The 144,179-nt window shown below is 42.2% G+C and overlaps 2 protein-coding genes, 1 long non-coding RNA gene, 1 other non-coding gene and 1 pseudogene across 7 annotated transcripts; all 5 read right to left on the minus strand.

Annotated features, from left to right (window-relative positions):
* Positions 1–11,906: 11,906 nt before the first annotated feature.
* On the minus strand, positions 11,907–65,651 carry LOC104590980 (amino acid-ligase). 3 transcript variants are annotated; one of them, XM_088896808.1, is made up of 5 exons: positions 65,213–65,651; positions 34,280–34,414; positions 33,956–34,072; positions 12,817–13,208; positions 11,943–12,735 (listed from the first exon to the last, which is right to left on the minus strand). In XM_088896808.1, the coding sequence occupies exons 1-5, from the start codon at positions 65,508–65,510 to the stop codon at positions 12,703–12,705; spliced, it is 975 nt and encodes a 324-aa protein (XP_088752934.1). In that variant the 5' UTR covers positions 65,511–65,651; the 3' UTR covers positions 11,943–12,702. The 3 variants fall into 3 exon arrangements, with proteins under 3 accessions (XP_088752935.1, XP_088752933.1, XP_088752934.1); XM_088896807.1 differs by having other exon boundaries at positions 11,940–13,208; XM_088896809.1 differs by lacking the exon at positions 34,280–34,414 and having other exon boundaries at positions 11,907–13,208.
* On the minus strand, positions 51,453–65,177 carry LOC148803282 (uncharacterized). The gene is made up of 2 exons (XR_016081459.1): positions 63,001–65,177; positions 51,453–52,170 (listed from the first exon to the last, which is right to left on the minus strand). It is a non-coding gene; the product is annotated as an uncharacterized LOC148803282 (long non-coding RNA).
* A 25,329-nt stretch (positions 65,652–90,980) lies between the features above and the next one.
* LOC148803283 (small nucleolar RNA R71) lies at positions 90,981–91,086 on the minus strand. The gene has a single exon (XR_016081596.1). It is a non-coding gene; the product is annotated as a small nucleolar RNA R71 (small nucleolar RNA).
* A 31,008-nt stretch (positions 91,087–122,094) lies between these two features.
* On the minus strand, positions 122,095–124,910 carry XRI1 (x-ray induced transcript 1). Of its 2 annotated transcripts, none has more exons than XM_088896812.1 (9): positions 124,770–124,910; positions 124,117–124,172; positions 123,914–124,030; positions 123,666–123,805; positions 123,297–123,360; positions 123,114–123,213; positions 122,987–123,027; positions 122,808–122,891; positions 122,095–122,717 (listed from the first exon to the last, which is right to left on the minus strand). In XM_088896812.1, exons 1-9 carry the CDS (start codon positions 124,772–124,774, stop codon positions 122,440–122,442), a joined length of 885 nt encoding a protein of 294 aa, XP_088752938.1. In that variant the 5' UTR covers positions 124,775–124,910; the 3' UTR covers positions 122,095–122,439. The 2 variants fall into 2 exon arrangements, with proteins under 2 accessions (XP_088752938.1, XP_010241416.1); XM_010243114.3 differs by having other exon boundaries at positions 123,908–124,030.
* A 2,149-nt stretch (positions 124,911–127,059) lies between these two features.
* On the minus strand, positions 127,060–127,723 carry LOC104586034 (3-ketoacyl-CoA synthase 12 pseudogene; annotated as a pseudogene).
* Positions 127,724–144,179: the final 16,456 nt, after the last annotated feature.

The following is a 144,179-nucleotide window of genomic DNA, read 5'->3' on the forward strand; positions in this document are numbered from 1 at the left end:
GAACGGTCTCTATGTTCTACATCCTTCTCTGGAAACTAACTTAACCGAAACTATGTCGGTCGAAAATCCCAAGAAAAGGAATCGGGATACAGTAAATCCCACGTGCCTCTGGCATTACCGACTTGGCCATATGGGTGTTGACCGAATCATAAGGCCGGTAAAGGATGGTCCTTTAGATTTTCTAACCGTAGAAAATCTTTCCACTTGTGAACCTTGCCTTCAAGGTAAGATGACTAAGCGGCCATTTGACGGTAAGCCTGAAAGATCTGAAGGCACACTTGACCTAATACATACTGATGTATGTGGTCCCTTGAGTGTTAGGACATGGAATCAACACGTGTATTTCATCACTTTTATAGATGATTTTTCACGATATTGTTACGTGTACCTAATGAGACATAAGTCTGAATCCTTTGCAAAGTTCAAAGAGTTCAGACAGGAAGTCGAGAAACAGTTAGGGAGAGAAATTAAGGCCCTTCGATCAGATCAAGGTGGCGAGTATCTCTCTGACGAATTCAGGGACCACTTAAAGGTCAATGGGATAGTATCACAATTAACTCCTCCTGCTACACTTCAACTCAACGGTGTTTCAGAGAGGAGGAACAGGATCTTGTTGGACATGGTCTGGTCACTTCTCGTACGCTCAGTATTACCCACATCCTTTTGGGGATATGCATTAGAGACTGCTATCTACGTGCTGAATCGGGTACCAACCAAATCAGTTCCGAAAACTCCATATGAACTTTGGACCGGAAGGAAGCCAAGTGTAAGACATTTGAAGATTTGGGGTTGTCCTGCACACGTTAAAAGAACAAGTGTGGACAAGTTGGAATCTAAAACCAGTCGTTGCCTGTTTATAGGCTACCCAAAGGATTCGGTGGGTTATCTGTTCTATGACCCAAGTGAGTAGAAAGTGTTCTGCAGTCGAAACGCCCAATTCTTAGAATCCGAATACATCTTGGACACCCATCATCAGGAAATAGTTCTTGATGAGGAGAGCTCAGGAGCAGTGGGAGATGTCCCACAAGTTCCAGGTAATGACCAACCTAGAAGGTCCACCCGGGTATCCAAACCACCAGTCCGATATGGTTATGACCAAGATAGTTACCTGGTGGAAGCCTTGACTAGTGAAGAGGATTCTGTGACTTACGCGGAAGCTATGTTAGACATAGACTCCTAGAAGTGGGTGGAGGCCATGAGAGCTGAGATGGACTCGATGGAGACCAATGGAGTCTGGACTCTAGTAAACTCGCCCTCCGGGGTAAAAGCAATTGGTTGCAAATGGATCTACAAGAGGAAGAAGGGCCCCGATGGCAAGATTGAGACCTACAAAGCTCGTTTGGTGGCGAAATGGTATACTCAGAAAGAAGGCATCAATTATGAGGAAACCTTTTCACCCGTGGTCATCCTTAAATCCATTAGGATCCTGCTAACTGTAGCAGCGTACCATGACTACGAGATTTGGCAAATGAATGTCAAAACCGCGTTCCTGAATAGAGATCTTAGTGAAGATATCAACATGCAGCAGCCGCAAGGCTTCATTGCTGCTGGTCAGGAACACATGGTATGTAAACTTAATAGATCCATTTATGGACTTAAGCAGGCTTCTAGGAGTTGGAACATCCTTTTTGATTATGCAGTCAAAACGTTTGACTTTGAGCAGAATCCGGACAAGCCCTGTGTTTATAGAAAATCCAGTGAGGATAAGATCACCATTTTGGTGTTGTACGTAGACGATATCCTACTCATTGGGAATGATGTAGGAATGTTGAGTTCGATCAAGGTATGGTTATCAAAACAGTTCTCCATGAAAGATCTTGGAGAAGCTTCATACATACTGGGTCTTCGATTCAATAGAGATAGATCGAAGCGAATAATTGGATTATCCCTGGTTGCTTATATTGACAAAATTGTCAAAAGATACAGCATGGAGAACTCCAAGAAAGGAAAGGTTCCTTTCAGGCACGAAGTCACTCTCTCCAAGAAGATGTCTCCCAAGACTTCTGAGGAGATTGAGAGCATGAGAGACATTCCCTATGCCTCAGCCGTAAGGAGCATCATGTATGCCATGTTGTGCACTCACCCGGACATTGCTCAGGCGATGAATGTGGTAAGCAGATTCCAGGCAAACCTAGGGCAGGAGCATTGGACTGCTATGAAGAACATACTCAAATACCTTCGAAGGACAAAAGAGTTTTGTCTAGTATTCGATGGTAGTTCACTACAAGTTCTAGGGTATACAGATGCCGATTTCCAGTCGGATCCAGATGATATAAAGTCTACATCTGGGTATGTTTTCACGATAGGATCGTGTGCTGTTTGCTAGAAAAGCAGCAAACAAGGGTCCACTGTAGACTCCACAACCGAGGCCGAGTACATTGCCGCAAGTGAAGCTGCCAAGGAAGCCGTGGGATGAAGAAATTCATACATGTATTGGGAGCGATTCCATCCAGCACATCACCCATCCCGTTGTTGTGCGGCAACAATGGAGCGATCGCCCAGGCTAAAAAGCCTCGGGCTCACTCGAAGTCCAAGCACATCGAGAGAAAGTACCATGTACTGCGGGAGATCGTTGGTAGAGGGGACATCCTAATTCAGAAGGTAGCATCAGCGGATAATGTGGCAGACCCATTAACTAAGCCACTGACATAGAAGGTGTTTGACAAACACGTGGAAAGTATGGGACTCCGGCTTGTACCAGATTGGACCTAAGTGCAAGTGGGAGCTGTTAAACAGTCTTGTATGCCCTTAGCTTCAATCCGATTTGATGTACTTTTGTTATTTAGTGGAAATAAATAAAGTGCATGTTTGATTCATGTTGTTTGGCTTAATTCTGTGTAAGACCCTAAAACTGGACACTTATAGAGACTCGTTTTAGTTTTAAAGATTCACAACCGTTGGATAAGTCTGGGGAGATTTATCCTACCAAAGCTGATACTGGTGTGCCACCAATTGTTGGGATGGCCTGTCTCAGCCACCAGGGTAAGACCCGAGGCACATGCAGTATGGGATTACTTGAATCCTTGAACCGGACCAGATTTCCAATATTGCCCTGGACCTTGGAGACAGATGGGCAAAATTGGAAAGTTGCACCTAACCCCTAGACTTGATTATGACATTTCACTAGGTGTCGGATCGGGTTGTCTTTGATATGCCAATCAGTGAGATCCTTAGATGGGGATCAAAACTTGGGTATGTTGGAACAGTCTGAGAATTCATCTGAGTGGGTGATCATAGTGACAGGATCAGCCCCTTTGTCGGACAAAGGGTAATAATTGGGAAAGGCACTCTCTCTGATGGAAACCAAACTGCCGGCAATTGATTTCAATCGTTGGAATTTTGTTTTGCAAAATTAATATATTTATATATATATACGGTTTCAAAATGTTTGCAAATGGTTTTAATTCCCGGGATCCATGTGTGGAGAGTGCGGCACTGTTCCTTGCAACCGAGGGAGAGGTCCTCTCTTGTCGGGCAATGCTTGATCATTAAGGGCTGAGAGGTTAAGTGTAAGACCATTTAGGATAGTACCTGATGGGCTAATCTTGCACCTGCCCACAGTCCCTGGGTTTTTATAAAATGGCTTGGCCCAGGGACCACTTAATGTAAGTGTTGGGTCCATAGGGTCCATATGATGGGCTCAGGGGTTTACTGAGATTTTCAGTGAATTCGGTTGGGCCTTGTGTTAAAGGCTGGGCCAAACCCATGTGGCTGGTGTGTAGATCAATGCTTTGGTCCCACGCCAGACAAAGAAGCCCAACTGAGCAGCATATTGGAAACTAGTTAAACACTGAACATATAATGGTCCAAAAGCCCATTTCGAGCTGGGCTGATATGATCACCCATCTATGGGGCGAATCTGAGATTAATGTTAGTAAAATGATTGGGCCTTTAACTTTATCCACTCCAGGAGACCAAATTCAAATTGGATTTGAATCTGGTAACCTCCTGATAAGATCAGGAGTAAACTAACTTAATCTGCAGATAGGATTAAGATAATCCCCTATCCAAATACAGATTTGGATTGGGATAACTCCTAATTAGGAGGTTTCTTAATCAAGAAGAAAGGAGGAGAAAACCCCACAAAACATATCAGATTTCAAACTGGGGGTTTGTGCGCAAGAAAAGTCCCTACGAATTGAGATTAGATCTTATTCATACTCTAGAGAGAAGAGAAGTAGTTCAGCCATCTTCGTCCCTGGAGTTCTCCTCCTGCCGCCGCCATTCCCTCCTGCAAGATTCGATCTTTGCAGCAATAGGAAGTCAATAAACCAGTTCTTGACATCAGTCTTGCAGGAAAGACTGAAGAAGATTCGGTGTTCAGAGTTTCCAGAGGATTCTTGCGAAGGATCTAGTGTGTAGGACGCACCCTGCTGGTTCCGTTCCATCCACAGCTGTGTCATCTTCAGCAGGAGCGGATCTTGGTTTCTTCTTTGGGCGTGAACACCAGATTTGGGAGATACTGCTTCTCCGGATCAGGTATATTCCTCCCTTTTTGAAATTCGCCCATCCATTCCGCAACAATTTTGGCGTCCATTAGATGGATCCTACCATTCCTTCAGAAATGGTGTCCTGAAAACTAGGTGGCCTCCCCTGCAAGTCTGAAAATGGACAAACAAAAATTACTTTCTTAAATTGGAATAATTCGGGAATTAAACATAAGCATTCCCTGCCCACTTGCTATTAAGCTGGCCAAACAATCACTGCTCAATGCCTTCAATCACAAATTTGGGATTATAGGCATTTGATATTGCATTCTATTCAGTGCCATTAATTTGGAATAACTTGGGAATGAAACATAAACATTTCCTGCCCACTTGCTGTTAAGCTGGTCAAACAATCACTACTGAATGCCTTTAATCACAAATTTGGCATTATAGGTGATGAAGGGTGATTTGGCCTGACCTAGCAAAAAAGGGACACATGGACACAACCTGACTAAGAGATGACAGTTCAGCCTGACAATCCTAGTTCGCAACAATTAAGCTCGGGTATTCAATCACCTCGGCACAAGGTCACCTCAGCACAGGGTCACCTCGGCATTCAATCCAGTTCGGAACTAAAAGACTGAAGTATCAACTCGGGGCTACCGACCCGGACCACCACATAACAATCCCAGAAGTCTCTCCCCACCCGGATCGGGCGGAATTGATAATCTTTATTAATTGATGTGTTACCCCCGAATTAAAGCAGAAACGGATCCCATCAGGGCGAAGATCTCGAAACTTATCCGCAAAACCCGCGAGGGCTCAACTATATAAAGGCACCAACCCCAATGACACAAGGTACGCGTGATTCTACTCTCTAGCTCTCTAGCTCTCAATGCTTTCAGCTCGCATCACCTTTTACTGACTTGAGCATCGGAACGACCTCACCGGGTTAGCCACCCTAGGTTCTCTAATTCACTGTCTTGCAGATTCATGTAGCTCGCTGCTCGACTGGAAGCTAGATCATCCTCTAGCAGGGAGTAGTCAGATCGCGCTACATCAATTGGCGTCATCTGTGGGAAATCGATCGAAAAGTCATTTTCTTTACAGTCATCAACCTTTTCCTGAATCAATGGCATTTTCCAGTCACGCCAGACAAAGCAGTGAGATGAATGTCTTCGGGGGACAACCCCAACACCCTTCAGTTTGCATCGGTCAGTTCACCATCCCGTTTACTGTGGTTGGGGTTCCAACGTTGACCACGCCACCGAGCACCACGCAAGTGAACGCCCCACTCCCCCCAGTGGTAGGCGCAACCTTTTCTGAGCCTTCTGTGGTTCCCCCCGGAGTTGGACAGTCCTAGTTTGACGACCTGGTGTAGTGTGTGCGGGCCATCCATGTCCAAATGCAGTAGGTTCAGCAGTTCCAACAGTACCAACAGTACCTCTTCTACCAGCAGTACCAGCAGCAGTTCCCTCCACTGCCGCAGAACCAACAGCCGGTTCCACCTCGGCACCCAAGGACCCAGCAGAATCAGAACCGACCTCACGTGAACCAAGGCATCATTCGATCTCCCCACCGAGGCGAAGAGACTTCCCAAGTCCCAGTTCCTCCCAGCAGTTAGGTCTCACCCCGCGGGAGGAGAGACGGTCAAATTACTCCACCTACTTCGCAAGGGAACCTTAGAAATAGGTCCGGGGACACTCAGCATAACAGGGCCAATCTTCCTCGGCGTTCGCAACAAGACGGGTTGCTTGCAGGTAACCAGTTCGGGGTTCGGGGTGCGAACTCAAGGCAAGGCCTCTCCGTCCATGATAGCCAGCCCTAAAACCCCACGAGGAACCAGGAGCTACCTCGCGGCAGAACGGTACCAGAGCATACCGAAATCAGCAGCACCAATGCCAAAGTCGGTAAAGAAGCAGCAACGGAGGCATCGCAAGGCACGCCATACTTCAGCTCAGAACAGCCAGCCAGCGAGACCGAACCAACAAGGACAGGCTAATGGTAAGGAGGAGGCGAGCTCGGTAGCTACAAAGGCCGCTCCTCCCCTACTTTCCGGGTCGTCTCCCGAGCTCTTGGCGACCCCGATGCCCAAAGATTTCAAGATGCCTCCCTTGGACAAGTATGACGAGTCTTTTGATCTTAATGATCATGTGGACTCCTTCCAGTCCCAGATGCACCTAGTTGGGGCTGACGAATCTTGTATCCCCTACTTTCCGGGTCGTCTCCCGAGATCTTGGCGACCCCGATGCCCAAAGATTTCAAGATGCCTCCCTTGGACAAGTATGACGAGTCTTTTGATCTTAATGATCATGTGGACTCCTTCCAGTCCTAGATGCACCTAGTTGGGGCTGACGAGTCCTGTATGTGTGTGGCTTTCTCCACCACTTTTAAGGGGGTAGTTCGGACCTGGTACCAGAACCTCGCACCGGGATCGATCAAGAACTAGGCGCAGTTCGCAGATTTGTTTACCTCGCACTTTATCACTAGCAAGAAGTGTCCGAGGTCGCAGGAGAGCTTCCTCAACGTGGTTCTGAGAGAAGGAGAGTCGATTAGAAGCTATATCAAGCGTTTCAACGACACCTGCCTGCAAATCCCCGACTTAGACCCAGCGGTAAGACTCACGACAGCTAAGAAAGGAATAACTCACAGAGAGTTTAAATGGCATGTGGTGGCCAATAAACCAAAAGACATCACTGAATTCCTCAAGCTAGCTAACCAGTTCATCGGAACCGAAGAGGAAATGAACCAGAAGACTGACAACCCGGTAGAGAAAAGAAAAAGAGACAGTGACAACATAGGTAGTGACGGGCACAAAAGAAGAAAGAGCAAGTCCCCGAGCAGGGGAGGAAACAAATCTGGAAGTCGATCTCCTTCGCGATCTCACAAGTCAGGTCGGTGCTCCAGGACCCCACCTGTTGAAAGGACGAACTACACACCTCTCAACGCTAAGCGAGGAGAAATCCTAATGGCCATCAATGACTCCTCTGTCAAGTGGCCTCCTAGGTTGAGGGGAGATCCTACAACAAGAAACCGGAACGTCTACTGTCATTTCCATAGAGACCACGGGCACAACACGAAGAACTGCAGGAACCTCCGCAATGAGATCGAGGAGCTCATCCACTGTAGGTACTTAAAAATTTTGTACAGCGAGAAGAGAGAAACCAGGTAGATCAGCAAGCAGACCGGCAGGGGGACTAGAGAAGGAATGCCCCCAAGACCAGCAACAGGCAGAACGAGCAGCCGCCACGACAGTTCCCCGAGGAGAGACCAATCTGTGGGGTAATCAATATGATTACTGGCGGTTCCATCATCGCGGGGTGTACTTCAGCAGCCAGACGAACCTTAGTCCGTGAACTAGAAAACGAAGAGGGGAACCCGCCAAAGGGACCTTGACTTGAAGAACCAATTTACTTCACGGAGGATGACGCGCGCAGGATCCAATATCCTCACGACGATGCTCTAGTAATAAAACTGAGGCTCAACGACTTCGAGGTCAAGCGCATCCTGGTGGACTTGGGTAGCTCCGCAGACATACTATTCAAGGACACCTTCGACAAGCTGCAACTCCAGAAAAGCAACTTAAAGCCGACAGACACTCCCCTGGTAGGCTTTAGTGGCGAGGAGGTCAGACCTCTCGGGCGAGTCTCAGTACCCGTAGAGGTCCGCACATGGTCGAGTATCGCGAGGTTCAAGCACACATTTCTGGTGGTCGCGACTCCCTCTCCTTATAATGCCATAGTAGGTCGATCCATTATGCACGTTCTATGTGCGGTAGTATCCACCTACTATTTGGCAATGAAGTTCCCAACGGACTATGGAGTAGGAGTTGTGCGAGGTGACCAACTCGAATCTCGCAAGTGCTACGTAGCCGCCCTCAAAGGGAAAGCAAAGCTAGCGGCTGACATCGATCTCGAGCAACCAGCAGAATATGCCGACGAGCAAGCTAACCCAACATAGGAGACAGTCCACATCCCGGTCTCAACCGATGACCCGACCAAGACTCTCCAGATCAGTGCTTCGATCGATGAGCCACTTCGCTCTCAGCCGGTAAGCTTCTTACTAAAAAATTTAGATATATTTGCCTAGTCTGCGGCAGAGATGCCCGGAATAGATTCCAATATTCTAACTCATAAATTAAATAACGATCCCTTAGTCAGGCCAGTTAGACAAAAAAAGCGTAACGTCGCCCCAGAACGCTGGAAGGTAGTCGATGAAGAGGTCGAGAAGCTCCTAGCGGCAGACTTCATCAGGGAAGTCCATTACCCGAGCTAGGTAGCTAACCCAGTTCTTGTAAAGAAGGCAAACGGCAAGTGGAGCATGTGCGTCGATCACACCGACCTGAATAGAGCCTTCCCGAAAAACTGCTTCCCGCTGCCCAAGATCAACCGCCTAGTGGATGCGACCTTAGGGCATGAGTTATTTAGCTTCCTCAACGCCTATTCCAGTTACAACCAGATTAGGATGGATCCCGCCGACGAAGAAAAATTTGCCTTTATAACTGAGCTCGAGTTGTATTGTTACATGGTCATGCCCTTCGGACTAAAAAATGCTAGGGCAACCTTTCAACGCCTTGTAAATAAAATTTTTGAGCCGTTAATCGGCAATAAAATTTTTGACATGGTCATGAAGATCCAGAATTCAAATTTTTTGCTAGATGATTTGCAAAGTGTTTTTCAAATTTTACGAAAATATAATATGAAATTAAATCCCAACAAGTGTGTCTTCGGGGTCACCTCGAGTAAATTTTTGGGCTATATAGTCAACCGACGTGGCATCGAAGCCAACCCGGAAAAAATAAAGACCATCTTAGATATGAGGCCACCCCGCAAACTAAAAGAGGTTCAGAGGCTGAACGGCAGGATAGCTGCCCTGAGCCGTTTTATGTCCAAGTCGGCAGATCGCTGCCTACCCTTTTTTAAAGCCATAAAAAAAGAGTAAAGACTTCGAGTTGACTGCAGAATATCAGCTCGCCTTCGACGAGCTGAAAAGATACTTAGCCAGCACCCCAGTTCTGACCCAACCCGAGGAAGGGGATGTATTAAAGTTGTACCTCTCCGCGAGTGAAGAGGTGGTCAGCTCGGTACTAATCAAAGAGGTAGATCGGGTCCAAGGACCCATCTACTATGTTAGCAAAGTTTTGCAGGATGCAGAAACCAGGTACCCGGAGATTGAGAAACTAGCATACACGCTAATCATAGCAGCTCGCAAGCTTCGTCCATACTTCCAAGCCCACACCATCGTCGTCCCCACCAACAAGCCTTTGAGACAGATTCTGCTCAAGCCCAAGGTGTCTGGTAGATTGACGAAGTGGGCTATCAAACTAAGTGAGTACGACATCCGGTTTGAACCTCAGATGGCAATCAAAGCCCAAGCCTTGGTCGATTTTGTGGTAGAATGTACATTCAGTACCGCAACTCTCGAGCTGACCGAGCTTAAACACACGATGGAAGCTTCAACCAGTGTGGCACCGGTCCCGATCAGAACAGGTCCAACCTGGGACAAGGAGCCCTGGATTCTCCACGTTGATGGCTTGTCCAACCAATAGGGAAGCGGTGCAGGAATAATTCTGTACAGCCCAAGCGAGGTGAAGCTGGAATACGCACTCCGATTTGGGTTCACGGCATCAAACAACGAAGCAGAGTACAAAGCATTGGTCGTCGGGCTGACCCTAGCAAGGGAAATGAAGGCAAAGCACCTCATCATATGCAGCGACTCCCCTACTTACGCTGCTTGCAACCCTCAGAGGCCGAGTACGTACTCCGCAACACCCATAAAGGCTTGTGCGGCGGACACTTAGGGGGCAGGGCTCCCGCACAAAAGGCATTACGACAAGGCTACTACTAGCCCACAATAAAGGCAGATGCACTCGAGCTCGTCAAGAAGTGCGACAAGTGTTAGAGGCATGCCAACATCCACCACTGACCTGTTGCCGATCTAAAATACCTCACTAGCCCATGGCCCTTCGCACAGTGGAGAATCGACATACTTGGCTCATTCCCGCTAGCGACAGGATAGAGGAAGTTTTTGGTCAGAGCAGTAGACTATTTTACGAAGCGGGTAGAAGCTGAACCTCTAGCAACAATCACAGCCCGCAACATACAAAACTTCTTTTGGAAGAACATAGTATGTCGCTTCGGGCTACCTCAGGTACTCATCTCCAATAATGGGAAGCAATTCAAGAATATTACGTTTTAGAATTAGTGTGCCGAAATGGGAATTCAGCAAAATTTCACATCGGTGACACACCCCTAGGCGAATGGGCAAGCGAAAATCACCAATAGAGCCATACTTCACGGACTGAAAGCTCGCTTAACTCGAGCCAAAGGGTTGTGGGTAGACGAACTGCCCAATGTACTCTGGGCCTACTGGACTACCATCAAGATTGCCACAGGTGAGACTCCTTTTAACCTCACGACAAAGAAGCGGTGATCCCAGCAGAAATCGAGGTGCCTACACTACGCTTGGAGGCCTACGACGAAGAGGTGAATGATGACGAGCTCCGTACCAATCTAGACCTGGTGGAAGAGGTACGAGATCTGGCATACATCCAGACTACAGCCTACCAATAGAGAGTAGCTCGATACTATAATGCCCGGGTCAGAAAGGGACACTTTCGCGTCGGTGACCTGGTTCTTCGGAAGGTTATAGTACCTGAGCCCGGCGTTGGTAAGCTCGAACTGAATTGGGAAGGTCCGTACCAAGTAAGACGGGTATTCGGGGAAGGTACGTACGAGCTCGAGACTCTAGAAGGGAAGTAAGTACCTCGAACGTGGAACATCGGCAACCTAAGAAGATACTACTTGTAATCACCGAACTGGAGAGAGGACTATGAGTCACTCCCAGAAACCCAAGGGCTATGATGCCGAGCTGACATAAGACCTTGGCACTACGATAAGTTGCAGTCGCCTCTTCAGCATGGATGGATAAGTCTCAGTCGCCTCTTTGGCATGGGCGGATAAGTCCCAATCGCCTCTTCAGCATGGGCGGACAAGTCCTAGTCGCCTGTTCGGCATAAGCAAACAAGTCATAGTCGCCTCTTCGACATAGGCAAACCAGTTCTCATGCCTGAGGCATAGACAGTTCGGGTACAAACCCTACTATGTCTAACCCACCTCGGCATATAACAACATGTTGATCCCATTTGAAGTCAGGCCTGATGACTCGGCACTGAGGGATAACCGACACCTAAGCGAGTAGGCTGTGTACAGACAGGTCGGGTATATACCCTACACTGTCCGCCCACCTTGGCATACAACGATGCGAAGTTATCCCTACTCGTAGTCTAGCTCGTTAGCTTGACAGTTTGGGGCAACCGACACTTAGAAAAAAAAATCTACTCCTATTTGGGGTCGACGCACAACAATGCGAAGTTATCCCTACCAGTAGTCCAGCTCGTTAGCTCGACAACCCGGGATAACCAACACTTAGATAAAATTTACTCCTATTTTTGGTATAGTTCGCCAGTTCGGGAGTTATTTACACTTAGAAAGTTTCTTGCACAGAGATAGCCAAAATACTTGTATCTTCATTAATGTGAAGTTTTGAGTACAAAAAAAAAGAAAAAGAAAAAAAATGAGAAGAAAAAAGAGAAACTTTCACTATGAACCGAGCTCGAAGGCCCGAGGTATACATCATAAAGGACCAAGAAAAGAGCTATCTAGTCACTTCGTGGCTCCTCACCCTTGTTGGAGGCTTCAGTAGGAGAATCCGTCTCCATGCGGCTCTCGCCAGCACCGGTCTCCTCATCATCATCGGACAGGTCACCGTCGCTTTCTGCTTCGGAGTCTAGATCTTGGGCAGCTTCAACGGCCATCTCCTCCATGACCCTCGAAGTAGTTATGGCACTGAGGTCAAGTTGGGGGAACTCACGTCGGGTCAGCCACCTGCTAAGTTTAAAACCTTTGCGGTAGCTCGCCGTCCCCACCTCGACCATCTCCTTCTGGTACTCCGCCGAAGACTTATACTCCTCGACGGCCTTGACCTTGGCCTCTTCCATGGCCTGAAGGAGTATCTCAGTTCGCTCCTTCACGTGAGCCTCGAGGTTCTCCACCTCCCTCTTCAGTGCTGCCTCCCACTCCGCAAGCTCCCTCTTCAAGGCCACCTCACGCTCTTCGAGCTTCTTCTTTTCTAACATTAGCAACGTGATCAGTTCCTTCTTAGCTCGTGCGTCCTTCTTCAGCTGGTTATTTTCATTGCGGGCTAAGTTCAGCTCAGCGTGGGCCTTGCGGGAAGACTCCTCGGCTGCGAGGGCCCGCTTCAAGTTCACTTCGGACTAATAAGCCAAGGCGTGGATGGTGGAATTCACCTACCAAGAGAAGAAAACAAGCGTCAGCATATAAAAAGCCAAGTACAAGACAGATCGAAGAAGACAAGTCCGAAAACTTACCTCCATGCAGTGAGTAGCCGCTAGGGCTCCAAGCTGAGCAACCGGCAGTTTGGACCAGCTAGCAACCTCCTCATCAAACACTGCGCCTTTGCTCTTGAGGAGGCCGAATTTCGGAGTCAGAATGCTCCGAGCTGCGTCGTCGCTACCTGAAGAAGCGACAGCTGCTAGGGCGAACTCCGAAGACGTAGCCTCCTTAGGCGCGCACGGCGGTGAGAGTTTGCCCGATTCCTCCTCGACTAGGTCTATCACTAGAGGCTGCTCGACGGTTGATGGTTGCTCAGGCTTTGGAACGACAGCTAGTGGGGACTCGACGCGAGCTCTTTTTGAAGCTCTCTTCTTTTTCCCCTTCTTCATACTCCTGAAGAGTTCGTTGGTGGGGATGTCCATGATAGCTGCAACAAAAACGAATTGTCAGAAACAGTACCGAAATAAAACAAACAACGACCTACTAGGACTCAAACCGGCCTGCACGAGCTTCTCCTCGTTCATGAAGTCTTCGAACTTCAGGCCGAGCTCCACCCAAGATCGGAGCGCCTCCCTCGTCTTCAGGTCCAACCTGACATTGGGGTCCAGAATGGCTGCCCTCCAATGGGTCAGGAAAGGCCACCCCTCAGTGTTGCGAACTACAAAATAGCACCTCTTCTAGGCCGGGACCTTGTTCGGGAGCTCGTGCAAGAGTTTGAAGCCAAGACGAGGTGACAAGTAATAAGTTCACCTATGCTCGGGCAAAACACAGAACGAGTTCTTTTTGATGGAAAGTGATGGAGGGAGATTTGGCCCGACCCCTTGGCCGCGCGACCCGAGCTCCCCCAAAAGGAACCCACACTTCCCATGAGGAAGAGCCCGAGCTTTCCCTTGGAGACCCCGAGCCTTACAAGGAACACCGCAAAAGGCAAAAGCCCGAGCTGGACCACCTTGGGTCAATTCGGGCCACACTTCTATCCAAACTCAAGGCCACCTCGCAAACCACCCCAGCACTTTGGCTCCAGGTCACGTGACTGGACAAACCGTACCTGACACCATAGAAATCCGTACCCGGAGGCGGTGCGCCTAACTGATTAGGGGTCTAACATATGACAGCCGCACTTCAACGGCCACCTGCTACCACCATCTCAGTCGTTGCAGAGACGACCCTAACAAGGAAGACAGTGGCGGTTATGTCTGTCCCTGCAGAGGTGATGGCACCCGATCTGGCAGAAGTTTGGGAGTGAGTGTACCTGGGTGGTTACAAAAGGCCTTCTTCCCCCAGAGAATGGGGTATGTGATTTTGTGCTTTCTGGTCTTCAAATCTCTTGTTTTTCCTTGCCTCCTCAAGAATATTAACTTGAGCTTCAGAGTATTCCCACCGGGTTCCTCCCCGGAAATCTCCAGTTCCTTCCTTGTTTCAGGTATCTTCAGCTCCATCAGAGGCAAGGCTACCGGCAGTTAGGACCGACCGGATCGCGCATCATCATTTGGCACCATCTGTGGGAACCACCTTCAAAAGTCCTCCCCCAACCTTTAGCTCTTTTCCTAAAGAAAGAAAACTTAGCGTTCATGACTTCTTCTAGCAGCGATAGGCGTAATGTCAACCTGAATGCCACCGGGGAACACCCTCAACCCCCACTGTTTGTATCGGGCAATTCACCATCCCCCTCTCGGTGGATGGAATCCCTAGCCTGAATGTGCCACGAACAGTGGCGTCTGTGAACGACCTCCTCTGCCCCTCCGTTGAGACAACTTTCGTTGAACCAACCGTTGTCCCTCTGGCAACCAGCCAGAACCAACTCGATGATCTGATACATGGCATGCGGGCCATGCAAGCCCAAATGCAGCAGCTTCAGCAACACCAACTTTACTAGCAGCAGATGCTACATCATGTCTCCCAGTACCACTACCAACAGCAGTTCCCCCAACTGCCTCAGAGCCAGCCGCAGCTCCCACCCCGGCACCCCACTGCCAAGCAAGTCAAGCCCTCTCCTCAAGGCTGGCGCCCTCACCAGGGAGAGACTTCCCAAGCTCGAAGCCCCTGTAGAAGCCAGACCTCATCCCCTGGCAGGAGAGAAAGACCGACTACCCCCGCCTCGCAACACGCCGACGGATCAGGGACCTCCCGACCTATCAAGTCAGCATCACCTCGATGCTCTCAGGCCGAAATCCCGCCCGCGGAAAACCGGTTCAGCGCCTTAGCCGCGGACTACCCCCAGCAGTCCGAGCCCATTCAGCTCGACAACACCGAGGCAATCAGCGCCAATACCGGGCCTTCCAAGTAGCAGAGGAGGCGCCGACGAAGTTGCCGAACTACCACTCGCGTCCTGCCCGAGCTCTGAGGTAAAGAAGAAGCAAGCTCGGACGAGGTAAAAGTTGCCCCTATTCTTTCAGTCCCTTCCCCCTGTCGTCAGAACTCCTCGCGGTTCCCATGCCCAAAGATTTCAAACTCCCTCCGCTAGACAAGTATGATGGGTCCTTTGACCCCAGTGACCATGTCGATGCCTTCCAATCCTAGATGCACCTAGCGAGGGCCAGCGAGTCCTGCATGTGTGTGGCCTTTAGTACCACCTTCAGAGGAGTGACCCGCACCTGGTATAGGAACCTGGCCCCGGGTCAATAAGGAGTTGGGCCCAATTCATGCAAGTCTTCACCGCGCACTTCGTCACCAGCAAGCGGTGCCCTCGAACTAAGGAGAGCCTCCTCGGCATGATCCTGAAGGAAGGGGAGCCCATCCGAAACTATATCAAGCGATTCAACGACGCATGCTTGCAGATACCACGCCTAGACCTCGCAGTACAGCTCGCGGCGGCCAAGATGGGAGTGACGCACAAGGAATTCAAATGACACATAGTGGTCAACCAGCCCACAACCATTGCTGAGTACCTCAAGCTCGCAGACAAGTTTATGAGAACGGAGGAGGAGATCAATCAAAGAACCGGGGGCGGGTTTGAAAAAAGAAATAGAGAAGGGGAACCCCCCAGCCAAGGGGACAGTCAGAAGAACAAGGATCCAGGTCGGGGGCTGATGCCAAGTCAGCCGTTCTTCACCGAGGACGATGTGCGCGGGGTTCACTACCCCCACAACAACGCACTTGTCATTAGGTGAAGATCAATGACTTCGAAGTCTGGCGCATACTCGTTGACTTCGGCAGTTCGGCAGACATCCTTTTTAAAGCAGCCTTCGACAAACTCCAGTTCCGAGATAGTGATTTGAGGCCCGCGAACACCCCACTAGTCGGCTTCAGCGGAGAAGAGGTCAGACCCCTGGAAAAGGTCACGGTACCTGTAGAATTCGGGACGTGGCCTAGCACGGTAAGGCTCAGGCATGACTTCTTGGTGGTTGCGACCCCCTCCCCCTACAAGGCCATAGTTGGTCGGCCGATCACCCACGCTTTAAAAGCCGTGGTGTCCACTTACTATTTAGCCATGAAGTTCCCTACGGACTTTGGCATGGGGGTAGTGCGGGGCGACCAACTCGAGTCCCACAAGTGCTACGTCGCCGCCCTCAAAGGAAAGGCCAAAGTAACCAGTGACCTCGAACTGGAAAGACTGGTGGAGCAGAACGAGGAGCGAGCTGCGCCCACGGAGGAAACTGTTCTCATCCCTGCCTCGGCAGAGAACCCAGCCAGATCACTTCAGGTCGGTGCCTCCCTGGAAGAGCCCTTGCGATCCGAACTGGTACGCTTCTTACTCCGTAACTTAGATATTTTCGCTTGGTCCACGGCAGAAATGCCTGGCATAGACCCTAACCTTATAACTTACAAACTCAATACTAACACTGTAGTTAGGCCCATTAGACAGAAGAAACGCAAATTAGCCCCAGAACGCTGGAGGGCGGTCAATGAGGAGGTCGAGAAGCTCCTCGCAGCAGACTTCATAAGGGAAGTTCATTACCTGAGATGGGTAGCCAACCCCGTCCTGGTAAAAAAGGCGAACGGCAAGTGGCGCATGTGCGTTGACTACACCGACCTGAACCGAGCTTGCCCGAAAGATTGCTTCCCCCTCCCCAGGATCGACCGCCTAGTGGACGAGACCTCGGGACACGAGTTGCTAAGCTTCCTGGATGCTTACTCGAGCTACAACCAAATCAGGATGGACCCGACCGACGAAGAAAAAACCGCCTTCATTGTTAGACAGTTTTGTATGCCCTTAGCTTCAATCAGAATGATGTACTTTATGAGTTTATTGTAAATGAATAAAGATACATATTTGATTCATGTTCCCTTGGTATGGCCTGTCTCAGCTGCCAGGGTGAGACCCTAGGCACATACAGTGTAGGATTAATTGAATCTTTGAACTGGACCAGATTTCCAGTATTGCCCTAGACCTTGGAGATTGATGGGCAAAACCGGAAAGTTACACCCGACCCTAGACTCGATTATGATACTGCACTAGGTGTCGGATTGGGCTATCTTTGATGTACCAATCAGTGAGATCCTTAGCGGGGGTCAAAACCTAGGTATGTTGGGACAGTCCGAGAATTCATCTGAGTGGGTGATCATAGTGACAGGATCAGCCCCTTTGTCGGACAAAGGTAATGATCGGGGATGCACTCTCACTGATGGAAACCAAGACTGCTGGCAGCCGATTTCAACCGTTGAGATTTGTTTTGCAAAATATATTTTATATAAGATATAAAAGTATATATGTATGGTTTCTAAATTGTTTGCAAGAAGGTTTTAATTCCCAGGATCCATATGAGTGGAGAGTGCAACACTGTTCCTTGCAGCCGAGGGAGAGGTCCTCTCTTGTCGGGCAGTGTATGATCGTTATGGGCTGAGAGGTTAAGTGTAAGACCATTGAGGTTAATACCTGATGGGCTAATCTTGCATCTGTCCACAGTCCCTGGGTGTTACAAGGTGGCTTGGCCCAGGGACCTCTTAGGGTAAGTGTTGGGCCCGTAGAGCCCATTTGATGGGTTTCAGGGGGTGCACTGTCTTTAACAGTGTATTCAGCCAGGCCTTGTAACAAAGGCTGGGCCGAACCCATGTGGCTGATGTGTAGATCAATGCTTGGGTCCCACGCCATACAAGGAAGCCCAACTGGGCAGTAGTTAAGAGGGTTAAGTGAGCACATAAGCTTAATGGGCCTAAAGCCCATTTCGAACTGGGCTGCTTATTTAGTTAATAAAGGAGCGAAATCTGAAGTGGATCAGCTAATAGGATTGGGCTTAGACCCTATCCACTTAGAGAGTCCAAGATCTAAATAAGATTTAGATCTGGAAACCTCCTAATCAGATTAGGAGATGGCTGATCTGATCTCCAGATAAGATAAGGATTATCCCTTATCACTTAAAGGGACTTGTAAACCAAATATGATTTGGATTAGCAACTCCTAATCTGATTAGGAGCTGATCCCTTTAAGACTATAAAAGAAGAAGGGGGCGGCAGCCTTTAGAGACACAATACACACAGATCATCAGGTTTCTTTGGTGCTGAAATCTAGAAGAGAGAATTCTGCTCCCTGCAAATACTCTCTTGCCGCCTCCCTGTTCTTGCCGCCCTGCTTTCCAGTTCGATCTCCACTTGTGGGAGAAGTCAAGATTAGATCTTGACATTAGTCCTTTGAGAAAGGACTGAAAGGAAGCTGTGCTCACGTACCATCTTGCTGATTCTTGCGAAGGACAGAGTTCTTGGAGAAGAACATTGCTGATTCTGCTCCACCTGCACTGCGCCATCTTCAGTGGGAGCAGTCTTTGGATCCTTCCTTGGGCGTGAACACCTTCGTTGGGAGATATTATTTCTCCGTATCAGGTATAATCCTTCCCACTCCTTTTTGGTTCAGATCTGGTTCAGTTTATGGTTCAGAATTGATCCTTGAAAATATGATTTTCTAAATAGGGAATACGATTCCCAGTTGAAGGGAGAGAAAAATTTTTGAAATTCGCCCCTTATTCCGCAATCTTTTGGGCGTCCATAGGATGGATCTCTCATCCCTTCATTCATAACCGAGTTCGGCCTGTACTGCTACAAGTTTATGCCCTTCGGACTGAAAAATGATGGGGCAACTTTTCAAAGGCTTGTGAATAAGTTGTTTCAACCCTTAATTGGCACAAAGAAAGAATGTTATGTAGACGACATGGTCGTCAAGACATAGTTTTCGCATGAATTAATACAAGATTTGCATTCGGTCTTTCGAGTTCTGCGTCAATTTGGTATTAAACTAAACCCAAACAAGTGTGTCTTCGGTGTCACCTCGGGTAAGTTCCTAGGGTACGTCGTCAACTGGCACGGTATTGAGGCCAACCCGGATAAAATAAAGGCCATCCTAGATATGAGATCACCCTGAAAAGTAAAAGAGGTTCAGAGGTTAAATGGCAAAATAGCCGCTCTGAGTCGTTTTATGTCTAAATCGGCAGACCGCTGCCTGCCCTTTTTCAAGGCAATGAAAAGCAAAGGGTTCGAGTGGAACCCGGGATGCCAGCTCGCGTTTAATGAGCTCAAAAGATACCTCGCCAGTGTTCTAGTCTTGACCCGGCCCGAAGAGGGTGATGCTTTAGGACTATACCTCTCAACGAACGACGAAGTGGTCAGTTCGGTACTGATAAAGGAAGTAGATCGGGTCTAATGACCCATCTATTACGTTAGTAAAGTATTGCAGGGAGTAGAAATGAGATATCCAGAGATAGAAAAGCTAGCCTATGCGCTGGTAATAGCGAACCGTAAACTCCGTCCGTACTTCCAAGCCCATACTATCATCATCCTCACCGACAAACCCTTAAGGCAAGTATTGGTCAGGCCCGAGGTCTCTGGTCGATTGACGAAGTGGGCCATCGAACTCAGTGAATACGACCTCCAATATAAGCCACGAACCGCTATCAAAGCCCAAGACTTGGCAGATTCTGTGGCAGAATGCACATTCAGCTCCGAGGTCCTTAGCCTAGTTGAACACGAGGCTCCCAGTTCGGGTGAGCTCGGTGCTCCTAGGCCGGTTGAGTCCGAGCACCGTGAGGTCACACCCAGTTCGGTATCTCTCCTGGTTAGTCCAAGCGCGAACTGGGATGAAGAGCCCTGGATCCTTCACGTAAATGGCTCCTCAAATCAGTAGGGCAACGGAGCCGGTGTAGTTCTTCACGGCCCGAGTGGCACGAAATTGGAGTACGCACTACGCTTCGAGTTCGCGGCACCCAACAATGAGGCGGAATACGAGGTGTTGATAGTCGAGCTAGCCCTAGTGCAAGAGGTAGAAGCAAAACACATAGTTATCTGCAGCGATTCCCAGCTTGTGGTCAACCAAGTTACAGACGAATACGAAGCCCGCGAGCCCAGTATGATCGCCTACTTGGCAAAGGTAAAGGAGGCTCTGCTTAAATTCCAGTCACACTTCATCAAGCAAATCCCGAGGTCAGAGAATGCTAAGGCCAATGCCTTGTCCCGGTTAGCCAACACCAGTGACAACACCATGAGAATAGTGTACATAGAGGACTTACCTCGGCCTAGCATTCTCGGAGGGGCAGAGGAGGTCGTTCCTGTCGCCCAAGCAGAGCCGAGCTGGATCGATCCACTCGCGAGCTTCCTGCTACGTGGAACCCTCCCCGCAGACCGCAACGCCGCTAGGAGGGTAGAGCGCCAGGCAGCCAAATACGTCATAATAGATGGATGGTTGTACCGGAGATCCTACACGCTCCCCTACCTGCGTTGCTTGCGGCCTCCCAAAGCCGAGCTTGTACTCTACGACATTCATGAAGGCCTGTGTGGCGGACACCTGGGGGGCAGGGCCCTCGCTCAAAAAACACTAAGACAAGGATACTATTGGCCAACAATGAAAGCAGACGCCGTTGAGTTAGTAAGAAAATGCGACAAGTGCCAGAAGCATGCCAATATCCACCATCAGCCCGCCGCCGATCTCAAGTATCTTACCAGTCCATGGCCCTTCGCACAATGGGGCATCGACCTACTTGGGCCATTCCCGCCAGCTACAGGTGGGAGGAAGTTCCTAGTAGTGGCGGTAGATTACTTCACAAAGTGGGTAGAAGCTGAACCTCTCGCAACAATCACAACTCGAAACGTCCAGAACTTCTTTTGGAAGAACATAGTGTGTCGCTTCAGGTTGCCTCGGGTAATGATTTTCGACAATGGCAAGCAGTTCGAGGATATCAAATTCTAGGAATGGTGCCAAGATATAGGGATTCGACAGAACTTCATGTCGATCGCACACCCGCAAGCAAACGGTCAGGCAGATTGAAGGTCAAGCTAGACCGAGCTAAAGGACTATGGGCAGACGAACTACCTAGCGTCCTATGGGCCTACCGAACTACAGAGAAGACCGCCACCGGAGAAACCCCCTTCAACCTCACCTACGGTACGAAGGCAGTCATCCCAGCTGAAATCGAAATCCCCTCATTACGACTGGAAGCGTACTGCAACCGGACCAATGAAGACAAGCTACGTACCAACCTCGACCTGCTCGACGAGGTGAGAGACCTCGCCTACATCAGGACAACAACGTACCAGCAAAGGGTAGCTCGGTACTACAATGCTAGAGTCAAGAGGCGAAACTTCTACATCGGCGACCTAGTTCTTCGCAAGGTCATGGTACCTGAGCCCGGCGTTGGCAAACTCGGACCAAACTGGGAAGGACCCTACCGAGTAAAGAGAACACTCAGGGGAGCGTACAAGCTCAAAACCTTGGAGGGTAAACAGATACCCCAGGCATGGAACATCGTCAACCTAAGACGATATTACCTATGAATTACCAAACTAAGTGAACTATGAGCCACTATCAGAGCCTAAGGGCCAGAATGCCGAACTAACAAGGACCTCGGCACCTCATCGACGAAGGCCAAGTGTTAGCGCCAAAGCAGGCTGCACAAGTATGGATGCCGAGGTGCATAGCCCGGGACCCAATTCTAGTCTACGTTAACCAACCCAGGCGGAGAACAGATCGGGTGTATAGCCTTACTACGTTAACTCGCCTCAGGGCCTAATTTTAGCAGTTCGGCAAAAAAAAGAGAGAAAATGACAGTGCACAACACTTAACCAAAAAAGGACATTTCATTGCAAAATATCTTGTTTACATTTCATTCCAAAAAAGAGAAAGAACAAACAAAAACGAGCTCGCAGGCTCGGCATACATCAACTCAGGGGCACATCTCCCTTGCCTTCAGAAGGAACCTCAGCAGCACTTGGAGGGTCCGCTTCGTCTTCAGAGTCTACATCATCGTCAGCCGCGGCAACCATCTCCGGAGTGATGCGCGAGGTGGTTATGGCACTGGTGTCGACCTCAGGGTACGCATGCTTTATCATCCATCGAAGAAACCCCTCTAGTACGAGCCCACCATCAGGTCATCAAAGCGCGCCAAAGCAATGTAGTCGTCGACGGCCTTCACCTTAGCATCCTCGAGGCCCTGGAGGAAGATCTCGGTCTTCTCCTTGATATCGGCCTGGAGGTATTCGACCTCGTGCTCCAAGACCCCTTTCGAGGTCGCGAGGTTCTTCACCACAAGCCTCAGAGCCCTGTTGTCCCTCTGAAACCTCTCCAACTCGGTCTTCTGAGCCGAAGCATCGCTCTCAAGACGATGAATCCGCTCCCGAGCTGTCTCCAGCTCGGCTTGCACTGCCCTTAGCTCTGCCTGCACTGCGTGAGAAGCCTCCTCGGTAGCTTGTGCCCACTTCAAGTTCCTCTCCGCCTGAAGAGTTAGGGTGTGGATGGAGGAGTTTACCTGCCAAGCGAGAACAAGTCAGTCCAACAAGAAGAGAATAATAGCACAAAGGAAAACACCAAGAGAAACCACTACGACTTTCCACCATAGCATGTAACGCAGTGCGCGCCCCGATGTGACTTGGAGGGAGGTCAGCCCATGCCGCAACCTCCCCGGGGTTGACAGCCTTCTTGCTCTTGCGAAGAGCGTAGCTCAGCGTTAGTATGCTACCAACCCCCTCTTGGCTCCCCGAGCTGGAGAGCACCGTCCGAGTGTGGGAGGCTGTGGTATCAATATCCCGAGCCTCTGCTATCTCGGGCTCCACTGCAACCTCCGGAGCAGGCCCAGCCACCTCGGACTGAAAGAATGGTAGGATCCATCTAATGGACGCCATAAAGGTTGCGGAATGGGTGGGGCGAATTTCAAAAATTTCCTACCTTCTCCCAACTGGGAATCATATTCCCTGAATTTAGAATACAATATTCAAGGATCTACTTGAACCCTAATCAAACCAGATCTGTACCAAAAGATAAATGGGAGGATTATACCTGATCCGGAGAAGCAGTATCTCCCAAAAATGGTGTTCACGCCCAAAGAATGCTCCAAGATCTGTCCCTGCTGAAGATGACACAGCTGTAGATGGAACAGAACCAGCAGGGTGCGTCCTACACACTGGATCCTTCACAAGAATCCCCTGGATGTACTAAACACTGAATTCTTTCAGTCTTTCTTGCAAGACTGATGTCAAGAACTGATTTCTTGACTTTCTTTTCTGCAAAGATCAAATCTTGCAACAATGCAGATGGCGACGGCAGGAGGAGATTTTCCAGAAACGAAAAAGCTGAATTGTTTTCTTTTCTGGAGAGAATGAGATCTAATCTCAATTCGCAGGAACCTTTCTTGCTTACCAGAACCTCTTGGATCGAAATCTGATTTCCCTCTCTTGGTTCATTCGAAAATCTCCTCTCTTTTCTTCTTGATTAAGAAATCTCCTAATTAGGAGTTATCCCAATCCAAATCAGTATTTGGATAGGGGATAATCTTAATCCCTTTCCCAGATAGAGTTAGCTTACTCCTGATCTTATCAGGAGGTTACCAGATTCAAATCTGATTTGAATTTGGTCTCTAAGAGTGGATAAGGCTAAGAGCCCAATCCTTTTTGCTAACTTCAATCTCAAATTCGCCCCATTGATGGGTGATCATATCAGCCCACCTCGAAATGGGCTTTAGGCCCATTAAGTATTCAGTGTTTAATTAGTTTCCAGTCTGCTGCCCAGTTGGGCTTCTTTGTATGGCGTGGGACCCAAGCATTGATATACACACCAGCCACATGGGTTCGGCCCAGCCTTTAATACAAGGCCCAGCCTTTAATACAAGGCCCAGCCTTTAATACAAGGCCCAGCCAAATTCACTGAAAATCTCAATGAACCCCTTGAGTCCATCGTATGAACCCTATGGGCCCAACACTTACATTAAGTGGTCCCTGGGCCAAGCCATCTTATAAAAACCCAGGGACTGTGGGCAGGTGCAAGATTAGCCCATCAGGTATTATCCTAAATGGTCTTACACTTAACCTCTCAGCCCTTAATGATCAAGCACTGCCCGACAAGAGAGGACCTCTCCCTCGGCTGCAAGGAACAGTGCCGCACTCTCCTCTCACATGGATCCCGGGAATTAAAACCATTTGCAAACATTTTGAAACCGTACATATATATGTAAATATATTAATTTTGCAAAAACAAAATTCCAACGATTGAAATCAACTGCTGGCAGTTTGGTTTCCATCAGAGAGAGTGCATTCCCGATCATTACCCTTTGTCCGACAAAGTGGCTGATTCTGTCACTATGACCACCCACTCAGATGAATTCTCAAACTGCCCCAACATACCTAGGTTTTGATCCCCACTAAGGATCTCACTGATTGGCATATCAAAGGCAGCCTGATCCAGCACCTAGTGAAGTGTCATAATCGAGTCTAGGGGTCAGGTGTAACTTTCCAGTTTTGCCCATCTATCTCCAAGGTCCAGGGCAAGACTGGAAATCTGGTCCGGTTCAAGGATTCAAGTAATCCCATGCTGTATGTGCCTCGTGTCTTACCCTAATGGCTGAGACAGGCCATCCCAACACTTGGTGGCACACCAGTATCAGCCTTGGCAGGATAAATGTCCCCAGACTTATCCAACGGCTGTGAACATTTAAAACTAACATGAGTCTCTACAAATGTCCGGTTTTAGGGTTTTACACAGAATTAAACCAAACAACATGAATCAAACATGCACTTTATTTATTTCCACTAAATAACAAAAGTACATCAAAATGATTGAAGCTAAGGGCATACAAAACTGTCTAACACGGACTCCCTGGGAGAGTCAAGGTCGATGACTGGGGGACGGCTTCGGGCTCCACAGCCCGAGGAGATCCGGCACGAGCCCGCTTGGTAGCCCGCTTTAGCCTCTTCATCCCTTCGATCAAGTAGGCACCTCAGGTCTTCTCCGCCTCCATGACACCTGCAAAAGGAGCTCGGCATCAGTAAAAAATAAATAAATAAATAAAATAAAAAATAAAAAATAAAGAGAAAGGAACTAAGAAAGAAACTTACCCGAACTCAGACCAGCCTGGATAAGCCTAGCCTCCGTAAGATAATCTTTGCATTTGAGCCCAAGTTGGGCCCAATCCTAGGGGGCAATTGATGGAGGGAGATTTGGCCCGACCCCTTGGCTGCGCGACACGTGGAAGCAATAGAGTGTGACCTGGCAGGAGCGCCAGCTCGGCACAGCGGCATGCCCGACCCGAGCTCCTCCAAAAGAAACCCACACTTCCCAGGAGGAAGAGCCCGAGCTTTCCCTTGGAGACCCCGAGCCTTACAAGGAACACCGCAAAAGGCAAAAGCCCGAGCTGGCCCACCTCGGGTCAGTTCGGGCCACACTTCTATCTGAACTCAAGGCCACCTCGCAAACCACCCCAGCACTTCGGCTCCAAGTCACGTGACTGGACAAACCGTACTTGAGACCATAGAAAACCGTACCCGGAGGCGGCGCGCCTGACTGATTAGGGGTTTGACACATGACAGCCGCACTTTAACGGCCACCTATTACCACCATCTCAGTCTTTGCAGAGACGGCCCTGACAGGGAAGACAGTGGCGGTTATGTCTGTCCCCGCAGAGGTGACGGCACCCGATCTGGCAGAAGTTTGGAAGTGAGTGTACCTAGGTGGTTATAAAAGGCCTTCTTCCCCCAGAGAATGGGGTATGTGATTTTGTGCTTTCTGGTCTTCAAATCTCTTGTTTTTCCTTGCCTCCTCAAGAATATTAACTTGAGCTTCGGAGTATTCCCACCAGGTTCCTCCCCGAAAATCTCTAGTACCTTCCTTGTTTCAGGGTGGAGCAGAATCAGCAACGTTCTTCCAAAATCTGCTCCCACTGAAGATGGCGCAGTGCAGGGTGGAGCAGAATCAGCAACGTTCTTCCAAAAGAACTTGACCCTTCTTTAAGGATCAACTGGACGACTTGAGTACAGCTCCAACCAATCTTTTCCCTAAAAGATTGAAATCAAGATCCAATCTTGATTGCTCCCAAGAACTGGAGATCGAACTGAAGGAATGACAAAAGCAGGAAGGTGGCGGCAGGAGAGAATTCGCAGTATGCAGGAAATCTCTCAATCTCTCTTTCTTCAAAGAGAAGAATGCTATGGATGTTGTTGTTTAGTAGGCTGCCGCCCCCTTCCCCTTTTATAATCTCATAAGGGATCAGCTCCTAATCAGATTAGGAGCTGCTAATCCAAATCATATTTGGGTTAGAAGTCCCTTAGTGATAAGGGATAATCCTTATCTTATCTGCAAATCAGATCAGCTGTCTCCTAATCTAATTAGGAGGTTTCCAGATCTAAATCTTATTTAGATCTTGGACTCTCTGAGTGGATAGGGTCTAAGCCCAATCCTTTTAGCTGACCCACTTCAGAATTCGCCCCCTTTTAAATGACTGGTTAAATCAGCCCAGTTCGAAATGGGCTTAAGGCCCATTAAGGTTATGTACTCAAAAAACCTTCCAAATTGCTGCCCAGTTGGGCTTCCTTGTATGGCGTGGGACCCAAGCATTGATCTACACATCAGCCACATGGGTTCAGCCCAGCCTTTGTTACAAGGCCTGTCCGAATGCACTGCTGAAGACAGTGTACCCCCTGAAACCCATCAAATGAGCTCTATGGGCCCAACACTTACACTAAGTGGTCCCTGGGCCAAACCACCTTGTAACACCCAGGGACTGTGGGCAGATGCAAGATTAGCCCATCAGGCATTATCCTCAATGGTCTTACACTTAACCTCTCAGCCCATAATGATCATACACTGCCCGACAAGAGAGGACCTCTCCCTCGGCTGCAAGGAACAGTGTTGCACTCGCCACCAGACGAGCCTTGAAGGTCTCAACTTTACCATCGGGGCCCTTCTTCCTCTTGTAAATCCATTTGCAACCGATTGCCTTTACCCCGGAGGGCGGATCTACTAGAGTCCAGACTCCATTGGTCTCCATTGAGTCCATCTCTGCCCTCATGGCCTCCACCCACTTCTGGGAATCTATGTCCAACATATCTTCCGCGTAAGTCACGGGATCCTCCTCACTAGTCAAGGTTTCCACCAGGTAACTATCCTGGTCATAACCATAACGGACTGGTGGCCTGGATGCCCGAGTGGATCTTCTAAGTTGGTCACTACCTGGAACTTGTGGGACATCTCCCACTGCTCCTGAGCTCTCCTCATCAAGAACAACTTCCTGACGATGGGTGTCCAGGATATAGTCGGTTTCCAAGAATTGTGCATTTCGACTGCAGAACACTTTCTGCTCACTTGGGTCATAGAAAAGGTAACCTACAGAGCCTTTTGGGTAGCCTACAAATAGGCAACGGCTGATCTTGGATTCCAACTTGTCTGCACTCGTTCTTTTAACGTGTGCTGGACAACCCCAAATCTTCAAATGTCTGACACTTGATTTCTTTCCGGTCCAAAGTTCATATGGAGTATTCGGAACCGATTTGATTGGAACCCGATTCAGCACATATATCGCAGTCTCTAATGCGTAACCCCAAAAGGATGTGGGTAACTCTTAGTGTATGAGAAGTGACCGGACCATATCTAATAAGGTCCTATTCCTCCTCTCTGAAACACCGTTAAGTTGTGGTGTAGCAGGAGGAGCCAATTGTGATACTATCCCATTTTGAGTTAAGTAGTCCCTGAATTCGTCAGAGAGATATTCGCCACCTCGATCTGATCGAAGGGCTTTAATTTCTTTCCCTAACTGTTTCTCGATCTCTTGTCTAAACTCTTTGAACTTTTCAAAGGATTCAGACTTGTGTCTCATTAGGTACACGTAACCATATCGTGAAAAATCATCTGTGAAGGTGATGATTTCGTGTCCTAACACTCAGGGGACCACATACATCAGTATGTATTAGGTCAAGTGTGTCTGTACATCTTTCAGGCTTACCGTTAAATGGTCGTTTCGTCATCTTGCCTTGTAGGCAACGCTCACAAGTGGGAAGATCTTCTACAATTAGAAAATCTAAAGGACCATCCTTTACCAATCTTGTGATTCGGTCAACACCGATGTGGCCAAGTCGGTAATGCCACAGACACGTGGGATTAACTGTATCGCGGGCTCTTTTCTTGGGGATTTCAGTCGATGTAGTTTCGGTTATGTTAGTTTCTAGAGAATGATGTAGAACATAGAGACCGTTCTCCAGTTCCCCGTATGCGATGAATCTGTTATTCCTTTTAATAGTAATCGTATTACTAAAGAAGACAGAATAACCATCTGCACACAGTTTTGAGACAGAAATCAAATTTCTTCTTAAATTTTGTACATAAAGACAATCTTTCAGTACAATTATTCCTTCTCTAAAACATAATTCCACGGTTCCTATGGCCGTGGCTGCAACAGTTGCAGTAGTCCCCAAGTAGAATGTTACTTCTCCTTCACTCAGCCTTGTGCTTACCTTGAACCCCTGCAGTGAGTTACACGCATGAGTTGAAGCCCCGGAGTTAATACACCAGGACGCAGAAGCGACCAATAAATTGGTTTCTATAACACATGTTTCGAAGTTACCTTTCTTGGATTCCAGGTAGGCAGGACAATTCCTTTTCCAGTGGCCGGTCTTCTTGCAGAAGTGACAGGCATCCGATGCTTTGTCTTTCTTCTGCTTCTTGCTTTTAGTGGCTTTCTTCTGAAGCTTCTTTGCCTTCCTCTTTCTCTTGCCTGTCTTGCCAACTTCAACAAGCATGGCTACAGACTCATCCTTTTTAATCAGTTCTTCAGCTCTTTGCAACATATTGCTGAGCTCTTGTAAGCTGACATTCAGCTTGTTCATGTTATAGTTCATGATGAACGGATTAAAGGAAGGAGGCAAAGAGTTAAGGATAGCATCTATCTGGGTTGCAAGGTCCAGCCCGGATCCAAGAGCCTCTAGTTCATTGATGTATCCCATCATCCGAAGAAAATGGTCGTGAACTTGTTGGCCCTTGGACATTTGTGTGGTCATGAACTGTTTCAAGACCTTTTGTCGAGTAGAACGATTCTGCTCTTCATACATCGTCCTGAGACTATCCAATATGTCCTTGGCAAGTTCGATCTGATCGAACTGCCTCTGTATCGGTTTGTCCAGCGAGGCAATGATGTAACACCGGGCAAGGGAGTTTTTCTCCTCCCATTCTTGATAATCTCTCCTTCGGGCCTCAGAAGCCCTATCTCCCAGACGCTCCGGGGCAGGATTCTTTACCACTTTATCAAGTTTTTCAGAAGCAAGGACCAGCATAAGGTTTCTATACCAGTCAGCATAGTTTGGGCCCTTCAACTTGTTGTCATCAAGTAGCTTTGCAAATGATCCGTTTGCCATTTTCTGATAAAAGAGCAAACATCAGTCCACGACCTAATTTGATTCATGTTCATTTCATAGATATGGATTTTAATCTACGATCCATTTCCATTTATTCATCTCTGAGATTTCCCTCCTTTCTCAGTGACGGAGACTACGGGTTGTCTCTGTAAATGTGGGAAATCACATAGGGTGCATGAAGCCAACTGTTTCAGCTGCATAACCCCACCACCTTTCTGTGAAGGATCATATCCACTCATCATATGAGTTTTCCCTTTGGCCTCTATTAGACAAGGTTCAGAGCCGTTTTCAGGTAAACCTTTCTGTCCAGTGAGTGCTTACCCATCATATTCGTGAACGCCAAGGTACCGTGAGAGAGTTCCCATTTTCTAGTGAAACCCCTCCCACATCGGTCTATGACGCCCCTATCATCTTATGAAACACTTAGACAAGCCCAACAGCAAATGGATAGCCCATTTTCTGGTGCGTTTCCTCATTACTGAAGGACCCATCTTCGTGCTAATGATGGAAGGCCTTTAGAGAGTTCATCATATAAATCTCCCTATCGCATGCACTCATATTATCTAGAGGGAACAGATAATTACGCCCTAGTTTTATCTTTAGGTCAAACCAAAGTGGCTCCCACTAACTTTCATAAAGCCAGATTTTGGTGGGCCTAAATCGGCTAGGGTTCCGCACGAGACCTCATGATGAGGTGTGGGGCCCACCACTGAGGGAGGTCATCCAATGACCTAAAGGGACACCAGGGCAATGATGTGCATTCAGCCATGGTGTGCGAAAGAGCCACTGTCGATTGAGCATGGGCCAAGTACTTATGGCCCATGTGCGTAGCACATCACACATCCTCCATACATCACATGCAGGGATAAATTGATCCAATCAATTAATCATCTGTAAAGCCCATTTGAAGCCCATTTTAAATCCATAATATTAACCATTAACATTATCTAGGTATATGGGCCAAACGGTTCAACCCATATAGCTTTAAGGGTTAAGTGGGCTTTTAGCAGTTTTAACTATTTAAAACTGGGCCTTTACAGGTTGGGCCGAATTAACCATTCAATTAAATATCAATCCTTAGGCCCATTAGTGGGAAAATTAGGGCTGACCTTCAGCCTTGATTAAACCCTAGATTTGGTCCAAACAGTTTGAACCAATCGTGGTTCGAATGGGTCTAGGGTTTGATTTTTAATTAAATCTTTAATTCAAGAAAATAATCTGAAATTAATTACTGATAAAAGAAAAACAACAATCAGTCAATCAGGGTTGTTCGTACAATCCATCCTGCAAAACAGATGTTAGATCACAGAATGCAGTTTCACAAACTGCAAATCGTAGATAGCGATTCTCCCATCTACGAAATCTTCTTCTCTGCGAAATCTCCCTTTCTGCGCCGCCATCTTCGATCCAAAATAAAATAAAATATAAATCCTATTTCTATTAATTATTACATCAGATCGAATGCCTATACATTGAGTCTAAAATTAAAAAAAAAATTATTTACAGACCAAATGTAATAAATAAATCAGGAAACTGCAAATCTTGCAGGTTCCCTGCGCAAACCAAGATTTCGATCTCCTCTTGTACGAACAGCCCATAAATCAAGAAAATCATAAAGAACAATTCTAAATAATAATCAGATTTATATAAAATTAATTTCAGATTATTCACCCATTAATTTTGGGAACAAAATTTCCCAAAACCCATATCTGCGCAAATCGGGTAGAACACCTTCTGCCCATTTGCGTAGGTTCAGATCTGAAACAAAGTGGTTCAAGATTTGAACCATGGCTCTGATACCACTGAAGAGATGAGAGATCCATCCTATGGACGCCCAAAGATTGCGGAATAAGGGGCGAATTTCAAAAATTTTTATCTTTCCCTTCAACTGAGAATCGTATTCCCTATTTAGAAAATCATATTTTCAAGGATCAATCTTGAACCATAAACTAAACCAGATCTGAACCAAAAGGAGTGGGAGAGAATTATACCTGATACGGAGAAATACTATCTCCCAATGGAGGTGTTCACGCCCAAGGAAGGATCCAAAATCTGCTCCCACTGAAGATGGCGCAGTGCAGGGTGGAGCAGAATCAGCAACGTTCTTCCAAAAGAACTTGACCCTTCTTTAAGGATCAACTGGACAACTTGAGTACAGCTCCAACCAATCTTTTCCCTAAAAGATTGAAATCAAGATCCAATCTTGATTGCTCCCAAGAACTGGAGATCGAACTGAAGGAATGGCAAAAGCAGGAAGGTGGCGGTAGGAGAGAATTCGCAGTATGCAGGAAATCTCTCAATCTCTCTTTCTTCAAAGAGAAGAATGCTATGGATGTTGTTGTTTAGTAGGTTGCCGCCCCCTTCCCCTTTTATAATCTCATAAGGGATCAGCTCCTAATCAGATTAGGAGCTGCTAATCCAAATCATATTTGGGTTAGAAGTCCCTTAGTGATAAGGGATAATCCTTATCTTATCTGCAAATCAGATCAGCTGTCTCCTAATCTAATTAGGAGGTTTCCAGATCTAAATCTTATTTAGATCTTGGACTCTCTGAGTGGATAGGGTCTAAGCCCAATCCTTTTAGCTGACCCACTTCAGAATTCGCCCCCTTTTAAATGACTGATTAAATCAGCCCAGTTCGAAATGGGTTTAAGGCCCATTAAGGTTATGTACTCAAAAAACCTTCCAAATTGCTGTCCAGTTGGGCTTCCTTGTATGGCGTGGGACTCAAGCATTGATCTACACATCAGCCACATGGGTTCAGCCCAGCCTTTGTTACAAGGCCTGTCCGAATGCACTGCTGAAGACAGTGTACCCCCTGAAACCCATCAAATGAGCTCTATGGGCCCAACACTTACACTAAGTGGTCCTTGGGCCAAACCACCTTGTAACACCCAATGACTGTGGGCAGATGCAAGATTAGCCCATCAGGCATTATCCTCAATGGTCTTACACTTAACCTCTCAGCCCATAATGATCATACACTGCCCGACAAGAGAGGACCTCTCCCTCGGCTGCAAGGAACAGTGTTGCACTCTCCACTTATATGGATCCCGGGAATTAAAACCTTCTTGCAAACAATTTAGAAACCATACATATATACTTTTATATCTTATATAAAATATATTTTGCAAAACAAATCTCAACGGTTGAAATCGGCTGCCGGCAGTCTTGGTTTCCATCAGTGAGAGTGCATCCCCGATCATTACCTTTGTCTGACAAAGGGGCTGATCCTGTCACTATGATCACCCACTCAGATGAATTCTCGGACTGTCCCAACATACCCAAGTTTTGACCCCCGCTAAGGATCTCACTGATTGGTAAATCAAAGACAGCCCAATCCGACACCTAGTGTAGTATCATAATCGAGTTTAGGGGTCGGGTGTAACTTTCTAGTTTTGCCCATCAATCTCCAAGGTCCAGGGCAATACTGGAAATCTGGTCCAGTTCAAAGATTTAATTAATCCTACACTGTATGTGCCTAGGGTCTCACCCTGGCAGCTGAGACAAGCCACCCCAACCGACTTGGTGGCATTACAGTGTCAGCCTTGTCAGGATAGGTCTCCCCAGACCGACCCACTGGCTGTGAACATTCTAAACTAACACGAGTCTCATTAAGTGTCCAATTTAAGGGTATTACACAGAAACATACCAAGGGAACATGAATCAAATATGTATCTTTATTCATTTACAATAAACTCATAAAGTACATCATTCTGATTGAAGCTTAGGGCATACAAAACTGTCTAACACGCTCCCCCCAGGGTGAGTCCACCTCGGGAGGACCATGGACCGCTTCCTGACCCGAAGTAACCTCCCTGGTAGGACAAAGATCTACGGCCTGAGCCGATGTACCCACCTCGACTCCAGCGAATTCACCGCTCCCATCTAAGAGGCTATCGAAACTAAAGCTAGACATAATGGATAGATGCGAAATCGAAAAAGAGAGCTAGGGTCACCTCGACATTCAATCCAGTTCGGAACTAAAAGACTGAAGTATCAACTCGGGGCTACCGACCCGGACCACCACGTAACGATCCCAGAAGTCTCTCCAACAGACTCCGAACCTCACGGGATCACGTCACGTAACAGCATGCCTAATCTTCTCCCCGCCTGGATCGAGCGGAATCGATAATCTTTATTAATTGATGCATTACCCCCCAATTAAAGCGAAAACGGATCCCATCAGGGCAAAGATCCTGGAACCAATCCGCAAAACCCGCAAGGGCTCAACTATATAAAAGCACCAAACCCAATGATACAAGGTACACATGATTTTTCTACTTTCTAACTCTCTAGCTCTCAAAGCTTTCAGCTCGCATCACCGTTTACTGACTTAAGCATCGGAGCAACCTCGCCGGATTAGCCACCCCAGGTTCTCTGATCCGCTGTCTTGCAGATTCATCTAGTTTGTTGCTCGATTGGAAGCCAGATCATCCTCCAGCAAGGAGTAGTCAAATCACGCTACATCGATAGGCATTTGATATTGCATTCTATTCAGTGCCAATGATTGTCAAAAACTCTTTTGATGGCCTCAAAGAGCACGGACTCTAAATGCTTGCAAATCCCCTCCCCCCAATACACAGTCACTTAATAGTTAGAACATTTCGTGATGTTTTAAATGAGTATAGACTAAAATTAGTGTACCTGAATTGGTTTCATTTAACTTTTTCTTCTTAAGCAAGTTGAATTCTTCCAGCCATGTCTTTCTTTTACAACCGAGGCCAATGTACTCAATGGTCTGATGAAGCCCATCTTCAACGCCTGAAGAACCACAACTAAAATTTATTGGTGTTGTACAACTTATGGATTTCTTGAAAAGAAAAGCAAATAATGTAGTTTTGGTAAAATGGAAGAACAGTAGTTAACATCATCCATAGTGCCAATACAATCCAGTGCACTTAGAACAAGCAGAGGTAACTGTGGAGGTTCCTAAAATTCAGTATACAATATTACATCAAACTAACATACCCAAGTTGTTTTCTTTCATCTTCTGCTTCTTGAGTTGATTGACATCATTCAGCTGTGCCTTCTTTGTCAGGGCAAGGCCATCACATTCTGTTGTTTGGTGATTCCCACCTTCACCATCTCTAGGGTTATGAGCTCCTGGAAGATCATGAATCAGTAATGGAGTAAACTAATTAATTCCATCGATGAAAGATACAGAAAGATATCGAGTCACTATTTGTAGTGTACAGAATGTCTGTCGCACCATTCATTGACCAAGGATGTTCAATTTGACAGTACTTGATGCAGGTTGAGGCATCAAGTAGAAACAATTAGAAGAATTACTGTGACAAGGTGCCAGACATCTCTCCATTATTCTATTTCTATGTCAAAAATATTTTAAGATATCATGGTGAAAATGGTTAGAATACTTACCAATGAACTGAGTTGATTATGAATATGCAACAAAGTTAGAAAAGTAATGAGCAATTTAGTGTATAATAGAACATGATCCAAGTTGACAGAAGAAAAGAATAACATCCAAGAGAAGTTCCAGATTAACCAATAATAGGAAAAAGTTGAACATAAAGGATATACATCAAGTTAGAAAAGTAATAAAAATTACTTAGATATTAGCATATTCTCCAACCAAACAGTAGGACAAGGGTGGTCCCACATGGTTTTATCATCAATCACCAAACATCGGATTGCTAGGCAGTGGGTTTTGGGGTGGAGGATAGACTAGTATCTATTACTATATACTAAAAATAAACTGATCCACGTCAGCAGGGCTGTTCTTGCTCTATTTCCCCTTGTATTCCTATGAAACAGCTGAATGAGGGTGGTCCCATGTGATTTCATCATTGAGCAGCAGGCACTGATTGCTAGACAGTGGTCCCTACTCTCTCCACACCTAAACAAAAGGAGCCATCAAGCTCAATGCGTTGTCCCCCTGGGAATCTTATGGGCTGTTCAGAGACATCATCAGGGGTATGCTTTGGTATATCCAGCCCTATGGCATCGGTGACCCCATAAAAGTAGGGACTTCATCAGGAGTTTGTATTTTTAATAGGTAACTTGCAACCTTTTTGTTAGACAGTTTATGTATGCCCTTAGCTTCAATCTGATTTGATGTACTTGTTATTTAGTGGAAATAAATAAAGTGCATGTTTTGATTCATGTTGTTTAGTTTAATTCTGTGTAAAACCCTAAAACTGGACATTTATAGAGATTCATGTTAGTTTTAAATGTTCACAGCCGTTGGATAAATCTGGGGAGATTTATCTTGCCAAGGCTGATGCTGGTGTGCCACCAAGTGTTGGGATGGCCTGTCTCAGCCATCAGGGTAAGACCCGAGGCACATGCAGTATGGGATTACTTGAATCCTTGAACCGGACCAGATTTCCAGTCTTGCCCTGGACCTTGGAGATAGATGGGCAAAACTGGAAATTTACACCTGACCCCTAGACTCGATTATGACACTTCACTAGGTGCTGGATCAGGCCGCCTTTGATATGCCAATCAGTGAGATCCTTAGCGAGGATCAAAACTTGGGTATGTTGGGGCAGTTTGAGAATTCATCTGAGTGGGTGGTCATAGTGACAGAATCAGCCACTTTGTCGAACAAAGGGTAATGATCGGGAATGCACTCTCTCTGATGGAAACCAAACTACCGGCAGTTGATTTCAATCATTGGAATTTTGTTTTGCAAAATTAATATACTTATATTATATGTACGGTTTCAAAAATGTTTGCAAATGGTTTTAATTCCCGGGATCCATGTGAGAGGGAGGTGCGGCGCTGTTCCTTGCAGCCGAGGGAGAGGTCCTCTCTTGTCGGGCAGTGCTTAATCATTAAGGGCTGAGAGGTTAAGTGTAAGACCATTTAGGATAATACCTGATGGGCTAATCTTGCACCTGCCCACAGTTCCTGGGTTTCTATAAGATGGCTTGGCCCAGGGACCACTTAATGTAAGTGTTGGGCCCATAGGGTCCATACGATGGACTCAAGGGGTTCATTGAGCTTTTCAGTGAATTCGGCTGGGCCTTGTTTTAAAGGCTGGGCCGAACCCATGTGGCTGGTGTGTAGATCAATGCTTGGGTCCCACGCCATACAAAGAAGCCCAACTGGGCAGCAGATTGAAAACTAATTAAACACTGAATACTTAATGGGCCAAAAGCCCATTTCGAACTGGGCTGATATGATCACCCAAAAGATGGGGCGAATCTGAGATTAATGTTAGTGAAAATGATGGGGCTTTTAACCTTATCCACTCTGGGAGACCAAATTCAAATCATATTTGAATCTGGTAACCTCCTGATAAGATCAAGAGTAAACTAACTTTATCAGCAGATAGGATTAAGATGATCCTCTATCCAGATACTGATTTGGATTGGGATAACTCCTGATTAGGAGGTTTCTTAATCAAGAAGAAAAGATGAGAAACCCTAAGAAAATACATCAGATTTCGAACCATCCTTTGGATACACAAGGGATACCTTCTGAGATTTTTGAGATTAGATCTCATACTCTCCAGAAAAGAGAAAAAGCAGTTCAGCTTTTTGGTTTTGGTTCTCTCCTCCTGCCGCCGCCATCTGCCATTGCAAGATTGGATCTTTGCAAGAAAAGAAAGTCAAGAAATCTGTTCTTGACATCAGTCTTGCAAGAAAGACTGAAAAGGTTACAGTATTTAGTTCTTCCAGAGGATTCTTGTGAAGGATCCTGTGTGTAGGACGCACCCTGCTGGTTCTGTTCCATCCACAGCTGTGTCATCTTCAGCAGGAACGGATCTTGGAGCGTTCTTTGGGTGTGAACACCAACTTTGGGAGATAGTGCTTCTCCGGATCAGGTATATTCCTCCCATTTCCCTTTTGGTACAGATCTAGTTTGATTATGGTTCAAGTAGGATCCCTGAATAATATATTCTAAATTTAGGGAATATGATTCCCAGTTGGGAGAAGGTAGGAAATTTTTGAAATTCGCCCACCCATTCCGCAACCTTTATGGCGTCCATTGGATGGATCCTACCATTCTTTCAGTGGTATCAGAGCCAGGTTCGAATCTTGAACCAAAAGAAAATCAGATCTGACCCTGCGTAGATGGATAGAAGGTGTTCTTTCAAGATTTGCGCAGATTGTTTTCTTTATTTCAAGAAACTGTTTCATGTTAAGGGCAGTTGATCTGAAATTAATTTTTATAAAATCCAAAATTTATTTAGAATTGTTCTTTATTTATTTTGATTTAATGGACTGTTCGAACCTGGGGATCGCAGTGCAGATTTGGCACAGATGGTCTGCGCACCCTTTTTCTTTTCTATTTATTTATTTCATTTAATTCGGTCTGTAAATAATTTTTTTTTATTTTTAGACTGAATGTATAGGATTTGATCAAGAATGTAATTAATAGAAATAGGATTTCTGTTTTTTATTTTTCTTGATTAAAGAAGAAGGAAGAAGAAGGCGGCGCTGGAGATTTGCAGTTGGAGAAATCGCTTTCTGCGAATTGCAGTTTGTGAAACTGCAACCCTTGTGATTAACCTCTGTTTTGCAGGTGGTGCGAACAGTCCATGGATTGATTTGTGATTGTTTGAAATCAAAATTATTAATTTCAGATCTGTCGTGAATTAAATCTTGAATTGAAAATCAGTTCTGGATCCTCTCGGACCAAAACTGTTTGGACCGAATCTGGGGTTCGAAAGGAACTGTTTTTCAGTCCATATTTCTCATATTTATTGTTCCAAATCTGATGTTCAATTACAGGGATTAATTTGGCCCACCTGTAAAGCCCAGTTTTAAAGGGTTAAAACTACAAAAGCCCATTATTGTGAGATGAGCTGTATGGGCCGAACTGCTATCTGCGATTCAGCCCATACACCTAGTAGACATTAATTATTAATGACTTGGATTTTAAATGGGCTATTCGATGGGCTTTACAGTAGTTAATTGATTGGATCAATTCCTCCCGTACATGTGATGTTTGGATGTTTGATATGCTGCGACCATGGGCCATAAGTACTTGGCCCATGATGACTCGTTAGTGGCTCTTGCGCACACCATGGCTGAATGCACATCATTGCCATGGTGTCCCTAGAGATCATTGGATGATCCCCTTTTTGCTTGGTGGGCCCCACAACCCTGAAAAGGGATGCGTACGGAACCCCTAGCCGATTAAGGCCCACCAGAAATCTGACTTTATGAAAGTCAGTGGGAGCCACTCTGGTTTGACCTAAATTAAAAATAGGGCGTAATTTTGTTCCTTCCGGCAAATATGAATGCATGTGATAGGGAGATCCATTTGATGGATTCTCTAAAGGCCTTCCGTCATTAGCACAATGATAGGTCCTTCAGTAATGAGGAAACGCACCATAAAATTGGGCTATCCATTTGCTGTTGGATCTATTAGAGTGTTTCATAAGATGATAGGGGCGTCATAGACCGATGTGGGAGAGGCTTCACCAGAAAATGGGAACTCTCTCACGGTACCTTGGCGTAACCTGAATATGATGGGTGTGCACTCACTGGACAGAAAGGTTTACTTGAAAACGGCTCTGAACCTTGTCTGACAGAGGCCAAAGGGAAACTCATTTGATGAGTGGATATGATCCGTCACAGAAAGGTGGTGGGGTTATGCAGCTAAAACAGTTGGCTTCACGCACCCCATGTGATTTCCCACATTTCCAGAGACATTTCGTCGTCTCCGTCGCTGAGAAAGGAGGGAAATCTCAGAGATGAACAAATGGGAATGGAACATAGATTAAAAGCCATATCTATGTAGGTAACATGAATCAAACTAAGGTTGTAGACTAATGATTTTGCTGTTTTATCAGAAAATGGCAAACGGTCAATTTGCAAAGCTTCTAGACGATAACAAGCTTAAGGGCCCAAACTATGCCGACTGGTACAGAAATCTTATGCTGGTCCTAACTTCCGAAAAGTTAGACAAGGTGGTGAAAAATCCTGCCCCGGAACGTCCGGGTGATAGGGCTTCTGAGGCCCGTAGGAGGGACTACCAAGATTGGGAGGATAAGAACTCCCTAGCCCGCTGCTTTGTCATTGCCTCATTAGACAACTCAATACAGAGGCAGTTCGATTAGATCGAACTAGCCAATGACATATTGGAGAGTTTAAGGACAATGTATGAAGAGCAGAACCGTTCTACTCGACAGAAGGTCCTGAAATTGTTCATGACCGCGTAGATGACCAAAGGGCAGAAAGTTCATGACCATTGTCTTCGGATGATGGGATACATTAACGAATTTGAAGCTCTTGGATCCGGGCTAGATCTTGGCACGCAAGTAGATGCCATCCTAAATTCTTTGCCCTCTTCCTTCAATGCGTTCACTATGAACTACAATATGAATAAGCTGAATGTTAGTGTCTAGGAACTCAGCAATATATTGCAGAGAGCCGAGGATTTACTCAAGAAGGATGAGCCTGTGGTTATGCTTGCTGAAGCTAACAAATCGGGCAAGAAAAAGAGAAAGGCAAAGAAGCCTCAGAAGAAGGCTGCCAAACCTAAGAAGTAGAAGAAGAACAAGGCATCTGATGTCTGTCACTTCTGCAAGCAGACCGGCCACTAGAAGAGGAATTGTCCTGCCTACCTGGAATCTAAGAAATGTAACATCGAAACTTGTGTCATAGAAACTAATATGTTAGTTACTTCTGTGTCCTGGTGTGTTTGTTAGACAGTTTTGTATGCCCTTAGCTTCAATCAGAATGATGTACTTTATGAGTTTATTGTAAATGAATAAAAATACATATTTGATTCATGTTCCCTTGGTATGTTTCTGCATAATACCCTTAAACTGGACACTTAATGAGACTCGTGTTAGTTTAGAATGTTCACAACCAGTAGGTCGGTCTGGGAGACCTTTCCTGACAAGGCTGACACTGTACTGCCACCAAGTCGGTTGGGGTGGCTTGACTCGGCTGCCAGGGTGAGACCCTATGCACATACAGTATAGGATTAATTGAATCTTTGAACTGGACCAGATTTCCAGTATTGCCCTGGAACTTGGAGATTGATGGGCAAAACTGGAAAGTTACACCCAACCCCTAGACTCGATTATGATACTACACTAGGTGTCGGATTGGGCTGCCTTTGGTGTACCAATCAGTGAGATCCTAAGCGAGGGTCAAAACCTGAGTATGTTGGGACAGTCCGAGAATTCATCTGAGTGGGTGATCATAGTGACAGGATCAGCCCCTTTGTCGGACAAAGGTAATGATCGGGGATGCACTCTCACTGATGGAAACCAAGACTACCGGCAGCCGATTTCAACCGTTGAGATTTGTTTTGCAAAATATATTTTATATAAGATATAAAAGTATATATGTATGGTTTCTAAATTGTTTGCAAGAAGGTTTTAATTCCCGAGATCCATATGAGTGGAGAGTGCAACACTGTTCCTTGCAGCCGAGGGAGAGATCCTCTCTTGTCGGGCAGTATATGATCATTATGGGCTGAGAGGTTAAGTGTAAGACCATTGAGGTTAATACCTGATGGGCTAATCTTGCATGTGCCCACAGTCCCTGCGTGTTACAAGGTGGCTTGGCCCAGGGACCTCTTAGGGTAAGTGTTGGGCCCGTAGAGCCCATTTGATGGGTTTCAGGGGGTGCACTGTCTTTAACAGTGTATTCGGCCAGGCCTTGTAACAAAGGCTGGGCCGAACCCATGTGGCTGATGTGTAGATCAATGCTTGGGTCCCACGCCATACAAGGAAGCCCAACTGGGCAACAGTTAAGAGGGTTAAGTGAGCACATAAGCTTAATGGGCCTAAAGCCCATTTCGAACTGGACTGCTTATTTAGTTAATAAAGGGGCAAAATCTGAAGTGGATCAGCTAATAGGATTGGGCTTAGACCCTATCCACTTAGAGAGTCCAAGATCTAAATAAGATTTAGATCTGTAAACCTCCTAATCAGATTAGGAGATGGCTGATCTGATCTCCAGATAAGATAAGGATTATCCCTTATCACTTAAAGGGACTTCTAAACCAAATATGATTTGGATTAGCAACTCCTAATCTGATTAGGAGCTGATCCCTTTAAGACTATAAAAGAAGAAGGGGGCGGCAGCCTTTAGAGACACAATACACACAGATCATCAGGTTTCTTTGGTGCTGAAATCTAGAAGAGAGAATTCTACTCCCTGCAAATACTCTCTTGCCGCCTCCCTGTTCTTGCCGCCCTGCTTTCCAGTTCGATCTCCACTTGTGGGAGAAGTCAAGATTGGATCTTGACATTAGTCCTTTGAGAAATGATTGAAAGGAAGCTGTGCTCACGTGTCATCTTGCTGATTCTTGCGAATGACAGAGTTCTTGGAGAATAACACTGCTGATTCTGCTCCACCTGCACTGCGCCATCTTCAGTGGGAGCAGTCTTTGGATCCTTCCTTGGGCGTGAACACCTTCGTTGGGAGATATTACTTCTCCGTATCAGGTATAATCCTTCCCACTTCTTTTTGGTTCAGATCTGGTTCAGTTTATGATTCAGAATTGATCTTTAAAAATATGATTTTCTAAATGGGGAATACGATTCCCAGTTGAAGGGAGAGAAAAATTTTTGAAATTCGCCCCTTATTCCGCAATCTTTTGGGCGTCCATAGGATGGATCTCTCATCCCTTCAGTGTTGACTCCGGGGCTTCAACTCATGCGTGTAACTCACTGCAGGGGTTCAAAGTTAGCAGAAGGTTTAGTGAAGGTGAAGTGACATTGTTCTTGGGAACGACTGCAAGTGTTGCAGCTGCGGCAATAGGAACCGTAGAATTAGTTTTTAAAGAAGGAATACTTGTGCTTAAAGATTGTCTTTATGTACAGAACTTGAGAAGAAATTTAATTTCTGTTTCAAAACTGTGTGCTGATGGATACACTGTTTATTTTAGTAATATGATTACTGTTAAACGGAATAATAAATTCATCGCATGCGGGGAACTAGAGAACGGTCTATATGTTCTACATCCTTCTCTGGAAACTAACTTAACCGAAACTACGTTGGTCGAAAATCCCAAGAAAATGAATCGTGATACAGTAAGTCCCACGTGCCTCTGGCATTACCGACTTGGCCATATCGGTATTGACCGAATCACAAGGCTGGTAAAGGATGGTCCTTTGGATTTTCTAACCGTAAAAAATCTTTCCACTTGTGAACCTTGCCTTCAGGGTAAGATGTCTAAGCGGCCATTTGACGGTAAGCCTGAAAGATCTGAAGGCACACTTGACCTAATACATACTGATGTATGTGGTCCCCTGAGTGTTAGGACACGGAATCAACACGTGTATTTCATCACCATTACAGATGATTTTTCACGATATGGTTACGTGTACCTAATGAGACATAAGTCTGAGTCATTTGAAAAGTTCAAAGAGTTCAGGCAGGAAGTCGAGAAACAGGTAGGAAGAGAAATTAAGGCCCATCGATCAGATCGATGTGGCGAGTATCTCACTGACGAATTCAGGGACTACTTGAGGGACAATGGGATAGTGTCACAACTAGCTCCTCCTGCTACACCTCAACTCAACGGTGTTTCAGAAAGGAGGAATAGGACCTTGTTGGACATGGTCCGGTCGCTTCTCGTACGCTCACAATTACCCACATCCTTTTGGGGATACGCATTAGAGACTGCTATCTACGTGTTGAATCAGGTTCCAACCAAATCAGTTCCGAAAACTCCATATGAGCTTTGGACCGGAAGAAAGCCAAGTGTAAGACACTTGAAGATTTGGGGTTGCCTGCACACGTTAAAAGAACAAGTGCGGACAAATTGGAATCTAAACCAGTCGTTGCCTGTTTATAAGCTACCCAAAGGATTCAGTGGGTTATCTATTCTATGACCCAAGTGAGCAAAAAGTGTTCTGCAATCGAAACGCCCAATTCTTAGAAACTGATTACATCCTGGACACTCATCGTCAGGAAATAGTTCTTGATGAGGAGAGCTCAGGAGCAGTGGGAGATGTCCCACAAAATCCAGGTAATGACCAACCTAGAAGAACCACTCGGGTATCTAGACCACCAGTCCGATATGGCTATGACCAGGATAGTTACCTGGTGGAAGCCTTGACTAGTGGAGGATCCCGTGACTTACGCGGAAGCTATGTTAGCCATAGACTCCCAGAAGTGGGTGGAGGCCATGAGAGTTGAGATGGACTCAATGGAGACCAACGGAGTCTGGACTCTAGTGGATCCGCCCTCCGGGGTAAAAGCAATTGGTTGCAAATTGATCTACAAGAGGAAGAAGGGCCCCGATGGCAGGATTGAGACCTTTAAAGCTCGTTTGGTGGCGAAAGGGTATACTCAGAAAGAAGGCATCGACTATGAGGAAACCTTTTCGCCCGTGGCCATGCTTAAATCCATTAAGATCCTGCTAGCTGTAGCAGCGTACCATGACTACGAGATTTGGCAAATGGATGTCAAAACAGCGTTCCTGAATGGAGATCTTAGTGAAGATATCTACATGCAACAACCGCAAGACTTCATTGCTGCTGGTCAGGAACACATGGTATGTAAACTTAATAGATCCATATATGGACTTAAGCAGGCTTCTAGGAGTTGGAACATCCGTTTTGATTCTGCAGTCAAAACGTTTGACTTTGAGCAGAATCCGGATGAACCCTGTGTTTACAGGAAATCCAGTGGGGATAAGATCACCTTTTTGGTCTTGTACGTGGACGATATCCTACTCATTGGGAATGATGTAGGAATGTTGACTTCGGTCAAGGTATGGCTATCACAGCAGTTCTCCATGAAAGATCTTGGAGAAGCTTCGTACATACTGGGTCTTCGACTCTATAGAGATAGATCGAATCGGATAATTGGATTATCCCAAGCTGCTTATATTGACAAAATTGTCAAAAGATACAGCATGGAAAACTCCAAGAAAGGAAAGGTTCCTTTCAGGCACGAAGTCACTCTCTCCAAGAAGATGTCTCCCAAGACTTCTGAGGAGATTGAGAGCATGAGAGACGTTCCCTATGCCTCAGCCGTATGGAGCATCATGTATGCCATGCTGTGCACTCGCCCGGACATAACTCAGGCGGTGAGTGTCGTAAGCAGATTCCAGGCAAACCCAGGGTAGGAGCATTGGACTGCTGTGAAGAACATACTCAAATACCTTCGAAGGACAAAAGAGTTTTGTCTAGTATTCGATGGTAGTTCACTGCAAGTTTTAGGGTATACCGATGCTGATTTCCAGTCGGATCCAGATGATAGAAAGTCTACATCTGGGTATGTTTTCACGATAAGATCGTGTGCTGTTTGCTGGAAAAGCAGCAAACAGGGGTCCACTGCAGAATCCACAACCGAAGCCGAGTACATTGCCGCAAGTGAAGCTGCCAAGGAAGCCGTGTGGATGAAGAAGTTCATACACGAATTGGGAGCGATCCCATCCAGCACATCACCCATCCCGTTGTGTGACAACAATGGAGCGATCCCATCCAGCCTCGGGCTCACTCGAAGTCAAAGCACATCGAGAGAAAGTATCATGTACTGCGGGAGATCGTTGGTAGAGGGGACGTCCTAATTCAGAAAGTAGCATCAGCGGACAATGTGGCAGACCCATTAACTAAGCCACTGACACAGAAGGTGTTTGAGAAACACGTGGAAAGTATGGGACTCCGGCTTGTACCAGATTGGACCTAAGTGCAAGTGGGAGCTGTTAGACAGTTTACGTATGCCCTTAGCTTCAATCTGATTTGATGTACTTGTTATTTAGTGGAAATAAATAAAGTGCATGTTTTGATTCATGTTGTTTGGTTTAATTCTGTGTAAAACCCTAAAACTTGACATTTATAGAGATTCATGTTAGTTTTAAATGTTCACAGCCGTTGGATAAGTCTGGGGAGATTTATCCTGCCAAGACTGATGCAGGTGTGCCACCAAGTGTTGGGATGGCCTGTCTCAGCCATCAGGGTAAGACCCGAGGCACATTCAGTATGGGATTACTTGAATCCTTGAACCGAACCAGATTTCCAGTCTTGCCCTGGACCTTGGAGATAGATGGGCAAAACTGAAAAGTTACACCTGACCCCTAGACTCGATTATGACACTTCACTAGGTGCTGGATCAAGCCACCTTTGATATGCCAATCAGTGAGATCCTTAGCGGGGATCAAAACCTGGGTATGTTGGGGCAGTTTGAGAATTCATCTGAGTGGGTGGTCATAGTGACAGAATCAGCCACTTTGTCGGACAAAGGGTAATGATCGGGAATGCTCTCTCTGATGGAAACCAAACTACCGGCAGTTGATTTCAATCGTTGGAATTTTGTTTTGCAAAATTAATATACTTATATTATATGTACGGTTTCAAAAATGTTTGCAAATGGTTTTAATTCCCGGGATCCATGTGAGAGGGAGGTGCGGCGCTGTTCCTTGCAGCCGAGGGAGATGTCCTCTCTTGTCGGGCAGTGCTTGATCATTAAGGGCTGAGAGGTTAAGTGTAAGACCATTTAGGATAATACCTGATGGGCTAATCTTGCACTTGCCCACAGTCCCTGGGTTTTTATAAGATGGCTTGGCCCAGGGACCACTTAATGTAAGTGTTGGGCCCATAGGGTCCATACGATGGACTCAAGGGGTTCATTGAGCTTTTCAGTGAATTCGGCTGGGCCTTGTTTTAAAGGCTGGGCCGAACCCATGTGGCTGGTGTGTAGATCAATGCTTGGGTCCCACGTCATACAAAGAAGCCCAACTGGGCAGCAGATTGGAAACTAATTAAACACTGAATACTTAATGGGCCAAAAGCCCATTTCGAACTGGGCTGATATGATCACCCAAAAGATGGGGCGAATCTGAGATTAATGTTAGTGAAAATGATGGGGCTTTTAATCTTATCCACTCTGGGAGACCAAATTCAAATCAGATTTGAATCTGGTAACCTCCTGATAAGATCAGGAGTAAACTAACTTTATCTGCAGATAGGATTAAGATGATCATCTATCCAGATACTGATTTGGATTGGGATAACTCCTGATTAGGAGGTTTCTTAATCAAGAAGAAAAGATGAGAAACCCTAAGAAAATACATCAGATTTCGAACCATCCTTTGGATACACAAGGGATACCTACTGCGATTTTTGAGATTAGATCTCATACTCTCCAGAAAAGAGAAAAAGCAGTTCAGCTTTTTGGCTTTGGTTCTCTCCTCCTGCCGCCGCCATCTGCCATTGCAAGATTGGATCTTTACAAGAAAAGAAAGTCAAGAAATCTGTTCTTGACATCAGTCTTGCAAGAAAGACTGAAAATGTTACAGTGTTTAGTTCTTCCAGAGGATTCTTGTGAAGGATCCTGTGTGTAGGACGCACCCTGCTGGTTCTGTTCCATCCACAGCTGTGTCATCTTTAGCAGGAACGGATCTTGGAGCGTTCTTTGGGCGTGAACACCAACTTTGGGAGATAGTGCTTCTCCGGATCAGGTATATTCCTTCCATTTACCTTTTGGTACAGATCTGGTTTGATTATGGTTCAAGTAGGATCCTTGAATAATATATTCTAAATTTAGGGAATATGATTCCCAGTTGGGAGAAGGTAGGAAATTTTTGAAATTCGCCCACCCATTCCGCAACCTTTATGGCGTCCATTGGATGGATCCTACCATTCTTTCACTTTTTTCACAAATGATTTAAGAGATTTATTTTTTGATGAATAAGAATAATTTAAAAGAATTCCATATACAAAGATGAATGGTTCAGGCAGGTTCTACCACCTGACCCTTTGAAATTACAGTTCTTCAATTGACTATATCCCAATACAATTGCTCCTTGCCCCTGCCTTTGCCAAGGAATCAGCGCAACTTTTTGTTGATCTATGCACCAAATAAATTGTAGCCTGAAGCTCCCTTGCTAACTGCTGCACCTCTCTTATTAGATGTCAGTATTGCCATGTTCCTTGTCTTCCAAACATCAACCACTCCACCATTCTAGATCTCCTTCCACCATGAGGTTTCTTATATTCATCCTCTTACCCAATCTTAGCCCTACCAGTACCACCAACAATTCAGCTCTTATAGAATCACCCAATTCCTTAGGACCTCAGAACATGGATAAAATTTAGTCAGAACTATCTCTAGAGACTGCAACTATGGCTGAGTTAGTGGGGCTCCCCAAAATACAGCCATCAAAATTAAATTTAACTTGGTTTGCAGTTGGAGGGGACCACTCCATGCAACCATGGGGCTTTGAACTTGATCAATGTGTTACAACTTGCCACCCATGGATGATAACCTTATTCCACAGTTTTTCCTGATCATGAATGTTGCTAATAACCTTATACCACAGTTTGTCTTGATCAATGGGGTACTTATTCATCAAATAAAAAGGGGAATATCCAAAGCTATTTCCCAAGTAATGCTTAGTTCCTATGAATCAGTCTACCCAGCCCTTAGTCCTCTCTCTTACTCTTACTAACCAACTCCCACCTAATTAAATGTTCTTTCTTAAACCTCCTCAGGCTCCCACAAGAGACCTCTCATAATCTTTCCTAACTTCTTCAAAATTGAGATTGGCATCCTATAAATTAAAAACCAATAGTAAGTACATGGAAGGTTGGCTAGGTATGCTCTAATAAGTGATTCTACACCCATGAGAAATACAATTTCTTTTCCTTTATTGCAAGCTTCTTATTGAACTTATCAACCACTGGATTCCATAAAGTTCCAGTTTTTACATTTCACTCTAACAGTAGTCCTAGACATTTCAATGGCCACTGCACCACAGAACAACCCAAGACTCTAGCATACCTTCTAATAGTGCTCTCTTCCAAATTAATCCCCACAATGCAACCCTTATCAAAGTTTACTTTTTGATATCTCCGATCACTTTAAAGCACTCAGTCAGCAATTGTAAATTTGTGAAACACACCTGCAATAATTCAGAAATATAGAAAAAGTGAAGAAAAGAAAGAAGAAAGAAAGCTTTCAGCAGAGGCTTGTGGAAGAAGAGAAGGGAAGAGAGAAGAGAAGAGTTTGATCCTTTCTCTCTAGTCCCCCCCCCAGATAGCTTTTATTCTCGTAATATGGTTAAATATGTTTGAATACATTTGAATCTTTTTTAATAGGAATGTAAATTTTAACTATTTTACTTTTAAATTTTTAAATAAAATAGAAACAAAAACAAAATGATTGACATTATAAAAAATCACAAGGAGTGGAGATCCCCACGGGGATGGGGATTTTCGTGGAGACAGGGATGGGGAGTGGCTCCTCATCCCTACCCTACCCTACCCTACCCCGTTGACATTCCTACTAGGAAACAATGTTCCCAGCTACCATAGTGGACCTCTTATCATCACCATTACCTGTCCAATCAACATTTATATATGCTTATACCTTCATGTGACCATGTTTAGCAAATAGTATACCCTTTCTGGAGGTTCCCTTAAGATAGCATAACCCTTTCTACAGCAGCCATATGTCTGTCTCTAGGAGCATGCATGAATTGGCTAATTACACTCACAGCATATGAAATATTTAGACAAATCATACATAGGCAAAGAAGTTTCCACAGTAATCTCTGAAACACTCTCCTGTCTACTAAAAGTTCTCCATCATTAGCTGAGAGTTAATAATTCACGTCAACAGGGGTGGAGGCAAGTTTAGCATCACGTTTTCCAATCTCAATAAGAAGATACCTTCCACTGAGAAATAAAGATACCTTCTTTAAACCTAGCAACCTCAATGCCCAAAAAATATTGCAACTCTGCTAAGTCTTTAATCTCAAATTCAGAATTGAGGAACTTCTTGATACCATTAACTTCTTCTGTATCACTGCAAGTAATAACAATATCATCCACATAAACGATAAAAAATGTAATCAAAGTATTTCTCCTTTTAACAAAGAGGGTAAGATCTAATTGAGTCTGAGTGTAGCCGAACTGAACAAGAGCAACCCTAAGCCTATCAAACCAAGCACGTGGAGATTGTTTCAGGCCATAAAGTAACTTCTTCAATCTGCACACCTTACTTTGCATCTCCTTATCATATATACCAAGGGGAAGGGACATATTTACTTCTTCAGTGAGATCACAATTCAGGAATGCATTCTTAACACCAAACTGATAAAGAGGCCAATCACAACTCACTGTTAAGGATAAAAGAACTCTCACAAAAGTCATTTTAGCAACTGGAGAAAAAGTCACAATATAATCTATCCCATACACCTGGGTATATCCCTTGGCAACAAGACGTGCCTTATATCTCTCAATTAACCCATTTGTATGATACTTGTGAGTGTAAACCCACTTGCACCCAACAGGTTCCTTCCTAACTAACAAGCAACAATATCCCAAGTATTATTTTTATGAAGTGCTTCTATTTCAACCCTCATAGCATCCCATTCAGCCCATTCTCACTATAAGAATTTCTTACCTCCCTGCACTCCATCTTCTCAAAAAAGAATGATGTCATATGCAAATTCTATATAGGTAGCAATCTTACCACCTCTACCTACCCTCCACCAAGTCTATTTGCCCTCAAAATTAGCAAACTAAGAACATCCACAACAAGAGTGTAGTAAGAATGGGCCGAACGGGCTTTAGTTTCTTTAATCTTATTGAAGTCATGTCATAGATTTCAAGGCACCAAGGCGAGGCTAGGTGACAGGGGAGTGCTTAGTCTATAGAGTTTGTGTTAAAGTATATAAAATCAAAATATTAATGAGAAGAAGAAAAAGAAGGAAAAGAACATTCAAAAAATATAAGGGCTGAACCCTTATCTTTGTTATAGGAAAAGAAGAAAAAAGTAGTAGTAGAAAATGTGTTGATTAGACAAAATTTAAGTTCTTCCTTACTTATTGGTTCAGGTTTTAAAGTTTTTGAGGGTTCAATAGAGCATTTAGCAATGTTTGCATTGATTAAACCCTAACAAATAAGAAAATAATAAAAAGAAATTAGTGTATAAACACACAAAATGAATATATTAGTTTAATAGTGCCTATTTTATAATTATAATGTCAAAAAATAAAGAATAAAAAAGTATTTTATAATACATAGTACAAAACTAGGCGATTAGGCGAGGTGAGCCTCAAAGGGTGCCTTGTCGCCTAGGTGTCACCTTGACAACTATGAGTCATGTTATGTTTACGTTCTTTGAGTAGTGGGCCTTAGTTATGGGCCTGTTACTTGTTTTTTATTGTTTCTTTAAGTGTTGCCCCCCCCCATTAAGGGCACTCATAGAATTGTACTAAGAATAAAATTAAAAGAATAAAAGAGATCAAAGGGGCTAGAGAGAAAGAGATCAAACTCTTCTCTTTTCTCTTACCTTCTCTTCTTCTCTCATCTCCTTCTACAAACATCTGCTGAATTATTTCTTTTCTTCTCCTTTTTATTTTTTCTGAATTACTACAGGTGTGTTTCTCAACTAAGAGTATATAGGAACAAAGAGAGGGGATCTCCCTCTAAGACCTATTCCTGCAGGAAAAAGTCTTTCACTAGCCCATTAACAATGGTAGGGTAATGGAAAATAAAATATACAAGGGTATAGTAATCAACCTAGCTTCATCTTCGGCCATTAAGGAGCTCACAACCTCCGACTTCCTTCATAACTCACTCAGAAAAAACATAGTAATGAGTCGTTTAATTTGGTCACTTCAGCTGTTATCAAATGGCTACATAACATAAAAATAAAATATGAACTGAGAATTTTATTTTGGTAATATAAAGCAAAAGCCAAGATGGCAAGGTATCCAAACTTAATAAGATTGGTTTCATTTTTGGGTGGATTTGGAGGTCATCATGATTATATATACAGAGACCAAGATACAATGAAAATGCCTTTATCCGTACCAACAAAAGCTGTAGGGGAGACCTACAGGAGGTCAATCTCCAATACCATTGGATCCCACCAAGAATATCTCATATATAAAAATCTTATCCAACTGTATGAGAACCAACCACTTATTTCATTGGGTTGTTAACAGTTCATTGAGTAACCTAAAGATAATATGGCATAGATTACTATAAATTAAAACCATATATTTTTAACAGGTTACTTTTTTCAATTGATAGTGCCCTTTTTAAATGTGGATACCATTTAATCACCATATCATAAACACACCACTTTCAGAAGTCAGGTTTGGTGCACGTATTAGCTCTAGAATTACTACAGTTATTCAAGTAGTATATGCCATTGGAAAAAACTATAACTAACTTAATGACCCATTAGAAATTTTATATTCGGAATTAGTTCATACTAACACAAGTTTAGCTTAACCATTGAGAAAAGGCATACAAATACTCATAGGATCAACCAATTATCATTCCTTTACAATGTCACAGAGAACTTAAACCATATCCAGCTGCTTGTATACCCAAGACAAGTACAAAAATCAAACATGTCTTGAGGAAAACACAGCAGTTTGGCAAACCTAGTGGCCCCTGCCCACAGGACGTTTTGATTCCACAAGTACATGCAATAGACTTGGAACAAAATCAACACTGCACAGGCAAGGAATGGTGGCATGCCTTGCATGTGTGGGGCCGCTTCACATATCTCCACAGGGGGAGCATGAGGCAATGAATCGTTTAAAGGGCACCAATTCAATCTTATTAGGCAGCAAAAATAGTAGCCACAACATCTCTAAGCTAACAAGTTTATTTTGAGTTGTGAACAATGGATAGACTCAATAGTAAGCAACTTCTCTAATGCATGCCTCCTTAATTTTATCATTTGTTCTAGATTTTCTTTTATCAGCAATACAGAATAAATTTCATTAATATTAGATAAAACAAGTACAACAAGATGTGAACCCAATAAATCGACCAAGTCATTTGTTCTAGAATGTTCTTGAATGTATCTTCCACCCAAACCCTCACAAAGCTTCATGAACTGTAACTGTTGACATGAATACATGATCCATCCCCAGGTCCATCCCCAGGCCATAAGAAGGAAATTCTACCATGTCTCAATGAAGTCAAGATTGCTCTGAATACCCTTAGTAGAAGAATATTGGGTATCAAAAAATATCCTCAAACAAGAGGTTCTAGATCTTAGACATAAAACCATGGTTTAAAAACGAAGGCAATATACAAAGTTGTAATATCTATCGTGGGGTTAAAATCATGAGCCACATTATGAAACTTTGGGAACGAATAATTAAACAAAGGTTACAACATAAAACAACTATATCAGAGAACCAATTTGGATTTATGCTTGGGAGTCAACCAGGAAGCTATGTTTCTTTTGAGACAATTGATAGAAAAGTTTAGAGAGAAGAGATCTTCATATGGTGTTCATTAATCTAGAGAAAGCATAGGATAGAGACCCTAAAGAGATAATATGGTGGGTTTTGGAGAAAAAAGGAGTTCCAAATAGGTATGTGGACCTAATTAATGATATGCATGAGGGTACAACAATCAATGTTAGAACACTTGTGGGAGAGATACAAGATTTTACAGTTACAATGGATCTTTATCAAGGCTTAACACTTGGTCCTTGTTTATTTGCACAAATCATGGATGCCCAATAAATGGAGAAAGAGCAGTTTGGTGCCTATATTTAAAAACAAAGACGACATGCAAAGTTGTAATAATTATTGGAAATTAAATTATTATATCAAATTATAAGAATACACTATATATGTAGGGGTATCATGACCTGACAGGACCAGGTAGTAGATCTAAACTCGACTTTGATTGAAGCATTAAAACCCTAGCCTGACTATACACCCAAACAAACACAACTCTAACCCAACCTTATATGGTTGGATCAAGCCAGATTTACTATTTAACCCAACCCATTGACATCCCTATATATTCTATGTAAATTTAATAATAATAGGACTGCAAATCAAGGTACACTTAGGATTAGAGACTAAGAGATAACTCAATGTGACCTTTTTTTGGAACCTTGGTTCAACAATTCATAACAAGGGAGAGATTGAGCATTGAGCAATAAGGGTGTCAATGGTTGGTAAACAGTAAACCCAGCTTGACCTAACCTTATTGGATAGGGTTCAAGGCAAGCTAAGTCAGTTGTAAGGTCAAGTAAGGGTTTTTAATGCTATCCTGAGTCAAGCTCACAGCTTCTTCTAAAGATCGAAAAATTTTTTGGTTTGGGATACCTTGCATTCTCGTCACCAACAATGGCAAGCAATTCAGTGATGGCCCCTCTAGGGTATTTTGTGTGCAACTCACATCAAGTAGACACTCGCTTCGGTCCACTACCCACAACCCAACCGGCAGAACAAGGTGACAAACAAGACACTGCATGGGTTGAAAGCAAGGCTCAACCAGGCAAATGGCCTGTAAGCGGAAGAATTGGACAACATCCTATGTGCATACCGAACTACACCCAAGTTGGCAACAAGTGAAACACCCTTCAACCTGGCCTTCAAAACCAAGGCCATGATACCTGCAAAGATCAACGTACCAACCCTGCGGACCAAGCAATTCGATGAGACTACCAATGACAAGTAGCTCAAAGCAAACCTAAACTTGCTGGAATAAGTCTGAGAAATAGCTTGACTCAGAACAACCATCTATCAATAGAGGACAGTTAAGTATTACAACTGTTTGAGTTATGGTTGAGCTGGCCCCGGGTGCCACGTGTTACCTTCGCGGCCGCCTTATCACTTCGGCCACGTCGGCACCACGTCATCAGATAAGCGCGACCAAGATAGGAGAGCATCGTACGGATAAGGAGGATAGCTCTGCCAAGGATTAGGTCTTATCTCGAAGACATCGGCAGACAATGTCATCCCGACAACCTCAGAAGCCTCATCTGAATCGGACACGAATCTTTGACTATAAGTAGGTAATCTCCGCTCAAGGTAAGGGACTTTTGGACTTTCTAGCACCCATACTGTTACTCTGCTTGGACCAGCATCGCTCTCTCAACTGCTCAGCCCAACCACCCATTCTTCTCACTGACTTGAGCGTCGGAGTTCCTACCCAGGGAATAACTCCTCGGGCCTCTGACTCTCTTCTTGGTTTTAGATCTTGCTGCACGGCTTCATCCTTCCACCTCGGCTTTGTCCAGTTGGCAAGATTATCTAACTGTGACCTCGGTTTGGAACACCACAGCATCATATTGGTGTCGTTTGTGGGAATCGCACAAAAACCATTCCAAATCCTCTTTCTGCGCAATTAAGAAAGATGCCAAGAAATACATCCGTTCGCTCTACAGGTCGATCCCCATCTTGGGGATCCTGCTCTCACCGCAGCCCCCTGCATCGCGAATCTCAACAACAGCCTCAACTGTAGACCACATCGACCTTGCCCAGGTCTAGGCGATGCAATAGAAGGTCAACCAGATCCTAGCGATGATGCAGAAGTTGGGATCTACAGCACAACCTCCTCAGACCGTCCCCCCTCTTGCCCCAACGCTTACTGCGTCCGATCCTCACTAAAGCGCCGATCAAACAAGGATAGGACGCGGTCTGGCCAAGAAAGGCAGCAGTCTTCAACAGGACGGTCTGAGGAGGTTGGCTCCTCAGCCCGGTCCCGTGAACACAACAATCGCAGTAAGACACCATTTTGTGTGAGTTCTGGCGAAAGAAAGGCTCAGCAAGAGGATACAACAGCAACCAGTCTCTATCGCAAAGTCTAGCTTGGTAAAAGATCGCCCGACAATGCCCAAGAAAGAAAGGGTAACACATGCAGCCCCAAACAATAGGGACGTAGAGATCAGAGAGCTCAGGCAGCGCCTAACCGAGCTGGAACGCAACCAAGATGAAAGAAGCGCGGCTCCTCCCATGGTTCAGCCTGCGGAACCAGTGATTTAAAAGGCGTGCCTCAGGCGCGCCTAGGTACACAGGTGAGGCACATTTTGGGGTATGCGCCTCGCCCAGGTCCTAGGCACACTTGCGCATGATGCGCCTTGCGTCTCAACCTAGGCGTGCACCTTTTTAAAATTTTGCGCTTTTTGCTTTTTTTGAGTCTAACGGCTGGGTATGCGCTTTTTTTGAGCTTTTTGCAAAGCTCCGAGAACCCCCTATTTGCTTATGTTGTTCATTCATTCATTGCAATAAAATATCTTCTTAAAAGGCAATGAATGTTGTAAAATCATTATTTTTTATGAGAAATAAGAATTTCAGACCCTAACATAGACTTGTTCGGGCTTGCCTCGAGGGGCGTGCTACAAAGGCAACTCATAGAATCAAGAATGCAATATGTTTTACATCACATTAACTACTTGAAGCAATGCAATTAAGGAAAAAAAGAGATTATGGGTTTTACATGCTTGAAAATGCTTTATATGTTTGCTTTTATTTTTAAATTTTCATTTGAATACACTTTACATGTTATGTTTATGTATTTTAATTTTAGATAATAGGTTTTTTAAATCATTTCTTTTAAAATTTAAGTTTATATTTTTATTCACATTATGTTTAATATTTTTTAATTTTTTTGCAATTTTTAAAATTTTTTGGCATTTTTTTGGAATTTTCTGACTTCTTTTTATTTTTAGCTTTTTTTTTGTAATTTTGTGCCTTTCTTAAAAAGGCGCACACCTCGCCTTGCGCCTTGTGCCTCAGGTGCAAATTGGCCCTTGCGCTTTTAAAACACTGTGCGAAACTCAATAACCAGCCCGCCAAAGAACTAGTCTTCACCCAGGACATCATGGACGAGCTCCCCCCAGCCGAATGGCGAGTTTCGCAGTTCGAAAAGTACGACGGGTCGGCAGACCCCAGCAACCACGTGGAAGGCTTCAAGGCCCTGATGATGTTGCACGGTTCCTTTGAAGGTTTAATGTGCAAGGCCTTCGTCGCCACCCTCAAAGGAGTTGCCCGGACGTGGTACTCTTCCCTCTTCCCTTCCCCTGCACTCCATCTCCTCTTGGGAGAAGCTGGAGAGCCAGTTCCTGGCACAGTTCACGGCAAGCCAGCAACAATGGAAGACTTCAGTCAGTCTCATGCAAGTGCGGCAGAGGAAGGGAAAGACCCTAAGAGAGTACTTGGCGAGGTTTAACACCAAGGCCCTAAAAGTCTGCGCCCTTAACCAGTCAGTAGCAGTCACAGCCGTCATGCAAGGCATGCGCCCCTCCCCCTTTAGTTTCTCAATATCAAAGAAGCTTGCTCAGAACATGGTCGCGCTGATCAAACATGCCCAAAAGTATATCAACGTCGAAGAGACGAAAGCGCAACTGAGAGGCGAGGAAGAACAGCTCGACAGGAAGAGGAGGAACCTTGACGACCGCAAGACAAAGAGGACAGACAGAGATAGCAAGAGACAAAATCGCGACCAAACAGAAGGCCGAGGACTCCACCGCTGACCTACAGAAACTTCACGCCGTTGAACGCTCCTCAATTGGAGATTCTGATGCAGATCCGTGACCACAGCTATGTCAGGTGGCCTGAAAAGATCAAGTCCCAGAACAACAAAAGAAATAGAAACAAATATTGCGACTTCCATTGAGACCACGGCCACGAAACGGACAACTGCCACGACCTGCACCACCTCTCGAGGACCTGATCAGGCGCGGGTACCTTGGGGGATTCATCGACATCAAGGAGGACAAGCCAAATGAAGAATCGAGTCCGGTAGCCAGACCTCCAACCTGAGCTCCCCCAGCCAGATCGGTCCCTCGTCAATGATCCAGATCTCACTCTGAGACACTTGCCACACGTCTCATGATTAAGGGATTGCTCTAACAAATTCCTCAAAAGATGAAGAAATGCATTAATGAGAGCACCAATGCCAGCCACACGAGCAAAAGCAATGCAACCACCTAGAGAACATTTACAACCCACGTGACATGGATAGGAAAAGCCCATTGTGTCTCCTCAACGGCATAGCTCAGACTCGGTACCCACTCTAACAAGCCACTCAATTACTTTATTTGACTACGCCAACCTCTCACCAGACAAGAAGCAAGACGACCACCTCAATTTTGAAAGTGGGGGGCAAGTGATGAGGCCCATTTACAAGATCAAATCCCGAGCCAATGCATCTCCCTAAACAGAACACTCAAGGAACTCGCCGATGACTCAAATCAGCCCAACCACTGACTCAACCAACTAGGCACGACCAAACACCTCCAACGGGCCAAGATCTCAATAAGGACAATCACCAAGAACCTTGAGTCAGGCATAGAAGCCATGGCACCCCCTCTATAAGTAGATGAGGCGCATTCACATCGTCTTTCTACTTTCACCGTTGACCTAGCTTCATCTACTCATCCGACAAACTTTTGCTCAATTAATAAATTAAGCATCAGAGAGTTCTCCTCCAAGGACACACCTTGAGACTCTCTGACTTTCTTGCAGGTGCCTTTGCTCAATTCATATGACCTCTTCAACTTGTCTGGTCCCAGAACTCCACCCTCTCTCATCTATTGCTCAAATTTCGACAGCAACACTATAGTAACCTCCTAACTTTGGTTCACTAGACTTTTATGTTGAAATCCAAAATCTTCCACTTGTGTGGTCTGATAATAACCTCCTACTTACAGTCCACAATTGACCTGTCTTCTATAGGTCACTCTAGTAGTCAAAGGACCTACTCCAGCTCTGTCTTGCTCTAGTAGAACATACCCGAATCTGTTATGGGTCTCCCTGGACCTTCTTCCAAGGGGAAAACCCTATGAGAAACTCAATAAACCACGACCAACACTAGGGTTTTAAACAACCCAAAAAAGGAAATAAGGAAAAAGGGGAAAAACAACAACTAATTTGATGTCAAACCGAGAAAAACTAGTATTAATGCTCTAATACCACGTTAGTTTTCAAATTAGAGAAGAAAAAGGTTGAGAGAAATGGGGCAACAGATCTAACCAGCCCCTAATCTTATTATTTATTTTAGGGTTTAAGACAAGAATACAAAGACAAATCTACCCCAAATTAGTAGGCAGAAAAGAACATATTAGTATAGAAGAGGCCCAAGCCCATTAAGCTTAGAAAGAAACATAGCAAAGGACCACATAACATAAATAAAAGAAAGCCCAAGCCCACAATGCTAGGCCTCACAACATTAAAAACTGAGAGAGACGATAACCTAAATTTAGAGGTGAAGTAAAGGATGGAAGTGGGGATCTAAGGAAAATTGCTGAGAGAGATGAGGAGGTTGGCAAAGCTTTGGATCTTCTTTTCTTGGGCGATGAGGCTTTCTCCAGAAGAGCTTTCAAAGAATTTGAGAAAAGGAAGAAGGAAGAGAGGCTGAAGATTCCACAACAGGAGTAGGAGGAGAGGTGTGGGATGAGGGGGAAGGACAAGAAGTTGAATTAGATGGGAGGGAATAATGTTGTGCAAAGGGAGAAGTCTATGGAGATTATTTTTGTTGGTGATTAGTTGTTCTTGGTTGGAGCATAGGAGGTCTGTTAGTCATTAAATCATGTTTTTTCCATTTTAATATATGTTGTAAGGTTATGATGAGAGTTGGATGTTTGTTTCGAGGGTCTTTCTTCTCTCGGGTGATATCTTATCACCTTTCTCCTGTATTCTCTTTTTCATTTTATGAATTTTTAATTTTACTTATCAAAAATCAAGAAAATATTTCAAAAAAGGGTGTAACTATGCTACTTCTATCATTTCATAAAATATCATTCTATGTTTCCACGTATTTCACAATGTTTCCACTTTATATATAATTTTTACAATTTTTCAATACAACATTTCCAACATGTTTCCTATATTTGGATGACCAATATTTCCATTAGCACAAACATTTTATAGATTCTCTCACTACCATACACAAGCAACACACACTAGGCATAATTGTTATTCTAAACCAATGTTTTAAAACGCGGAGGCGTGACGCGAGGCATTCCACTACCTAGAAGCGTGAGTTGTAGTTCAGAACACAAGAGGCGTAAGCCTCCTGAACACAAGGAGGCGTAAGCCTCCTTAAGAGGAGGGGGTTAGGAGGAAGGGGGATCTCATTTTTTCTTTATTTTTAATAAAAATCTTTCATATTAAGAAGAATAAAGATGCATAACATTAGTTGAAAGGGTGGGGTCTTGTCGAAGCGGAGGCGAGTGAGCGAAGAGGGGGGTCTCGTCGAAGCGGAGCAAAACCCCCCTAACTCAAAAAAACAAATTGGGCTGCATTGAGAAGGAGGCAAGGGGGTCTGGGGGACGAAGCCCCCAGCCGAAGGGGTAGGGGGCAAACCACTTTCTTTCCCCTTATCTTTTCTTCTCTTCCCTTTTCTTTCCTTTTCTCTTTTTTTCTTCTCTTTCTTTTTCTTTCCCTTCCCTTTCTTTTCTTTTCCTTTCCTTTCCTTTCCTTTTTTTTTCCTTTTTTTCTTTTTTTTCTGTCTTTTTATATAAGATGTGCATGAGGTGTACGCCTCTAGCACGCCACATGAAAAAAGCGCATGAGAAGTATGCCTCAGAGGTATCAGCGCCTCTAGCATACACCTCAAGGCATTTTGAGAGTGCGCCTCCAAGCATACGCCTCCCACGCCTTTTAAAACACTGTTCTAAACTGTGATACCCAAATATATGTACATATAAATTACTTGGCATAGCAATGTCAGATAACATACCATTATGACATTTGATGATGCATGGACACTTCTAGAGAATATTTTATAATGTTAACACTTTAATTAACAAATCATACTATAAAAATCTTGTATATGTTAGAAGTTTAATTCACTTTGACAAATATTTTAGTATTAAGAAATGACACTTAGCTTCAAAAACTAGACATAACAATAAGCATGATATAAGTAGGGGTGTAATTCGAGTTAGCCCTTAGTTAGCGTTTTACACTACTTTGGGCTTGACCTTCAAGCCGAGCACATTCAAATTAAAAAAAAAAAAACACAAGCCCACCCAAGTTGCACCCCTTGATATAAGGATATTAAATGGGATACCAATATCCATATTCATGACTAAGATCTTAAGAAATGCTTCCCTACTTAAAAAGTATTCATCTTCCAATGAGCCACTTTTAACAAATAGTCTTTATTTCAGGATAAGCATAGACATCCTACAAGATCTTAAGAGGAAAGGAATGAGGTTAAGAATAACTAAAGGCAATGACATCGAAAAGAAAAAGAGGGCAAGAACATTTGACTCCAGCACCCAAACCTTATTGTCCCCTCATTGGAAAAGGTAGAAATCTTCTGAATTAAAAATCTGCAAAGAAAAGAAGGGAGAGATTCTGTTGCTCTACTCGGATCTCTAGGGAGTTGGAGACTCTATCAAGGCAGAGCTATTAGCTTCTGTACAAGGGGTGCAATTTGCAAACCAGTTGGGGGTACAGCATCTAATAATTGAAGGGGATTCCAAAGTGGTGGTGGGCTAGTTGAAAAATCCTGAAGATGCTATATGGCACTACAAGAACGAAATGAAGAAATTCAGTTGGTTGACAAGGGAACTGTTGGTCTCTTTACAGTGGGTGGGGAGATCAGCAAATACTTTGTCCGATGTGTTAGTCAAGCAAGGGGTAAATAGGGAAGAATTGTTTTGGGCTCAGCTGTGATTCCTGTATTTCTTTCCTAATTTACTTGTAAGATTCAAGGAGGGGCTGCAGCTCGCGCCTCACCCCGGGATGTTGTATGAATTCACAACCATAAATCAGCTTCTGAATTAATAAAATTTACTTTTATTCATCCAAAAAAATCTGCAAAGAAAAGAAGAGTTTCTTGTGGAAGTAGAGAAAGAGAAGAGAAAAGGTTGAGAAAGAAAGAGAGAGCTAATCAGATCTGGCCGCCCTCCCCCATTGGCATTTATACTTCTAGTAAAAAATAAGTACAATGACTAATATGCCCTTATAGGGTGGCTAACACATAAAACTGCATTAAAAAAAAAAAACTTAAAATCATCACTCCAAAGGGTCTCAACAAGAGTGTTGTGGTCCCCAATTACTATCTAAACAAATAATAAACAAAAACAACTAACAAATCTGCACAAAATCCTCAACAGAAAATGTCTTCACCTTTCATCCCTTGCAAACCCTTCCCAAACCCAATGTTTCATGACACACAAGGGTTTTAGCAGACAGATAAAAAAATAATGAATTGACTATGGAGGCAAGAGAAATGGAAGAGTTAGGCAACCTCTGGCCATGGAAGGAGTGCCCCCACCATGATTTTTCCTAAATCCTATGCTATAATCAGAAACCACATTATACGGACTTAAATTGGAGCTGCAAGGAGGATTAAGGCCATGTTTGGGAGTGCTTATTTGGGCCAGGACCACACCATTAAGCACTTATTGATGTTTGGGAAATAAGCCCGAAATAAATGCTTATTTTACAAATAAGGGCTTATTTTTTAAGCCCAAATTTCCAACTTATTCTTTTCTTCCAAAATTGTCCCTGGTTGAATCTTAAAATATCACTTATAAAATTATCCCTAGTTAAATTTTATAAAAGTACTTTCGTAAAAGTGCTTTTATAGAAGTACTTCCATGGAAGTACTTTTATGAAAGTACTTTCGTAAAAGTATTTTCATTAAAATTTTTCATAAAAGTACTTTCATAAAATTGCTTTCATAAAAGTTCTATAAAAGCGCTTTTATAAAAGTATAAAAGTACTTTCGTAAAAGTGCTTTCATGTAAAAGTACTTTTCATAAAAGCGCTTTCGTAAAAGTACTTTCATAAAAGTGTTTTTATAAAAGTAATTTAATAAAAGTACTTTCATAAGGGTATATTTTGAAATTTTGAAAGAAAATGAAGGACAAAATAGTCACAAATGCTTATTTAAGTGCTTATTGGAGAAAAAGACTACCAAACACCCAATATGAAATAAGTGCTTATTTTAAAAAAAAAAAGCACTTGAAAAAGTTGGGTAACAAATCCTAGTGTTTTAAAAGGCATGGGAGGCATATCACTTGGAGGTGCGCCTCCAGGTGAGGCACTCCCAAAACGCCCTGAGGCATATGCCAGAGGCACTGACACCTCTGAGGCCTCATGTGCTTTTTTCATGAAGCATGCTAGAGGCATACACCTCATGCACACCTTATACAAAAAGACTGAAAAAAAAAAAAGAAAAAAAAAGGAAAGAAAAGGAAAAGAAAAGAAAGGGAAGAGAAAGAAAAAGAAAGAAAGAGAATAAAAAAAAGAGAGAAAAGGAAAGGGAATGGAAGAAAAGATAAGGGGAAAGAAAGTGGTATGCCCCTGGCCCCTTTGGCTGGGGGGCTTCGCCTCCCTTTTCAATGCAGCCCAATTTGTTTTTCTTTTTTTTTATGTGTGTTAGGGGGGGAGGGGGTCTTGCTCCGCTCCAGCTCGCTCGCCTTCGCTTCGACAAGACCCCCTTTCAATTAGTGTTGTGCATCTTTATTCTTCTTAATATAAAAGATTTTTATTAAAGAAAAAATGAGATCCCCCCTTCCTCTTCCTCCTCCCGTTCCTCTTCTTCCTCCTCCCCTTCCTCTTCCTTCTTCCTCTTGACCCCCTTCCTTTTAAGGAGGCTTACGCCTCTTACGCTCTAAACTACACCTCACGCCTCTAGGTAGAGGAACGGCTCGCGTCACACCTCTGTGTTTTAAATCATTGCTAAATCCAACATTGAGCAATGAATAGCACACTCATAAATATTTAAACCTCCCATAGGATTTCTATCTAGGAATAACTTATGATTGGAAATTAAAAAGATAAACCCAACCAATCTAGGGAAATTGAATTGTGACTGACAATGCCTGTGCTGAATATTAGAAAAGACTAATGTTTAATCAAATCTAGGGCACTTTTTGAAGGAAGGGGAAATCCATCATATAGATGGCCGAACCATGGCAGATGATTGGGTGAAATTTCAAAAATTTTCTTTTACCCTTCCAGGAATCATATTCCCAGTTTTAGAAAAATTGCATTTTCCAAGGATCATTCTTGCACCGAATCGGACCAGATCTAAAACCAAAAGGAAGGGAGAAGTATACCTGATACAGAGAATCCACAAGTGTAGCTCCCAAAGTGGTAGTTCATGCCCAAAGAGGGTACAAAAACCAGCTTCCACTGAAGATGGTGCAACTTAGGTTGAAGCCGGTTCAACAACATAATCCTTCAGCAAGAACTGTAATCCAATAGCTTGGATCGAGCAAGGGAAGGGAGCACAAATTGTATTTGATTTTTCTCGCAAAAATCAAAAACCAAGACTAATCAAGATCAGTCATAAGATGGAGAATAAACTAGGGTTTTGGGTGGCAAAAACAGAAGGAGAGAACTGAGAACAGATGTAATGTAACTGGAGCAATTTGCCCTCCTTTTATAAACCTTAAGGATCAGCACTCCTAATCCAATTAGGAGGAGTCTAATCCAAATTTTTATTTGGTTCTGGACTCTTTAAGTGGATAAGACTTATCCTCTTATCCTAATTGTTGATCCAAACCCATATCCATACCCATATTCGCCCATGTTACATGACTGCTTAAGCTGTCATGTGACTTCTTGATTAATCTAATTAATCATGGGCTTTAGGCCCATTAAGTGGCTCACGACCCTAGATAGTTGTTGGCCCATTTGGCTTTCTTTAGTATGGCATGGGACCCCCACAATGACCTCACATATATGGATTCGGTCCAACTTCTATGAAAAAATGTTGGTTAAATTCACTGTCAAATACAATGAACCCCTAAGTCCATCAATATAGGTTCTTAATGGGCCCAACATTTACACTAAATAATCCTCGAGTCCAACCATCCTATGAAGGTCCAAGGATAATGGACTTAAGTGAGATATAGCCCATCGGGTAAAACAGCCCTAAATGTTCTCTTACACTTAACCTCTCAGCCCTTAATGATCAAACACTACTCGACAAGGAAGGACCTCTTCCCTGGCTGCAAGGTGCAGTGTTGCACTCACTGCTCAGATGGGTCCTAGGAATTAAAACATTTTTGCAAACATTTTTCTTAAAACATAATATATATATTGCCATATAAATGTATTTTGCAAAACAAATCTCAAACAAGTTTGAAATCGACTGCCGACAGTTTTGGTTTCCATCAGAAAGAATGCAGTCCCGATCATTCACTTTGTCCAACAAAGGGGCCGATCATTTCACTATGATCATCCACTCGAGTGAATTCTCAGACTGCCCCAATATACCCAGGTTTTGACCCCCAAAGGATTTCATTGATTGGCATATCAAAGACAGCCCAATCCGACACTCAATGCAGTACCATAATCGAGTCTAGGGGTTATGTTTAACTTTCCAGTTTTGCCCACCAATTTCCAAAGTCCAAAGCATAATTGGAAATTAGTCCGGGTTCAATGTTTCAAACAATCACACACTGCATGTACTTTGGGTCCAACCCTAGCAACTGAGACAGGATGCCCCAACCTTCTTGACAGCACACCAGTGTTAGCCTTAACAAGAGAAAATTCCCCAAGTCTATCCAACGGCTGAAAACATTTTAAACTAACACGAGTCTCATAAGTGTCCAATTTAAGGGTAATTACGTAGAAACACACCAGTTATAACATAAATCAATTATATACTTTTATTCATTTACAATAAATGCATCAATACATCAATATGATTGGAGTTAAGGGCATACATTGTCTAACACTTTCTAAATATTCTAATTTTGAAATAAAATACAAGTCCATATGAGTATTGTTGCATAGAATTCCTAGTATTTAATGAAATTGAAAGAATTAGCACAACAGTGACTTATGATAAATGGTCCTAATCCACGACCATGTGAGGGTGAGGCATCAAAAAGAAGAGGCATGTTCACCTAAGCATCCTGAAAAATGGAAATGTGCACCAGACACCAGAAATGGCTACAACTATCTACAAAGTACAATTTTCTACAATCTTGGAAACACTCATCGCAAAATAAAATTTGGGAAATAAAGAGATAGATGAGAATATCATACAAAACCTTACCGAATAACCCCATAACACTATAGAATAACCCATAGCTATCGGGCAACTTATGGTAAAACCTTAATGAATATGCTAATACGCACCAAACTTAATCCCCAATTTTATCGAGGGCAGTTTCTTCAACAATAACCAAGACACCATTACAGACACAGATAGAAACATGATTAAAGCACTTTAAAAATCCAAGACAGCTTTCAAGAACCAAAGACACCATTAGAGCCCACTTATTTATAATATTGACTGGTTTAAAGAAAGCATACTCTTGGTTCCGACCTTGCAGAGCTTCCCGTCGACGATGAGGGCGTCGGCGTCATTAGCTCCGGTGGACAAACCCCGAGCAGAGAAGAAGGAAAGGAGGGATTTCCAGGTGACGGAAGAAGCTATGAGATCGACCCCTCTGCTGATGAAGTGTCCATTCAGCTTCAAGGTCGCCGGGTCAAGCCCGAACGTCCGAGCAATGGAACCCAAGTCGAGCCTCTGCTCTTCCAATGCCACGAATGGCAACAGCTTCGATATCGATGGGCAGAAAAGCTTGATCGTTCTACTCCTCTCAGACATCAGTATCTATAACCCCAAACCCAGTATCTCGTATTTCATCTCTCTCTCTCTGTGAGCGTGTGTGTGTCACTCTGTGAAATGCTTCGTAGAATCAGTAAACACTATAAAGAAAAGACTACGGAGAGTGTTTCATAGAGTGAATGGAAGAGAAAATGTTAGGTTGCTAGACGGTGCAACTTAATATGGTGTGCAAAATACATTTTGATCTAACGTATTAAAATATCATCCATCCAACTATCCAAGATTCGAATTTTGGTATCGGATGAGTTGCGCTTTTAATCGTGGTGGCCAGTTGGTATTTTTTTCTGCGAGTTAGTGATCTTGTGAATTACTCGTCTTGAATTTGACAACCCCACCTTTTATAACAAATCTGATAGATTTGGATATTATTACGTAAGAAAATAATTTATAAAAGATAAATTTTTTACTTACAAGTTTTTGGAAAAAAATATCTATTTAAAATAAATAAAAATTTATGGATAATAATATATTTAATTATAAAATAAAACAATAAATAAATAATCATGGCCATCGAGCAATAGAGTGAAAGAGGGAGAGATGATTTTTGTCATTGTATTTTTTGTTTTATATAGTGGAATAATTGTAAACAATTAAATAATTAATTTAATTTAATAAATAAATAAATTTATAAAATAAATAAGATAAATAGACAATCAAGTGAGAGCGTAAATATATATATAAATATATTCACGATTCTATGTCTTATTTTGCTAGCAATAATAATTTGTTAGATTATTAAATTATTAACTAATTAAATAATTTAGTAAAATAAATAAATAAACAAATAAAACTTTATGTATTGCCAACACAAGATTGGTAAAGGCCATCTCAAATTATTTAATTAATTAATTTAGTATTGTTAATGGGTCGGGCTGAATTATTGGGTTATTGAACCCATGATTATGCTTAACCCGGTTTGCGGCCCAACTTGGCCTAAGACTTGGCTCGCAAACCAGCCCGGCCCATGGGATGGCATGGGCCCGTGCAAGCTTGGGCTAAATGAAAATTATAAGATCTTCTTTATTTTTTTTGTCTATTTTTTTAATTTATGTCAAAATTTTCATTTTTTTCAAAATTTTTAAAAAACATGGCTTAGCCCAACTTGGCCTAAGACTTGGCCCATGGACAAGACCGACCCATGGCATGGTATAAGCAAGTGCGTGCTCAGACCGTATATTATATACAATAAGTATATAATGCATTAATATATATAATTTTATTTTCAGTTTTATTATATTATTTCATTTTATTATTGAATATATAAACAATTGTACACATCAATATTCATATAAAATAAAATTTTAAGATATTTTTTAATTTTTTATCTATTTTTTTAATTTATAAAAACGTGGCTTAGCACAGCTCGTGGCCCGGTAATAATTATATAATATATATATATTTATTTTCAATTGTATACATCAAATTTCATATTAAATAACATTTTAAGATCTTTTTTAATTTTTTTATTTATTTTAATTTATGTTAATTTTTTTATTATTTTTTCAAACCTTTTAAGAAACATGGCTTAGCCCAGTTCATGGCCCGGCCTAGCCTAAGACTTCGCTCGTGGCACGGCACGGCCTACGTAGGCTCAAGCCATATATTATATACAATAATTATATAATATATAATTTTATTTTCAATTTTATTATATTATTTCATTTTATTGTTACATATATAAACAATTATATACATCAAAATTCATATAAAATAAAAGTTTAAGATCTTTTTTAATTTTTTATCTATTTTTTAATTTATGTTAACTTTTTCATTATTTTTTTCAAAACTTTTAAAAAACATGGATTAGCCTGGTCCGTGGCTCGGCCTAGCCTAAGACTTGGCCTGTGACACAACACAGGCCTACATAGGCTCGGGCCGAGGGCTATGCCAGGCTTCCCCTTAAAGCATCCCAGGGGAGGGAAGTACGGCCTGATTGTAAATAAAATGAGAGACAAAGACAAGAAAAAAAAAAGGATTTTATAAATGTAAGGGAGTGCAAATAAGCCGAGTTATTAAAAATTGGAAGTTAAAATGAAGTGGTGTCTACTTCATATGGAAGAGAATAGAGATGGGGGATTATTTGTTTAGGAGTGTCAAAGAAAGAAAATGACGTGATCCCCATTTTATGATTTCTAACTCGTGCTGATTTCTAGCTGCACTTAATGGGACTCCCCATTGACTATCTAAATGCTAATGCTGTGAAGAAGATTGCTTCATCAATCGGATATCCATACAAATCTCCCCATCAGTAAAACCAACTGAATCTGATCCGTTGCTGCATAATAAACTTAACTAGCAGGGAAGCCTTTGCTTCGCAAGGGCAAAATAGAAAAATGCCATTTGAATATACAATAATAAATTAAGTTATATTTTTCAAATAAAATAACTATAACTATATTATTATAAATAATAAATAACTATAGTGGGCTCTTATCTAGTTTAGGGTTGTTAATAAGTTAGGACTAAGTAGAACCAATCTTAAACCAATTATTTAATTGGGATCAAATCAAAGGCCTGATTATATTGAAAACAATAGTTAAAATAATATTAATTTATTTTTATGTTAATAAGTTAAACATTTTTAACTAATATTATCTTATTTATTATTTATCAAAATTACTATTTCAAACATGAAACATGATAAAATTTACAAGAAAGAAAAAATTATATATTTCATAAAATATTTCATTCCGGACTTGAATCAATTCTAGACAGGTAAGTACGAGAATCAATCCAATAATTAATCAAGACAAAATCATTGAACCGAAACAATCATAATTATGTTTGGTCAATTTAGCTCCATCAAGATAGACCCAACGCATTGGTTCAACCCTAGTTTTTCTTAAATAAATTAACGTTTATTGGGATGGGAATGGTATAGGCTATCTCAAAATAGACCCAACTCGTTGACATCCCTAAATATGGGCACAAGGGGAGAGAATAATTTGTTAGTAAATTATTTCTAAATAAATAAATAATTTAGTAAAATAAATAAATAAATATTTATTAAAATCTTTCTCTCAATGTCGCAACTCCTTTATTTTATTGATTTATTGTATTAAAATAAATAATTTTTTTAATTTCATTAAATAAATGTATGTTTAGATTGATAATAATAATAATAATAAAATAAATGAATAAATAAAATTTTGATAAAGAATAGGAGAGAGAGAAAATCAAGAAAGAAGAGGGATGATGTTCTATTTATAAGATGGCATAATCGTAAATTATTGTATGTGGCACTCTTGTAATTTTCTTATGCCATAGAGTTAATTACACAAGGAAGTTTATTTTATATGTGGTATTCTTATGATTTTTTAATATCATAAAGGCAATTATATGGCAAGGTAAAGATAAGTGCATTTGTCTAATATATGGTATTTCTATAATTTTCAAATATTATAGAATCAATTATTGAAGGGATGAGAGATCCATCCTATGGACGCCCAAAGATTGCGGAATAAGGGGCGAATTTCAAAAATTTTATCTCTCCCTTCAACTGGGAATCGTATTCCCTATTTAGAAAATCATATTTTCAAGGATCAATCTTTAACCATAAACTGAACCAGATCTGAACCAAAAGGAGTGGGAGAGGATTATACCTGATACGGAGAAATACTATCTCCCAATGGAGGTGTTCACACCCAAGGAAGGATCCAAAATCTGCTCCCACTGAAGATGGCGCAGTGAAGGATGGAGCAGAATCAGCAATGTTCTTCAAAAGAACTTGACCCTTCGCAAGAATCAACTGGACGGCTTGTGAGTACAGCTCCAATCAATCTTTCCCCAAAAGATTGAAATCAATATCCAATCTTGATTGCTCCCAAGAACTGGAGATCGAACTGAAGGAATGGCAATGGCAGGAAGGTGGCGGCAGGAGAGAATTCGCAGTATGCAGGAAATCTCTCAATCTCTCTTTCTTTAAGAGAAGAATGCTGTTGATCATGTAAAAGGCTGCCGCCCCCTTCCCCTTTTATAATCTCAAAGGGATCAGCTCCTAATCAGATTAGGAGTTGCTAATCCAAATCATATTTGGGTTAGAAGTCCCTTAGTGATAAGGGATAATCATTATCTTATCTGCAAATCAGATCAGCTGTCTCCTAATCTAATTAGGAGGTTTCCAGATCTAAATCTTATTTAGATCTTAGACTCTCTGAGTGGATAGGGTCTAAGCCCAATCCTTTTAGCTGACCCACTTCAGAATTCGCCCCCTTTAAATGACTGATCAAATCAGCCCAGTTCGAAATGGGCTTAAGGCCCATTAAGGTTATGTACTCAAAAGGCTTCCAAATTGCTGCCCAGTTGGGCTTCCTTGTATGGCGTGGGACCCAAGCATTGATCTACACATCAGCCACATGGGTTCAGCCCAGCCTTTGTTACAAGGCCTGGCCGAATGCACTGCTGAAGACAGTGTACCCCCTGAAACCCATCAAATGAGCTCTATGGGCCCAACACTTACACTAAGTGGTCCCTGGGCCAAGCCACCTTGTAACACCTAGGGACTGTGGGCAGATGCAAGATTAGCCCATCCGGTGTTATCCTCAATGGTCTTACACTTAACCTCTCAGCCCATAATGATCATACACTGCCCGACAAGAGAGGACCTCTCCCTTGGCTGCAAGGAACAGTGTTGCACTCTCCACTTATATGGATCCCGGGAATTAAAACCTTCTTGCAAACAATTTAGAAACCATACATATATACTTTTATATCTTATATAAAATATATTTTGCAAAACAAATCTCAACAGTTGAAATCGGCTGCCGGCAGTCTTGGTTTCCATCAGTGAGAGTGCATCCCCGATCATTACCTTTGTCCGACAAAGGGCTGATCCTGTCACTATGATCATCCACTCAGATGAATTCTCGGACTGTCCCAACATACCCAGGTTTTGACCCCCTCTAAGGATCTCACTGATTGGTACATCAAAGACAGCCCAATCCGACACCCAGTGTAGTATCATAATCGAGTCTAGGGGTCGGGTGTAACTTTCCAGTTTTGCCCATCAATCTCCAAGGTCTAGGGCAATACTGGAAATCTGGTCCAGTTCAAAGATTCAATTAATCCTACACTGTATGTGCCTAGGGTCTCACCCTGGCAGCTGAGACAAGCCACCCCAACCGACTTGGTGGCACTACAGTGTCAGCCTTGTCAGGAGGATAGGTCTCCCCAGACCGACCCACTGGCTGTGAACATTCTAAACTAACACGAGTCTCATTAAGTGTCCAGTTTAAGGGTATTACACAGAAACATACCAAGGGAACATGAATCAAATATGTATCTTTATTCATTTACAATAAACTCATAAAGTACATCATTCTGATTGAAGCTAAGGGCATACAAAACTGTCTAACAATTATATAGGGAGGGATGATTGTTTTATATGTGATATTCTTGTAATTTTCAAATGCCAAAGTAAAGAGAGAGAGAGAGAGAGAGAGAGAGAGCATGCCTGTCAAGATAAGAGCAAATTAGGTGTCAACCTCCAAATGCCCTCATACATCTTTCCAATGTTTTAAGTATATAGTTATAGATATGAAGAAACATGCAAGACTCACTATTGCGACCTCCAGTTCTACATCAACGAACACACAATGATCAACTTCTCTAAATCAAGGGTGGAAGCTGTCAATTACCACCCCACCAGCCATGAAGACTCTTGCATGGAATTAACAAGGCGGGGGAAGTCCCTTGGCAATTCAACATTTCAGAAGACTTCTCCAAGACAACAATTAAACCCAATATCATCTTCTTATCAAAAACGAGGTGTTCAAAACATAAATCCTGAAACATTCTTCAAAGATTTCCTGATTATCAATTTGATGTTGTTGCTAGTAGAGGACGAAGTGGTGGACTCTGGATCGGTTGTGACGGATGAATTTCTTTGCAAATCCTATACAAGTATACTCATTATTGCATTGTTACCATCCTCAATCAAGCGCGCGAATTGTTTTAAGTGGACCCTAATCTGTATGTATGGGCATCCACTAACATCCCCATGGATCATTATAGGCGACCTTAATGATATAGTTTCCCAAGTTGAAAAAGATGGAGATCGCTTACTTATACAGCAACAGAACAATAGTCTGAATGAGTTTATTCAATTGCATCATTTACGCAATCTAGGATTCCAAGATCCATATTTACATGGTCAAACAAGAGAATGAATGGATTAGTTCGAGAACAGTTTGATTGCTCTTTATGTACACAAAACTAGATAGATTTCTTTCATAATGCTTGGATTCCCATTTGTCATCTCTCGGTAATTGGTAGTGACCATGGGCCCATTATTCTCTCTACCACCAAAACATGTTGCAAAGTGATAGAACATACGGATCCTGATCTGATTATGATAAGAATTCAGAATTTATCTTGATAACCTTGTAGATAATCTTGACAGTGTTCATGTTTATTGCAATAGCAAAGAGTTGTGCTATTGATGGTTCTTTTGAAGAAAACAACCATAGAAGGAAAGGGAAATTGAATAAGGCATGATGCATAGACCACGTCCATGCAACAATATAAGTTAAAATCATATCTCATGAAACTAGTATATATATTAAAAGAAAGATAGAACATATCAACAGTAGCAACCTACAAGATATTGAACTAAAACCTAGAAATCTGAAAGACAGAATCAGTTACAGTGCGTAGACTATCATACAATAGCATGCCGATTGGCTTAGCCGAATGCATCAAAAAGATGCTTAACCCCAAAGACATGCGCAACCCCAAACACTTTCATTCTTTTAAGTCTTAGAATTTATTCTTGCTTTCCCCTCTTTTCTTTTAACTTAAGCAATTTTCTATTGGATTTTCATCGACCTCATAATGATGCTATTGTCATGAAGCCATTTCCTTCTCTAGCATTATATTTTAAGGGAGCCCCCCCTTACTTTTATTTTTTATTTTTTATTTTATTCTATTTTATTTATTATTTTCTGCTTCAAGCAGGCTTAGGCATCTAATGGGGTGTGTCAGATTCAATTAAGGGGCCTCCATTCTTGGATTAAGGTATGGTTTTGTAAAATAAACTCCAACCTATCTTGTTACATCCAACAATCTCGGATTTATTATGATTTATGTACCATTTCTATTATCATTATTATATATATATATTTTTTAGCATCCTTTTCTTTTACAAGATACCCAAGTCTGTTATTTCTATGATATGGATGAAAGCTCCTCAGTTTGATACTTGCTCATTCCTGTAACACCAGATTCCTGTTGTTCTAAAGTTTATGGTATGTTGTCTGTGGGACTGCTGATTGGAAGGAAGGAAAACACGTTGGACATTATTTTGTAAAAGAGGGGTTAGTCTATTAATGATTAGTATTGTCAACCTTGCATTCAAAGATAAGAAGGAAATGGAATTCACAAAAAGAAACAAGGTGACAGGAGTCAATCAAGCTTGAACCTAATTAGTCAGTTGTGGCTTGTCTGCTTGTTTATGATGACACGAAGTGGAATGGGTAAGCAGTTGTAAGGTAGCTGATGCATGTGCAAATTACACATAAAATTTTGGTGTTTACGCATGGTTTTTATGCTGGTTTGTGTGAGTTTTTACCCCAGTTGGAACAAAAACCCAACTGAGAGGTCAAAGGAGGGCTATTCGGCCCATGCAGCCCATGCTGCACTCTTTGGGAGATGCTCAAAGAGAGAGCCTAGCTGCAGCCTCCAAGGGAGCATATTTGGCCCAACAAGGAGGAGGCCCATTTGCAGCTCAAGAGTATCCCAACTTACAGCCCAAAAGAAGCTAGGGGCGGCAACTTCTAAAAAGTTCAAGAGAGTCTAAGGGCAGCAGCTTCTAGAATTCTTGGAGAGCTGAAGGAAAAACTATTTAAGGAGGTTTCTTAGAGGAAAAAGATGTTTAGCACCTTGTGGTTCAAGCCCCTTTGGGGGTCAAAAACCTTTTGGGCAAAATTCCTTTTGGGGGAGAAGAAAAAGATAGGCGCAAGAGAGGAGAAGAGAGGAGAAGATTCAAGAATATTCAAGAGAAGAAGAAGCTGATTTCGAATTTGGAGAAGAAGCCATTGGAGGAGATCAATCTAGGTTGTCTTCTTCCTTGATTTCTGCACAAATGGTAATCGAATTCAATTAGGGCTTTCATGTTTATTTTCTCCATTAATTCAATCTTTCTTGCTGTAATTAAATGATGTTTCATGTAAATTCATATCTGTAATTAGTTCTCTAGGGTTATTCGAATGAATTAGATTCAATTTTGATGTTTCTTGATTAGAAATTCAATTGTAGAACTGTTAGCCAAGCTGCTATCTTGTCTCATATCTGAAATTTCAGATTATGAACTTGTAAGGTCTGAATTGTTATTTTGTAATCTCAGATCTGTAATTTCAGCTCATGAAATTATAATATCTGAATTGCTTGAGAGAGAATTCAGGTAACTTTAACTCAGTTTGGCCGATTTGTTCCTTGGAAATCCTAGAGTGCTTAAGAAAGACTAAGATTTTAGATCTGCTAATCAAGAACCGAATTGAGTGTAAGGTTAGAGACAACTTGCGCAATTCAGTTGGTGATCATTCAAATCTGAAATGATGCCTGATGTTGTGCAATTCAGGCACTCCTACCTGGCGACGGAGGGTACCTGAGAAGAAGACGGTGAAGGATTCTTAGGGGGCTTGCCCGGTGGGAATACTCCGATGCTTAAGTTAGAACGCTGGAGAAAGCAATAAAGAGTGCAAAGAAGGCTAAGAGTGCAAGTCACACTAGATCACTGAGTGTTCGATATTAGCCCGAGATAGAGCTCAGATATGTTCAAGATGTAAGATATAAGATACCTTTTTCCCTTCGACCATGGGGCTCTTAAATATGAGCGTTCTTGTCAAATTGGGCATAACCGCCACTGGACCTCTGTCGCAGCCGTTATCTGCCAGGGCTGCGCAGGTGACCGTTGCAGAGTACTACCCAATCGGATGAGTGACACATCCTGGAAGGACAAACACGCCACCATCTGTTGAGAGACGTGGGTGCAATCTATCGGGCTGGTAGGGATTGTGTCGCCAGTCAGGAGACATGGTGCAGTCTGACGGGTATGGTCTTGTCAGATAGTAGCTTCCTGAAAACGTCACGTCACTTAGTAGCGAACTGCCTTGTAGCAAGCTACCCTGTTGTGAGCTACCTTGCAGTGAGCTCCTAGGGGTACTTCAAGGTGATTCCTCTTGAAGTGGCCCTTGAGGCAGTTTTTCTGCCCAAGTATTGGAGTGAGGACCAGCATAAGATTTCTGTACCAGCCGGCATAGTTTGGGCCCTTAAGCTTGTTATCGTCTAGAAGCTTTGCAAATTGACCGTTTGCCATTTTCTGATAAAACAGCAAAATCATTAGTCCACAACCTTAGTTTGATTCATGTTTACCTACATAGATATGGCTTTTAATCTATGTTCCATTCCCATTTGTTCATCTCTGAGATTTCCCTCTTATCTCAGTGACGGAGATGACGAAATGTCTCTGGAAATGTGGGAAATCACATGGGGTGCGTGAAGCCAACTGTATTAGCTGCATAACCCCACCACCTTTCTGTGACGGATCATATCCACTCATCAAATGAGTTTCCCTTTGGCCTCTGTCAGACAAGGTTCAGAGCCGTTTTCAAGTAAACCCTTCTGTCCAGTGAGTGCACACCCATCATATTCAGGTTACACCAAGGTACCGTGAGAGAGTTCCCATTTTCTGGTGAAGCCCCTCCCACATCGGTCTATGACGCCCCTATCATCTTATAAAACACTCTAACAGATCCAACAACAAATGGATAGCCCAATTTTATGGTGCGTTTCCTCATTACTGATGGACCCATCATTGTGCTAATGACGGAAGGCCTTTAGAGAGTCCATCATATGGATCTCCCTATCACTTGCATTCATATTTGCTGGAGGGAACAAAATGACGCCCTAGTTCTAATTTAGGTCAAACCAAAGTGGCTCCCACTGACTTTCATAAAGTCAGATTTCTGGTAGGCCTTAATCGGCTAGGGGTTCCGTATGCATCCCTTTTTCAGGGTTGTGGGGCCCACCAGGCAAAGAGGGGGTCATCCAATGACCTTCAGGGACACCATGGCAATGATGTGCATTCAGCCATGGTGTGCGCAAGAGCCACTAACGAGTCATCACGGGCCAAGTACTTATGGCCCATGGTCGCAGCACATCAAACATCCAAACATCACATGTAAAGGAGGAATTGATCCAATCAATTAATTGCTGTAAAGCCCATTCAACGGCCCATTTAAAAAAAAAACAAGTCATTAACGATTAATGTCCACTAGGTGTATGGGCTGAATCGTAGATAGCAGTTCGACCCATACAGCTTATCTCGCAATAATGGGCTTTTGCAGTTTTAACCCTTTAAAACTGGGCTTTACAGGTGGGCCGAATTAATCCCTGTAATTGAACATCAGATTTGGAACAATAGGTGTGAGACAATTGGACTGAAAACAGCCCCCTTCGAACCCCAGATTCGGTCCAAACAGTTTTGGTCCAATCTAGTCCGAAATGGTCCAAAACTGATTTTCAATTCAAGAATTAATTATTGAAAGATCTGAAATTAATAGTTTTGATTTCAAACAAACACAAAACAATTATGGACTGTTCGCACCACCTGCAAAACAGAGGTTAATCACAAGGGTTGCAGTTTCACAAACTGCAAATCGCAGAAAGCGATTTCTCCAACTGCAAATCTCCTGTCGCCACCTTCTTCTTTCTTCTTCTTTAATCAAGAAAAATAAAACAGAAAACCTATTTCTATTAATTACATCCTTGATCAAATCCTATACATTCAGTCTAAAATAAAAAAATTATTTACAGACCGAATTAAATGAAATAAATAAAAAGAAAAGAAAAAGGGTGCGCAGACCATCTGCGCTAAATCTGCACTGCGATCTCCAGGTTCGAACAGTCCATTAAATCAAAATATATAAAGAACAATTCTAAATAAATTTTGGATTTAATAAAAATTAATTTCAGATCAATCGCCCTAAACAAGAAACAGTTTCTTGAAAAGAAAACAATCTGCGCAAATCTTGAAAGAACACCTTCTATCCATCTGCGCAGGGTCAGATCTGATTTTCTTTTGGTTCAAGATTCGAACCTGTGGCTCTGATACCACTGAAAGAATGGTAGGATCCATCTAATGGACGCCATAAAGGTTGCGGAATGGGTGGGCGAATTTCAAAAATTTCCTACTTTCTCCCAACTGGGAATCATATTCCCTAAATTTAGAATACAATATTCAAGGATCTACTTGAACCCTAATCAAACCAGATCTGTACCAAAAGATAAATGGGAGGATTATACCTGATCCGGAGAAGCAGTATCTCCCAAAGTTGGTGTTCACGCCCAAAGAATGCTCCAAGATCTGTCCCTGCTGAAGATGACACAGCAGTGGATGGAACAGAACCAGCAGGGTGCGTCCTACACACTGGATCCTTCACAAGAATCCCCTGGATGTACTGAACACTGAATTCTTTCAGTCTTTCTTGCAAGACTGATGTCAAGAACTGGTTTCTTGACTTTCTTTTCTGCAAAGATCGTATCTTGCAATATTGCAGATGGCGGCGGCAGGAGGAGATCTCCAGAAAACGAAAAAGGCTGAACTGTTTTTCTTTTCTGGAGAGTGTGAGATCTAATCTCAAATCACAGGAACCCTTCTTGCGATCTTGCTTGGTTCGAAATCTGATATTTCTTCCTCTTAGTTGGTTCGAAATCTCCTCCTTTCTTCTTGATTAAGAAATCTCCTCCTTAGGAGTTATCCCAATCCAAATCAGTATTTGGATAGGGGATGATCTTAATCCCTTTCCCAGATAGAGTTAGCTTACTCCTGATCTTACCAGGAGGTTACCAGATTCAAATCTGATTTGAATTTGGTCTCTAAGAGTGGATAGAGCTAAGAGCCCAATCCTTTTACTAACTTGAATCTAAAATTCGCCCCCTAGATGGGTGATCATATCAGCCCACCTCGAAATGGGCTTTTGGCCCATTAAGTGTTCAGTGTTTAATTAGCTTCCAATCTGCTGCCCAGTTGGGCTTCTTTGTATGGCGTGGGACCCAAGCATTGATCTAAACACCAGCCACATGGGTTCGGCCCAACCTTTAATATAAGGCCCAGCCGAATTCATTGAAAAACTCAATGAACCCCTTGAGTCCATCGTATGGACCCTATGGGCCCAACACTTACATTAAGTGGTCCCTGGGCCAAGCCATCTTATAAAAACCCAGGGACTGTGGGCAGGTGCAACATTAGCCCATCAGGTATTATCCTAAATGGTCTTACACTTAACCTCTCAGCCCTTAATGATTAAGCACTGCCCGACAAGAGAGGACCTCTCCCTCGGCTGCAAGGAACAGTGCCGCACTCTCCTCTCACATGGATCCCGGGAATTAAAACCATTTGCAAACATTTTGAAACCGTACATATATATGTAAATATATTAATTTTGCAAAACAAAATTCCAACGATTGAAATCAACTGCCGGCAGTTTGGTTTCCATCAAAGAGAGTGCATTCCCGATCATTACCCTTTGTCCGACAATGTGGCTGATTCTGTCACTATGACCACACACTCAGATGAATTCTCAAACTGCCCCAACATACCCAGGTTTTGATCCCCACTAAGGATCTCACTGATTGGCATATCAAAGGCAACCTGATCCAGCACCTAGTGAAGTGTCATAATCGAGTCTAGGGGTCAGGTGTAACTTTCCAGTTTTGCCCATCTATCTCCAAGGTCCAGGGCAAGATTGGAAATCTGGTCCGGTTCAAGGATTCAAGTAATCCCATACTGCATGTGCCTCGGGTCTTACCCTGATGGCTGAGACAGGCCATCCCAACACTTGGTGGCACACCAGCATCAGCCTTGGCAGGATAAATCTCCCCAGACTTATCCAACGGCTGTGAACATTTAAAACTAACATGAGTCTCTACAAATGTCCAGTTTTAGGGTTTTACACAGAATTAAACCAAACAACATGAATCAAACATGCACTTTATTTATTTCCACTAAATAACAAAAGTACATCAAATTAGATTGAAGCTAAGGGCATACATAAACTGTCTAACAGAACTCTCTTGGGCGGTTGGGCCCTACCTTTTTTTTATATAAATTGGTAATGGAATTTTTATCTTTTTCTGCTAAGTATGGTGTGCTCTTTACTTTCTGCCAAAGCGATTTTATCTCTCGAGCTGTCAGAGCTACATACCCGAAGTAGGATTTTTCGGTAGTTGTTACCCCGAGCTATCCCTTGATGCTTGAGGTATTTTTATAGTATATCCCAAAGTAGTTATCATGCACGCCCGGACTGTGTCGTTCCTCGTTGGGTCCAACTGGTATACCAAGACGAGCTACGCTCTATAGGGTTCACCCCCAAGCTACCCACGCCTCTGGTACCAATACTTAGCCTTTGCTAGTGAAGTGGTTAGGTCTTTCACAGTGCCAATGTCTTAGTTAGCTCGGCGTTTTAGCCCTTAGGCTGATGGAGTGACTTATAGTCCACTCTTGGAGTTCGCCCATGCCATGGATGCGATTGGGTCTTATTGCGTCGAGGTCTGCATTAGCTCGGCATTTTGGCCCTTAGGCTTTGAGAGTGACTCATGGTCTACTCAGTTGTTCATAGGTAGTATTGCCTTAAGTTGGCAATATTACATGCCCGAGGTACTTGTTTCCCTTCTAGGGTTTCAAGCTCGTATGTTCTTTCCCCAAGCACCCATTTCACTCGGTAGGGTCCTTCTCAATTCAGTCCGAGCTTGCCAACACTGGGCTCAGGTACCATAACTTTACGAAGGACCAGGTCACCAACGCGGAGGTTCCGCTTCTTGACCCTGGCGTTATTGTACCAAGCTACTCTTTGCTGGTAGGTTGCGGTCCTGATATATGCGAGGTCCCTTACTTCGTCAAGTAGGTCGAGGTTGGTACATAGCTCATCTTCATTTGCCTTGTTGTCATACGCTTCCAGTTGTAGTGAGGGAACCTCGATCTCGGTTGGGATGACTGCCTCAGTGCCGTAGGTGAGGTTGAAGGGGGTTTCTCCCGTGGCGGTCTTTACTATGGTTCGATAAGCCCATAGAACACTGGGTAGCTCGCCTACCCGTAGTCCTTTAGCTCGATCTAACTGTGCCTTCAGTCCATGGAGGATAGCTCTGTTTGTGACTTCTTCTTGACCGTTTGCTTGAGGGTGTGCAACTGAAGTGAAGTTCTGTCAGATCCCCATGTTTTGGCACCAATTTTGGAATTTAATGTCTTCAAACTGCTTACCGTTATCAGAAATTAATACCCGAGGTAACCTGAAGCGGCACACAATATTTTTCCAAAAGAAGTTTTGTACGTTTCGAGCTGTGATTGTCATGAGAGGTTCAACTTCTACCCACTTGGTGAAATAATCAACTGCTATCACTAAAAACTTCCTCTGGCCTGTCGCTGGTGGAAACGGTCTAAGTATATCGATGCCCCATTGTAAGAAAGGCCACGGGCTGGTGAGATACTGAAGTCAGCAGCGGGCTGATGGTGGATATTGGCATGCTTCTGGCACTTGTCACACTTTCTGACAAGCTCAATAGCATATGTTTTCATTGTTGGCCAGTAGTACCCTTGTTGTAGCGCTTTTTGGGCGAGGGCCATGCCCCCCAAGTGTCCGCCGCACAGGCCCTCATGAGTGTTGCGGAGCACGAGCTCGGCTTCGGAAGGTCGCAAGCAGCGCAGGTAGGGGAGCGTGTAGGATCTTCGGTATAGCCGTTCGTCTATCATGACGAATTTGGCCGCTTGACGCTCTACCCTTCTAGTGGCATTGCAGTCTGCAGGGAGGGTCTCGTGTAGCAGGAAGCTCGCAAGCGGATCAGTCCAGCTCAGCTCTACTTGAACAACAGGAGCGACCTCCTCTGCCCCCCCAAGAATGCTCGGTCGAGGCAGGTTCTCTATGTACATGGTTCTCATGGTATTATCACTGGTAAGTATAATTATATAACCCTAGCAAGTGCACTAGTTATCAAGTAGTATAAAGATATCGTTCCCATGAGGATTTAACAAAATAAGTATTAGAACTATAGCCTTCCTTAATTATTTGGATAACCGAATTTTAGATCTAACAATAAGAACTACTGAAAATTAAGAATAGAAGAAAAAGAAGAAATAAAAATAAGGGAAATCAATGACAAAACTTGCAACGATCTAATTTGGAAGCGCAAGGACTATTGGTCCACCTAACCCTTCCAATGGATATCAATTTATTAGATTAACCAAGATAATTTATTATTTTCGTAAGCTGAAGTTTTTCCAAAATTATTTAATATTCCCTCTCAGGATATATCAAATCTATTTCTATCAAGTAACCCTTCGATCTCTCGACTAGAGTTCTCGTGATAGAAATGCATTAAGTTCTATGAAAAACTTGTATCATCAGATGAACCATATATATATATATATATATACTATTCAATTCACACTATGAATTATTCAGTCGATTATGTGAATTCCTCTCTCGATTCATTCACATAAACCAAATCAATTAAGAGGTGGCCAAGCTCTTAATCGCATTATGCATAATAACTCATAGACAATATGAAAATAACAATCTTGGATAAATCAGAATAAAAATCAATTCATTGTCATGGTTAGGCTTCCCACAGCCCTAGCTACAAATAAATTAATTCATGATAAAGGAAATAAAACAAATAAGGGGAAAGAAAGAACTCATGATGTTGCCCTTGAAGCTGAGATCTTGTCTTCTCCTTGCCGCCACTTCCTTCTTGATTGTCTTCTTGATTGCTTCAGAGGGAGAACTTGAATGCTTGATGCCCAAAAGCTAGTCCCCCCCCTTTATATAGCTTTAGGAGGAGGAGTTGTGTCCAACTCCTCTTAGGAGTTCTTTCTTAAAAATAGAAAGTCCTAATTAGATTTAATCCTATCCTATCCTATCTAGTAATCTCAATCTTTTATCTTTCTAGAATTACAATTGAAACTTAAATCTGATAGGACTCTTTATTCTCGAATTCGAGTTGGGCTTCTTTAATAAATTGGGCTGCTACAAGGCTTTTACGTGAATTGGGCTTCAGCTGTGAAATGGGCTTTGCTACAAATTTGCTTTGACTTTGGGCCAGATTTTGAACTCGATGCAAACTGAATCTGTCAAAACTCCAAACATGAAAGTTGTGGAGTTATCCCTTATCTTTTCGGTGCATCTTGAATCATCCCAATCGGAGTTTGGATGTGAGAGTTATGCCCAGATTACTGAATGGTTCTGAAACTATGCAAAATCATCCGATTAGCCTTGTTTCCCTCCTGTCACCTTATTGCTTGCCCTGAATCGAAATACAAGAGTAATGAGTCCAATTAAGTGTTAATTAAGTGTAAAAGAATGAATATTTAGGGATAAAAATATGATAATTTTTATTCACATCAATCACTGGTGCTAGCTAATTGGGACAGGGCGTCTGTCTCAGCGTTCTCCGACCTCGGGATTTGCCTGATGAAGTGTGACTGGAAGTTGAGCAGAGCCTCTCTTACTTTGGTTAAATAGGCAATCATAGTTGGTTTGCGAGCTTCGTATTCGCTTATGACTTGATTGACCACGAGCTGGGAATCGTTGCAGATGACGATATTCTTGGCTTTCACTTCTTTGGCTAGAGCTAGCCCGACTATTAGCGCTTCGTACTCCGCTTCATTGTTGGACGCTGTGAACTTGAAGCGTAGTGCGTACTCCAGTTTTGTGCTGCTTGGGCCGTACAGAACGATTCTGGCTCCACTGCCCTACTGGTTTGAGGAGCCATCAACGTGAAGGATCTAGGGCTCCTCATCCCATTTCACACTTGGCCTGATTGGGAGAGATGCCGCGCTGGTTGCTACCTCACGGTGCTCGAACTCAACCTGCCAAGGAACTTCGGGCTCGCCCGAACTGGGGGCCTCGTACTCAATCGGCCTGGGGACTTCAGAGTTGAAAGTGCATTCCGCGGTGAAGTCTGCTAAGGCTTGGGCCTTGATATCAGTTCGCGGCTTGTATTGGAGGTCGTACTCGTTGAGCTCAACATCCCACTTTGTCAGTCGACGAGAGACCTCGAGCTTGAGTAGAACATGCCTCAGAGGTTTGTTGGTGAGTACGACAACAGTATGAGCTTGGAAGTACGGACAAAGCTTTCGGGCTGCAATAACTAGTGCATAGGCCAACTTTTCTATCTCCGAATATCTTGTCTTTGCTCGCTGCAATACCTTACTAACATAGTAGATAGGTCATTGGACCCGATCTACCTCTTTTATTAGTACCGAGCTGACCACTTTGTCACTTGCCGAGAGGTACAACTCTAAAACATCACCCTCCTCGGGCCGGGTTAAGACCGGTATGCTAGCGAGGTACTTTTTGAGCTCGTTGAATGTGAGCTGGCAATCTTTAGTCCATTCAAACCCTTCGCTTTTAATTGCTTTAAAGAAATGTAGGCAGCGGTCTGTCGACTTGGACATGAAGCGGCTCAGAGCAGCTATTCGTTCATTCAGCCTCTGAACCTCCTTCATTTTTCAGGGTGGTCTCATGTCTAGGATGGCCTTTATTTTATTTGGGTTAGCCTCAATGCCGCGTCGGTTAACGATGTACCCCAGGAACTTACCCGAGGTGACACCAAAGGCACACTTATTCTGGTTCAGTTTCATGTTAAATCTATGCAAAATTTCAAAAACTGAATGCCAGTCTTGTATTAAATCACGTGAAAATTGGGTTTTGACGACCATGTCGTCTACATAGCATTCTACTTTTCATCCAATCAATGGCTCAAACAACTTATTTACAAGTCTTTGAAAGGTTGCCCTGGCATTTTTCAACCCAAAGGGCATGACCTTGTAGCAGTACAGGCCAAGCTTGGTTATGAAGGCAGTCTTTTCTTCATCAGCCGGGTCCATCCTGATCTGGTTGTAGCCCGAATAGGCATCTAGAAAGCTCAGCAACTCATGCCCTGAGGTCGCGTCCACCAAACGGTCGATCTGGGGAGTGGGAAGCAGTCCTTTGGGCAAGCTCGGTTCAGGTCGGTGTAGTCGACGCACATGCGCCATTTACCGTTAGCCTTTTTCACCAGAATGGGGTTGGCCACCCAACTCGGGTAATGGGCTTCCTTGATAAAATTGGCTGCAAGGAGTTTCCCGACCTCCTCGTCGACTGCCCTCCATCGCTCTGGGGCTAGGTTGCGTTTCTTCTGTCTAACGGGCCTAACTATAGGATTAGTATTAAGCTTATGAGTTATAATGTTGGGGTCTATGCCGGGCATTTCTGCCATAGACCATGCAAAAACATCTAAATTTTCAAGTAAGAAGCATACTAGTTTAGATCGCAGAGGCTCTTCAATGGAAGCGCCGATCTGAAGTGTACGAGCTGGGTCCTCTGTCGATGCCGGGATGGGGACGGTCTCTTCTGTGGGTGCAGCTCGCTCCTCGCTCTGCTCCGCAGGTCGCTCCAACTCGAGGTCGTCGGCCACCTTGGCTTTCCCTTTGAGGACGGTGACGTAGCACTTGTGAGACTCAAGATGGTCAGCTCGCGCTATCCCGATTCCGAAGTCCGTGGGGAACTTCATGGCCAAGTAGTAAGTGGAGACCATAACTCGTAAGGCATGGGTGATCGGCCGACCTACTATGGCGTTATATGGGGTGGGGGTTGCGACCACTAAGAAATCTTGGTTGAGCCTCACTATGCTAGGCCAAGTGCCGACTTCCATAGGAATTGTAATCCTTCCCAGGGGCCTGATTTCCTCTCCACTGAAGCCTACCAGGGGAGTGTTCGCGGGCTTCAAGTCGCTTTCTTGGAGTTGAAGCTGGTCGAAGTCTGCTTTGAAGAGGATATCTACTGAGCTGCCTGAGTCGACGAGGACGCGCCTGACTTCAAAGTTATTGATCTTCATCTTTATGACGAGCACGTCATCATGGGGGTAGTGCACCCCACGTGCGTCATCTTCTGTGAAGAAGATCGAGTCTTCCATCCTTGGCCACTTCGGGAGGTTCTGTTCCTCCCTAGCGGCCTCGCGAGATGATGCCCGATGATGAGAGTAGAATTTATCTCATTTTTATTCCCAAATATTCTGTCTTGCATACTTAATTAGTACTTAATTGGACTCATATTTCTTGTATTTCGGTTCAGGGCATAAAAGAAGGCATTAGGAGCAAAGAAAGGCAAATCGGATGATTTTTCACAATTTCGGCACCGTTCAGTAATCTGGGCCTAACTCGCGTATCCGAACTCCGATTGGGCTGATTCATGACCCACTGGATAGACAAGAGAAAAAGCCACAACTTTCATGTTTTGGGCTTTCGCAGATTCGGCCTGCATCGAAGTCAAATCCGGCCCGAAGTTGGGGCAAATTCATAGGAAGGCCCAATCCCCAGCTTAAGCCCAACTTGCAGAAAAGCCTGGCAGCAGCCCAATTCGCAGAGGAGGTCTAATACGAATCCAAGAACAAGAAACTGAGAAGAGTCTTATCAGATCTAAATTTATGATATAATCCCATAAAGATAAAGAGATAAGAGTAGGATTAAACTAGGACTTTCTATTTTTGAGAGATTAACTTCAAGGAAGAGTAGGAGACCATCCCCTCCCCTTAAGCTATATAAAGGGGTAGGGGGCGGACTAGAGAGGCATCAAGAAGTAGAGGAGCAATCAGTCAAGAAAGCAAGAAGAGTGCAAGAAGAAGGTAGCGGCAAGGAGAATAGGAGATCTCAACTCCAAGGGCGAAACCATGAGTTCTTTCTTTCCTCTTGTTTATTTTATTTCTGCTAGTATGAACTAATTTATCTGTAGTTAGGGTTGTGGAAGGCCTAATCATATCAATGAATATATTTTTATTCTGATTTATTCAAGATCGTGATTTCCATATAGTCTATGAATTATCTTGGTTAATGCTATTAGGAGTGACCATCTCTTAATTGATTAGGTGTCTGTGAATGAATCGAGAGAGGAATTCACATATCTGACCACATAATTCATGGTGTGAATTGAATGGTATATAGGGGTATATACACATGATTCATCTGAATGTAATAGTTTTTCCTTGGACTTAATGCGCTTCTATCTTAAGAACTCTAGTCGAGAGATCGAGGGGTTACTTGATAGAAGTAGTTTTAGTATATCTCGAGAGAGAATATTAAATAAAATTGGAAAGACTTCAGCTTATGGGAATGAAAAATTATCTTGGATAGTCTCATCCATTAATATTCATTGGAATGGTTAGGTGGACCGAAAGCCCTAGCGAATTCAACCAATCGTTACATACTTCAACATTGTTACTTCTGCTCTTGTTTTCCTATTTCTGTTTTTTCATTAGTTATTATTCTCAAATTTGGAATTCGATTGTCCAAATAATTAGGGAAGGCTATAGTTCTAATACTTATTTTGTTAAATCCTCGTGGGAACGATATTTTTATACTACCCGAGCTGCGGCTGAAGTGCAGCCCGCTACAATCGAACCTCCGATAATCACGTGGATGGTCCCCCAAACTGGTCTCTCTTCGGGGCTGCTGCTTCTGCGGCTGTTCTGCCTGCCTGCTGGACTCAGGAGCATCTCTACTCTGCTTCCCCTGCCGACCTGCTTTATTACTACTATTATTTTGTACAAAATTTCTCAAATACCCACAACGGACGAGCTCTTCTATCTCGTCGCGGAGGTTTTTACAATTCTCGGTGCTATGACCGTGGTCTCTATGAAAACTACAATACAAATTTTTATTTCTTACATTAGGGTCTGCCTCCAACCGAGGTGGCCACTTCACATACGGGGCATCCTTGATCGCCATGAGGATCTTGGCCCGCTTCGCGTTGAGGGGCATATAGTCCCTTTCTGCTGCTGGAGCTTGGAAAGGCTGATTTGGCTTTGCCCCCCGAGTTTGGTCCTTCTTCTTCTTGTTCTCACCCTGAGCTGGGGGTTCTGGTTCTCTCTTTCTTTTCTCGAGGGCCTGCTCTCCCCTCAAGCTGGGAGTTCCCCGAGCTTGAGGAACTCGATCACAGTCTTAGGCTGATTGACAACCACGTGCCACTTGAATTCTTTATGGGTAATACCTCGCTTGGCCGCGGTGAGATGAACTACGGGGTCTAGGTCGGGTATTTGCAAACAAGCATCGTTAAACCGCTCGATGTAACTCCGAATGGACTCCCCTTCCTTTTGCACTATGCCGAGAAGGCTTTCTTGAGTTCTTGGGCACCTCTTGCTGGTGACAAAGTGGGAGGTGAAGACTTGCACGAACTGCGCCTAGCTTCTTATTGATCCAGGTGCGAGATTTCAGAACCATGTGCGGGCTACCCCTTTGAAGGTGGTGGAGAAAGCCACACACATACAGGATTCACTGGCTCTTGCCAGATGCATCTGGGACTGAAAGGCGTCCACATGATCATTCGGATCAAAGGATCCATCATACTTATCCAGGGGGAGCTTGAAGTCCCTTGGCATGGGGACAACAAGAAGTTCTGGTGACCGCGGGGAAGGAACTGAATGGAGAGGAGTAGCTTTTACTTCATTTGAGCTTACCTCCTCCTTACCTCTGAGCTCGGGCAAGACGGGGGGAGCAGTTTGGCGAGCTCGTCGGCGTCTCCACTGCTACTTCATCGGCTCGGTGTTGGTGTTGCTTGCTTCAATATTACCAAGCTCGATGAGCTCGGACTGCTGATGATAGCTCTAAACCGAAGGGCCCTGCCTGTAGTCTGCGGCTAAGACCTCAAACGGGTTTTTTGCGAGCGGGAGCTCGAACTAAGAGTGCTGGGGCGATGCGGGCTTGTCCGGCTGGGAGGCCCCCGACCTACCCACAGGCTGTGAGGCGGGGGTGGCTGGCCTCTCCTTTATGCCATGGGATGAGGCTTGGCTCTTGGAAGGATCTTGGGCTTGAGAGGCTTCTCCCCAGCGAGGTCGTTCGCTCCGACGGGAGGGCTTGGTTTGCTTTGTGGCCGGGTGCCGAGGGGGAAGCGGCTGTTAGGCCTGAGGCAAGGAAGGGAACTGCTGCTGATACTGGTACTGAGAGACCTAATGCAACACTTGCTGCTGGTAGAGTTGGAATTGCTGGAACTGCTACAGTTGAGCTTGCATGGCTCGCATGCACTGCACTAGGTCTTCCAACTGTTTCTGGTTGGTCACTGGGGGCACAACCGAAGGTTTAGCAAAGGTCGCTCCAACCATGAAAGGGAGTGGAGCGTTCACGGGTGCCACTGTGAGAGGCATGTTCAAGCTGGGGATTCCGTCAACAGAGAGGAGAACGGTGATCTGTCCAATACAGATAGTGGGGAGCTGGGGTTGCTCCCCAGAAGCATTTTGGTTGGCACCACGTCCGGCGTTGCTGGAGGAGGCCATGAATGCTAATTCTTCAAAGGAAAGTTGTAGAAACTTAGAGGAAGGCTTTTTTGAAGCGTTTCCCACAAACGATGCCAAATGATGCTGCGCAATCCGGGCACTCGTAGCTGGCAGCTGACTGGCTCCTAGCTGGCGACGAACGGTACCTGAGAAGAAGACAGTGAAGGATTCCCTAGGGGCTTGCCCGGTCGGAATACTCTGATGCTTAAGTTAGAACGCTGGAGAAAGCAATAAAGAGTGCAAAGAAGGCTAAGAGTGCAGGTCGTGCTAGATCACTGAGTGTTCGAGATTAGCTCGAGATAGAGCTCAAATATGTTCAAGATGTAAAATATAAGATACTTTTTCCCCTTCGACCATGGGGTTCTTAAATATGAGCATTCTTGTCAAATCGGGCGTAACTGCCAGTGGACCTCTGTCGCAGCCGTTATCTGCCAGGGCTGCGCAGGTGATCGTTGCAGAGTACTACCCAATCGGATGAGTGACACATCCCGGAAGGACAAACACGCCACCATCTGTTGAGAGACGTGGGTGCAGTCTGTCGGAATGGCAGGGACTACGCCGCCAGTCAGGAGACATGATGCAATCTGACGGGTATGGTCTTGTCAGATAGAAGCTTCCTGAAAATGTCACATTGCTTAGTAGCGAACTGCCTTGTAGCGAGCTACCTTGCAGCAAGCTACCTTGCAGCAAGCTCCTGGGGGTACTTCGAGGTGATTCCTCTGGAAATGGCCCTTGGGGCAGTTTTTCTGCCTAAGTATTGGAGCGAGCTGGTTACCCTAGCTCGTGAGTTGGGATAGACTTGTCTTGGAGTATTCCCTTTCAGTACATCAGGGGTCCTCAAGCTCGCGCTGTAGCGAGCTCTCCCTGTGGCGAGTTGCCCTACGGGCTCGTTACTTAGCCGCGGTCAGGCCGTTGTGCTGAGCTGTTACTTGTGTTGAGTCAAATCACCCTCCTTCAATGGGGGTCGAGTCAAATCACCCTCCATCAATGCCCTAGAATTTCTAGATCTTAATGCATGCATGGGGATTAGATTCTTGCTAGAGATAAAAGAATCATCACTCATGCATAGAATGAACATGCACTTGAGAGAGGTTGTTCATTGCCTTGGGGTTTCACCAAACCAAGGCTGAATCCTAATCTAATCGAATGACCTAGAGATCTAATTGCTGAATCAATTCTATGCATAGTTAGCTTGTCTTCTCAATTTGCTTGCAAGGTGTTTGATCAAATTTGTTAGAGCGAGTTTTGTAGTTAGGATTTCAGATTTCAATTAGATTTAAATTTCGGCTAATCAGATAAGAGTTGGCTGATGTACTACTAGTAGTTGCTACATAAGTCCTCGTGGGAACGATACTCTATTCATCACTCTATTACTTGTGCGGCTAGTGCACTTGCTAGTGTAAGCAATTACGCATCAATTTTTGGCGCCGTTGCCAGGGACTTATTGTAGCAATATTAGGAACTATTAGCCATTGTTAATCTGATTTCTAATTCTACATATTAAGATTCAGATCTGTATTTTGTAGCCTCCATTGCTGATATAAGTAGTTTTCTTTCCCATTGCTGAATTGCTTCATCTTTGGTTGCTATCTTAGTCTCAGTAGTGTAGTTGCATTTTAGTTCTACATATTTTACAAAAATAGTGTGGTTCATATCTGTATACATTACTGTCATTGCTGAATTCAGAATTCAGATCTGAGCACACAGAAAAAAAATAATAATAATAGAGTTGTTCTAGTTCAGTAATGTAGCCGATAGAAGTAGTTTTAGTTCTATACATTATAGTTCAGATCTGCACACACTAACCTACATTACTGATTTAGGTAATATCTTCTTATTGCCGAATGCTTCTAATTTTGTACTAGGTAATCTGAATTTTTTTTTCTATTAGGTTCAGATCTGTAGATAGTGTAACTTTCCTTGCTGATAGAAGTAGTTTTCTTGCTTAGTGTTAATTGCCTCTTTCTCAGTTTGTTGTTCTATTTTCAGTAGTGTAGCTAGTTTTAGTAGTTCAGATTTTTTTTCCCCTTGCCGAATGCATCTAGGTTACTTTGATGATTTGACAGATTTCAGATCCGTGTTTTGCAAAAAAAAAAAAAAACTCTATAGCTTGCTGTTCCATTTCTGGTTTAATAGATCTGATATATTTATGATTTGAAGTAGGATTCAGATCGGTATTTTCTGATATCTGTAGTTTCCCTTCTATTGCTGATTTGTTTAGTTTTGATTACTGATCTAGTATTGCCAGTTGAACTGATTTTTGGTTCTGTATATCTCATAAAATCAGTGGAGTTCAGATCTGTACACATTAGCTTTCAGTGCTGAGTGCAGAAATCATACCTGAGCACACAAAAAAATCTTAGGTTGATATCCAGATATGTGTATATTAATCTTCATTGTTGAAATCATAATTTCTTTCCGATTTTCTCTATGTTAGGTTGCTCTTCTTGCTTCACGTGTGCAATGTGCTAGAGTTGATAGGCTACTTCTCTGATTTCAAGCTAGTACATCGGAGTTCAGATTTGTCCATATTCAGCCTGCTGATTGTTATTATGTTTAAAGCTTTGTCTTCTTAGATAACATTCAGTCTTTGCCTTGTAAATTACTTAATTATTTAAAATTCTGATTTGAGTACATTAGTCTTTTTCTTGCTTTGACTTGTACAGTTTATGACAAGCAGACCTGAACCAGAGGAAGTCCCTTACGACCTGGAGATTGAAAGAACCCTCTGCATCCGCTTACGAGCTACTAGACAAGTTAGAGATGAAATTGAAGAAATGGCCGAACCAAGGACTATGATGGACTATGCCAAACCAACCCTAACCGGAGCTGCTTCAAGCATTGTAAGACTAGCCATTGCTACTAATAATTTTGAGATCAAACCAACCATAATTCAAATGATCCAAAACACAGTTCAATTTTGTGGGATGGCTCATGAAGATCCAAACTCTCACATAGCTAATTTCTTGGAGATTTGTGACACTTTCAAACATAATGGGGTGAGTGATGATGCTGTTAGGCTGAGGTTATTCTCATTTTCATTGAAAGACAAGGCCAAGGCTTGGCTGAATTCATTACTGGCTGGATCAATAGCCACTTGGGATGAGATGGCTAGCCGATTCCTCTCCAAGTACTTTCCTCCATCCAAGACAGCAAAGACGAGAAATGACATTACCACTTTCTTCCAACAAGATGGAGAATCTTTATATGAGTCATGGGAGCGGTATAAGGAGTTGTTAAGGAAGGTCCCTCACCATAGACTTCCTATATGGCTGCAAGTGCAAACCTTCTATAATGGTCTAATCGAATCCAACCAGACCATCTTAGCTGCGGCAGCCGAGGGCTCCATCAAGAATAAGACCCCTGAAGTGGATCATGCACTCATAGAGGAGATGGCAGCCAATAATTACCAATGGCATTCAGAGAGAACACAAGTGAGGAAGCAGCATGGTCTTCACAATATGGACTCATACACAGTTCTATCTACACAAATATGTGCACTTAGCAAGAAAATTGATGAGATGCAAATGGCAGCCATGAATGTACAGTCAGTGACATGTGATTGGTGTGGGGGAGGCCACATCAGCACTGAATGCCAAGTTGGCAATCAGTTTAGGCAATCCACAGAACAGGTTGACTTTGTTGGCAACTTTGCAAGGCAGCAAGAAAATCAGCACCACCATGCCTTTAACCCCAGATGGGGAGGATACCCGAATCAATCATGGCCAAATCAACATGTGCCGAAGCCCTTCCCCCAAAACTTCTATCAGCCGGAAAATAAATCTGACCTAGAGGAGCTGATGACCAAGTTCATAGCTCATGCTGAAACAAGATTTCAGATCCAAGAAGCAGCAATAAAGAACTTTGAGAAGCAAGTTGGGTAGTTGGCATAATTGATTTTAGCAAGCATACCGGGCACTCTACCAGGTAATACTGAATTGAATCCACGAGATAGTGAGGAGCTGCCAGAGGTGGAGAAGAAGGCAAGGGCTGAAAATAAGGTTAGCATGTTGGTCGACACCCTTGAGCTTGGAATACAAGAGGGAGGATCTGCAAGGGAAGAGAATGAAGAGATGCAAGGCATGGCAGCATACCTGAATGCCAATCCACAGTTTCAAGGGAAAGAGTGTCTCAAGTTGGATGGCTTGGATACCCTGCAAATACCAATAAGCAAGCCTTCAACCCAAGAGCCACCCTCCCTTGAGCTGAAGCAACCCCCTCCACATCTAGAGTATGCTTTCTTAGAGGCTCCAACGGGATGTGAAGATTCTAAACTAACACGAGTCCCATAAGTGTCTAGTTTAAGGGTATTACACATAAACACACCACAATGACATGAATCAATTATGTACTTTATTCATTTACAATAAATGTCAAAAGATACATCAATCTGATTGGAGCTAAGGGCATAACTATCTAACAACTCCCACTTGCACTTAGGTCCAATCGGGCACAAGCTGGAGTCCCATACTTTCCATGTGTTTCTCAAACACTTTCTGTGTAAGTGGCTTAGTCAATGGGTCTGCTACATTCTCCATTGATGCTACTTTCTGAATCAGGATGTCCCCTCTACCAACTATCTCTCGCAGTACATTGTACTTCCTCTCGATGTGCTTCAACTTCGAGTGGGCTTGTGGCTCTTTAGCCTGAGCTATAGCTCCATTGTTGTCACACAACAGTGGAATGGGTGATGTGCTGGATGGAACTATTCCTAATTCCTGAATGAAGTTCTTCATCTAGACGACTTCTTTAGCAGCTTCACTTGCAGCAATGTATTCGGCTTCGGTTTTAGTGTTAGACAGTTTATGTATGCCCTTAGCTTCAATCTAATTTGATGTACTTTTGTTATTTAGTGGAAATAAATAAAGTGCATGTTTGATTCATGTTGTTTGGTTTAATTCTGTGTAAAACCCTAAAACTGGACATTTGTAGAGACTCATGTTAGTTTTAAATGTTCACAGCCGTTGGATAAGTCTGGGGAGATTTATCCTGCCAAGGCTGATGCTGGTGTGCCACCAAGTGTTGGGATGGCCTGTCTCAGCCATCAGGGTAAGACTCGAGGCACATGCAGTATGGGATTACTTGAATCCTTGAACCGGACCAGATTTCCAGTCTTGCCCTGGACCTTGGAGATAGATGGGCAAAACTGGAAAGTTACACCTGACCCCTAGACTCGATTATGACACTTCACTAGGTGCTGGATCAGGCTGCCTTTGATATGCCAATCAGTGAGATCCTTAGTGGGGATCAAAACCTGGGTATGTTGGGGCAGTTTGAGAATTCATCTGAGTGCGTGGTCATAGTGACAGAATCAGCCACATTGTCGGACAAAGGGTAATGATCGGGAATGCACTCTCTTTGATGGAAACCAAACTGCCGGCAGTTGATTTCAATCGTTGGAATTTTGTTTTGCAAAATTAATATATTTACATATATATGTACGGTTTCAAAATGTTTGCAAATGGTTTTAATTCCCGGGATCCATGTGAGAGGAGAGTGCGGCACTGTTCCTTGCAGCCGAGGGAGAGGTCCTCTCTTGTCGGGCAGTGCTTAATCATTAAGGGCTGAGAGGTTAAGTGTAAGACCATTTAGGATAATACCTGATGGGCTAATGTTGCACCTGCCCACAGTCCCTGGGTTTTTATAAGATGGCTTGGCCCAGGGACCACTTAATGTAAGTGTTGGGCCCATAGGGTCCATACGATGGACTCAAGGGGTTCATTGAGTTTTTCAATGAATTCGGCTGGGCCTTGTATTAAAGGCTGGGCCGAACCCATGTGGCTGGTGTGTAGATCAATGCTTGGGTCCCACGCCATACAAAGAAGCCCAACTGGGCAGCAGATTGGAAGCTAATTAAACACTGAACACTTAATGGGCCAAAAGCCCATTTCGAGGTGGGCTGATATGATCACCCATCCAGGGGGCGAATTTTAGATTGAAGTTAGTAAAAGGATTGAGCTCTTAGCTCTATCCACTCTTAGAGACCAAATTCAAATCAGATTTGAATTTGGTAATCTCCTGATAAGATCAGGAGTAAGCTAACTCTATCTGGGAAAGGGATTAAGATCATCCCCTATCCAAATACTGATTTGGATTGGGATAACTCCTATGGAGGAGATTTCTTAATCAAGAAGAAAGGAGGAGATTTCGAACCAATTAAGTGGGAGAAATATCAGATTTCGAACCAAGCAAGATCGCAAGAAGGGTTCCTGTGATTTGAGATTAGATCTCACACTCTCCAGAAAAGAAAAACAGTTCAGCCTTTTTCGTTTTCTGGAGATCTCCTCCTGCCGCCGCCATCTGCAATATTGCAAGATACGATCTTTGCAGAAAAGAAAGTCAAGAAACCAGTTCTTGACATCAGTCTTGCAAGAAAGACTGAAAGAATTCAGTGTTCAGTACATCCAGGGGATTCTTGTGAAGGATCCAGTGTGTAGGACGCACCCTGCTGGTTCTGTTCCATCCACAGCTGTGTCATCTTCAGCAGGGACAGATCTTGGAGCATTCTTTGGGCGTGAACACCAACTTTGGGAGATACTGCTTCTCCGGATCAGGTATAATCCTCCCATTTATCTTTTGGTACAGATCTGGTTTGATTGGGGTTCAAGTAGATCCTTGAATATTGTATTCTAAATTTAGGGAATATGATTCCCAGTTGGGAGAAGGTAGGAAATTTTTGAAATTCGCCCACCCATTCCGCAACCTTTATGGCGTCCATTAGATGGATCCTACCATTCTTTCATTTAGAATCTGTGGTGGAACCTTGTTTGCTGCTTTTCCAGCTAACTGCACAGGTCTCCATTGTAAAGATGTACCCAGATGTAGATTTTCTATTATCTGGATCTGATTGAAAACCGGCATCAGTATACCCTTGGATCTGTAATGAACTACCATCGAATATCAGAGAAAACTCTTTTGTCCTTCGAAGGTATTTTAGTATGTTTTTCACAGTTGTCTAGTGTTCCTGTCCTGGGTTAAACTGGTATCTACTTACCACACTCACTACCTGAGCAATGTTAGGACGAGTGCACAAAATGGCATACATGATGCTCCCTACGGCTGAGGCATAGGGAATCTCTTTCATGCCCTCAATCTCCTCAGGAGTCTTCGGAGGCATACCCTTGGAGAGAGTCACTCCATGCTTGAAAGGAACATTTTCTTTCTTGGAGTTTTCCATGCTGTATCTCTTGACAATTTTGTCAATGTAAGTAGGCTGTGATAATCCTATTATCCTTTTCGATGTATCTCTATAGAGTCGAAGTCTCAAGATATTAGTGGCTTCTCCAAGATCTTTCATGGAGAATTGCTGTGAAAGCCACACTTTCACCTTAGTTGACATTCCTACATCATTCCCAATGAGTAGAATGTCATCTACATACAGGACCAAGAATCTAACATTATCCCCACTGGTATTCCTGTAAACACAAGGTTCATCCGGATTTTGTTCAAAGTCAAACTGTTTGACAGTCGAGTCAAACTGGATGTTCCAACTCCTAGAAGCCTGCTTCAGTCCATATATGGATCGGTTAAGTTTGCATACCATGTGTTCCTAACTTGCAACAATGAATCCTTGCGGTTGTTGCATATAGATATCTTTAGTAAGATCTCCATTCAGGAACACAGGTTTGACATCCATTTGCCAAATCTTGTAATTATGGTATGCTGCTACAGCTAGCAAGATCCTAATAGACTTTAGCATAGCCACTGGCGAAAAGGTCTCCTCATAGTCGATTTCCTCTTTCTGAGTGTACCATTTCTCCACAAGACGAGCTTTATAGGTCTCAATGTTAACATCTGGGTCCTTCTTCCTCTTGTAAATCCACTTGCAACCAATTGCTTTCACCCAGAGGGTGGATCCATAGGAGTTCAGACCTTGTTGGTCACCATCGAGTCCATCTTGGCTTTCATGGCATCTACCCACTTCAGGGAATCTATGTCCAATATAGCTTCCGCATAAGTCGTGGGATCCTCCTCACTTGTCGTGGCTTCCACCAAGTAACTTTCTTGGTCATAGCCGTAACGAACTGAAGGCTTGGATACCTGGGTAGACCTTCTAGGTTGAGTATCTGGAGCTTGTGGGACATCTCTTAGTACTCCTGGGCTCTCCTCATCAAGAACAACTTCTTGCTGAAGATTTTCCAAGATGTAATATTCTTCTAAGAAACAGGCATTTCGACTGCAAAACACCTTTTGTTCTTTCGGATCATAAAATAGGTAGCCTACAAAGCCTTTGGGGTAACCTATAAATAGACAACGGCTAGTCTTAGATTCCAATTTGTCAGCACTATTTCTTTTAACATGTGTTGGACAACCCCAAATTTTCAAGTGTCTCACACTTGGTTTCTTACCGGTCCAAAGATCATAGGGAGTTTTCGGAACGGATTTGGTTGGAATCCAGTTTAGCACGTAAATCGCAGTCTCTAATGTGTATCCCCAAAAGGATGTAGGTAATTCTAAGTGGATGAGAAGTGATTGTACCATATCCAATAGGGTATGGTTCCTCCTCTCCGACACACCGTTTAACTATTGTGCAATGGGAGGGGCTAATTGTGATACTATCCCATTGTCCTTTAAGTAGTCTCTGAATTCGTTAGAGAGATACTCACCACCTCAATTTGATCGAAGGGCTTTAATTTCTCTCCTAAACTATTTCTCGACTTCTTGTTTGAACTCCTTAAACTTTTCAAAGGATTCGGACTTATGTCTCATTAGGTACATGTAACCATACTGAGAATAATCATCGGTAAAGGTTATGAAATAAACATGTTGATTATATGTCCTAACATTCAGGAGACCACATACATCAGTATGTATCAGGTCAAGTGTGCCTATAGATCTTTTAGGCTTTCCCGTAAATGGTCGCTTCGTCATCTTACCCTGAAGGCAAGGTTCACAGGTTGGAAGATCTTCTACGGTTAGAAAATCCAAAGGACCATCCTTTACCAACCTTGTGATATGATCTATGTTAATGTGGCCAAGTCAGTAATGCCACAGGCACATGGGACTAATTATATCACAGATTCTTTTCTTGGGGATTATTTCCGATGTAGTTTCGGTAATGTTGGTTTCTAGAGAGGGATGGAGAACATAGAGACCATTCTCAAGTTCCCCATATGCTAGGAATTTGTTATTCCATTTAATAATAATCACATTACTAAACAAAATAGAATAACCATCCATGCACAATTTTGAAACAAAAATCAAATTTCTTCTTAAATTAGGTACGGAAAGACAATCTTAAAGTACAATAATCCCTTCTCTGAAAACTAATTCTACAGTGCCTATGGCCGTAGCTGCAATATTTGTAGAGGTCCTTAAGTAAAGTGTCACTTCTCCATCACTTAGTCTTTTGCTTATCTTGAACCCCTGCAGTGAGTTACAAGCATGAGTCGAAGCCCTGGAGTCAATACACCAGGAAATAGAAGTGACCAACAAATTGGTCTCTATGATGAAAGAATCGAACATACCTTGTTTCTTTGTCTCCAGGTATTGAGGACAATTCCTCTTTTAGTGGCTGGTCTGCTTGCAGAAGTGACATTCATCCGATGCTTTGTCTTTCTTCTACTTTTTAGTTTTGTTACACTTCTTCTGAGCCTTCCTTTTAGCCTTCCGCTTTTTCTTACCTGATTTTCCACCTTCAATAAGCATGGCTATCGGCTTATCCTTCTTAATTAGTTCTTCAGCCCTCTGTAACATATTGTTGAGTTCCTAAAGGCTAACGTTTAGCTTATTCATGTTGTAATTCATGATAAACTGATTGAAGGACGGAGGTAAGGAATTGAGGACATCACCAATTTTGGTGTCATGATCTAGCCCTGACCTGAGAGCTTCCAGTTCATTGATATAACCTATCATCTTTAGACAATGGTCATGAACCTATTCGTTCTCGGTCATCTGTGTGGTCATAACAAATTTTAAGACCTTTTGTCGAGTAGAATGGTTCTGCTCTTCATACATAGTCTTCAAACTATCCAATATATCATTGGACACTTCGATCTTATCAAATTGTTGCTGTATTGGATTGTCTAAAGAGGCTATAATATAACATCGGGCAAGAGAATTTTTCTCTTTCCATTCTTGATACTCTCTTCTTCGAGCCTCAGAAGTGCTGTCACCTGGACTATCCAGAGCAGGGTTCTTAGCAATTTTGTCCATTTTCTCAGATGTCAGAACCAACATAAGGTTTCAGAACCAGTCAGCATAATTAGGGCCTTTGAGTTTGTTGTCATCCAACAACTTGGTGAAGTTTCCGTTTTCCATTTCTAGTAAAGGCAAAGTAGATTTATAAGTCCACAACCTAATTGATTCTTGTCATCACATAGAAAGGGCTTTTAATCTATGTTCCATATCCATTTTGGGCATCTTTGAGATTCCCTCCAATCTCGGTGATGGAGACAGTTGTGTCTCTAGAAATGTGGGAAACCACATGGGGTGCATGAAGCCAACTGTTTTAGCTGCAAAACCCCACCACCTTCTATGAAGGATCTCATCCACCTCATCTTATGAGTTTTCCCTTTGGCCTCTGTCAGACAAGGTTCATAGCCATTTTAGGTTAAACCTTTTTGTCCAGTAAGTGCTCACCCATCATGTTGATGAACGCCAAGGTACCGTGAAAGAGTCTTCTGTTTTGGGATAGACCCCTCCTACATCGGTCTATGATGCCCCTCATCTCATGAAGCAATCCCGCCAACTGTATTAGCAGATGGATAGCCCAACTTTATGGTGCATCTCCTCCCACCAACACAGTCAACCTTCATACTAATGATGAAAGGCCTTTAGAGAATTCATCATATGAAATTCCCTATCACATGCACTTATATTTAATGGAGGGAACGAAAAACCCCTTAAATCTGATTTAGGTCAAACCAAAGTGGCTCCCATTGACTTTCATAAAGCCAGATTCAAAGTGAGCCCAAAACGGCTAGGGTTCCGGGGTGTTCCTCTTAGGGAGAAACTGAAGTGGGCCCCATTGAGAAAGGGAGATCATTCAATGATCTTAAGGGAACCATGGCAATGATATGCATTCAGCCATGGTGTTCGAAAGAGCCACTATCGAATTAACATGGGCCAAGTACTTATGGCCCATGTACGCAACACATTACATCACATACATCACATGCATGAAATCCATAATTGATCCAATCAATTAAATAACTGTAAAAACCATAATTAAAATTTAAAAACCTTTTCAGCCCATTAAAAACCGATAATATTATCAAATAATATCATCTAGGTATATGGGTTGAACTGCAAAGAGCAGTTCGGCCCATATAGCATTTATGCTGAATTGGGCTACAACAGTTCTAGTAAATCAAAACTGGCTTTTATAGATGTGGGCCGAATTGCATCTTGCAATTAACCATCAACCCCTCGTCCCAAGAAGGAAATTTTAGGGCTGAGAACAACCCCCATCAAACCAAAGATTCGGTCCAACCAGTTTGGTCCAATCTGGTTCGAATGGGTCTAGGGTTTGATGTTTAATTAAAGATCCAATTCAAGAAACATGATTTGAAAATAAAGAAACTGATACATGACAATCAAGAATTAGTAAATAATAGCAATAGGGCTGTTTGTAAGGCTGCAACCCTGCAAAACAAAAATTAGTTCGCAGTTTGCAGTTTCCAAAACTGCAAATCGCAGATTACCGAACCCAAATATGCAAAATTTTCTCCTTCGCGCTTCCAGCTTCGTCTTCAATGAAGTAAAATAGAAAACCTAATTTTTCTATTGATATTACATCAGAGTCGAATTCCCATACATTCCGACTAAAATTAAAAAAATAAATTAATTATAGACCAATAATGAATAGAAAAAAAAAACGCAGATGCATAGATTTCTTGTGCCGCAGAAAGATTTCGATCTCCTCCATACGAACAACCCAAAATTCAAGAAATATAAATAGAACAATTCCAAATATATAACAAAATAATAAAGATTTATTTTTAGATCATTCGCCCAAAACTGGGAACCAATTTCCAAGAAAAAATAGCTAATTGCGCAAATCGGGTAGAATGCCTTTTGCCCATTTGCGTAGATCCAGATCTGATTTAATTCGGTTCAAGACTTGAACCTGACTCTGATACCACTGAAGGGATGAAAGATCCATCATATGGATGACCGAACCCTACAGGAAGGTTGGGCGAAATTTCAAAAATTTCTTTTTCTCCCATCCGGGAGTCGCATTCTCTATTTTAGAAAACTACACTTTTAAGTATCAATCTTGAACCCAAAACCAGACCAGATCTGAAATAATTTGGGAGGAGGGATATACCTGATACGAAGTAGTAGTAACTCCCAATGAAGGTGTTCACACCCAAGGAGAAGACCAAAACCCGCTTCTACTGAAGATGTCACAGTGTGTGATGAACCATGATCAACAAGACGATTCTTCAGCAAGAACCAGGATTCTTCAACAAAAATCAAATAGGGGCTAGTGAGCATGAATTCAGATTGTTTCTTTAACCAAGAAACAATATCAAGAACCTTTCTTGATCAATTCCACAAGAGGAGGTCAAATTGGGTAGGGATGGCAAGAATAGGAGAGAATTCTACAGCTTGTTGTGTGTTAAAATTGAGGAATTCGCCCACTATTTATAGTCTTCTTTGGATCAGCCTCCTAATCTAATTAGGAGAGAGTTTCTTGATCTAAATATGATATTTGGATCTAGACTCTTAAATGGATAAGACTTATCCTTTTAGCTAATCACAATCAAATTATAAATCAGATCTTGTCTCCTTTTAATTAAGTAATTTAAGCCCAGTTCGAATTAGGCTTTAGGCCCATTAAGCTTATGTGCTCACTTACCCCTTAACTTGTTGCCCAGTTGGCTCTCTTTGTATGGCATGGGACCCAAACATTGATCTAGACATCAGCCACATGGGTTCAACCCAACCTTTGTTACAAGGCTTGGCCGAATTCACTGTAGGAGATAGTGAACCCCTGAATCCATCACCATGGGCTCTTAATGGGCCCAAAATTTACACTAAATGGTCATTGGGTCCAGCCACCTTATGAAAACCCAAGGACTGTGGGCAGATACAAGATTAACCCATCAGATATTATCCTTAATGGTCTTATACTTAACCTCTCATCCCATAATGATCAAACATTGCCCGACAAGAGAGGACCACTCTCTCGACTATAAGGAACAGTGTTGCACTCTCTACTCACATGGATCCCGGGAATTAAAACATTTTGCAAACATTTTGAAACCATAATATATATATATATATATGTATATCTCTATATAAATATATTTTGCAAAACAAATCTCAACATTTGAAATCAACTGCCGGCAATTTAGGTTTCCATTAGAGAGAGTGCATTCCCCGATCATTCACTTTGTCCGACAAAGGGGCTGATCCTGTCACTATGATCATCCACTCAAGTGAATTCTCGGATTGTCCCAACATACCCAGGTTTTGACCCATTTTAAGGATCCCACTGATTGGCATATCAAAGACAGTCCAATCCGACACCTAGTGTAGTACCATAATCGAGTATAGGAGTCAGGTGTAACATTCCAGTTTTGTCCATCTATCTCCAAGGTCTAGGGCAATACTAGAATTTGGTCCGGTTCATGGTTTCAAGAAAACCCACACTGCATGTACATCAGGTCTCACCCTGGTAGTTGAGACAAGCCACCCCAACCAATTTGGTGGCACATCAGTGTCAGCCTTGACAGGATAAATCTCCCTAGATCTATCCAACGGCTGTGAAGATTCTAAATAACACGAATCTCATAAGTGTTCAGTTTAAGGGTATTACACATAAATACACGATAATGACATGAATCAATTATGTACTTTATTCATTTACAATAAATGTCAAAAGATACATCAATCTGATTGGAGCTAAGAGCATAATTGTCTAACACTTGCGGTATTTCCACACATGTTTAAAGATACGCTCACCCACTTCCCCACCATCCTCTAGTATGCCACCTCGCGCATGGTCCCACAACAATCACTGGTCAATTGATATCAAAGTCTCCTTTGTTGTTCTCAAAACTGCTTCCGGATGATGGATGTAGGGTTTCCAGAACTTCTATCCACCGGTGTTCTCATTATAAACCTCAGAGCTTATAGCAAGTTGAGCACCTATGGGCTTAGAAGAGATTCTTCTGTGTGCGTCATCTCCATCGTTCTTGTGATACTTCTCTCCTTCCGTCGATTTCGAAACTCTAGGAAGCAACGAAGCGTGCAAAGCAAACGGTAGGAAGGGGAAAGAGGAGAAACAATCTGTTAAGAGGACTCTAACAGAGAGGAACACATTTGGTAGGAGACAGAGTTCATTGCTGGCTATTTCGGCCAAGAACCTTTTCGATAGCAAGTGAGTATGACAAAACAATATTAGAAAAGAAATACATTTGATATTTTTTTCTTCTATCGAGAGCGATGCATTTTTTATTATTTGCATTTATTTCATATATATTTTCATTACTTCTTTATAAAAAAATTCTAAGTCGAGATTATCGTCTCTATGTTGTTTGGCTTCCGTTTGTGACGGAGGCCGTTGGTACATGTTTGGTCTTGACAGTGACTTAAAACTAGGAAGTACTACCCTCTGAACTCCGAATATAGAAATCTAATTATTTGAAGGTAGAACCTTTTTTCTTTTGTGACCTCATAGTTGGCCTATATGGTTATTAATCGTTATTGTTTTTTTCTAACATATTAATTAATAATCTTCCTAGGCATTTGAAATGGTTTGTTTCTTCTAAATTTTGAAATTTATATAAAATTCCTCTGGTAGATTTCAGAGGGGCTTTTGGGTTTTGTTCTCATTAGATGTTGAAGATCTGGGATGTTGCTTAGTTCCCATGATTGAGATAATACTTTCTCGGGCTTTAAGTGTGGTCTCAATTCTTAAAAGTTTCCCATAGATAAAGATAAATTAAACTATGAAGTGAGTAATTTTACAAAGAATATGGAAGAACGAAATTGTTCTTCATGAAATGTAATTAGGAAGTAGAGGAATAACTTATATATACTGTAGGTTTTTTCTTTTTCTTTTTCTTTTTCTTTTTTTTAAGCTTTAAATTTGCATGTATTACTTTTTTTTTTTTTTTACTTTTGTATCTACTGTAGTAGTTTCTGGGTTGGAATTCATTATATGTGATCATCTTGCTTGTAGAGGTCAGGGAGAGGAGTTCAAGGTTGAAGTTGAAGCCATTGTAGGCCTTGTTTGATATTGTGCTCCTGTGCAGGGAATTTGGGATGCTATCATTTACTCTAGATGGAAGTGAAAAAGGATTCTTTATAAAGTATTTTTATTTTTATTTTCGTAAGATGCTTGTACTGGTTTTTTCAGTATGCATGTATATAATGGCAATTTAGAGCAATGGTTGCATGGTGATGTTGGGCCGGTTAGTCCTTTGACATGGGATATTTGCATGAAAATTGCCATAGGAATGGCACAAGGGTGTGATATTCTATCTATCTTATCTTCAATTTCTTCATTTTTCTTTCTCTCTTGATTATAATCATCAATCATCACTAAAACAATTACTTTTAATTTTAAATGCATTGCTTAATGGGCTTATTTGTTAATTTGATTGACCTATTTAAGCATAACTTTGAAACTTTAGTGTGCAAATCTGGTCATTTTCTGAACTATTAATTGTAGGACATTTTTCCATATTGTATCAAATTCTTTTTAAGAGGTCATAGTGTGGATTAATGTGTTTAGTTTTTGTATGTGCTTGTTTACAAATCCATCATGGGTATTCATGGTCAGAATGTTTGTATGTGTTTGGTTTTTTTCAATATTGTCTCCCCAATTGATTATTCTAGACACCATTAAATTATAAAACAATTTCTTTGTTTTCGTTCACTCCAATTCTTTTTGAGTTCATTTGTCAACAGCATTCCCTGTGAATACATTTCAGTTCTATATAAAATGTGGCATTATTCACCACTAAGTAATTGGTGAAATAGGCAATACTAGAATAAGACATTTTATAGACACCTAAAGTTTATATGTTTAAAGACCAGTTGAAGATACGAAGAGAAGTTAAGAATTTTCTTTTAAGCTAATATAGATTCAAGAACATGTGGAAATATGCAAATATGTGGTCTCAACCAATGCAAATACCTAAGGCTTTATTTGGAATGAGTGTAAATACCGGTTCAGTGCATTATTGCATCCGGGATCACAATTGCATGCATTTGGAAATGTTGCAAAAACACCTCTAAGATCGATGTAAAATTGCGAACATGCCATGGTTTACATTGATATTGGGGTGAAAACTACTTCGATTTTTACGAAGTAAAAATTCACGTTAATAGGCTATGAATTTACCCTCGTCCACCAGAACGGCGGTCCGAGTAACAGCTATCTGAGATCTCAGAGTTCGAGCATCCGAGTGTCTATCTGAGCATTTGAGCATCCGGCTATGCGCAAGGAGAGCATCATACTTACTCCTACCACCTGAGAACTCATGGTTGGATTTTCCGATATCTAAGTTTCTGTGCCAAAGACTTGAAATCTAGACAACGGAGATTTGAGAGACAACAAACCTCTTGTTTCAACTCGTTCTATTACTGGTGAGGTTTCTTATTCATTTTTCCATTTGACCTATCAAATAGATGCTGATATACATTTTTGTTTCTTTAGTTTTTCTCTTCTTCGAAGCTTGTTCAACCTTATCATTTTCAGATCCCCCTTCAACGTACCCATTTCTAAGACATTCTTGGACCGCCTGAAAGTAAGGACTTCATTTTTTTTCGTTTTTGTTTTGTGTTTTCATTTTCTCAATATGATCTGTAGTTTTTACAGATTTGGAAAATTTTTCCCGTATCTTGTAGTAACATTTATAGATGTATATGGTTTTTTTTTTTTTTTTTTTTTTATCTATTCAACATTTCCCCTACATTTTATAACATAGTTATTATCAGATCTATAAAATATTTCCTCTGTATCCCCTACATTTTATAGTTAAATATGTACTTGATTTAGGAGGCTTTGTAGCGTTTCCAAAATGGTTTGGGTGACTTCATAGTTAAATAACCCTGATTAGCTCAATTAGCGATTGGAAGTCATTTTTCTTCTATTTTATGGTTTAACCATCTATCTTCTTCTGGTGGGGTTTCTGATTAGATGGAGAGCTTCTGATTTAATAGATTTTGTTAGAGCTTCTGATTTAATATATATTTTGTTATCTTTGTTTATTGTTTTTTCCTGTTGATTTGTCCATTTGTTGTTTGGGAATCTTTTTTCTTTTCTTTTCTTTTGTGGTTTAACCATTTGCCTTTTGCTGGTGGAGTTTTTTATTAGACGTAGATAGGAGGGTGTGGATGGATGAGACAAAAAGCATCGATGTGCCATAGGTGTGGGGTCTGTTGAAATCAGACCTGTTGTGGGTTGTATAAGGATCCAAGGATAAAGAAACATAAATTTGTGTGCTGTAAAGAAATCATAACAACATGATAAAATTTGGACCAAGAGCTATATATGCAAAAATTGAATTCAAGCATTTTGAAGAACATAAAAGAGAAGTAAGAGAGGATCAAACATACTTCCAAGGAAAGACTCAATTCAATTCAAATATAGATTTGAATCCATAGGTGGGTCTACCCTTAAAACTTATTCTTAAAATAGAAAAGAAAACTCCTCCTGTCAATAGAATTACCATATTATTCCCCAAACTATACATGATTCACAAGATCTTGGTCACACTTGAAATTTCCAATGGCTTTGGGAAACAATAGTCCAAGGGGACATATAGGAATGGTGTGGATGGAAGGTTGAACAGGTAGCCGATCCAGAGGATCTTGGAGCAATTTAAACTATCCACATTATCCCTCTAGACAGCAAAACATGGCAACTCATGTAGGGAAGCTCCTGACTTGACCTCTCTAGCAAATAGAAAGAAAGGTAACCCAGAGGCCTATACAAGGGTGCTTTATTGGGAGATTGAACTGGTGGATAAACCATGGATTCTCCAATTTGTTAATGGTTCAGATTAGCTACATCATCACTCCTTGTGGAACAAATATAGTAGGTTTGTGTGGAACTTTACTTAAGCCAATATGTAGGTATGCATGATCAATCCAAGCTCACAAGACATCATGTCAATCTCCTTTAATTAATTAAAAATGGCACAACAAATCACTTGTTCAAGCCGATTGATTGTTGCGAAGGGCAATCAACTATATAGTTAAATGAAAGATTGGAGGGGCAAAGAAGCTGATCATATACATGTTACATAGAAAAGAAAATTCAGGAAGAGAATCTTCGTCATTTGTCATTACACTTTTAATGAATGGGAAACTATATCTAGCTGGTGCCTGTTGGTTAAGACCTGTTCTTGGTGACAATTATGTAGAAAATAGGATTGCCATTTTATTTGGAGGTACTTGTGGTTAGTTTTATAATGGTGATCTGAAAAGCATTACACAACTAAGCTTTATTCCAACTATTTGAGTTTGGCTACAACAGTCTATAGTAGTCTTTCTCTGCCATTTCTACTATTTCTAAGGGCATATCCTCTATTTAAGAATAAATCAATATGTTTCGCTCTATTTCAAATCACATTCTTATTAGCCTTCATTTGGCCTTTTAGAACTTCATGCATGTGAAAGAGGATTTCAATGGAAGTGATTATATTAAGTCCATTTCAATAGGCTTGAGTGAAATCACAAAGAAAAGTCCAAGAAGATGGTTCATTTTCCACTTCCAGAGTATACTTGGTTATGCATTTGATAACTAATGTTTTAGAAAATTTCAGTTATCTTGTTCTGATCAAATCTAGGCAGAAAAATAGAAATAAAACTGCCTCCAAAATCTATAACTAAAAAGCAGGGCCTTCAAAAAACCTCAGTTTAAATAGAATAGCCGTAATAACTCCATGTATGTATAAAGTTGGGTTATTTTCAGTGCTTTATTCAGTTTTTATTTATCTTAATGATTATTTGTTGTTTTGGGGAAACTGTTTCAAGGAAAAAAAAAGGCTTAAGAAGGTGTCTCTCTTTGTTGGTTTCTGATAAAAAAACACATGAATCTTCAAAAGCCATTGTTTACCACTTTGAGGAACTAAAAGAATGGAATGGAAATGGTATGGAGACCAAGTACTTTAAAGATTTCATAACTTTATGCGAACCTTATAGAAGGTGCAATAGATTTTAGATAATCATAAAATAGGCATAAAGATTCATGGAAACTAAGGATTGTTTGATAATGGCTGAAACTGAACTGAATGACTTTTTTTTTTGTGTGTTTTAATGATTAAGTAGGTTGTGAGCTTTTTAATTGCTACATGGCATGTTGCATTGATTACTATTTTACTGACACTTTATTATATGACTAATTCACCCATGAAAAACAATGATCCATTCAATTCAGCCACATCAGTTGTTGTTAAGGGCCCCTAAATATGCAAATAAAAGTAACCATTTGAAATAGGGTAAAACTAGGATTAGAGCCAAATGTCTATTCTACTGCACATTTAAAGAATTAATGAAGCACATTATGATTTTACTTTTGATCAAAAACCTAACGGGTCTACACACATCTCTCAAACCCCATAATCCCCTAGCTTTGGCTGTCAATTGATGCTTTTCATCAAATGCTTTAGCTTTATTCATGGCATCTTGTCCAATAGCTGAGCCTTTAGCCAGCATGCTTGCAACAACATCCTGATCTTTACTAACATATATCCATCCATTTCTAGAACTGCTTTTAGTCCGTGACAAAGATAGAAATACACATTCACAAGATTAACAGCAAAAACAAAAAAAGCAAGAAAATCGAGGTGCCTACAAAGTTATGGGGTAAAAGCCTGAAACACTCAAAATTGCATTAACCATGACAGACTTGCAAACTTAGAAAATAGAAATATTGTTTCCATAGGCATGATCATAATCAGTGTACCAAAGGCATGATCATGATCACAATTATTCATTTCTAAATCCCACTTCAGCCATATGATGACTAGATATATACACGCATAGATATTTTTTTACGAGTGAGATAGACAGATGTAGAAAACAAGGATACAAATCTCTAATTCCTAAATCCTGGATATGATTTTTTAATGCGATTTATCAAAACATATCATTCTATATATTTCAAGAGTTCATTCTCATGTTGGGCATGTATCATGTTTGGTATAGGTATCATGCCACCACAAAACAATCTTTACAGTTTATTCCCACATGCAAAATGAATATAAACTTTAATTGTTGAGCACAAGCAAAATGAAACCAGCCCCAAACTTTAATTGTTGAGCACAAGCAAAATGAATACCTTAGTGACCATAATGGCCACTTTTGGTGGTTTAATTCAAATCACTAGCAATAGATCCGATTATGTAGCTTTGAAATGATTATTTTGTCCTTTCTCACCTTTGTTTTGTATCAGGTGGTAGGGTTTCATGTATTGTTATTGATTCAAAGTCAGGTATATTTGCAGTTGTAATCACCATGGTAAGGTGGAGGTTGATCAGTCTCCGAAAGTCCGGAGGTGGCGGTCGGAAAAGAGAGAGGATGTGGGGAACAAAAGAGAAGAGAGGAGAGAAGGGAGTTGCTTCTTGTGAGAAACCCTATGTCAGAATTATGATTGTGTTGTCTCCCTAGGGAAGAATTTCTCTCCCCCTTTTATAGAGAGAGTTAAGGCTATCAGGGAAGGAGTTATTTCCTATTAGGAAAGAGGATTTTTCCTGTTAGGAAAGGAGGTCTTGTTAAGGATCATTATTAGAGAATCCCTTCCCTTCTGGATTCTCTTCGTACGTGACCTTATTGTACTGACGTTGTGTGCGTAACATTATCGTTTGGTGTGCGTACTTGCATGCGTAATTAAAAGATGCACGTTATAGCCAGTATTTATTCCTGATCTACCGTGATTCCGCAGTTCTTTGTAATGGTGTCGGGTTCATCGCAATTTTACTTGTATTCGGGTTCATCGGAAATCCGTGTGTCCGGGGTTCATCGCAAACCCGCACATGTCTTAGCTTTATCGCAGATTCGCACTAGCCGAAGTTCATCACGACTTGTCCCTAGTATGAGTTCATCATAATTGCAGATCTACGATGAACTCATGCAAATGTGCGATGGGTTCTGGATTCATCACAGGTGTTTGTGTAGTGTTGGTTTGACACTTTTCGAACTGAACTAATCCAGTCGACAGTACTGTTATTTATATTAAAGTACAGTACAATATTACATGAAATGACTGGGATGCCCCTGATTAGTGATGGGACACCCAGACAACTTAAAACACTAAACAGACTTAGGCCCATTAACACAAGCCCAGTACATAACAACTTAAACTCAAATACAGGCTAATAAGAACTCTTAACAACCGAACCATCAATACATACAAAACCTTCAACCTAACACTCCCCCTCAAGCTAAGCATGGATGTCAATCATGTTTAGCTTGCCAAGAAGGTCCATGAACTTTACTGCAGCTAACCCTTTAGTCAATACATCTGCAATTTGCATCTCAGGTGGAGTATAAGGAATGCAGAGTTCTCCTGAGATTGTCCTCTCTCTAACAAAATGTCGATCAATCTCAATATGTTTTGTCCTGTCATGTTGCATAGGGTTATTTGCAATGTTGATGGCAGCCTTGTTGTCATAATACAGTCTGAGAGGACCCTCAACTTTAATGCTAAGCTCATTAAGAAGGGTCCTGAGCCATAGGAGTTCAGCAACCCTGTAAGCCATAGCTCGATATTCTGCTTCCGCACTTGATCTAGCAACTACATTCTGCTTTTTACTGTGCCATCTGACTAGGTTCCCTCCCACAAATGTACAATATCCTGAAGTTGATTTTCTGTCTCCAACAGAACCAACCCAATCTGCATCAGTATAAGCTTCAATTTCAATTTTATTGTTTTTCCTGAATAGAATTCCCTTTCTTGGGCAAGTCTTCAAGTACCTGAGAATCATTTCAACTGCTTTCATATGAGGGACCTTTCGAGAGTGCATGAATTGACTGACAACATGTACAACATAAGCAATATCTGGCCGAGTAAGAGATAAGTATATCAGCTTCCCTACCGGTTTTTGGTATCTCTCTCTATCACAGTAGTCATCCCCTACTGATTCTTGTAGGCCATGATTCTGTTCTATTGGAGTATCTACTGGCCTACACCCCATCATGCTTGTTTCCTCTAGGAGATCAAGAACATAATTCCACTGGCATACTCTTGACTTAGTAACTTCAATCCCAAGAAAATATCTCAAATGGTCCAAGTCTTTGATCTCAAACTCCGAAGCTAAAAACTCCTTCAGTCTTTTTATCTCTTCCAAGTCATTCTCGGTAATCACCATATCATCCACATAAACGATGAGTGTTGTAAGTTTGCTATCCCGTCTCCTTATGAACAAGGTATGATCCACACTGCTCTGAGTGTACCCCACTTTCTTCATAGCCTCACAAAGCCTCTCAAACCATCCACGAGGAGACTGCTTCAAACCATATAATGCTTTCCTCAGTTTACACACCTTTCTACCAAAGTCATAGCCTGGTGGAGGTTTCATTAATACCTCTTCATGAAGATCACAAGGCATTCTTCACATCCAGTTGATGAAGTCCCCATGAAAAATTTGCTGCTAGTGACAATAGAACCCGAATTGTGTTGAGCTTTGCTATTGGGGCAAAGGTTTCTTTGTAGTCAATTCCTTCTTTTTGAGTAAATCCCTTTGCCACAAGTCTGGCCTTGTACCTTTCAATGGACCCGTCCTCCCTATTCTTTACAGTAAACACCCACTTGCACCCAGCAATGCCCTTTCCCTCTGGCAGATCCACTAATTCCCATGTTTTCGCTTTCATTAGGGCTTTCATCTCTTCATTCATAGCTTCTTTCCACCTTGGATCAGACACTGCCTTTGAGTACCTAGAAGGAACACATACAGAGGAAAGAACAGACACAAAGGAGTGATAGGCAGGAGATAAATGTGAGTAAGAAACAAAATCAGCAATGGGGTGCAGGGTGGTACAAGAACAGATAGGCTTACGAAGAGCAATAGGAAGATCCAAATCAAAAGTATGTAGGTCAGAATTACCTTAAATTGCAGAGACAGATTGATCTGAGTCCAACTGGTTGCTGTCATGAGGTTGAGGGCCCTTTTTTCTTCTGTTGTATGTTAGTATCTCTTTTTGTTGCCTACTGGAGCCTTCAGGGACATCTGCAGCATCAGGAGAAGTAACCGGCACAGTGGGAGCCTCACTAGGTTGACCCAGAATGCCACAACTAGGAGTAGCAGAAGTGGATGGAAGGCCCGAGGCAGATAGAGGAACGAAAAAGGAGGAGAATGAGAATCCTCTTCCATCCCACTAGTCTCCCCCTGAAGAGGATTTTGAGAAGACTGAAAATAGGGTTGAGACTCAAAAAAGACCACATCTCTAGTGACATACTTTCTCTTGGAGACAGGATCATAACACTTGTACCCCTTCTGTGTAGGAGAGTACCCCAAAAATATTCCCTTCGTAGCCTTAGGATCCAACTTGGTCTTCTTTGGATCCTTCACATGTATGAAACATATACAGCCAAAGACCCGTGGAGGGAGAGGAAAGTCTGGAAGACTGGAACACAAAACAGAGAAAGGGGTTTTCATACCCAATACCTTAGATGGCATCCGATTTATCAGATATGATGCAGTAAGTACAGCTTGAGACCAGTATTGGTTGGGAACTTTGTGCTAGAATAGTAAGGCTCGAGCTGTCTCAAATAGATGTCTATTCTTGTGCTCAGCAACCCCATTCTGCTGAGGGGTATTAGCACAGGATGATTGATGTAACATGCCAACATCTTCCATGAATAAGTTCAAAGATTTTTCAAAATATTCAGTAGCATTATCTGACCGGAATTGCTTAATCTTCTTATCAAACTATGTTTCAATCATCTTGCAAAAAGCCATAGTTATCCGTGGTACTTCATCTCGCCCTTTTAACAGATAGATCCATGTGCATCGAGAATAGTGGTAAATAAAACAGATAAAGTAACGGAAGCCATCAATGGAAACAATGGGTGAAGGGCCCCAAACATCAGAATGAACCAAATCAAAAGGAGCTCGAATTTCATTACTGGAAATTGGATAAACAGTTCTACATTGTTTTGAGTTTTGACATACTTCACAAATTAAACTCTGACTTGAAATGCCCTTAAATAATTCAGGAAACAACATTTCTAATGAAGAGAAAGACAAATGACCTAGCCTAGCATGCCACAGATGCAACCTAGCTATTGACTCCACACTCTCCGGACTACTAGCAGCAGATGCTTGTAAGACTGAACCGATGTCTGCATCAAAATAGTAGAGGCCTCCATACTCATGACCGCTCACAATCGTTCTCCTTGTCAATCTGTCCTGAAAGACACAATGAGTAGGAAAAAATGTTATACTACAGTTCAAATTTTTGGTAAGTTTTGAAATAGACAAAAGATTTGAGGTAAGACTGGGAACATGTAGAACTGATTTAAGAGATATGTCCTTGCTTAGGTCAATCACCCCCTTTCCAGAGATGGTAGAGAAAGACTCGTCAACAACTCTCATCTTATCCTGACCAGACAACAAATGATATGAAGAAAATAAGGAGGACATATGTGTCATGTGGTCAGTTGGACCAGAATCAATAACCCAAGAAGTAGAGCCAATAGAGCTAGTTGCACTAAAGGCAGAGACTGTACCTAATCTAGCAAGAGAGGTGGAAGCAAAAGAATTATTCCTTAGACAGACTAATGCCCGACTAAGGACCTCTACCTCACTAGCAATGAAGCCCAAAGCACCAGCTCTAGAGGAATCAACAACCTACCCCATAGGAGAAGAAGACACTATTGGTATATTCTGTGAGTTGTCACCATTGTTGTTGGTGACAAGATTCCCACTTGCCGCATAACCCTTCTGTTGTTTCTTGTCCTTTCTCAATGCAGCTGGCTTTAGGTGAGGATACAGGACCCAACACTTTTCTTTTACATGTCTCTCACCACCACAATGAGTGCACTTAAGGTGCTTCTTGTCTGGATGTCTGTTTCCCTTAGTGGAGACCAGGGCTGAATGTTCTCCAAATTGTTCAGTTGGTTGAGTCTGAGAGTCAACTTGCATATCCTTTCTCCTGACTTCTTCATTCCTCACCAGATAATAAACATGGTGTAACTCGGGCAATTCATCTCTCCCTAGAATTTGTGACCTTATACCCTCATACACTGGGTCCAGGCCAGCCAAGAACTTAAAGGCTCTGCTCTCTTCAATCTGCTTATCATGTCTCTCCTTGTCCCTAGCATTTTACCAATCCAATATCAAGTGATGGTCAAGCTCTTCCCGAAGGCCTTCCAGGGTTGCAAAGTATGTTGCAACTGTCATATCGCCTTGCCTTAGGGCCGCAATGTCTTGATTCAATCTGTAGATTCTAGCATTGTTTTTCTTCTGTCCATAGGTCTTAGATACCTTTTCCCAAATTTTGGCTGTTGTAGGAAAGTGATGAACAGTCCTGGCAACCCGAGGAGTTATAGAGGCAAGCAACCAGGACATAACTGTGGCATTCTCCTTGCGCCACACAGCATACTCAGCACTGCCAACCTCAGGTTCCTTCCTGTTCCCATCTAAGTAGTCCGTGAGATCACGAGAAGTAATAAAAAGCATTGCAGACACGGACCAATCCCTGAAGTTGTACTCATCTAGCAACACACTTGTAATCTGCAAGCTGTGCAGATTAGGGTTTTCCAGATTTGAAGACCTTGCAACAGGTCTATTGTCCCTAGAAGAAACCTCTCTGGATACTGAAGACATCTTGACTGCAGCCTCAGTGTAGATGGCACTGTTTAAGACTAGCCGAAGTGATCACAGTGCTGAAAGAGAGACTAGTTGCAGAGTTGAAGAAGGTTCTGACAGCTCGCAACACTGTTCCAGACTTGCCGAGACTGTCACAGTTCTAAAGCAGTTCAGTTACAGCAGCAAATGAGGTGTTCTGGGCTGGTAACCGACCTGAAACTAAGGGCTCTCCACCACTATGCTATGTAGACTTCACTTGAGCTTCGAGTACTACAACTGTAAAGAGAGTTCTCCCCCTTACGGCTACTGCTAGGACTATTGAAATCAGTCCTCAACTAGGTCTGTCCTATACAGACCTCTCTTGGTAGCTGAATAGCTACTATCTACTAGAAACAGTCTAGTAGGACATCAGCGTCTGGGTCTTACTTCCCTTACGCCCTACAATCAAGGGAAACCCTAGGTTCGAACCTTGTTTTGTTCTCCTACAACCCTAGGGTTTCACAGCAGCAACCCAGAAAAAAAAGGAAAAGAAAGACAACAAGAGAGAAGAGATGGTGTCGGCTGTAACCAGGAAGGTGCTTAATGCTCTGATACCATGAAAGCTAAAGTGTTGTAGCTGAAGCAGTAGAAGAGAGGAGAAGACCAAGAGATGCTGAGAATGTCGAACTGAACTAACCCAGTCGACAGTACTGTTATTTATATTAAGGTACAGTACAATGTTACATGAAATGACTGGGATGCTTCTGATTAGTGATGGGACACCCAAACAACTTAAAACACTAAGTAGACTTAGGCCCATTAACACAGGCCCAGTATATAACAACTTAAACTCAAATACAAACTAATAAGAATTCTTAACAGCCGAACCATCAATACATACAAAACCTTAAACCTAATAGTATCTTACTGTAGTCACTTTCTGTTTAGATCATATATATGATTATTTAAGTTAGAATATAGGGCTTGACTGTTTGTCTGGGTTGGTTGGCTGCTACCGCATTTGTTTGTGAATCCTTTTCAGTATGGATTGAACTAAGGTAATTGTTTTCTTTGAGCAAGTGGGTAGTTTCATATGTAATTGTTTGTGACAGAGAATTAATCTTTTAATACATGATTGAAAGAACCATCATTTCCAAAAACAACAATTGTACAGAAAGAATTAAAAGGACCATTTAGTGTATAAGATACAAGGGGAAATAGAATATTTCATTGCCAAAAACAACAAAGTTTCAGTAAATCAGTCATATCAAATAAGTTAATTTGTCCATATTGCGTTCATCCTAAAAGGACGAATATTTGCTAGTTCTAAACAACTTGCATTGTACCATGTGGTGATTATACTTGGAAAAAAAAAACATGGAGGAGTCATGTCATCATGACAACGATAAAATTCTGTTAAAAGGGTTTATGGCCTGAAATTTGTTTGAAATCTCTTTGTATTTTTAATGTTTTGTTTACATAATGTTTCTGTTAAATTTTAGACTAAATTTGGGTACGTACGTTAGTTGTTAGCTTGATTAATCATACACATAATTCTATTTTTAAATATTAATCTGCAATTTAGGGTACATGTGATTCTCAAGACTAAACATAAAGGAATCTCCTACATGTAACTACGTACAAGGAACTGAACAAGAAAAGCGATGGTTATGACTCAAGCTGAAAAGAATAATCTGTTTGAACCCTAGGATGTGTTTTTCTTTGATAATACACATTAAAGGGTTCATCAAGATCAAGGACCGACATTGGATTAGCATAGTTGTCTGTGATTGGTCTCACACCAAAGTTAGGCAAAGAGAGACTCGAATCCCATAGTACTCATGGCTGTATTTTCTGATCCTGGGTTCCTCACAATGAACAACCCATCTCAGATAGATTAAAATTTTACCCAGTATGTAGGGGTGATTTACCATTGACTGACTTACAACATTAGTCACAAAAATATGTTTAATAAGATTGACTTGCCATTGATGGGCAGTTTGGTCATGAAAATTGCATTTATGCTGATGTGAGCAACTTTTGTTAATATAAAAAACTCGCTGATATGGGGTTTTTTTGACGTTTTGAAAAAATATGATGAATTCAAGAGAAATGCTGATATGGTGAGTTTTAGACAATTTCTCTAAAATGTACAGATTTAAGTTATTCATAATAAAAAAAAATCACAGACAAAAAAATACAAAATTATCGGCCACAGCAATTATTGTGTATTGCACTTGCACCTGTGACCTGGTGACGAGATCAAGAGGGTCAACAGCCCAACTCCCTAGGTAGGTAGGACAGTTTTTTAACAAAAGAAAACTGGACGTAAAAATAGGAGACGGTGACAGTTCAAATGGTTGAACCAGAGTTGAAAATATTGTATAAACCTAGACCTATCTTTTGATATTGGACCGGTCATGATTGTAATACTGGTTCAATTCTAGCCCAATTCGGCAGGGGTTGTAGTCTAACAAGGGACCATTGCGCGGGAGAATTTAAACAGTGCACTACTGTCGATCAGGTGAGTGACGATATTGAATCTGACTGCCTCACCAATTAAACATGTGGCTAAAAGTCTAAAGCCCTAGGGCTCAGTTTGGAAAGATTATATTTTTGTACTTTTTTCAATTTTTTTTTAGGTATTTGGTGATACACACCACTAATAATCCATTCTTTCTAAAGTCAATGATTGTGGGAATTGAACCTGCATCTATACCGGAATGAACCCATAACATACCAACTGAACCAAAACCAACCACCCTTCAATTGAACCAAAACAAACAGCACTTCACAACTGAGAGAACTTTGCCTCCTATTAAATTGTAGGTATAATCACCTTTTCACGGTGGATTTAAAACCACCTCAACGAGTATTAAGAAATTTTGACAAAGACAAAGAGGTGTGAATTCGTTATCCACAGTTGAAACTGTACGGTACCTACACACCCAAGGTTTTTTCGATCACAACTACGCTCAAATTTTGGCCAATTTTGAATATGCCATATAAAATTTTGGACCCAATCAAAAGTTGGGTGGAATTGGAATCCCATTCCCATTTTTGTTAGAAATAGGAGTCAGGAATCGGAATCAGAATGGGCTATTCCGATTCCAACTGTTTGGTTGGGTGGAATCGGAATCCCATTCTCATTCTTGTTGGAAAGGATTTTCCCATTTGAGAGAATGGCCATTCCCTCTCCCTCTCCCTTAGGAACAAAATCTCATTCCTAATGATTCTAATTCCCATTTGCATTCTTATCTGAACCAAACAAATTATGGGAATGAACCATTCCGATTTCAATTTCAGAGGATTTCAATTCTGATTCTGACTATGAACCAAACTGACCCTTCTTTATGCAGGAGTGCCCATGATTCCATTTCTAAAGTTCTCTCATAATACTGGACTAATAGCAGTATACATCTGCTCCATAACCATAATAAGGCTGCAAACGGATCTTATCTATTGGATTTATATATATTAAAATCTAATTGCAATTGGATATTAAATAGTATAAATAAATTAAATTAAAAAATATGAATATTATATATTATTTATTAAAATAACTAAAAATGACTGTATTTCATGAACAAAATAAATTAAAAATTAATTCTATAAAACTTAAACATATGAAAATTTAGTAAAAGCACAACAATCAAACCAACTTTGCCAATAGACATAATATAAATTTGAGAGTGAGGTTTGGGACAATGGCTGGGTTGTTTCATTGAGACTTGGGTGACTAGGGTTCAAATTTTGGAAACAGCCTTTGTATGTGCAGGTGTAAAGCTGCGCACATCTAGATCTCCCCAAACCCAACATTGGCATGGACCTTGTGCACTAAGCTTCCCTTTATATGAGCTTATACATTTAAATCAAATTAAATTGGATCAGATCTGATAAAAGGTAGATTCATATTTGATCCGATTAAAAAATTTTATGGATCAAATTAAGATTACCCTTAATGGGTTCCATTTAGAATTTACATTTGGATAGTCAGATACCTTTTGCAACCCTACTCCATAAGTTGCTCTCCGAAGCCATGCTAGCATGATGAATCAAGATCGGGTGGGTGCATATTTTGATTTCAATTTGAATCAACCGTATAGAGAAAATAAAAGAGTGGCCCTGAATCCTGATTAGCTTGCTAGAGGCTAAGTCTCCTTACTCTGACATGTCATTGGTTGGTATGAGAAAATACTCAAACGACACATCAGCCCATCAGTGAGTTATATTTGTTAAGTAGAATCCAGCATGGGGGAACCCTTTTGGAGGAATTCTTTAGAGCCCAATCATTTTTTGGATTTTGAGAGGGAAGAAAGTTGGTCAATAAGATTTTGGTTCCCATTGACTAAGATACCAATATTCTTTTTCAGATTTATGTGAGATCAATGAAAATTTTATTTTCTATGTGGATAAGTGATATCCATCTCCCAGGTGGGTAAGTAATTTTTTCACCTACGGGTAAAGTTGTCAAAACTTGGATGGAACAAAATTGCCCCTTTTAATAATGACTTTTTATGGCTAAAACAATAATTGTTTTATTTATCTAAGAAATAAAATAATATGGGTAAATGCACTTGCATGAATAAATAGTGCATTTACCCGAGTAACTTCCCAAAAAGCAAACAGGGCCTTAGTTAAATAAGAACTAAAACCATCTGTGAATGGATTAACCAACGACCTCAACATCCATCTGCCATGTGAAAGTCTGAGGGTCTTCACATCCCAGACATCCAATTCTTATACTATTTCTTCAGTACTAAATGCTTAAAATATGAGAACCCTGCTAACTTGACAAAACATAAATAAATACACCATACAAGTAGATCAATATTAAAACCTTGTCAGTTGTCACCAACCAAGAATAACCAAATTCAGATCCGGACCGTTATATCGCTTTAAAAAATATGTACAACCAAATTGGAACAGTGCAATAACTCAGACCGCCCAATGCTCTCCTCACACAAGTCACAAAGCCCAAATTGGAACAGTGGAATAACTTCAGACCTAACAGTAACTTGTAAAGTATACCTTCTCATAAATAAGCTCATTCTCTGGTTTATTTGTAGTGTAAATGAGGAGAAAGTAGGGATGCAGTTGTTCCAATTCCTTTTGCACCACCTCTCATAGCTCATCTCATACTACCAGAGTCTACCACACAACCAGTTCCTGTTTCCTTTTTGTTTCAGGTTCTACTTATTTATATATTTATTTTTTGAAACCAACTTCTTATTAATTTTGTCAGGAGTAAAATAGGAAATAAATGATGTGGTCCCCTACTTGTATGGAAGAGAATGAAAGTGGGTATTGCAAATTTCCATTTCATTTTTTGGATGCAAAAAATAAAATGCATCGCCTATAAGTACAAACATAAAAGTGCACATTCACAAGTAGGGATGCAAATCCTAGCTGTATAAAACGCCTGCAAATTCAAATCCTTGAGAAGATCAACTCACCAACCCATCCAAACAATTTTAATGCTCAACCTCAACAAACCTATCCAAACAACTTTAATGCTCAACCTGACCAAGTAGGGATGCAAATCCTAGCTGTATAAAACGCCTGCAAATTCAAATCCTTGAGAAGATCAACTCACCAACCCATCCAAACAATTTTAATGCTCAACCTCAACAAACCTATCCAAACAACTTTAATACTAACCTGACCAACCTATCTAAACAACAAACCTTGGTGATTGCATGAAAGGAAAATATCTAAAACTAATGTAATCTTTACGCAGCTCCCATTTTCTCAGGTCATAAAGTTATCTTCATCATCATTAAAATTACTACCAGAATACACATAAAGCAACAAGAAAACACCTATAGAAATGACAAGAGGAAAATGCAAAAGAAACTAGTTAAATGGTTGCAAGCAAAAATGGTACAAGATGGTCAGAGAACTAGCTGCGAAACCATGAATCTCCTAGTCAAATTCTTTATTCATCAAGGTAGAACTCAATTAAAATATAGAGCAAAAGGCAAAGCAATACTGGGTAGAAAATTCCACTATTGGGGAATATAATGTAAATTGTTCTCATTATCACTTAAAAATTTCAGCTCTAGCACTTCAGATCCAGTAAATGACATCACTATTGCATGCCACATATACACAAGATGTGAAAAGAAAGCACATAAAAAACAGAAAGTTATAGCAGTTCAACGAGTTAAAAACAAATAAATCTTTGGACATTATCTAGATACAACACCAAGACAACAACTTGTATGGCTGATCAAACAAAAGTACTACTCAAGGGAACAAATATGCGGAATGACAACATAGCCAATCTACAGCACTCACAATGGGACAACAAAGTGTATCACTGGCGTAGTACAATATTTGCATCTGATTGCAATATTTAATTAAAGGAAGATGGTACGAAAAACCACAGTGAACTTAAATATTCATCATTACGCCAGCCATGGGCCTTGGAATCCAAGAATGCTGTCCTAGGACCCAGCACTGCAGCCACTTGAAGATTGCTATATAACCAGGAACAAATAAGGCATTACAAGAAACAGTTCCTAAGCCAATTATGTTCCTTCTTTACAATAAAAGTCCAATTAAGGCTTTTCATCCAAGCAAATTAAGAGTGTAACTATGGCCTTCAGTGTCATTTTAGCTCTTTCCCTTCAATGGGTGTATTATTTATTGATTGCCAGCATTCTAGCCATAAGATATAGCCTTAATTGCAGCCACTTGAAGAATGAAGATTGCTATATAACCAGGAACATATAGGCATTACAAGAAACAGTTTCTAAGCCAATTATAGATGTTCCTTCTTTACAATAAAAGTCCAATTAAGGCTTTTCTTCCTAGCAAATTAAGAGTGTAACCGTGGCTTTCAGTGCCATTTTAGCTCTTCCCCTTCAATGGGTGTATTATTTATTGATTGCCAGCATTTCTAGCATTCTAGCCATAAGGTATAGCTATCTTATAAATTTTTTCCATTAGTTTAGTTTGTTTGCTTAGTCACAAAGTACTAAATTTGAACACCTCTACTTCATCATCCACCCTGCTTTATGTTCTTGAAGACAACCTAATAAGTACAGAAAGAAGATAGAAACAAACTCTCACTATTCAGCTATAACTTAATTAAAGATGTCCCCCCCCGAAAGAGGTTCCAAAATTATGTTCTTCATTCACTACTTACTGTAAAACCTAAGAAATCTTAATTTTGTTCTTTTAGCTACCTCCAAAATGAGCCAGCCATGCTGGATTTTTCTTATTGACACTTATTTTTGTAGGGAGAGGTACCACTTCGTGCCTCTCTAAGGGTTGCTTGCAAGTGATTTTACTTGTCAAAAAAAAAAAAAATTGATCATTGGCACACTGGGACACCCAAAAGCCTATGGACTATAGAAAGTTAGGGATATAAAAACTTAGACCTGAGGGATCCACAAGTCAATCACATATCACCATTTCTAGTTTCTTAGTCACAATAACCAAAATTATGTCATCTACAAGCTACATGACAAAGCTGCTTCTATATGTATTCAATAACTCATCATTCATACTGAATACATATATGGCCTCAAATAAGGATTATCATGATACATTCGTCAAGGGTAGATATTCCCATTCAGTCTCAGTTATAATAAGTTATTGATAGAGACATTTGAGAAAGATCTCCACAAACGCCCAACCAAAATTATCTATAAACACATCAAATTCGGTTTTTTTTTGGTCGGGGGTAGGAGAGGAAGGGGGGATGGGGTCAGAGCAGGACTCTTAGAAGTTAGAAGAATGATCATCTCCTTGGAATTTTCAAAACACAATATCTCCAATGATTTATACCATGCAACGTAAGATCTTTTCTCTCTTTAAGAATCCAAGTGTAGAACTTCTCTCTTAGGTCCAAAGAAAAGGATTAGATTGGGGATTTTACAACTTCATAAGATTTTTCAGCCCACTAGATCTCTCATATGGAAGATATTTCTTGATTGCCAATGTATTTAACCTCTACTCCTATATTTCCCCTTCGCCGAATATTTACACAACTTTCAATCATAATGCAAATTTTAGTTGATAAACCTAGATGGACTTATACTTAATAGCATACTATGTTTCTCAGCAAATTTCTTGTGACTACATCAGTAAGTTTGATTTGTCCAGAAAATGAGAGAATGAGAAATATTCTAGAATTTGCCATGAAAACCCTAAAACAAGCATTTGGTCAGCCTAAGAAAGTAGATAAAACCCATTTCTCAAAAAAAAAAAAAAAAAAAAAGTGGAGAGAACCCACAATAGTGGGCCCCATCCCTGCAACTCTTTCGAAATTGCCATTTTTTGCCAAATTTAGCACTTTCAAGAAAAGAAATATTTTCTTTCCTCCTACCGTTTATCTTCTTCTAGTTTCTTTCACTTTCTTACATATAACAACCAAATGAACCCCATAAGACCAAGTTCTAGACAAGATTTCTTGTCATGATTTTCCAAGTCCTCAAACAGCCAAATCTCAACTTACTTTGGCCTTGAAAAGTCCAAACAGATCTTATAACAAACATCAAAGTAGCATTGCAAAATATGTGTAAAACTAATAAGGAGCACCAAGACATAACAAGGCCACAAGATTTACCAAGTAAAGGTACTCTGAACTTTGCACATTATGAAATATAGTGAAAGCACAATTATAACTTGCCAAAGCCAAAAGTGGGTAAAAGGATCTCTAAGACATTAAGATCCTTACTCTAGTTCTGAATTGCATACATAAACATCAGCTGTGATCTCACTCCTAGAAACCACTTGAATATAAACACATTGAATTGTTGGACGAATCCCAACAACTGTCCTTCAAAAAGCCCCAATGTCAACTTTTAAACTGGCCTCAGAAATTATACAAAAATAACCCTCACAACAAAAATAATGGAGAGAGAAGCCACAGAAAATGGGGTGGAAATAAAAGAAAACTTATAAGTTCAGCCTTTGGTTCTCATGATTGTAATGCTGCCTTTGCCTCCTTCCGTGCGAATTTTGGTTTTAACAACTACAGGCTTTCCAGAAAAAGCTGAAGTGGGGTAAGAAGCAGAAGAGTCATCATCAATATTGTGCTTTGACTTTGATGGTGGTGTGCGTATCCTTTGGTTTATGTCCTTCAGAGTTACATTTCCATGGATCCCACATGGTTTGATGAGGGCAAATGGATAAGCAACAGAAGAAGCAAGTTTTGTGGGCGTCCGCATGTACAATTTCCTTCCTATGTATGTCAAATAAGAACTCTAAAATTGATTCCTTTGAAATCTGAACAGCACAAACTAAAAATTAAAGACTGCAAACAGATCAGTACCTTTAAAAACATTCCGAGGAGATGGGGTCGCACATTCTTGCACAACATTAGGTTCTTCTACTTCAGGAGGGGTGTTGCAGAACTCTAGGGAGAAAAATATTATATGTCAAAAATTTTTAGTTAAGACACCATTAAATAAGTCTAATTATTGATTAATTGAATGAAGATATATGAAATACCTGAAATATCAAGTTGCTCATCAAGCAACCCAGACACATTGCTGCAGCCCATGCGCATCAAAAGAAAAATTATTCAAATGAAGGTGCAAACTGATTGCATAAAAATGTAAAGTTGAAAGAAGCATACATATCATCAGAGCTAAAATGCATCTCCGCATCATTAAAGCAATTGGCAAGCCACCCCTCACATGATTGATCCAGGCCCTCATTCCCAGAGGTAAACCTATCTACTTGCACCAATGAAATAATTAGAATAGCCTTCACTTCAGCTCAACAATATTCATGTGGCAACAGAAGTTATGAGAGAAACCTGTAAATTCTGAAATCCACTCTGAACTTTGAGGTAAAGCTTCTTCAATTGAATCTTCCCTATCCTGCACAAAAAGTGAGGAACATAACACCCCCATCTTGCATATCATATCCACTGTAATAATTAAGAATGGCATTTCTATAATAACAAATACAAGTATATCTATGTCTGATGGCATATCCATTATAGTGCAATCATATTTCAACCTACATTAAGGAAATAAGTATGAAATGCATCATTTTCCCTAATTTGGTGGTCAAATAAAACCCATATGAAAAAAAAAAAGTAAAACCAATAATGTACAGATAAAAAATAACAATAATTAACTATATGTAAAATTTTATCAATGAATTGTGCTGCTCCACTGACCTTTGATTTTACGAAGGCAGATGGTAACTCTTCATTACAAAAGCAAGGATCTATAACTTGAGTATTGAATTGTAGCATCCGCCGCCTCTTTGTTTGGGAAGTAGGCTCTCTATATTCCTCCAGTTCCTTGTTCACATTTTCTGAAATACATTCGTTCATATTAAGAAGTCAATATGCAATACAACTACACTTATAAACACAAAAGCAACAAATATTACAAAATAAAAAGAGGAATAACGCACTCCCACTTTCAGCAGCATGGTATGCTAAATCTCCACAAGCCTTTATTGGGGTTGCTTCATCAAACATGTAGGATAGATCTTCTTCATTCTGGCTCACATCATCCCATAGATAATGAGAGGTGTCTGCTCCAAACAAATTGACTGATTCCACATAAGATACCCTCTCAAAATGTTGTACGTCTAACAGAAGAAATATTGTGAGGACTTACCGAGATGAGAATCCTTTTGGATATAATATTCATCACTTTTCCATTCCCATGGCTCGCTATAACCATTTCATAGGAAAGAAAAAAGGAGAAGAAACAGATTGAGTCAATCAAACTGAAGCAGAACCCATAATTAATTAATACAATAAAGCTAAAACTAGAACAAATAAAAATGTGAAAATTACTTGGGTTCAATCTCCAGGCAGATCCATCGTGATAGAAACTTAACAAAATCAAATAGATGTTACAAACAAATACTGATAAAAGGAAAAAAAAAAAAGCGGGATTTGACTGTCTTAAAATTTTGAAGAGAAGAACAACGACCAAAAACAGAAAATAAAATATGAATAATCTCGGTTCAACTCACTAGTTACCGAAATCTTCATAAGCACAAACAAAATACTCAATCAACACCCAAGTAATGTAAGAAAAATGGGGAAATACAAAATCCCATTTAAGTCACTACTTACTACATTTCTCATCAACATCAAAGAAATGCAAGATTAACCCATCAAAATGCACGAAAAAAACTCACAATGCAAACAGTTTACAGCGAGTACATTCCAAGGAACGGCGAGATTTTCAGAGATTCAGCAGCAATTTCCAGAAAAATTTAAAACAAACAAAGTCAAGATGATCAAGAGTTTTAAACTTACTCCATTTTGTATTAGACCAACAAGATCAGTTTCCAGGGATTGTAACGTCGACTTAACTGTTGAATCGCCGGTTGAGTATGTATTGATCTCTGCTCCCTGCTGGAGTAAAACCCTAGAGCAGACTGCTTCGTTCTTCCCTCTTCAAGTAACTGTCATAAATAAAGGAGAGAGACGCATGCGTACCTGTGATTCGGTAGAGTAGGACTTGTTTGATCCGACCCGATATACGAAGATCCGAATCTTTACACGTAGCACGTGGCTAATTCCTCGGCTAAAATCTAGGTCAGGTTCGGCTTGGTGCCTGGTGGGATGTGGATTGTGTAAGCCAATGTAGAGTGTAGACTAATTTTAGACCCGCATCCGGTGGATAAAATGGATTCATATACAGCCCCCTTTTCTTTCAGGTCTAATTGCATTTCTAACTTATGGGGCTGTTAGGTGGCCTTTGATAAATTTAAAATCCGATATCTGAAAAGCTAAAAAGTAAAAATGATTTTATGCTATTGTTTGGGTTTAAAATCTAAAATGAAATAGAAATGATTTTTATGTTTTTTAAAGGCTCTAAAAGATAAAATCATTTGAATTGAGAAACATGTTCCAAGATGGCTCACATAATCCGAAAAAAAAAAGTTTTATTGATGAATAATTTAACCAAGCAAAGTTTTAAAATCCATTGTGGAAAACACTTATTTGGCATTGAACTTGTGCTGATTTTATGATTTTTAGGGCAATGAAACCAAACATAATTGTGATCATATAGTCGAGTCGGGTCCATGATACAAGATCTTAGCGACCATCCAAATTTGCTAAATCGCTCCATTTTGTATTCGGGTTTGGCCCGGACAGACACATACCTTTCGGGCCGTTGAGAAATCTTTTGGACCATTGACCAGCAGAGAGGAACGTTACTCTCGGAGTCACGAAAGGAGCACATATCCAAAAACACGGGTAGTGGCACATTGCTCAATTACTAATGGACCGTTGCTGCCCCATGTGAAATGGCATAAACGCCCTCGCCTTGGGATGTGTGCTCCTTTCCTGTTAAGATCGGCCGCGAGATGGGTTGACCTTAACGAGATGCTTGCAAACAACGACACCGTGCAACTCCTCGTGTTCTTGGATGCAGATAAGGTGGGACCCGTTAAAACATGTCCTTTCATACGGCCCACAGGATGAAGTTTCCAAGAATTGCTGCTCTTTTGTCTGCAACTCCAAGCAGTCAGGTTGTACAATTCTCAGTACATTTTAACATGAAGCCTTTTTCAAGTTTTAACCGTTGATCGCTTGTTCTTGTATGAGGATTAGCTTTTAATTGGGTCCCAGTTCATTCACTACCGGACCGGACGTAGAACCGGTTTGGCCAGTGGGTCGTAGGCTAAATGGTTTAATCGGTTCATTTGATTATTTAATTAAGGAAAATGTAATAACTAAAAATTTTAAAATAGCAGAAAATAGTTTTAAATTATCTTTATATGATGCCAATACGTGCTTTTCTTTAAAAGGTAATCATTTAAATTCGGCATATTATATTGGTGGAATCCATAATATTAAATTATTAATGCTTATAAAAGGTAGCCATTTAAATATTTTAATCTTTAAATCATCAATAAGTTAATGCACTTAAGGAAGTTAATAAAAACTCTTTCAAAAATTAAAGGGAAAATTATAGATAGCCACTCTACACTTAGAAGGATGCAATATTTAACCCCTAAAATTTTGTTTTGCGATAAAGAACCACCCCCCCCCCCCCCCCAAACATCTAGATTCCATTAATTTGCCCCTTAACCAGCTAATGGGGTTAACTTAAAATTAAATTAATAACTTGGCCATTTGAGATTTTTTGGACTGATAGGAACAAATATCAAAATGATGAGAATACCATTTTAAAGCATAAATCATTCTCAAGATGAACTTTGTTGATGAAAGAAAGTTGATAGAAACATGTGAGAGTTAGGATTTTAGAAAAAAAAAACAATTAAGGGTCCGTTTGGTTTGTGATTGGAATCGGAATGGGAATCCTTGGAATTGGAATCGGAATGGTCTAATTCCCCTACCTGTTTAGTTCAAACAGGAATCGAAATTAGATTCCGATTGATGCTGTTTGGTTCATCAAGAGGCTGGAATTGGAATCAGCCATGATTTCCAATTTTGCCCTTAATAAAAATAAAAAAGCAAAACATGCATGAAAATTCCAAAAAATACAGAAATTGCAGAAATTTTATAGGAAATGCAGAAATTATAATAATTTTGTAGCAAATTCAGAAAAATGCATGAAAATTTTGTAGCAAATTCAGAAATTTTGCTTGTAGCTATCCACCGCTTCTTCAAACATCTCCTCCGTCTCATTGTTAATCCACCCATACTCACTCATGAACGGACTGACTAGGGTTTTTGGAGGGTAATTACCAATAAAATCCTTCCACACGTTATCACCCTCCAAATCCTTAACAACCTCCAGAAGGCAGCTGTTGCATTTGAAACCTCCCCCGAAGCTGATCATCATCACCCTGTCACCTCTTCTTAACCTCTTCTTGGCCTCCTTGCTGGCTCCAAGTCGTACTCCGTCAGCCCCAAACTCTTTCCCACCCCATCGATAACCGCCTTTTCCGCCGGTGTAAAGGCAAAAATGGTCGACCCCCTTGTTGGCAGACGCGCTGTCCTTCTTGGGCCAAGGAAGGAGGTGTGTTACTATAACATATCGAAGCAGCTCCCTTAGCAGTAGCACCTTAGGTGCTAATACTCTGAGGTTCTCGAAAAAGGTACGAGTGGCAAATTTAGGGAGGTTCTTGCCAAGGTGAAACTCTAGTCTACCCGCGGCATCTTCCTTCTAAATTGCACATCCAAAAAGAAAAAAAAAAAAAGGAAACTAATAGCGGAATGGGAATCACATTCCGGGGGAGGGGGTCGGAAATGGCCATTCCCTCGTATGGGAAAATGACATTCCGCCTACACATTCTCATTCCGATCGACCAAACATCCGGAAATGAAATGATCCATTCCGATTCCAATTCCAGAGTCCTATTCCTTCGAACCAAACAAACCCTAAGTGAAAAGGGCAAAATGTTCTTACAAAATAGCAAAAAGGTAGTTTGGTGTTTTATAAATGTTGAACAAAACATCCCATATAAATGCCAACAAAGGGGCAAGGTGCAAAATCCAGAGGTTCATGGGGTCTTTGTCACAAAGCAAAAAAAGTTCAGGGGGCTACTCACTACCTCCTAATTACACAGCTGTATGTTATATACCCAATACATTTTCATGTATAATCCTTTAATAATTTTCACTTGTACTTGTCATGGTGTGTGCCCTTCTCGTAGTCTAATAAGGTTAACTATGTCAACATTTCTAATAACCAATAGAAATTCTAATTCTGGCCCATTAGGTTACAAGCCTTATGAGCCATAAGATAGCCAATTATGTCCTTGCCCCCGGATTTCATTGTCAACCCAATTTGGGTGAGTTTGTTGCTTTCTATTGATGATTAAATGAATCTTAGCTTCTAGGCTTCTAAAAATATAAGAAATAAAAAAAAAAATTCGCTACTAGCTAGTTCATGATTTTGAAAGTCCAACCATGTAGTCCAATTTAAGTTTGACAACTACTACAGAAAAATAAAAATGTTTGACAACATTAATATTTATAAACAAGTTTAATGCAAGAGTTGGATTTCTTTGATCTATAGAAAGTGGGACCTATGAAAAAAAATCTGATTTTGTGTTGCAATGTGCTTTTAATTTTCACCCACAATGCATGAGGCAAAGTTTTCAAGAATAATTAATAGCATCCTCCATCCTTCTTATATTTTTCATATTTATTTGAAAGAAAAAGACATGCAATTGTTCTCTATGAAAAGACATTTCCAACTTTGCCTTATAATGTGTGATGAATTTCATGTAAAATTTCCAACTTTGCCTTATAATCTGTAATGAATTCCATGTAAAGAAAAGAATCAAAGTGTTGCATAACACATGCTTTCACTTTTCTAACAATTCATTTTCATTTGGGTTTTGGAGAGGAAATGAGTTTATGAAAGTTTCAAAGCTTTTCCATGCAAACATAGTAAGATTCGTAGAAAGGCAGACAAAAAGACATTTTCATGGGTCCTACCTCATCTCTAGAGTGAGGAAATCCAAAAGTGGCACAAGACAAGGTGGTGGGACACATGAAAAAGACACACAAATTAAAGAAATATATCTTGGTGCATGGGTCCCACCTTATATCTATAGGGCAAATAAATTTAAGAGTTGCATAGTTTATTAACACTTCTAAAGTTTTAAATTTCGAATTCCATTTTGAATTTTAAAAAATTTTGAACAATGGAGTTTTTTATGCAAAGTATTTCATTAGTATTTTTACATATTTATAATGTTTTGAATTCTAAGCTATTTATTTTATAGGTATTGTATAAAATTTTAAATTGTAGAATATATAGTTCAAAATATCATAAAAAATCTGAAATTTCAGCCAATATACATTCACCCAAAGTGTTAGATATTTTCATTTCAATTACCATAATAAAATCGAAACTCACTAAAATTTAAAACCATAATTTAAATTGTTATATCTCAAAGGGTTCGACAACAAACTTCAACCAACTATATACAAGGTATTGAATCTATAGATAGTATAATACCCATCAACTTTTGTCTAACAATATTAAATAGAGATGTTGCAATTTCTAATAAGCTAGTGGGCTTTTACATAACAAGTTAGAAATCGATCTTTTTCTTGATAGACAAGATAGAAATGGATTTAATCACCCATTTGATCACCTTAAATGAATTGAATTAGGTTGGATAAAGGAGTACCCATTAAGTTGACCTAATTGATTTGATTAATTGCACATGCATTCATCACCTCCAACTCAATATTTACAACATTAGTTAAGCAAAAAACAAATTTTTAAATCAGCTATAGGTGACTTAAAGCAACCATTCGAGATTTTTTTTTGTCAAAATGTGATCAGCTAGATCCACATTTATAGATATTGAGAACATAATATGAGCATCATTTCTCTCAAATAAGTCTAAGGTGATTGATGTAGGGATATTTGGCAGGTCTTAGATCGCACCACTTGGCGTCGGCCAAATATAAAAGGGGGTATTCACCTCGAGGTAAGTATCTTCAAAATCCCAAGAAAATCATCCTTGGCTATTAAGGACTAAGCTCTAAGCTCTCGTCTCTTGCATAGTCCAACCCCTCTTAAGCACTTGGCTAACTTGACCATCATAGTCTCCACCCCTAGGATAACACCCGGGACCTTTGACATGTGCTCTTCTCTTGTTTATAGATCAGACCTATCGGCCTCAGACACTAGTGAAATCACCTTGTCTCCCTTGGTCTCATATTTGGCAGCAACAATTGGTGTTGTTTATGGGAACATTTTCAAGACTTCCCTCTAAAAACAAGCTAACTTAATCCATCAAGTTTCTGATATGGTTGATAAGCAAGACAACACTCCTAACTCTCAGAACCTAGTCACGATGGATGAATTCAAGCTGGTCCTAGAAAGGTTGGACGACCTAGCCCAACGGTTGGATGAGGTACGGCGTCTGACAGGAGGCCACCCATAGGTTGGCTGCCTTGTAGGAAGCTAGGGGCAATACAGTGGATGATCCACACATGCACCACCAGACCAACGCCTGATCAACCAAGAGAAGGTTGACCCCTCAACATCCAACAACAGTAGCTGACGGGCTAGCAAGTCCCCTTCAAATACCTCATGGCTCCCCAACTGGAGAGGCAAACCCATGGGGTCCCACAACAACCATAGGGACCATGATCCCCACTATCGCCATTCGGAGAGCAACTGGGATGATGGCGGGTGCTTCGGCCACTACAGTCCTCCTCAGAGGTCTGGAGGCCAATTCTATGCCTCTCCCCATACTATGTCTGACCTTCATGATCTCCTCAACAACCACCGAGCTCACAAGGCTCAAGATGTACCAGCATCTGAGCACTCCAAGAATAGGGCCAACCCGTCCCACGTGAAAGAGAACCTGGATGAGGTCCAAGCCCTAATTAACCGACGTCTCAGTGACCTTCAGGTGTAAATAGGCACCATCCAACATCAGATATGGCAAGTGAAGGAGGGCCAAGGTGATGCCTCCACCAGTCAAAACCTCTAATCTACCCGGATGGAGGCCTTCACAGACTCCCACCTTAGAGCCGCTCCCACCCTGGAGACCTATGATGGGAGCATAGATCTAGACAACCACTTGGAAAGCTTCATACCCCTCATGCTCCTCTATGAGTACTCTAATGCCCTGATGTGCCAATCTTTCCAAGCCACTTTCAAGGGAGCAGCACACAGATGGCTCTCCACACTACCCCCTCAGTCCATTAACTCTTGGGACCAGATTGCAGATCTCTTCCTCTCCCACTTCATTAGTAGTCAATAGTGCTAAAAAACCATTGTTTTCCTAATGTCCATCAAGAAGAAGCACAGGGAAAGCCTTCGGGCGTATATGGACCGATTCAACCAGGGAGAGCTTGAAGTAAGGGATCTTGACTCCTCAATTTCCATGCACACGGCCATCAGCAGCCTCCAGCCAGGACCCCTCAGCTGGTCCATCTCCAAGACTCCGCCCAGGAACAAGGCCGAGTTCTTGAAGAAAGTCCAAAAGTACATCGCCGCTAAGGAGGCCGAAGACAACAAGCGCCTCAAGGAACTAGAGGCCGAGGCTAGCCGAGGGGCTACAAACAAGAAGATGAAGGAAAGGGGTGGCCAGGGCCACAACCACACCAATAAAGAGAAAAAGCTGTCGGCCCCTTCCTTCAACAAATATGTGCCACTGAATTCCACCCGAACACATATACTCATGCAAGTAGGGAAGGAGGAATACATGAAGTGGCCGACCAAGCTGAAGAGGAACCCTAAAAGAGGTAACCCCAAGAAGTACTATAAGTACCACCGCGACACTGACCACGATACCAAGGACTGCTACGAACTCAAGAATGAGATCGAGTCCCTCATCTACTGCAGGCACCTGAAGGTGTATGTTGGGGGCGATGCTAGAGCCTCGTCCTCGTAGCAACAGCAATAGGTCGGGCCCTAGGCCGATCACCCCCTACCTGGAGTTATTAAAGTCATTGTTGGGGGCTCGGCCTTGGGTGGAGCATCTACCTCGGCCCAGAAGGCATACGCCAGGTAGTACAACATCTAGAGCTTGGTGCCTAAAAGGCCAAGGCCGAAAGACACAATCTCCTTCTCTGACGATGACTTGCAAGGGGTCTCATTGCCCCATGATGATGCGTTGGTGGTTTCTATGTCTATCGCCAACTACATGGTGATGAGAATCCTCGTGGATAGTAGCTCATCGGCTGACATCTTGTTCTACGACACATTTGATATGATGCAGCTGACGCTAGATTGGTTCCAACCTGTAGATGTGCCATTAATGGGTTCTCCGGAGTAGTCATCAAGCCCAAAGGGAAGATCACCCTACCAGTCACAATAGGGACCGAGCCTCAGCAAGTTATCTAGATGACTGTGTTCTTGGTCATGAAGATAGGCTCCCCATATAATGCCATCATAGGTAGGCCGACCTTTCATTCACTCAAGGTGGTTTTCTCGTCCTTTCACCTCGCCATAAAGTTCCCCACTGAGCAAGGTGTGGGAGTAGTCAAGGGGAACCAGCAAATTGCTAGGCAGTGCTATGTTGTAGCACTAAAAGGCAAGAACAATGAAACTTTACTGCTGGAAGGGCTCAACCTCAGCAATTAACCAGCGAGCTGAGGCTAGCTGGCCGAAGACCTCATCTTGGTTCCCCTAGATGAGGCTTAGCTTGAGAAGACAATACGAGTCCAGTCATGCCTCTCTTAAGACACACTTTCCAAACAGGTAAGCTTCCTCAAAACTAATGCAGATGTATTTTCTTGGTCTACCGCTGATATGCCAGAAATTGACCCCTCGGTCATTACTCATAAGCTAAGTGTGGACCCGAGTTGTATGCCAGTTCGACAAATGAAGAGGAACTTTGCACCGAAGTGTTGAAAATCCATCGGAGAGGAGGTGGATAAGCTACTTGATGATGACTTCATCCGAGAGGTACACTACCCTAAGTGGTTGTCTAATGTAGTCATGGTTAAGAAACCTAATGGGAAATGACACATATGCATTCACTTCACAGATCTCAACAAGGCCTGCCACAAAGACAACTTTCCTTTGTTAAGAATTGATCACCTTGTCGATGCCACCACAGGCTGTGACTTGTTAAGCTTCAGGGAAGCTTCCTTTGGGTACAACTAGATCAACATGCACCCTGATGACGAAGAGAAGACATTGTTCATCACCGAGCATGACACCTACTGCTACAAAGTAATGCCATTTGGATTGAATAATGCTAGGGCCACCTACCAATGGCTGGTGAACAAGTAAGATATTCAAGGACCAGATGGGGAGGAATGTTGAGGCCTATGTCAACAACATGGTGAAAAGCCTAAAGGCTAAGCATAGCTCGGACCTCGGCAAGACCATTGGGGTGCAAAGGAAGTACAACATGAAGTCAAACCCCAACAAATGTGCCTTCAGTGTCTCCTTGGGCAAGTTTCTAGGCTTTATGGCCACTCAACGAGGCATAAAGGCCAACCCTGAAAAAATACAAATCATACTTGACATGGAGCCTCCTCGGTCCATCAAGGAAACTTAGAAACTGACCGGCCAAATTGCAACCCTCATCTGATTCATGTCAAAGTCAGCCGGCCACTGCATACCTTTCTTCCAAGTTATCAAGAAGCTAAAGGACTTCCAATGGACAGAAGAGTTCCAGAACGTCACCTCCTTTGCTCACGCTACCCCTCCTAGAAGAGACCTTATTCTTGTACTTCTCAATCAGGGACAAGGGCATCAACTTAGTTCTAGTACGAGAAGATGAAGGAATTCATTAGCTAGTTTATTATGTCAGTAAGGTCCTCTGTGACGTCAAGACCAGGTACCTAGAAGTGGAGAAGATAGCCTTCTTACTAGTAGTCTCGGCCAGAAAATTAAGGCCCAACTTCTAGGCTCATAACATCTCGGTACTGACCAACCAACCCTTCAAGTCAATACTCTCCAAACCAGAGACCTTAGATTGGCTAACCAAGTGGCCATCGAGTTGTCAAAGTTTAACTAACACTAACAGCTGAGGCCCGCAATAAAAGTACAAGTGCTGGCAGACTTCTTGGTCGAATGCACTTTTAGCCAAGCCCCCAGCCAGGCCCCTGAAGAGGATGAGAGGCCTCGACCCACCTGGACTTCGTTTGTGGATGGATCCTCTAGTGCCAAAGGAAGTGAAGCCGACTTCATACTTTTCACCACAAATGACAATAAGTTAGAGTATGCGCTATGGTTTGGCTTCCCTGCCTCCAACAATGAAGTTGAGTATGAGGCCTTGCTCACTAGCTTACAACTCTCCGAAGACCTCGGAGCCAGGCACCTTGAGATCTTCAGTGACTCACAAGTGTTTGTAAACCATGTGAACAGGGAATATGAAGCTAGGGAACCAAATATGGCTAAGTACTTGGCTAAAGTTCGAGAATTAATCAACCATTTCCAACACTTCACCCTGTACTAGGTCCCACGGGCTGAGAACACAAGAGCCGATGCCTTGTTCAAACTTTCAAGCTATTTGTGATCGGCCCTCGGTTGCACAGTGCACATTGAAAACTTAGCACAACCCAAAATTGAAGAGAAGAAAGTGTATCCCGTCCTTGCTAATCCCTATTGGATGGACCCCATCCTCCCCTATGTACAATGCTAACAGCTTCCATCCAACAAGAATGAAGCAAAGAAGGTCCAACAGTAGTTAACCCGCTACGCCTTGCTTGAAGACAAGCTATACAGAAGATCCTTCACTTTTCCTTACCTTAGATGCCTCCACCGAGATGAGGGTGAGTACGTACTCTAAGAGATCCACAAAGGCATCTATGGCAACCACTTGGGGGCAAAGATCTAGCACAAAAGACACTTAGGCAAGGATACTTTTGACTGACCATTTAGAAGGATGCTATCGAGCTGGTACAGAAGTGTGATCGATGCTAGAGACACTCTAACGTCCTCCATCGACCTGTGATGACCCTCTTGGCCCTTGGCAACCCATGGTCCTTTGCAAAATGGGGAATGAACCTCCCTGGACCATTCCCCCCAGCCATCGCCATTGGGAATATGAAACACCTCATTGTAGTAGTGGATTACTTCACCAAGTGGGCCAAAGCCGAGTCCTTGGCAACCATCATGGCTAAGGCAATTCAAAATTTGTTCTAGAAGAATATTATTTACTATTTTGGCATCCCCCACATGTTTATCACAAACAACGGTCGACAGTTCGTCGATGCAAGGTTTAGAGAATGGTGTGGAAGTCTGGGGATAAGACAATAGTACACCTCGATAGGCTACCCCCAAACAAATGGGTTAGCCGAGGTCACCAACATAACCATCCTAGACAGGCTGAAGGTAAGACAAGACAGAGCTAAGGGGCTTTGGACAGATGAGCTATACATCATTCTATGGGCCTATCGAATGACACCTCGGACTGCCATGGACAAAACTCCCTTTAATTTAGCATATGGAACAAAAGTTGTCATCCCACCAAAGATCGGCCAGCTGATGCTTCGAACCGAGGTGTACCAAGAAGCTGAGAATGATGAGGAGTTAAGGAACAACCTTGATCTGTTGAAAGGCATCTAAGAGCAAGCTCAAATAAAGGTCACGGCCTATCAGCAAAGAGTTGTCAGATATTACAACTCCTAGGTCATAGAGCGTCACTTCAAGGAAGGTGACCTCATCCTTAGGAAGGTTATGGTTCCCGAGCCCGACGTCAGAAAGCTTGGCCTTAAGTGGAAAGGGCCCTACAGGATCAAGCAGGTGGTTAGCTTTGACACCTTTCGGCTAGAGTACATGAATGGAAGACTATTACCTTGTACCTGAAACTATGAGAACCTCCAAACGTATTATTAATGATGTAAAAATTGCTAGTGAAAAATTTTGTGAATAAAGTATGCAAGTTCCTCTCACCTTGGCTTGATTCACCATAGTGTAAACGTTCACATTTTATCCAATCGTCAGGACCACTCGACCGAATGACTGGCTATAGCACATAACCTTCATTAAGGTTATACACTTGGATTGGATGTCGGCCCAAGGCACATGACTCTTTGAGAGTCATATGCTTAGTCGCCTTTTTAGCAAAGGCAAGAACTTCTGGTACCTCGACCATTATTAATGGGCGGCCTTCGACACTGGCCTCAGTCTGAAAGACCCTCAAAAGAAGTGAGTCTTTGTGTAGGCGAAAGAGCTAATGTTAGCCCATTACTTAACACAAAAAATGATGAATAATACATTAAGGAAATAATGCTACTCCATCAAGGAAAAGGGACTCCGCGACCTCGACCGCGTACCATTCTCTAGTCCTCAGCCACATGCGAGTCCGATCATTAAGTCCCTAAGGAAGGACACCCCAGGGCCAGGCAGGCTAAGGCAATCGCCTCGTTTTCTTTACATTAAGGAAGAGGGTCCCGAGACCTCGACTCGACCTTTCCTTAATAGCCTTAAGGTGAAACGCCTTCGCGAGTAGCTAAGTCAGGAGTTAAGAGTTTCTTTGCAAAATATGCCTCTTTGGGGGAGGCATCGGCCCCTTGCGTGAGAGAAAAGAAAAAGTGAGAAAAAGAATGAAACGACACAATTTTGACAAGAAACTCAATATGGAAAAAAGTATATCAAAGAAAAAGAAAAAGAAACAAAAACTGTCCAAAGGCCACTGAAGAAGGGAGCCTTTGTTAGACGTTGTATGCCCTTAGCTCCAATCAGAATGATGTACATTTTGACATTTAATGTAAATGAATAAAGTACATAATTGATTCATGTTATTATGGTGTGTTTCTGTGTAATACCCTTAAACTGGACAAATATGAGACTCGTGTTAGTTTAGAATCTTCATAACCATTTGATAGATCTGGGGAGGTTTATCCTACCAAGGCTGACACTGATGTGCCACCAAGTTGGTTGGTTGGCTTGTCTCAGCTGCTAGGGTGAGACCTGAGGTACATGCATTGTGGGTTTTCTTGAAACCCTGAACCGGACCAGAATTCCAGTATTGCCCTGGACCTTGGAGATAGATGGGAAAAACTGGAATGTTACACCTGACCCCTAGACTCGATTATGAAACTGCACTAGGTGTCGGATTGGGCTGTCTTTGAAATGCTAATCAGTGAGATCTTTAGAGGGGGTCAAAACATGGGTATGTTGGGATAGTCCGAGAATTCATCTGAGTGGGTGATCATAGTGACAGGATCAACCCCTTTGTCGGACAAAGTGAATGATCAGGGATGCACTCTCTCTGATGGAAACCAAAGATGCCAGCAGCCAATTTCAACCATTGAAATTTGTTTTGCAAAATATATTTATATAGATATACATATAAATATATATATATATTATGGTTTCAAAATGTTTGCAAAAGGTTTTAATTCCCGGGATCCATGTGAGTATAGAGTGCAACATTGTTCCTTGCAGCTGAAGGAGAGGTCCTCTCTTGTTGGGCAGTGTTTGATCATTATGGGCTGAGAGGTTAAGTGTAAGACCATAGAGGGTAATACCTGATGGGCTAATCTTGCATCTGCCCACAGTCCTTGGGTTTTTATAAGGTGGCTTGACCCAATGACCATTTAGTGTAAATGTTGGGCCCATTAAGAGCCCATGGTGATGGACTCAGGGGTTCACTGTCTCCTATAGTGAATTAGGCCAGGCCTTGTAACAAAGGCTGGGCTGAACCCATGTGGCTGATGTGTAGATCAATGTTTGGGTCCCATGCCATACAAGGATACCCAACTGGGCAGCAGTTTGGAGGATATGTGAGCACATGGACTTAATGGTCCTAAAGCCCAATTCGAATTGGTTTAATATGATTAATTAAAGAGGGGCGGTTCTGGGATTTAGATCAGCAGATAGGATAAGGGAATGTCCCTATCCACTCAGAGAGTCTAGATCCAAATAGAGATTTGCATAAGGAAAATCCTAATCAGATTAGGAGGGCTAATCTTTATCTGCAGATAAGATAAGGGATTATCCTTATCTCTTAAAGAGAGTCTAGATCCAAATACAAGATTTTGATTAGGAAAATCCTAATGGGATTAGGAGAAGCTCTCTTTAAGGCTATAAATAGAGGAGAAGGGCGAACCCCAATTCACACATCGGATTACTGATTCAAGAGAGAAGACAACTGTAGTTGAATTGACGCCATCTTCTGCTCTTGCCTTCTCCAGTTATTGCCGCCATTGCCAGTTTGATCTCCACCTGTAGGAGCGATCAAGAAAGGTTCTTGATATCAGTTTTTGGGAGAAAACTGATCTGAAGTTGTGCTCACTTGCCCTCCATTAGATTCTTGGTGAAGAATCAAGTTCTTGCTGAAGAACCACCCTGCTGATTCTGCTCCACCCTATGCTGTGTCATCTTCAGTGGGAGCAGTCTTTGGTGATCTCCTTGGGTGTGAACACCTTCATTGGGAGTTACTAGTACTCTGTATCAGGTATATCCCTCTCCTACCTTTTGGTTTTAGATCTGGTCTGGTTTAGGTTCAAGATTGATCCTTAAAAATGTAGTTTTCTAAAATAGGGAATGTGATTCCCACATGGGAGAGAGAGAGAGAAATTTTTGAAATTTTGCCAAACCTACCTACGGGGTTCGGCCTTCCATATGATGGATCTTTCATCCCTTCAGTGGTATTAGAGATAGGTTCAAATCTTGAACCGAAATTAGCCAGATCTGGAACTGTGCAAATGGGTAGAAGGCGTTCTACCCGATTTGCACAGATAAGAGATTTTCTAGGAAATCGGTTCCCAGATTAAGGGCTATTGATATGAAATTAAATTTTATAAATCTGAATTATATTTAGAATGGTTCTTTATATTTTTCTTGATTTATGGGCTGTTCGTACAGTGGAGATCGTAATCTCGATTGGCACAAGAAATCTGCGCTTTGCAGTTCTTTCACATTCTTGTCAGTAATTAATTTTTCCTTTTAATTTTTAGACTAAATCTATAGGAATTCGATTTGATGTAATATTAATAGAAAATTAGGGTTTTTCTATTTTATTTCAATCAAGATTGAAGCTGATTGTGCAGAAGGAAGGATTTTCGCAGATTAGGGTTTGCCCATTTGCGATTTGCAGTTTGAGAAACTGCAAGCTGCGAACTAACCTTTGTTTTGTAGGGTAGCAGATCTACGAACAACACTTGTATTGATTCTTGATTGTCTTTTATTAGTAATTTAATTTCAAATCATAATATTGAATTAATTCTTGAATTAAAAATCAAACCCTAGACCCATTCGAACTAGATTGGACCAAACTGGTTGGACCAAATCTGTGGTTCGATGGGGGCTGTTCTCAGCCATAATTTTTCACTCTTGGGTCAAGGGATTGATAGTTAATTGCAAGATCTATTTCGGCCCAAACCTGTAAAGCCCGATTTTAATGTGTTAAAACTGCTTAAGCCCATTAACTGCATAAAAGCTATATGAGCCGAACAACTCTTTGCTATTCAATCAATATAGCTAGATAATATTAATCAGTAATATTATGGATTATTATGGGCATTAATAATGGGTTTTACAAATATTAATTGATTGGATCAATTTTATCCATGCATGTGATGTATGTGTGATGTGCAATGTTCATGGGCCATAAGTACTTGGCCCATGCTGATACGATAGTGGCTCTTGCGCACACCATGGCTGAATGCACATCATTGCCATGGTGTCCATAAAGATCATTGGATGATCTCCCTTCATGGTGGGCCCCACACCTCCCCAACAAGAATCGTGCAAAACCCTATCCATTTAGGGCCCACCGAAATCTGGGTTTATGAAAGTCATTGGGAGCCACTTTGCTATGACCTAAATTAAACTAGGGCGTAATAATTTTGTTCCCACCTGAAATATGGGTGCATGTGATAGGGAGATTCATATGATGAACTCTCTAAAGGCCTTTGATAGCTATAATTATATAACCCTAGCAAGTGTACTAGTTATCAAGTAGTATAAAGATATCGTTCCAACGAGGATTTAACAAAATAAGTATTAGAACTATAGCTTCCCTCAATTATTTGAACAACGGAAATAAAAACAAAGGCAATCAACGACTGAACTTGCAACGATTTAATTGAAAGCGCTAGGACTATTGGTCCATCTAACCATCCTAATGAACATCAATTTATTAAATTAACCAAGATGATTTATTATTTTCATAAGCTGAAGTCTTTCCTAATTTATCTGATATTCCCTCCCAGGATATATCAGACATACTTCTATCAAGTAACCCTTCGATCCCTCGATTAGAGTTCTCGAGATAGAAAGTGCATTAAGTTCTATGAAAAACCTGTGTCATTAGATGAATCATGTATATATATTCCTATATACCATTCAATTCACACTATGAATTATTTAGTTTTTTATATGAATTCCCCTTCCGGTTCATTCATATAAACCAAATCAACTAGGAGGTGGCCAAGCTCCTAATTGCATTACACATAATAACTCATAGACAATATGAAAATAAAAACAACTTGGCTGAATTAAATAAAAATCAATCCATGGTTGTGATTAGGCTTTCCACAGCCCTAGCTACAAATAGATTAGTTCATGATAAAGGAAATTAAACAAACAAGGTATAAGAAAGAACTCATGATGTCGCCCCTTGAGGTTGAGATCAATGAACTTTTCCTTGCCACCGCTTTCCTCCTTTTCTCCTCCCGCGTTGTCGACTACCTTCTTGAAGGCTGAAACTCTCTTGGAGGATTTCTCCTTGATTGCTCCAGAAATTGATTGATTGATGCCATGGTGCTAGTCTTCCCCCCCTTTATATAGCTTTAGGAGGAGGGGCTGTTTCCAACTCCTTTTTGGAGTTCTTTATCAAAAATATAAAGTCCTAATTCCTAATGATTAGTTTAGATCTAATCCTATCCTATCTCTTATCTGGTAATCTCAATCTCCTTTATCTTTATCTAATTACATCAGAAAATTAAATCTGATAGGACTCTTTGCAGTTTCCTTATTCTTGTATTCGTATTGGCTTCTGCTGCAAATTGGGCTTCTGGTGCAAACTGGGCTTCCCTATGAATTTGCTCAGAATTTGGGCCCGATTTTGACATTAATGCACTCCGAATCTATCAAAACTCAAAACATTCAAATTGTAGAGTTGTTCCTTATCTTTCCAATGCATCTTGAATCATCTCAACCGGAGACCGGATGGGAGAGTTATGCTTGGATTACAATGCGGAGCCGAAACTGTGCAAAATTACCCGATTAGCCTTTTTTTCTCCTGACGCCTTCTTTCATGCCCTGAATTGAAATACAAGAATAATGAGTCCTGATGTAACTGTTTCTGGTCACGTACCAATTCTTTATTTTTTGGCTAAGTACGTCATCACTTGACCTGCTCCCAGGAGAGGATGGTGTAGCTCCCGGGTGGTGAACTGCCTGGGGGAGAGCTATGCCGAGCTGCCCGAGCTATGCCGAATTGGGGAGAGCTATGCCGAGCTCTCTGATGGCTAACTGCCTAGGAGAGAGCTATGCTGAGCTGCCCGTGCTATGACGAGCTCCCTGATGGTGAACTGCCCGGGGGAGAACTATGCCGAGCTCCCTGGTGGACTCGTCATTTGACCTGCTCCTAGGCGGTCTTTAACTCAGAGGATGGTGGAGCTCCCTGGTGTAGTGCGACCCGACTGCCCTCTGCATGAGGTGATCTCCTCTCCTTTGTAGGCGGCGGGAGCTGAGGGACCTGCGAGAACTCCATCTTTTTCTCCTCTTTGTAGGCGGCGAGAGCTGAGGAACCTGCGAGAACTCCATCTTTCCTCCTCTTTGTAGGCGGCGGGATCTTGAGGAACCTGCGAGAACTCCATCTTTCCTCCTCTTTGTAGGCAGCATGAGTTGAGGAATCTGCGAGAACTCCATCTTTCCTCCTCTTTGTAGGCGGCGGGAGCTAAGGAACCTACGAGAACTAAACCAGGGGGCCCGAGGGTATTTACCCGGCAGGGACTCTTTGATGCCTGAGTTAGCACTTTGATTGTAGAGGGCTTGAAGATGATATTAGAGGAATGAGAGAGCTAGAGAGCAGGGATTACCTCCATTTTTTCATTCTCTTCCCCTTGGCTTTGGGGGTCGGAGTCCTTATATAGCGGTGCCTAGTCACATCAGGCGTAACTGCCACTACCCTAGCCATTACTACCAGGACTGAGGTGGCAGGTGCAGGTTGCTGCTGTAGGGTACGGACTCGTCTGTCGTGCCATGCTTTTTAGAGACGGCAGGCACGACGCCGCCTGGCAAGAGATGTGGGCGCTGCCACCAGATCTATCAGGTACGGTTGTTAGGCAGGAGATCTTCCTGCGATATGCCGAACTGCTCTTCTATACCGAGCTACCCTGCAAGTGGCGAGCTGCCTATGGCGATGATCTCCCTGGTGGCTACTTGGTGACCAGCTCCCTAGTAGTGAGCCACCTTGATGAGCTACTGAGTGCGCTGCCTTGGGGGCGAGCTCCTTGGAAAGCTGCCTAAATCCTTGGTGGCGAGCTCCTTGGAGAGTTGTCGAGCTCCTTGGTGGCGAGCTCCTTGAAGAGCTGCCTAACTCCTTGGTGGCGAGCTCCTTGGTGAGCTCCTTGGCGAGCTGCCTAGTTCCCTGGTGGTGAGCTCCTTGGCGAGCTCCTTGGAGAGCTGCCTAGCTCCTTTGTGGGCTCCTTGGAGAGTTACCGAGCTCCTTGGTGGGCTCCTTGGAGAGTTGCCGAGCTCCTTGGTGGCGAGCTCCTTGGTGAGCTGGCGAGCTCCTTGGAGAGATGCCTAGTTCCTTTGTGAGCTCCTTGGCGAGCTCCTTGGCGAGCTCCTTGGCGAGCTCCTTGGTGAGCTCCTTGGAGAGCTGCCGTGAGGTGCTAGGTGTCATAATTCCATTGGAGGGCCAAATCTGCCCTCATCATTTGCCCCCCACTCCCGAGTTGAGAGTAACTCGGCGGAGAGAGTAGATTTCTCCTTTTGGCCCATAAGTCGACGAGCTAGTAAGCGCTGATCTAATTTCTTAAGCTCTGGGAGCTACTTGTAAGTGGCAAGCTACCTGTAAGTGGCAAGCTGCCTGTAAGGTGAGGAGGTCTCCGCCAGTTCAGTACTGTAGCCCTTAGGCTATGGGGGGCAACTTATAGTCCACTTTTGCTGATTTTGCCCATGCTGAAGAAGCGACTGGGTCTTAAGCAATAATGTGGCCCATAGGCTTTGGGAGCGACTCATAGTCCACTCTTCTTGACTTTGCCCATGCCGGAGAGGCAACTGGGTCTTAAGCGGTTGTGTTGCCCATGCCGTAGAGGCGACTGGGTTTTTCAGCAGTAACGTAGCCCGTAGGCTTTGGGAGTGACTCGTAGTCCACTCTTTTTTGACTTTGCCCGTGCCGAAGAGGCGATTGGGTCTTTAAGCAGTAATGTGGCCCGTAGGCTTTGCCTGTGACGTGCCGAGCTGACCAGGTGCCGAGCTACCTGTGAGGTGCCGAACTGACGAGGTGTTGAGCTGCCTATGAGGTACCGAGTTGACCAGGTGCCGACCTACCAGTGAGGTGCCGAGCTGACCAGGTGCCGAGCTACCAGTGAAGTGTCAGGCTGACCGGGTGCCGAGCTACCTGTGAGGTGCTGAGCTGATCAAGTGGGTGCCTTAGAGCTATGATTGCGCTGTATCAGCTTCGTAATGCCGGACACCCACTCCTACAAGAAGCTACTAGGAGCTCAACCTTCGGGGGCAGCACTACTAACTTTAGGTCGCCAGCTCACACGGGAGCCCTGGAAGGCTCGACCAGTAAGGGCGCCTATGTAGTCTGTTGGCCACCAACTCCCGCGGAAGCCACGAAGAACTCATCTTTGTAGGGGGGACCTTGCGAAGAGGACTGATGAGGCTTTATCCAAATTGAAAGTAAAGTTACTTAATCTGTTAGCTCCCTGCATAGTCTTTGAGTTCATAAAAAATGTAAATTATAAAGTGAGAGCTTCAATTTCTAAAAAAGTGAGAACTTAGCTTTCTGGGAGAAGAGGACTTAGCTTTTGTAAAATGAGAACTTAGCTTTTGTAGGATGAGAACTTAGCTTTTTGTAGCGTGTTCCCATAGACGGCGCCAAATGATGTAACTGTTTCTGGTCACGTACCAATTTTTTATTTTTGGCTAAGTACCTCATCATTTGACCTACTCCCAGGAGAGGATGGTGGTGAACTGCCTGGGGGAGAGCTATGCCGAGCTGCCCGAGCTATGCCGAGCTAGGGAGAGCTATGCCGAGCTCCCTGATGGCTAACTGCCTGGGGGAGTGCTGAGCTGCCCGCGCTATGCCGAGCTCCTTGATGGCGAACTGCCCGAGGGAGAGCTATGTTGAGCTCCCTGGTGGTGAGCTACCTTGGTGGACTCGTCATTTCACCTGCTCC

Source organism: Nelumbo nucifera, chromosome 1 (genome assembly GCF_055504915.1).
Source record: "Nelumbo nucifera cultivar China Antique chromosome 1, China Antique-T2T, whole genome shotgun sequence".
NCBI lineage: Eukaryota > Viridiplantae > Streptophyta > Magnoliopsida > Proteales > Nelumbonaceae > Nelumbo > Nelumbo nucifera.

Bases quoted from the DNA above. Each gene is read 5' to 3' on its own strand.
- LOC104590980 (XM_088896807.1), bottom strand. From the start codon at position 65,510: ATGTCTGAGAGGAGTAGAACGATCAAGCTTTTCTGCCCATCGATATCG. The intron at 34,415-65,212 runs GTATGCTTTCTT...ATGATCTTCCAG, and splicing joins CTGCAAGGTCGGAACCAAGA to GAGCTCATAACCCTAGAGAT. The intron at 13,209-33,955 runs GTACACTAATTT...TTTTTGTTGCAG, and splicing joins GTTAAATGAAACCAATTCAG to CTATCATGGACATCCCCACC.
- XRI1 (XM_010243114.3), bottom strand. The intron at 123,806-123,907 runs GTGCGTTATTCC...AATGTATTTCAG, and splicing joins CCATGCTGCTGAAAGTGGGA to AAAATGTGAACAAGGAACTG. The intron at 123,361-123,665 runs GTCAGTGGAGCA...CTTTTTGTGCAG, and splicing joins CTGCCTTCGTAAAATCAAAG to GATAGGGAAGATTCAATTGA.